At 37.1% G+C, this 106,682-nt stretch overlaps 1 protein-coding gene across 14 annotated transcripts; it reads left to right on the forward strand.

Moving 5' to 3' along the window:
• The first annotated feature begins 13,387 nt into the window (after nt 1-13,387).
• DMXL1 (Dmx like 1) lies at nt 13,388-90,787 on the forward strand. 14 transcript variants are annotated; one of them, XM_038125216.1, is made up of 46 exons: nt 13,388-13,667; nt 23,214-23,339; nt 26,804-26,881; nt 28,951-29,029; nt 29,539-29,671; nt 31,934-32,000; nt 34,627-34,802; nt 36,214-36,403; nt 37,902-38,070; nt 41,895-42,107; nt 42,832-43,085; nt 43,176-43,860; nt 44,386-44,507; nt 45,050-45,139; nt 45,444-45,546; nt 47,308-47,424; nt 48,651-48,875; nt 49,483-51,174; nt 51,710-51,820; nt 53,134-53,303; nt 54,480-54,577; nt 55,241-55,406; nt 56,189-56,453; nt 58,060-59,150; nt 59,417-59,608; nt 60,849-60,925; nt 61,114-61,241; nt 62,689-62,937; nt 63,309-63,422; nt 69,478-69,641; nt 70,589-70,728; nt 71,060-71,145; nt 73,057-73,258; nt 74,513-74,630; nt 75,849-75,911; nt 77,744-77,830; nt 78,476-78,597; nt 78,714-78,855; nt 82,635-82,685; nt 82,959-83,019; nt 83,515-83,642; nt 83,816-83,908; nt 84,368-84,459; nt 85,386-85,438; nt 86,518-86,735; nt 87,128-90,787. In XM_038125216.1, exons 1-46 carry the CDS (start codon nt 13,485-13,487, stop codon nt 87,350-87,352), a joined length of 9,408 nt encoding a protein of 3,135 aa, XP_037981144.1. In that variant the 5' UTR covers nt 13,388-13,484; the 3' UTR covers nt 87,353-90,787. The 14 variants fall into 14 exon arrangements, with proteins under 14 accessions (XP_037981144.1, XP_037981148.1, XP_037981153.1 ...); XM_038125217.1 differs by having other exon boundaries at nt 13,470-13,667; nt 56,189-56,441; XM_038125227.1 differs by lacking the exon at nt 13,388-13,667 and adding an exon at nt 13,684-14,165.
• The last annotated feature ends 15,895 nt before the right edge of the window (nt 90,788-106,682 follow it).

Here is a 106,682-nt window from a genome sequence, read left to right on the forward strand (position 1 = left end):
CCTATATGAAAGAAGTCTAAACTGTACCTGTCTTGTAATGTAACATTCAGTTTGTGCTCTTTTTTCTTCTATCAGAAGGGCATATGCAACTAACAGAGATGATTTATTGGTACAAAAAATGCACCTCTGAAAAGCAGAAGTACCTCTCTCTTTAAATCCAAGATGTTTTGGCCATTTGGAAAATATGACAATGCAAAGGGGAAATGTCAAGGCAACTTTATTCATGTCCCTGAGTTGAGCAATATCTTGCCATTTCTTAGGTTGGGCAGTTTCACAGACTGGCTGCATAATATACTCTATAGGATTTGTTTTTTCTGGTTCTGCAAATACAGTCTTCCAGACAATACTACAGCAAATACAGTAAAAAGCCTCAGGTGACAGCAATAGCACAGGAGACTTAGTTGAGTCTTCTTGTAAAGAAGAAAGTAACAAAGTAATTCCGTAAAATGTGAGCATTTCAAGTTTCCTCTCCATACTGCATAAGAAAATTACTGAAAGATGTGAAAGCGTACAGTAAGTCAGAAAAGCTCTCTTCTTCCAAAGCAGCATTCATGCAGCACTCTTGTCCTGGATTTACAGATCAAACACTGTATCTGAATATCTGCTATGCTACTCTAGGACTAGGTTGTAGTTAGATACATATCACAGTAAAATGTGAGAGGGACAATTATGTAACAGAAGTTCATCCTGTGTAGTAAGAAAGAAGACAATAGTATATGACATGGAAAGAAAGCTGCATTAATGAGACACATTTCCAGCAGAAAGAACTTTGAACAAAACTGTGCCTTAGACTATCGCCATGATATTTTAAGAAAATCTTTTTGCCAGGATTTTCTTCTCCTGAGAAGCCGAGGAGCCTCAGTAAAGAAATGTAAACAATAACTATCTGCTATTGTGGAATGCAACAGGTGCATCTTTGATTGGCCCTAGTTAGGTTTTTCTACTTAATAACCAATCAAAGATGCAGCTGGTTTCAGACTCTGGGAGTCACAAGATTTTGTTATTCATTCTATTCTATTCCTATCTCGCCTTCTGATGATTCCTTTCTCTCTAGTCTTTTAGTATAGTTTTAATATAGCATTTTTAATATAATATATACAATAATATAATAAACCAGCCTTCTGAAAAATGGAGTCAAGATTCTCGTCTCTTCCCTTATCCTATCTCTCCTGCAAAGACCACATTAGACAGCAAAGTGTACAGCACAGGAGATAATTTTTGCCTCTGCACTAGCAAGGGTGCAGTAAGTGGATTAATTCAGGGTGCTTCCTGGTCCTGGACAAGACCTTTCTTAGATGCTTCCAACTCACAGGGTAGATCAGTTCTCCTGCTTTGCATCTAACAGTGCAGATGTCCCAAATCTGGGGATATTAGATACTCTTTCTTGCCCCTGTCTCCAGGGGCATACTGCATGACATACTGCATCTATCTCAGCTATACTGATCGTTTATATTTCTTCTAATGGTTAAGCCTGAATTGTTAAATGGATGCACATAAATTGTTAAATGGATGCACCCAAATTGTTAAATGGATGCACAACTAGAATAATTTTTAGACAAAATGTTAGCAATGGTGCATAATGTACTAATATCCCCCTTAGTTACTTCTGCATCTTGGGTTCTGGGACTCTCTTTTTGCTTTGGTTCTGATAATTGTGCTTACTCTGGCATATATTTGCTAATCCTTCATAATGCCAGCAATATCCTTAATGCTATCAGCCATTTAAAGAAGTTAGAATTGAAGTTCATTTGTATTCCCAAAAAGAAATATTTTACATAATAGAAAATACAGTCAGGAAAAACATACTCTTTCTTCCAGTAGCTAGCAAATCAGAGGAAATAAAAATAAACTGCCTTATTAATTCTAGGAACCTTATTCTTTTGTTGAGCAGACTGTTTCCTTCTTAATATCCTGATTTTAATGTTTTGCCAGACCTTGACCAAATTCTTTTCTTTAGATTGGACTGATTTTTTTACCCCCTAGAAATTTTATGTTCTGGCAAAAGTTTTGAAGAGTGCTAAATAACCCGATTATGTAGATCCATGAGTGGCCTTGCACAGTAAATTGTTGTGGTAGTGTCGATATATTTGTGTTACGTTACTGTCTGCTTGATAGATAATGTAGTAGGCAAGATCAATGCCTAATATAATTATGTCAGTAGAAACCTTGACGTAATGTTGATATAATGGCCCTGCAATGCTCTTTCTAGGGCAAGGACATGGCATCTATTATCTTTCATCTTCAACTTTAACATCACTTCAGCCAGTCTACAAAACCCCTCTTGCTTTGCACCAAGTCACAACAAGGATTTTCCTAAAAGAATGATGGATTGATTTCTCCCTGACACTGTCCTGCTAAGGACAGGGAGCTGTGCAGGGGCTAAATAGTGTGATGGGTTGTGCTTATGCACCTAAATAGAGCTGTCCCTATGTGGACACCAAATGTAGTAGTGATTTTAGTGTTGATGATTTTAGTCATGAGGCTGCATTGGAGGCATGGGGAAGAGAAAAGGAGAGTGTATTATACAGTACTGTAGATGCCAGCCCAGCAAAATAATTTAAAATATTATAAGGACAAAGGAGGCAGGGAATATGCCACTATTATGAGGTAGTTCACTACTTAGGAAACACCCTGGACATGTGTTTGAATTTTATAGCATTGTCTGATAAGACAGAGCATGGTCAGTCATGGTGTTGGACAGACATTCAGGAATGAGCCTATTCTCTGGAGAATCAAAGCCAGCTTTGATATCAGTGGGAGCAGTGAATCCCAAAGGATTTGCTAGCATCATTTTCTTTTCAAGACCAAAACTGATAGTTAGGTCATGGATTGGACTTGATGATCTCAAAGTTGTCTTCCAACCTGATGATTCTTTGACTTTTGGGATGAAAAGTAATGAAATTTGTTGCAGTTGGACTAGATGATCTCTGAAGGTCTATTCCAATCCTAACTATTCTGTGATTCTGTGAATTAGAAGACTGGAAACTTAAAATGCTGCAAAACTGTGGGGGAAAGGCCACAAGGTTTTTAACAAGCTGGATCCAAGGAGAAAGGAGACTCACAGAAGCTATCAATTTTCTTGAATATTGCTGAAGTTTTTAACAAACCAGGATGAGAAGGCAATATTGATGTATGATCTGAAGCACAGAAGAATTTAAAGTTCCATGTTGCAACACTGCAGCCCACAGACTAAGTAAGAACTTCTGTGAGATAATACGAAAAGATGGCTCAATGGACTTCCTACTGAGAACAGTAAAAAAAAATCAGCATTAACTTCAGTGAAAAGTGGGAAATAGGCTGGAAGAATTTATCTCATGCAGGTTCAGGCCAGCTCAGGTGACATCCTCATGAAAAGGAAAAACAAAGCAACAGAAGCAGCAGCAATGTGTCTACTCAACGCTAAAAGAAAAGCCACTTAACAGTCAAACAACACAAATACTGCTATTAATATGGGGTTTGGCTGCACCATATTACACAAAAGTGCACATTCCAGAATTGTCTGTAGCTTGAGCTGCATCTGATACTGATTTTTCTGTTGTGTGTATGTGTGATCATGTGCAGCAGAGGTCTTTATTATGGTGCTGCCACCCAAAACTATGAAGTAAAGAAAAAGTAGCAGTGTGTGTCAATTTTGTGTGTCCTTCTCAGTTGTAAAATTATGAAAACAGCCTCTGTGTGAAAAAGTGTGTGCTGATATGAACAAAGGTGATGAATTCATAGCTTGTAAAGGTTTATCCTCAGATTACCTTGATTTGCACACAGCCTGTTTACTATGGCACAATAGAAAATTTGTTTCATGATGCATGCACGGCAAAGTCAGAAAAGTGTACAAATGAGCAGTGACATTACTGGGGAAATGTATTTACACAACTTTCAGGCGCTCAGCATGTGCATTGCACTCCTTTATGTAGAGGTAGGGAATTGTTACAAGGCATCTTTTAATGGAGAGCAGCTAACTGTAAAATAATCTTGTTTGTATCAGTCTACAGACCACCAAATTTGTCCTGTGCCCATAGCACATTTGTAAAGAGATTGAATGAAGCAACAATGGGAGGTGCATGTGAGCCTGAACAGACACAACAGGCAGGTTATGCAGCTGCCTGGTGCTGCAGTGGCGCCTATCAAAAAAGCACTAGAAGGTAGGTTTGTAAGAACTTGGATCCTAGTAAGGGCACCTATGAATAAATTTAGCATCTGAAGCATCTTAGGCCAAGGGCTCACATATTTCACTTGACAGTGGTAATGAATGAGAAGGGACACCCTACCCCCTCTGCTCAGTTGATTTGGTCCTGTCTGCTCTCCCATGGGAGAGGCTCTTAGGGAGGTTTTGGCCAAATATTTGCAATGAACAGGCAACCAAGTAATATCTTCAGAGGGCACTAGTGAGCTTCTCAAAACATTCCATTGGCAAGTGCCCAGATATATTGAGGGGTAAAGTGTTCCACCAATATTTGTGTACTTCTGAATCCATCAATTTCCCACACCAGATATCACTTTTTCAATTTACATAAAAGATAATTATGTTTTTACTTTTTGTATACTATCTATAAAAGGGTTTGGAAAATTTCCAGATCTATCTCCCAATTCCTGTAACCAGTGAATAAAATGCACACTTTGCCAAAATTAGACAACTTTTTTTAGGAAGAATGAATCTATTTGTAGATATTTTTCTTATTAGACTTCTCCAAATGTGATAAAACTAAAAGCTGATACATTTAGCTAATGATTTGCATTGGACTTTACTTTTCATTCTCCTTCCTGTTGTTGGACCAGTATATAAAATTGTGCAGCAAATCTACTATTTTTTGCTTCTTTTATGAAACTTTAAATTTCTTCAAATTCAAGTATTTTATTTAGTATAATTTTATGCATGTGGCCTTATACCAATTACCATTTCCCAAATTTAAAATGCTTTTATGGTCCTTGTGAAATAAAACTTCTTAAAAAAGAATGCTGTGATAGCATCAAAGTTGGAGGCCCATGAATTAAAAGTCACAGCTAAAACAAGTTTAGAATTAACATGAAGGTCACAGATAATGAAACATGAACAATTAATTTGTCGGGGTTTTTTTTCCCCTATAAATACTTATATCCTTTGTTAAAGAGTTATTGGGTGTTGTAATGCTTTTGAGCCCTGCTTTTCCTCACAGTTTTGTACATTATTGAAGATGACAGTTTTAAAACTGCACAAGCAGTACAGAAACCAAGACATAATACTCACTGGAACTTTCCTGAGACCAGTTATTTTTATTTAGATGTACACCAATCATTCAATGGAAAATTACCTTTGTCACAGTAAACTTTATCTGTGGTAAAATCCAAATTGTTGATTTTAACAGTTTTCATATTTTATTTTGTATTTTGTGTTGCTTATTATATAGCACATTAAAACAAATATTGATTTGTCAAGTAGTCACTTGGTGTTAATGCAAAAACTGTAATGCTACATTGCTGATTGCTATGCATGCTGAAATTATGCCAAATAGCATGCATTGGTGGTGATTCATGGTCTCTTTCTCTTACACAAAAAACCACAAAGATGGATGTACACATTTGCACACAGAGACTCGCAATGAGGTAAACAGGACTGGTCAATGTTTATGTGGACCTCAAGAGCAGGAAACAACTTCCTAGATTTAACTGCCAGTTTTTGGCTTTCTAGTACTGGTTGTTTATTTAGTTGCCTGTTTAATTATTTTCCTCTGGACTAGTATATTTAAACACAGGATCTAATTATAGATTACATAGGATTGCTATCAATTATATTTCTCTCTCTTCCTGGGTCAAGACTGGAGCTTTCTATTTTTATTAGAAAGAAGAGTAAGCTGCAAATGCAAACCAGAATACATACCATGCCTCTATTTTACCATGTGACTGTATTTGCTACCTCTTTTCTTTGCAAAGTCCCCCAGAAAAAATATAGATAAAATACTTGATACTAAGTACAAGCAACAATTCCTTGAAGACATTAGATTAATTAGAGCACTACTGTTTATTTAGCAGCACTACCAAGTCACAGTGGTTTTTGCAATTGAAATTCTGCAGTTAACATACAGAAGAAGACACTGGAATCGCAGAAGATAAATGTATTTCTCTTCTTCCAAAATGTGTTCAAGGACAGGGTCTTTACAACACAGCTGATAGTCTACTCCAAGTTGATACAATTTTTTATATGTGAGCTACCTGTATTTACAGAAGAAAGCTTTGCACAGCTGTTTTTCATTTGCCCTATTGGTATTTAAATACCTATATGGTTCAAGCAGATTTTGTGGTTTTAAATCACTGCTGAAAACTTGTCAGAATAAACTGCTTATGAAGCCATATACCAATTTCCAGAAGAAAGACTGAAACAGGCCAGTTTGGAGTCTCTACTGACAAAATGATTTAGCATATCAAAGCAGAGGACACCAGCTATTTGATGGCTATTGTTGGGGCATTTCTGTCATATTTCCTCTTACGTTTGGTTCCTCTCAGGTGTATGCTTCTAGTACAACTGGATCCCTTCTGTTCACACATGCAGGGAAAAAAAAATCCTACTACTTGTTCCATGGGGTTAGAAAAACACTGTAGAGAAAAAAAACACCTTATAGGTCCTGCCTCACAGTATTTCCCCATTGCTTAATCAAGTCCTCCAGGGCTATTGCAATACAAGTAATAAACAATAATAACTAAGGCATTCTAGTACTCTGGGGTGTTGAGCATCCTTAACTTCCACTAGAAACTCGATGAATGTGACAGGATTAAGGCCTAAAGCTTTAAAATGCTCCTGGTACCATTCATTTGCTCAGACAGGGATTAAAACAGGCAGGCAGTAGCAAAGTGGTAAATATTGACTCAGCAGCAAATAAAATCAGTCCATTGAGGTGGAGTGTACAGTATGTGGTGGAAGAAGAGTCACGAGAAAGCAATATTGCTCTTGGGCAGATTAAACAGTGTACACCACAAACCCACATGCTGCTTCAGGAAAGTCAGTGTTCATAAAACAGTGACACTTTACACTCTTAACAATCTTGAAACAAGGAAATTGAGTGTGCTTTTTTTTTTTTTTCAATCTGGTAAAAAATTATTTTCTTTAGTGGCAAAACAGATGAAGTCTGCTACTAGTGAACAACCACCACCCTTTAAAATGTTTTTAAATGTGCATGTGTAAATTTTATTTCCTGTCCACAACTATGTTAAAAAATCTTACGATTTTTTGTTTATAAAATGGAAGATGTTTCAAGACCATTCTCTCCTATAAAAACACAAACACTCTATAGAGACCCCTATAAAGAAACCCTATAAAGAAAAATAGATGACATACAGGTGTTCAAGTGATGAGAAAGATAACAATTTTAATAGCTTTTGTCAAGCCTTTTTTGGTGTGTGATTTGTTCCACTCAAAATCAGTCACTGGAACACCATTTTCTACTCAGCATATAACAGTCAACAGAGAACCTACCATCAGGCTGAAACATTTCATTTGTCTCAGCACCGTTGTTAAATTTTATGTTTCTACAACATTATGAATATGCCATTTCATGTTGGAATGAATGTGCATTAACAGACAGATGAACACTCCTTCATTTGATTGCTCTTCCTTCCTCTTCCCTACTTGTGGAATAAAAACAGTATAAAGAAGATGATATTAATGTTGTAGATGCAAGTATGCCTGACAGTTCAGAAACCCTGCATTTCTACATATGAATGTGAATTATGTTAATGAAATGTAGCAATCAGAAAAAGAAACATCTTTTGAGTTGCATACCATGAAAATTGCTGGCAAAGAACAAAATACAGGCCTACCTTACAAAATGGCTGTGAGATAAGGAGGGGTGTATGCATTTGAGGATAAAATTTCTAGTTCCACTGCAACTGGTAAGAACAATGGGCTTTTGTGGTTTTCTTTCCCAATACTTAAATGGCCATCTGCTTAAGTCTGTGTACAGCTATAAGGAAAAACAGTCTTCTGTCAAAAGCTCAATCATCCTCCTAAGCGGTTGAAACAACCATTAACAACCATTAAGAGGTAATAGGATAAAATAATAGCGTAAAATCACTTTTTTTTTCCCCCAGGCTAGCCCTTGAGTGTCTCAAGCCATTTTAAAGGCCTAAATATGAATGTTTGCATGCAATAGATTTGTGGAGATGTGCTGATAGTGAACTTGGAAACACACATATCCAAGCTCTTGATATAAATATGAAAGGAAAAGTAAAGTGATTGCATTATACTTCAGGTAAGTTTCTTAGGGACACATATATAGGGTGTCACCCTTTTAAGCTTGATATGGAAACCATGTGCCATCTGAAATACCTCAGAGAATTCAAAATTTATAAAAGAATATTCTTTATTGGAATAGACTGGCAGTATGACAATTCATTATGTGAATATGGAGTCTACATATTCATTTACATATAATTTGACATTTCAAAGTAAACAAAAAATGTAGTATTTGTTATTATGCTCAACATGAAAATCACAGTTTATAAAAGAGAAATAGACTTACTGAATAATTCAGAATTTACATAAAAAGGACAAATACATTCTGGTAGATAGTACTGCATAATGACTATTTCAACAGCTGTTCATGTGAATTTCAAGTAACAGGCTATACATCAGCAGCCTACTCAGAGTTCAGTGCCAGCAGGTGAGCTGTCAGCAGAACTACTCTGAGGCCAGATGGAGCCTTCCAGGTCTACACAAAGAACCGACCCAACCAGACTCATCTTTGTATCAGTGGAGAAAGCCAGGCTCAGTCATTTCCAGGATACTGACAACTGCACCATGGCACAAAAAGTACCCTGTTCATGTAAGACGGCTGACATGTGAAAACTGACTGATGCATCTGGAAATCATTTCTATTTAGCATTTGTAGCAGGACAGACTTCTACATGCCAAACAAGATCACTCTCAACCATGCACTGTGTAATCCACCAGTGGATGTTTGGCACAGCAGCTCCAAACCAGAGCAGGCCTCCTGGCTCTCCAAGCTCTGCTGTGGTGCAGATCTGTATCCTGAGAGCAGCCTGCTGGAAAGTGATGGGCAGACCTGCCAGGGCCCCTCACTACTCTCACTCAAGAGATAAAGTCCAGCTCAGCATCCTCAGCTGTCAGGGATCACAGAAATACATGGGGAAGCACTGGACAGTTAATGTACTATCCAGCAGTCTTTCATGACTTTCTTCAAAAATAGCTTTAATCTCAGTTATGTGAAATGAATGTAAAATTCTGTATATGAATGGAAATTTTAAAAGTCAACTGTTAACTTGCAAGACAGAGGGATCTAATAATTGTTGATTTTTACCTCAGAATCAACTAGTTATGATACTCTCTGCCGGAACCAAAGAATCACCAAAAGCCAAATAAAACCTGAATTTAATAAATGAAAATATCTTTACTAATATCTTGTAAAAAAGGGTAGCAGTCAGTATATATCTCCCTCACCAAGTAAAAGGTCATATCAGATCACTGAAGTGAAAAGCAATGTACTGCACTGTACAGGAGATGTGACAGCAACATTAGCTGTTACAAAACATCTTTCACCAAATGAAAACTGTACTAAAAAAACAAAACAAAACCAAAAAACCAAGTATCACTCTAACCTTCAGGCTACAAACAATGAAACTTGGGGTACTGAAGACATGAATAAAGCAAGCTTTTTGGAAAGAAAGGTTTCATAAAGTGGTCTTCTGTTTAGAATCTCACTACTAAATGTCAATATGTATGTATTTATGCATTTCACATTTTCCCAAGATTCTGTGGTGTGTTTTTACTGTTTTACACTTTTAGAAGTCACAAAAGCTCAAAAGGAGAATCAAGTAGTTCTTCAAATGATTTGCCAGTGTAATCACAAAGGGAGAACACCAGATCTTCAGGAGATCAGTAAGGGCTCTTCAGTCTTAACCTCACTAAGGTCCAATTTTGCCTTGTGTATTCACTAACCAAAGAAACCCTGCAGAAAGATCAAGGGCAGCAAAGACAAGGTCAAACAGTGTATGAAGTGGCACAGCTATTCCTGGCTGCAGTGCATTGGTTTTTTCACATGAAAGGTAAAATATAAATGTAAAATATATCTTACCTCCCTGTAGCTAATTATTAAGAAATATAGGAAGAATACAACATTTTCTAGTACCATAGACAAACTCTAAACATGCCACTTAAAATGTCAGCTTCTTTCAAGCTGCCTGTATATCATTGACATAAGTGGCCTCACTGCTGTTAATGAGTGACTCATGGATGTTTCTTGTACAGAAAGAACACAAAGTATGTCATTGTAATTCTGCAAGTGAAGTAATTTACATATATATATATAAGTTTTGTACTGCATTACACTGAAGAATATTGTTAATGTGGATTTGCTGTGCAGATGTGCAATTTTGAATTTAGAAGAGACTTGTGGGAGTATGATCTAAAATTCTCATTTAGACTTTCCTTGGATACTGTCAGGAAAATATATGCAGGATTTACTAATGAGAAGTGTGTATGCATATACTTGGTATTGCTTTATGGAGCATTTAAGAGCCTCATTGTTATTGAAAAAGTAATACTTTTCTCAATAATCAAAAAGCAGTAAATTGTTCACTTCCAAGCCCTTTTCTACATGCACAAATGCTGCAGTTCTGTCAGGTTTTCAGAACAGCCACAGCCACTGTATGTTAAAATATTGGGAAATTACGGGTTTTCCTTTCTGACCTTCCTGATCTTCTAATACAGATACCATCACATACAGTTCCCTTTAAAGAAACAAATTCAAGGACTGAGTGAGCATACTCATTAGCAATTGTGAATGACAGGAGTCATCAGCTTGTGAGAAGAACTGTAGCTCCTGAAAGACTCAAATAAAGAAGATTTACTGAGGTTAGGGGAGAACAATGAAAAGGAGTTTCTAATGGTACTTCATACTACTTTAGGTTAAACTCAATGCTATTCTGTTTTTTTAATTCTTCTGAGAGAAAGGCAAACCAGAGATCTTCTTAAAAGAAGAAAAAGTTTTTATTGAGAAGGTGAGGAAATATGCAAAAATGAACAAAAATTATATAACAAAACTGTTGTTCTAACTGTTAGCTTTCTGAGCATTTTTTTTACTTTTGAGAAACTGTTGAGTTTTAAAATTCTGAGCTAAACCAACTTACATGTTTTTTTCAACAGCACAATGTATAAATACATTTTTAATTGTATTAAACCATTTAAAGCTTTTCTTTTTAAATGCCAGTGTCCTACAATGCATTCACTTTGACGTTATAATAAAATATACAGTGGATAATTTGTCTGCAGCTGAATTCACAGATGTTGCATAAGTGAGGAGGGGCATCAATCAAACTGCAGGACACATGGCTGGTGGCTGTCCTTGCCATTCGCCAGGCTAAGAAGTGGAAGAAGAACAGCAGCAATGTCAGGGATCAGCAGTGAGGTAGGGTATGAAAGCTCCTGTGCTACTGCATATTGCTGACAACAAATGTGGGAGGAGGAAGGTAGTGTGCCCTATTGCTGTGAGGATGGGAGCCCTGACGTGGATTTATACACCTGACAGGTCATTATATAGGCTCTTACTCTATCCACAACAAGGGAACACAAGTTAATGTCCTTTCTTCTGTAAAGTAAGCCAAACATACTAATCTGAGTAGTGACAAAGGTCAAATTCACTTAGAAAGGAAATGAGAAGTTCTGTATTTTCTTAGCATATCAGCATGTTAGGGTGTTGCAGCTATAAATGTCATACTGTGTTGTAAATAGATATAAACTATAGTTATCAGTTAATAGTTATCAACTGCAGAGTAAAACTCTTCCTTTCATCATTTTTGTTGGCGTCCTGAGTTTCTCCCCGTTCCTGATTTCTTCACCTTCCTCAGAAGGTGGGTATTGCTGTCTACTGTTAGCCTGTTCTTTCTTTTGTTATACTACAAATCCTATGATCTTTACACCTGTGGATTGAATAAGGCTTGAAGAACCAATATAGATCTGCAGTATCTCTGACCTCTTCTGTCCAGTATATTCCAGATCAGTCCTTGTGGAAAGAAGTCCCAGCTGGCTGCAAGCAAAGTCAGAGCAGTTCAGTGTGAGCCCAGAAGTAGCTGGCTGTGCTGAAAACTGCAAATGAGGGTCTCTCACTGTTTCCAGTGATAATTCACTTTCTTACCTAGAACCCAATGAAAAGAATTTTTGTTAACTTAAAAATTCACTAAGGTTGATTTTTGAGATTTGCAGCTGGCAGGAGAATTAAGATCATTTATCAGTGACCAGCAATCCTTGCATTGACAGGATACTTTGATAAGCTTTTTGATCTTTTGCCAAACAAAAGTGATTAGGGTTATAGGAGTTTATAACTTTCTTTGGAGAAACATCTGCACACACAGAGTGCCAAACCTGATGATTTTTTTCTCATATCAGAAGACTTTAAAAAGAAGAGAAATCTTTCTTTAATATGCATGAATGATCATCAGCAAATTGTGTTATGGTGACATGCTTGTCAATCTGCTTTTCAAAGGATGCAAGGCTTATATTTACTAAAATGATGTGTAAGATATAATGCCCAAAAGTATATGAGATTGACCTTGCTTATGCAAAGACCCGAAATGTAGGCATTGCCATCTACAGATACACAATATCACCTTATAAGTATCCTGGGATGTGATACACAAAGTTATGCCTAACATTGTAAAATTATTTTAATTTTGCATTTTTTTCCTGGAAGAGCTGGTGGGCAGAAAGATGATCTAATATTTGATACAGGGATAATGTAAGAATGAAAATTTATGTGGGATCTGTAATTTACAAGAGAAAACACTTGCAATGCTGAAATTTCCTATGAGAAATTGATGGAAGACTGAAAACTAGTTACAGTGGAAAGAAATACTATAAAGTTCTTTAAGTGTAGCAGAGAGAATGGCCACGCTGCCTCACAGCTGGAAGACACCTCAACTTGCCTCACCTTTGGAGGTGAAGAGCTGCTGGAATGGTGAGGTGCCCGGGTCGGCAGAGCCGAGGGGCCGCTGCCGGCTGAGCTCGGGCCTGACCGGACCTCGCCTGCTCTCGTGGAGCCAGAGCGGCCCGCGCTCACCCCGCCCGTGAGCGCAGCGCCTATCCCAGGCGGCTCCCATTTCCCCTCATTCCATCCGGACGGTGAAAAGCCCTGCTGCCTACAGCCAATCTGAGCTCCAAGCAAAAACTATTTGTTTCCCTAACCTCGGGGACTCAATACTCCTGTTACCACGTGCTTCCTCTTGTCATTGCCCGGTGGGAAGGCTGCGGCTGAGCCCCTGCCCTTGTGAAAGGGGCTGGGAAGGGATATGCTTGCCGTCAGCGCTGTCGGCCCCGGCAGGCGGGAGCCGCAGCAGCTCGGCAGGTTTCGAGTCCGCTTCGTCACCACCGCCTGGCCCCGGCGCGGCGGCTGCGTTTCCCAGTGCTGTTTTGGCAGGAAAGTCGGGTTATTTTAACAGGGAAGTATAGTTCCCCACGGGGCGGATGGAACCCTCAGCCCGCCCCAGGGACGGCGGCCGGGCGGAGCATGCGCGGCGTCCGCTCCGCCCCGGGAAGCGCCGCCTCCGCCGCCGCCGGGCGCGGGGGGACGAGCGGCGGTGGCCGAGCGGCCGCGCCCTCCGCCATGAACCTGCACCAGGTGCTGACGGGCGCCGTGAACCCCGGGGACAGCTGCTTCTCCGTGGGCAGCCTACACGACCAGCCCTTCACGGTGAGCGTCCCCCGCCGCGGCCGCGGCGCTTCCGCAGGGCCTGCCGCCGAAAGCGGCTGCGTCAGGCGCGGCGGCGCGGGGGGCCCCGGGCGCGGGGCTCGCCCCGGTGGCGCCGTCCGGCGGCGGCGCCGACCGAGGGTCGCTGGTCCTCGGCCCGGCGGGGGCGGGGACCCGCAAAACTTGTCGGGAGCGGCGGCCCCACTGCCGGCGGCGGCCCCGGGCGGGCGCGGAGCCGGCGGGGCGGCGGGCACATGCCGGCAGCGGCGGTCCGGGGCCGCGGAGATGTGGTGGCGGTGATAAAGGATTACATAAACGGCTGTCGGGACGTGCGGCTCGCTCTGGAAGGGAGTTTCAGCGCTGCCTTGCAGTCAGGAAGGTGGCTGAGATCCTCTCCTGCGTATAGCTGAGGAAGACTTGGAATGCCCAGCCCTCGTGTTGCTGAGGTTTTCAAAGGCTGTTTGAAGTCCCTGTGTCTTAGAGTGGAGAGAAGGCAGTTCAGTACGTTGTAAAGGCCAAAGTCGTTATTGGCCTGCCTTTTCCTTCCTTTTGCTTTTGTTTTGTAAACACACTTTTGTTGTGTTCTTCTTCCCACCCTCCCTCCGCGTAGGGCTGAAGAGGAACGAAATCAGATGCAGCGAAGTTTCTCAGGGCACCACGCTGGGGTATTTTTAACCTTACCTTTTATGGTTGCCCCCAGTTTCAGCCTGGGGTGCTCTCCGGTTTGATAAGGGAATGATAGACGGACATGCAGGAATGAAATCTTGTTGTTTGCTATCCCGTCTGGTGTACGCAGTTAAATTCGTCTAGCTACTTGCAGCTTCTCCTGGGGCAGTAGAGCAGAGGCGCTTCCCCAGGGTTAGGCTGGCTCTGCGGAATCTGCAGCATTGTCCGGCCATGTCCTCGCTTCCTATAAATAAGTTCATGTTGGAAGATATCTTAAACTACAGCGGTTGAGACTTCAGACACCAAATTGTGCCAAACTCTCTAATTTTACATATCCAGAAATGTCAAAGACCCACCTGTGGTGGCAGAAGCCATTTAGTAAGAGATAAGGAGGTCTGCTTTGCAGAGAAATGCTAGTAAGCTTTCAAAATATCTTGTCATAAGTTTGCCATTTTGATGTCATTGTTTTTTGAGGGAAACAATTTGAGTCATTCATGTCACTAGACTCACTTTCTACCTGTTACAGCTGAACTTATGTAAAGTTTTGGAGGTCCCCAGTGGATAAGAAGAGTAGGAATCTCTTCTTGAGGAGAATGGAATGATTGGGAAGTGTAATTTTTGATATTCATTACTGTGGTCTCTCTTTTGGAGGAGCTGTTTTCATGGAAGTATATTGTAACAATGTTTCCTGGACATAAATGTAATAACAATATTTTCTATAGCTTCATTCATCTTCCTTTCATTATCCTTTTCCCTGAAAGGCTATTAATGGATTTCTTTTCCTCATATTTAAAATGGCTAACAGAAATATCCTTGACTGCTTCAGGGTTGTTTTTGTTGTTGTTACTTATTCTGTAATGCTGTGTTAAGTTAACAAGATTGCGCAGAAGGATTAAGTAGAAGGTGCTGAAGCTAATTTCTGCTCTTTTGGAAAAGGGTGATGGACTCCAGAAAATATAAGGACTTAGAAAATATAAGGGAAAAAATTGAGCATAGTATTTCCCTGTCTGAAATTATGATACAAGCATTAATTAGTATAAATACGATTGAATTGTATTTTAGAAATGGAAAAAAACCTGAAACTTCTATGCTTCTAGTTATTGTGGCTGAGAACATAGGAGTTGGTTCAAGGTTATCTACTGTACAGGAGGGACAAGTTGTCCTTGTCCAACAGGAGAACTTGGTTTGTAATTTTTTTTTTTAGATACAGTATGCTTCAGGATATTTTCTCATAGACAGCACTGAATATGCAAAGTATTTTAAAATATTACAGTTCTAAGCTAAAAATATCAAGATTCTTCTCTTAAAAGCTGAAAATTTTGAAGCAAAATTAGTATAAAACTTCCTGTATCCACTGAGTCATATACACGTTTTTGAGCATGTGCTGTTATGTTTTAAGGAGGTGTTTCAGATATCTAATGGGAGGCAGGTTTCTTGTTCTGACTTTTTTTTAGGATGTGAATAGTAGAGTGGAGGATGAGCTTCTTTGGAGAGAACACTGATAAAGTTTTTAGCTCATCTTTTATTTATATGTTGAAAAAGGCTCATAAGTATCAAGATACCATAAGAAGCATGCTTGTTGCTTCTCTGCTGAGGGCAGGTAATAGTAGTGTATCGCACACTAAATCAGTGAGAACCTGGCCCTCAGCTGTCAGAAGTTACCTGTGTATTCTTTATGTCCTTCTCCTGATACTGAATTATTTTATTTTCTGTGTACTTATCTGCAATGGAAGACATCCCTTGCTTTCTTTTGTTCATGTCAGGTCTGATATATTCAAGTAAAAGTTTAAAAAGCTCCTGGAGTTTATCACATAGGATTTCTCTGAACTAGTTATTACTGAAGTTGTATGTAAGTTATTAAGAGGGTAACTAGCACTGATACAATGTTTTTACTTATTCAGTTCTGATTCTGTGATTTTTTTTTTTTAGTCATTATTATTTCCCCCCACCAGAGTAGTAGAAGATTTTGGAGGGGGGGATGTCTCTGTGAGCAATAGCAACTTTACAAGTGCAAGTCACAAGACTGATAATGAAAGTCACAAAAGAGCGATTGTTCGTAGGGGTAAAAATATGTGAAAGAAAGATTAATTACATAGATTATTTCAATGGAACCAAAATATTTCCTGGACAGATTTCATCTGTGTGTGTGATTAAACTAATTCGGGATGTGAGACTTGCTATGTACAATTGATAGAACTGGAAACTAAAGATCTTAAGTTGAAAGGCACTGGAAAACTGGGGTAGGAGTGGAGTTCCATAGCTTGGTCAAGACCACAATGAGTTTTCTAAAGGTACTGGGTTGCAATAGAAGAGGGCTTCCCATTCTGCAAAGTTTTTTTGGTAAATAAAAGTAATTTCTATGACTCAGTGATATTGTTTCTTACCTGTCTAGAAAATACTTAATATTTGCGCTTAGAACTCCCTGGATATCTGTAGTCCAGAAAATTGAGATATCATAGTAGTCAGTCAAGAAGTTACACTGTTTACACCTCAACTGCTTCTTGGTTAATATTTACTAAAGGGAAGGGATTTAGTAGGGAACCTTTTTAAGCATTCCATTTTTTTAAAAATAATACTTGAGTTAAGCTACTCTGGACTTAAGAAATTAATTGTGTCTTAACTGAATTAATTAAAAAAAGATTAAGTTTCTTTACACATCAATGAAAAGTGCAGTTTCATGATTCAAAGTGCAGTGAAACATGATTCAAAGGGCATGGCCAATCAATTGGGTACTTACATATACTATAATACAGTTGTAGTGTAATAGTTCAAGTACTTCTCATAAATAAAAAAGTTGATTTTTTTTCTGAAACATGATGAAATATGGTTGCTTAAAATTTAATTTACCATCCTAATAAAACAATTTAATTATTTTAAATAAATGTTTAAGTGGAATACTTAGACTAGTGTAAGTTTTGATGAAAAAGTGGAGAGAGAGAGACACAATACTAAAACAGAATAAAATAATTCAGCAAGACTATGTGGCTCATGGTGGCTGTTTTGATTTTGACTGTTCTATGCTCAGGACAGAAAAATATAGCAGTTATTACAGTATCATCTGCTTCATAGATTTGTCTTTAGTTTTATCTTGACTTTTACTGAGCTTTGCATTGTCTTTCTAGTGTATGTTCAGCCCATATATGCTTAATGTCTTTATATATAATGTATCTGTATAAATGTGCATCTGTGCACACATGGTCTGCTGCATTTAGCCATGGATAATAGCTGCCCTTCATGTAAGAGAGGTAGGTTAAATAAAGTTTGTACAAGTTGTCCAAGGTAAGGTGTCAGCCCTTACATAGCTGTAGCAGAAACTATGTCTGTCAGTACACAGAAGAAATATGTCAAGAAGGTTGATTGTAAGGGAAATGTGTTGAAGATGCTGTGCTATGTGAGAGGTTGAGACCACCAATTGTTTGCTTTCCTTCTGTTGAGAGTAATTTCCAAATAGCAGTCTCAGATTGTGAGTTGTGTATGTCAGATTTTCCCTTTAGAAAGAAATCAGAATAGTTTGTATAACTGTCTCTACTATTTCCCATCCTTTTAAAGCACTGTTCTAGTCAAAATTTCTGTTATTCTTCTTCAAAGAAATACTAATCTCAAACTAAAAGCCAACATTGGATTGAAAGGAAAGGCAGAATGTTTGTGAAAACCCACTTCTGCAATACAAAGTCACATTAATTTTCACAGGTCTGGAACATCTTTCACTTCCTAATTTCAGGCTTGTTTGCTATGTCAGCAGCAAGTGAGATCCATGGTCCTGCAGCTTGAACTAGTTCTATCTTGTTTATTTCTGTAACAGAAGAACAAAGCATTGTTTAATAAACATTCCAAGTACGTGATAATATCATGTTAGCTGCTTGTCTTATTGTGCAAAGAAAACTTTCTTGTAAATGTTCTAGGGCATTCTTAAGGTGAAATACTTTTATGGCCTGCCAGCATCAGACGTTGAGGCTCTGCTTGCTTCAAAAACTTGTCTTAGGGTTTTAATATTATTATTTTTTAAAAGAATTAATATGTGTTTAGGAATTCTTTCTTCATTCAACTGTATGACAGCATTTTGTGCCTTTCCCCTCCCTCCCTTCCTCTCCCCTTCCCACAAGAGAATATAGGCAAGCTTTTATCTATCTATCTATCTATCTATCTATCTATCTATCTATCTATCTATCTATCTATATATATATACTGGAATCACTTGCACTTTGTTTAAGAGAAGCCTGGAATTACCTTTTTTCTTGGTTACCATTGTTTACAAAGATGCACTCTTATTAACTCCTGTTAAAATGAAGATCAGTGGCATAGACAACTCTCGTAATAAATGTTAGATAAAGTGACTGGTAGGCAGAATTCATTCTTGTTGTATGTGAGACCCTCTTAGTTATGGAAGGTATTTCTTACTCCCGAGTACAGTCTTCTATTATACTACACTAAAAAACCTCTGCAGTGAATAAAAAAATCTTAAGTGTAAAATTAGTCCAGCAGTTAATTTTATGCACTTCGTTTAGAGAAATATCTTTGTTTTGTAAGAAACTGCTGCTTAGGAACCTCATTTTCAGCTGAAGTCTGGGCTCCAGTGAGTGTGTAAGAGGATCTGACATCTCTGCACAGAGTCAGTCTAATGGATGCATGAGTTGCAGGGGGGACAACAAAGAACCAAAGGAAGGACACCTTAGGAGGGGTACACAAGCTTCCCTCCTAAGGTGTCGGTCAGTGTTGAAGAATAATGAGAACAGTACAAAAGGGAGACAGTTGCCAGAAAACTTAGTCACCTTCTTCTTCAGACACTTATTCCATTGCAATATAAAACTTCCCTACCCTCTGCATCCCTTGCCTTTTGTCTTTGAAACTGTGGTTCTCCTGCAGGCGAACATTAACTAAACATCAAAAATAACCTCCAAGTCATCATCCTTCTGCTTGGCTGTAGTTATATTTGGAAGCTCTTTGAAAAGGCCTTTTTTTTTTCTCCTTTCTATCTCTTTGGGAACAGATCAGTTCTACAGGCTTAGGAGCTAGTCCATGGTTCTGCAGCTTATTAGCATTGGGAAGCTAGTGTGACCAGGTATGATCTAATCTGTCTGAACAGACTGATGTCTGAAGTGATTCCTTTTTTTCCCCCAGGTGTCAGTCTTTTCATAGTGTGGAGAAACTCCAGAACATAAGGTATTTTCCTTCAGGAAACAGCAGGTCCATGATGTACTCTTGTCCATCATAGCCCAGGTTGGCAGGGGCTAGCCTGGGTTCTGACTTTTGAGCAGCACAAAGTTAGAAGGATATAAAGCTGTGAGAGAGCATCCAAAGGGGCCGGTGAAGGGTCTGGAAGGAAAGCCATGTCAGCAGTGACAGCCTGACTGAGGGTAGACCTCATGACAACTTACATCTTCCTCATGAGGGAAAGTGTACAGGCAGGACTGATACCTTCTCTCTGGTGACCAGTGACAAGACTCTAGGGAATGGCCTGAAGTTGTGTCAGGGCAAGTATAGGCTGAGTATTAGGAAAAGGTTGCTCTCTCAGAGGATGGTTGGGCACTGGAACAGTCTCCCCAGGGAAGTGTTCACACCCAGCCTGAGAGAGTTTAAGAAGTGTTTTGACATTGGACTTGGGCATGTGGTTTGATTCTTGTGTAGGGCCAGGAGTTGGATGCTGATGATCTTTGTGGGTCCCTTCCAGCTCAGGATATTCTATAATAACTGTTCTAAATCCTATTTTCTGATGCATTGATGAATATGTGATTCCTCAAGTCTCCAATGTATAAAGTTTGATAGTTAGTAACAGAGTTCTTTCAGTGCAAAATGCCAACTGTACTGAGGTCTAAAAACTGATGGAGTTATGATCTTGTTAAAATAGTTATTTTATGGATTGCATGACTTCTACTAATGGTAGAGTGACTATGTAAGAGTACGTGACTATGTAGAGTAACTATGTGTTACTCATTGTGGTGGAAGTATGGCATTTTATATGAGGTTTAACAAGATCAAATGCAAAGTTCTGCACCTGGGTTGGAACAACCTCTGTTATCAGTCCAGGCTGGGAATGAAGGGATTGCGAGCAGCCCTGCTGGAAGGACTTGGGGGTGCTGGTGGGTGAGAGGCTGGACATGCCCCAGCCATGGGCACTCACAGCCCAGAAAGCCAAATGTGTCCTGGGCTCCATCCAGAGCAGCATGGCCAGGCAGGTAAGGGAGGGGATTCTGCCCCTCTGCTCTGCCCTGGTGACAACCCACCTGGAACCCTGCATCGAGCTCTGGGGTCCCCAGTGCAGGGAAGGCACGGAGCAAGTCTGGAGGACGGCCATGAATATAATTAGAAGGATGGATCACCTCTCCATGAGGAAGGGCTGAGAGAAATTCAGTCTAGAAAAGAGGAGTAAGGATTAACTTATTGTGGTCTTCCTGTTCCTGAAGGGAGCCTACAAGAAAGATTGAGAGAAACTGTTTACAAGAGCCTATAGTGACAGGACAAGGGGGAATGGCTTCAGACTGAGAGTAGGTTTAGATTAGATGTTGGAAAGAAATTCTTTACTGTGAGGTTGATGAGGCACTAAAATAGTTGTCCAGAGAAGCTGTGGGTGCCTCATCCCTGGAAGTGTTCAAGGCCGGGTTGGATGGGGTTCTGAGCATCCTGGTGTAGTGAAAGATGTTCCTGCCCATTGCAATGGAGTTTGAGCCAGATGATGTTTAAGGTCCCTTCCAATCTAAGGCATTCTTTGTGTTCTATCCTATGGTTGTGATGGTGGCACAAGGTGGTTTCAGGCTTGTCTGTGAAGCTAGAAATGGAGAGAACCAGATGGGAGAAGTATAGTAAGCCTTTGAAGTGCTGATGAGGCCTGGAGGGGGGCATGCGCACACAGCCGGTGGACTTCATACAGCCTTTGACACTTCAATCTTAAATACATTTATAATAAAGCTGGGTCTAGGTTTCTATATTATGTCTTTACATGGAAACACTTCTTTTAGTTTGTTTTTGTTTTCCTTAAAACTGCCTCTATACAGAACTCCAAATTCTGAGAAATGACTTTAGGAAAAATTGTATGTATGATATTTCTGAATAAGCTTTTTCTGGTGAACTGTGGACTTAACCTGTGAGTCACCAGGTGAGATTATTTTTAACTGAAGAAAAAAACATTCTGTGGTGAACAGGTCTGAAATTAGTGCCATCACAACATCAAAATAATTACTTTAACATTTGAACAAAAATTACTACTCAATCTCCTCTTTTGAATGAGCTTTCACTTTAGATTGCTTTGGAACCTGTAGTTCAGTATGCTAATTAGTAATAAATGCTGCTCTTTTGACGAAAGGAATTATGAATGTCTTGAAGCTGAAGGGGGAACTGGAGAGGAAGGGGCTCAAAAACCTACCAGTAATAAGTGTTCATAAATAAATATATGGTTATATTTAGTCTGCAGAATTATAGACAGCATTTTCAATTATGAGGTGGTGCCTGGTGTTCTACTGGTTGCAGTGTGATAACTGAGTATTGGCTGGGAGTGGTGAACAGAGTCTTCTGGCTAAGACTTCTTTGAAGCATCACTTAATCCTTTGTGGGGAAAAATGTCTTCGGACTGAAATCTCGACATTTTTCATTTTATTTATTTATTTTAAGATATGTGATGATATGATAGTCTAGGCCAGTCTTGGTAAAAGTACTCTTTCATGTAAAACACTTGAAAACATGATAATCAGATTTCAAATTTATATATCTAGCTTTTCTGCTAGATACATATTTTTATATCTGGCTATTCTGCTTTTGTTTTCAAGTTTTTATTTAATATATTAGAAATTCCACAGTTTTTATTTAGTATATTAGAAATTAGTAGAGGAGTTGGTTGTAAGGCATGATCATTTCTGTCAGTGTATGGAAATCTTCCATCTTCAGTTTCTGTGGTGCTATTCTGCTCTTGAAACTTTTAGTCAATTAAAATAGTGTATTTTTGATCCTTTTATCAGTCTCTTGCTAACAGAATATTTGTTTGTGCTCTTAATTTTGTTGCTGTCTTTCTGACTAACTTTTTAATGAGTATGCTTTCCTTTTTCTAAGAATTTCATCCTTAAATGCTGCTTTCTTATGCTAATTGGCTGATTTTCCTCACTGTTGTTTTCACAAGTTTCTCCAGTGTTTAATCTCGTCCTCTATTTTTATCTGTACTAAGTATGTAATAAAACTTCCAAGAAGATTGGAAGAAATTTTGACTCAAGCATTGCAAGACGCAATGAACTGGCTCTGTGAGTGTGTTAGATATATCAACATACTCAGTGAACATACTCAATATAAACTTGAGAGAATAGAATTCATGCAAATAACAGGAGACTCAACAAGTTCAAGAGGACAGTTTTGCTTATGTATAACTAAGCTTCATGTTGTTAGTCTTTTGATTTTTGCCTGTACAAAGTCCTTACTAAATGTTTTAGTAAAATTTTAGCTCCTCAATTCTATTCCCCCTTTTCAGAAATTTCAAAAATTAAAAGAAAAACTTCTAAAGTCTCTGTCTCCAATCTAAGAAATATATTACTTTTTTCTACTTTGCAAAAACTTTGGGTTTTATACTTTTACATTTGTTTTAGATGTTTTTGTGTCTCCACATTTTTTTGGTTTTTCTGTCACCAGAAAACTACTGTTTTCTTCTTATGCAAGTCTTATGACACACTTGTAAGCATGGAGAAAGAGCAATTTGCCACTTCTATTGCTTGGTTTTAAATTGCAGGCATCTGTATTTTCTCTGCAAAGACCTCTTCTGACTATATAGTGTTTTACATGGGTAGGATACATGAACTATGCGGTTTCATACTTCACTGATATGCTGTAAGTAGATAAAGCTTTACATTATTTTTGGAGTGTTTTTTTTTGTTTTTTGTGTGTTTTTAATTTTTTTTATCTATACTGTAGGCATATGCATCAGGATGTGATATTGTGGTACTGGGGACTGACTTTGAACGATTACAGATAATCCCTGGAGCAAAACACGGAAACATTCAAGTGGGATGTGTGGACTGTTCAATGCAACAGGGGAAGGTATGTAGAGCAGTTTTTCTAATAATGTTCCAGCAATGTCATGTTAAGCACCTTCTTAGGAATGTGTATACTTGCAAGTTAGGGCATATATACTACAATGAATAGTAAAATGACTGATTGCTTTCTGTCTTTACTTGTAAGCAGCATGGTAAATGTAAATAGTAACCATAGATACAATAGATGGTTGTAGAAGATAGGTAGGACTGCACAGGAGGCTGTGGATTCAGGGCTACATTCAGGCCAAGAATTTGACTAAGAGATTACTAAGTTAGAAGCAAAAGTAATTTATTTACTATGGCTTTGCACTGCTGGGCATGTCATTGACATTGTTTGACATGTTAGTGGCTGGCAGGAGATGACTGCTTCCACAAAAATCACTTTCAAATCATCCAGAAAAATGATATCTGTTTCAAGCAATTCATGAAGCCTCTCTTGGATGGGGTTTACTTTCTTGAATTCTTAGCTTTTGTTTTTTTGTAGGCAGGTCTGCATCAGAATGTTGCATTTTAGACAACATTGGGTTTTAATTCCTTTTAAGAGAGCTTTTTTTTTAGTTTTCCTGTCAGAGTGAAAAAGATGGGATGTCACTGGGATGTCACAGTTCCATAACACCCTGTTGGGATGTCACAGAGATTAAACTGTTGATCAATTTAGTTGGAACTCTGGATAACTATTTGTTCATGTAAGAGGGCTTTTCTGCCTCTGCTGTTTCTTTAAGCTTGTCCTTGTGAGTAGATAATGTCAGCTTTCTGCTCATTGCTACAAGCCTTATGAGCTGATGAGAGCTTTGGTTATATTCTGGTGTCCATCTTGAGACAAGACCTCTGATGGAAACCAGTTTGTGTTTGCGTGTGAGCATTGTGCTGATGAAACCCCAGCCACACCCTGTTCCTGCTTTTTAGCATTTGAGTGATAAACTCTTGCAGTGCTAGTGAAGGAACACAAATGAAAATGAGGAAATACTCTTCTCTGTGTCTCTGGCACATCATATCCATAGTCTACCTGGGTTTCTCCACTGGCTGCTATTAACTAGAAGGGGTTTTTTTTGAGTTCACTGGGCATTATTTTTCTAAGTTTGCAGGGTCAACTGGATTGCATGATGCCAATTCTGTATACATTTAAATGAAAAATTGTCCTTGAATTGTAAATGAACACACATGAATGTGTCACACTGTAAGGCTTACCAAGCTTTAGAGTTTTTTCATTTCATAAGTAGACCTGTGAGGTTAGAGTCTGCAAGTTCATATTGTTTGCTGTAAGGAAACTTGATGTATTTCTAAAATGCTGAAGTACTAAGCAGTGGATGGCTAGGTATTTGCTTATTGACCAGACTGATCAATGAATTTTCAGGTCATTCTTAAAAGGGTGGAATGTCTTCTTAGACATTCTTCATCAGTACTGACACCAAAAATCCACTTTGGTTTGTCAAAACGTACAGTTCCAATGCTCTCAGTGTGTCTTCATAGAAGTACTCCAGCTCTCTGACCATTTTTGTGTCCCTTCTTTGGACCCAACATGTCCATGTCTGCCTGGTGCTGGGGACACTGGATATGGTACTCCAGCTGATGTCTCACTAGGGTATGGTAATCATCCCCTTTACCCTACTGGCTGCCCTTCTTTTGGAGCAGTCCAGGACATGGTTGGCTTTCTGGGATACAGACACGTGCTGCCAGCTTGCGTACAGTTTTTTTGTCCACCAGTCTCCCCAAATCCATGTCCACAGGGTTGCTCTCAATCTGTTCATTTCCTTAGTCTGTGCTGATGGTATTGATTCTGACTGACCCCAGTGCAGGACCTTGCCCTTGGACTTTTTGAAGTAGGCGTTCACATGGTTGCACCTCTCTGCCTGCCGAGGTCCCTCTGGCTGGCATCCCTTCTCTCCAACCTGTCGCCTGCCCCACACATCCTGGTGTTGTCAGGGAACCTGCGGAAGGTGCTCTCAATCCCACCATTATTCTTTTTGGCAGAGTGCAGTTCAGTGAAGATGCAGAGTGAGTGCTGTAGAAACTAGTGGAAAGTTTTGGAAGCAGTAGTTGCTCTGAACACTACAAGTTGAGCATTTTGGAATGCTAATCTGTACTTTAAAACCCACTGAGCAATAAAATAGGGAAAAAAAAATCCACATTTGGAGAAAAGGAACAAAGGGAAAAATCTAATCAATATAAGTTTATATGAATTTTTGCTGTTGGGTATGGAATGGAATTATTAGAGAATACAACAGTAAGTCAGGTAGTTAAAGAGAATTAGAGAGGGCAGATATTAGTTTGCAAAATGCAAAATGCCTGAAGAAACTTCTTCCTTGTAAATGTGACAAAATTACTCTTGGCATTTTTGGGTCAGGCTGATGTTAGTAGGATGGAAATTTATTTAACTATCTGTTCTTCTAATGTAGAGGGTTTCTCTTAAAGCTATGGATCTGTGGGTTTTAGGATCTATAGAAATCTCTGTTAGTATAGATCTTAGGTATGACAGTTTAGTTTGGTTTCCTTTCAAACTTTAGTGGTTGATACTGGAATCAAAATATATTTTATACAGTGACTCTAACTTTCTTTATTATTGTTAAAGGAAAATTGTGAATACTTTAAGTCAGACTTTTACAGAAATAGAAGATAGATTTTTGCAGCATATCATATCTGTAGATATCTCCTTTTAACTACCATCAGTTCAGAATACAGCATGTCTATTGTTCATGACCTGTGCAGACTCCTTAATTCTTGTAAATCTGTAATTCAAAATACTTTTTGGCCATGTTGTCATGTGACAATTCTCTCAAGCTATCTGCCTGAGGTCTTTAACGTACACTTGGCTTGTTTTGGCTCTTCTTAGCAAGTCTTCTAGGCTTGCTTTTATATAGATACCTTGAGATCAAATACTATTAATTTTGCATTAATGCAAGTTTGAGGTGGATGATAATCTGTGATGAAATAAGACTTTGAAACACTGACTTAAAACTGACCATATTGCAACTTTTTTTGGACTGTTTCATGTTAGCCTTTAGTAGTAGTTTTAGTTACAGTTTTCTGCATTGGGTGTTTTTGCATAGTTTGGATCTTTTGAAATAACTTTTTAAAAGGTGGCCTGTTCCAATGCCAGGGAAGTACACAAAAGTGCTTTGATTGTGTACTGGTTCCATGTCTGAGAATGGGAAGATTGTTTTGAGTATTTACATAGTTTATTATGAGAAGAATATAATAATCTGATTTTAAAAAGTTGTCCAGCTATACTCTCAGTAGTTTACCGTGATTAATGAGTAAATGGAGGATTGTATTTTTATTATTGACAACACTAGCTTAGTGGGTTTTGGTACATGTAATTTTCTCTTTTCAAAAGGAAATACAGATGTGAGCTTCAAATTTATCTACAAGCAGAGTTAAAAGTAAATCAACCATTTGCATCTTGTTTTTGTTTGTTCAACTTGTTTCTTTTATATGTGTTTATTTACATATAAATGTATATTACTTTAGATTGCAGCTTCTTATGGAAAGGTGATTTGTATCTTTGAGCCAGTTAGCATCTTGAAGCAGAACAGCAGTCATCATAATGTAAGTATTTCATCAGTCCTTAATTTATTTGAGCAGTTACAAAGCCTGACAGATTTTACTTTGAAGTTAAGTTTGTTTTAAAGCTGGAGCTTTTTTGATGTCTTCTTTTAATGCTAGAATAAAGTTGAGACATAAAGGTGGTCCTTAGGAAGTGAAAAGGGTGGGATAAGGACAGAGGCCTGAAATTTGAAATAATTTTAAGGAAGATAGGCTTTACTATAATGCTTCACATTACTTGCTTATGTAACCCTGCAGTTCGTAACCAAAATATACCAGAACCCAGAAAGCTGTACACAGCCCCATTCTGCCGTGAGTGTAGCCATTAAAATAGGAATTCCTTTTTTAACCATCCTGTGTAGCCTTTATGTTTTGGTGTGTTTTACAGTTCTTACTTTAACTTATGCTTATGAAATTGCATTCCCTTGGCCAAATTGTAATAGTTTCAGAAATCTGTGGCTTTTTTAGAGTATCTGACTGATTATACTTCAGTGTTATAATGGTAAATAAGAAAAATATTTATTCTTTTGGGGCTTACTTTTGGTGACAGTGGTTTAGTGATTAACATCCAGAATCTTAATTTCTGAATAATAATATGATTTAGGGCAAATTACTTAACCATGCTTCTTACATGAGGACACATATGGCTATAATTAGAAGCATTAGATTCTAACTGAAGTCAGTTTGTTGATATAAGAACTTTGACAGCAATTGCTCAAGGAGCTTCTGTCTCCCTCTTCAGGGGTTTGGTCACCATTTGCATTAACAAATTGTTTATATGACCATCTAGTCGATTCTCCTTTGTACTAACCAACTCAGTCATAAGATCCTGGGTGTAGATGTAAACTTGTGGTATATTATATATTAATTAAATAGCTGTAAATGAACACCTACATAATAATTTACATCACTGGAAACCAGTGGAATAAAATTACAGTACGATGTGAGTTCTCACTCTCCTAACACTTTGGATATACTGCTCTTGTGTTTGGTCCATCCACCCCATTTTCCAATCCATCCTGAATGATTTTCTATACTGGTGAAGAGTACACTTAGTTTGAAACTTCAGAGTTGGAGTAGTAACTGTAAGCAGTAGAGGAAGCACTCACCACCCACGATTTGCTTTCAAATGTTTTTATTGGAGAAATATTCTGTCACTTCATTCTTTCAGTTTACTTTTATGCAATGGTTTCCAGCATATCATTTGACATTTTTATAAGGTTGTCTCTGTCTTCAATTTAGCGGAATGTTCAGGGTCTAAAAACCCCCCAGAAACTAGCTTTGCAAATACTCTATCTAGGTCCTTATCTGCAGCTGCTTCTTACTGTCTTTTGCCAAGCTCCTGAAAGACTGAGTTGTCATATTTTAACTTCACATCTATTTCTGTGTGATATTTTTTGGGGTGGAGAATGACTTTTAAGAAAGTCTGTGAATTAAGAACGAAACATGTTGGCTCCTAATATTATTTCCAGAAAAGGTTTTCAGTTTCTTCCATAAAACAGAACCTCAAACCTTTTTGGTGTATTACAGAAACAGACAAGATAAATATTTTGTGAACTTAATCCTCAACTTATTCTAAAGAGTGAAGTAGTGATGCAAAAGTGAAAAATACTTGACTGTCTTGTTGTATATTAAAAAAAAAAAAAGTGGAGAAGTATCACATGTTGTCTTGGCCTTTCTGAACTCCTAATTCAGCAATGGTACAGATATCAAGCACCAGGTGCCTTTAACTTGTGTCATTTTTAATATCTTTTCTTTGTTTCAAAAATCAAATCTTACTTCCTCCTAAAAAAATTCTCAAATTTCAGTAATGATTTTTTTATACTAATTTTTTCAAGTTAAACATTTAAAATAAGAAGTTAAAAACCTCATAAGTATGCCCATATTAGTGAAAAGCTATTTAGTTTTAATGTCAGAATGAATCAATTTTTATTAGATAAGCAGTAACTTATGTTAAACATCTTCATAAAATCTGGAGAATATAGTGAAAATGTACTATTTGTATTATAAAAAGAGGACAGAGGAGAATGAAGAGTTTTCATGCTAATGTTTGTAAATACTTGAAATTTCAGGTGTTACATTACCAGTGGCAGAAGAACGCTCAAATCTCACTGGAAGCCGTAGTGCATAATCTAACATGGGATCCCACAGGTACGAGCAGATTAAAAGAAACACTTTTCTATTTGATACTGCACCTAATTTTTTTACTTTAAATTTTGTCACTCCTTGTGGACAAGGAAAATGGTTTTTTTTTTTTCTGTCCTAGCATGATAGAGAATACTGAAGTGGAGTGAAATGTACTTTTTGTCACCTATTTCAGGAGAACTAAAATACTAAGTGCATTTGTATGGTCTGGCTCGATTATTCTTATCTGAGCCAATAAAAAAAAGTTGCTTAAATGGTAAATATTTGTTGAGAAAGAGTAATGTCTGCAGTAGACCTAGGCATTTCTTTTAGAGAATAACTAAAATTTGTCTAATTTTCATAGTTTGAACTGTAGATGCTCAAATCTACAAAAAAAAAATTAGAAATGGTGTATCTGCCAGATTCTTTTCTGCAGTTTCAGCTTTGCAGAACTTTTTTTTTCCTCTCTCTCTCTCTGTAATAGTCTGTAGTTTGCTACTTGCATATTGTTAGATTTTCATAAATATTTGTTCCAGGTACTCGCCTTCTGACTGGTTCCAGTTGTCTTCAGCTTTGGTCCAATGTTCCATTGGAAAACCCTGCTGACAATGACAGTACTGAAAGATCAGGTGTTGGACTTGGAGAGTGGAGATGTGTCTGGCAATGCAAGTAAGGAACCCATTTAAAGACAAGTAATTCCCTTTTCTTTACTGATTCATACCTTTGACATGAAATACTTAGTGTAGTCACATGAAATGCTATTGCATACTGTTACTTGATAAATACTATTGATGTGAGATAAACTTTAATCATATTTCCCTTGACTATGTGACATTCTTTCCTCATATAAGATCAGTTGCAATTGGTTTTGGAGCAATTCTTCAGTTATAGAGAACACTAGTAAAATACTGAGGGAAGGCTAGTATTGAAGCTCTCCAATAAGCACTCTTCCTTGTAGAAGAACTAAGGTGAAAGCTGTGTAATTGCTGCCAGGACTGATTAAGAAAAGCTTCCTTCTATGTTCCGTGTACTTCATTGTTGTTTCCTTCTTATTTTTTACATATCTGCTCCCTGCTTTCACTCGTACTTTTTCTAAGTTTATTCTGGGTATTTGGAACAGTCAAGGTTGATGCATTCACTTCTCTGTGTCTCTGAATTCTCTTCTTGTATTCATGTTGATTTTGGTATTTGCATTTGTATATTGTGCATTCAGAAGAGTTTTAGTTTAGTACTTAAGTTTATAAGACAATTTAAATCCTTCTGCCATAGGTAGACTTTTCTGGTACAGTGGGGTGGGAACATTGTTCATGTGGGAGCAATGTACCATATGGCCATCTCCTAAAAAAGTTTCCTGAGGTGGCTGACTGGGCAGACCCACTGGAAGTTACTCTTTGTGAAGCATTTAGGATTTTAGTAGGTAGTTCTGTAGGTAGTTTTCTGGATCTACCAGAAAAACATCCATTTTATGGTCCTTCAGTTGCTCCTTTTTCTCTGTACTTGAACTTTTATCAGTGATGTGTTTAAAAACCCAAGGTCATCCAAATGACAACTCAAAGCCTTTTCTTCACATGTGAAGAGCTTTCTAAATACAAGGAATTGAAGACTTACTCTATTTTTTGAGACATCTTTGGGTGCTCATCTCTCAGCCTAATCAGAGAAGTCAGCCTGTAGACAGAATGCCATTAAGTATGGCTTTAGAATCTGGGGTTCTGGTAACAGTAGTCAAGATCATACAGAGAGTGCTTTTCTTCTGTCCCTTCTATAACAGGTTTTGCATTATGTATCATGTATAAAGACTTACAGAAGTCTTCAGCTCAGCTCTCCACCTATTTTCCTCTTTTTCTATCTCTTTGTTGGATATAGAGCTGAGCATTGCCTTCTTTGAATGAGTAGGTCCTGGAAAGGGTCGACAGAACTTGCTTTCTTGTATACATTTTATGCCTGTATGTCTTCTGGCATTTGTACTGCAATTAGATTTAGAATAGGTTTTTCTTGTAGAGAAGTCTGCAAGAATGTTATTTTGCCCCTGCAAATATCCTATTTTAATCCCTGAAGGAAACATTCCCAAATGTTTCATGTTTGCCTGAGCAGGAGATTTTTGCTTAAACATGGGTGGACTTCTTTGATACAGAGCTTTTGTAATCTCCTTGCCCTTGTTACTGCCCATAAATGCACCCTGCTATTATTTATCTTAGTTTAACTTAATCCCTTTTGAAAGTTAGGCCTCAACAACTTGTTACATGTGTATAAAATTCAAGACAAAAATGTACACTGTATCTGTGCTGTGCAATTAATTTTTCTGTGTTCCTGTTGCCATTAGTTAGCTTTGTTAGTCCATAAATGAGTGCTTTGAACGCTATAAAAGAAGCTCATTTATTAGCACTGCCAATTAAAGTAGAATGCTCCAAAAGTTAACCACATAGTTAGGTTTAGAATATTTTGGTGTAGTATCTTATAGCAGTATGACCATTCATGTAAAAACTACTTTCAGACACTTTTTAACCACATTATTCCTTTTACACTGTTTTGTTTTCTTGAGTTTTATTTCTAGGAAATATAAGGGGTGAAGCTGTCTTTCAGAGAAGTTGGAAGATAAAATGTTACAACACAGACCACTTTGAGATCCATATAATCGTGAAGTGGAAGTAGAGCAGTTTAATCTGTTAGCAGCTGCATTTCTGCTGTGATATTTTTGATTATTGGATATTCAGCTAAAAGATTTTGGTTTTCTGGATCACTTCAGCTATGTGTTGTATATGAGTTTACGTCTTAGTCTTTTGGACTTGGTTAAAACTTAACTTTCAAATAACAGAATACACACTTGTATTTAAGAATTTAAAAATTTTTATGCATTCAAGGAAAAAAAAATGTTTAGAATTCTATACAAGTTGTTAAAGTTTTTTTCTTTTTTTAATTGTCTTTATTCTATAGAACTGCTTCTCAAGTTTGTTTAATGAAATTTTCACCAGATGGGGAGTTTTTTGCTACTGCTGGAAAGGTAAGCATTTTTTTCCTTATAGCTTTGTACTCATTCAGATAAGCATTAAAGCAAACCAACAAAAACACATTAAAAAAGGTTACTTAATGAAAAAAAAATTTTTTTGGTAATTTTTTTGTGGTCTGTCTGTGCATCTTTACAATTTGATAAACGTGAATTTGGTAGAAGGATAGTTCAGGGCAGGGAGGTGACATACCAAATAATCAGTGCTTACTATTCTAAAATACTAATTTTTAATTTGTACCAAATTATGAGACATAAGATAAAGAAGAGTTTTGAGGAATGGGGGAAATCTGTGTATGAGATCACTGCTAGCTGTCCTCCTAGTGAGGAAGTATAATCAAAATACCAAAAAATATTTTAAACAATCAAAAATAGCTATTTCATATGTTTTTGTGTAAACATATCTGTATGCCTTTTTCTGCCCATAGAAGAGGTTTACATTTCCCTCCATAGGTATTGGCGCGTGGTTCATGACAGTGTTTGTGGCCCATCTCACTAGTTGGTTCCGTGTGCTAAACATTGGGCAGTTTGTCAGCAAAAGCAGAACCCCTTGGCAAAATAAGCAAAAAAATTAAAAGCAAAATGTCAGTCTTTTGTTTTCCTAAAACAAGTGAATCTTTTATTTATACTCCAAAACTTGTTTAGGTTTTGTAGGAGAATAATGTCCTTACAAGTCAAAGCAAAAAAAAAAATTCACGATCATGTGAAATCAAGATCCAGTGAACAAATGTGACAAACCCATACGAGAATTCATCTAATTTGTTAAGGAATATGACTGGGAGAAGTAGTTGTTTTCTGCATTGAATTTCTGCTACCAACTAAAGAACCTAAAGGCTGTAGAGTTACTAGATAGAAAACAACATGCTAGTATGTAAGGTTAATATCAGTTGCTGGTATTAGTGGAAACCTGGTTTAAGAGTCTCAGAATCCTGAGCAGTAGTAACCTGACAGAACATGTTTCAGGCTGAAGAATAAAAGACAGTTTTGCAATTTGCTCTAGTCTGTCTTTGCCTGTTTGAAAAATTAGTGTGTGCACATAATAAGTGGTTAGAACTGCGTTTGATTTAGTAACAATGGGGAACTTGGCTGTTTGGGTATCCCTAATATATGCTTGAAAAACAAAGAGTTGATGGTGATTCAGTCTGCAAATAAATCTTGCTTTTGAAAGGTAATTGTCATGCATATTTTTGTGATTCAGTTATGTCCATCAGGAGCAGATGAGTAATGCACATCTTTATTACTTGTATGTGGGTTTTTTCCTTTAAAGCAGGTCATCATGCTTGATTGGAAGACTAACTTTTAAGACATTTGCTGTCTTTAAAGAAAAGATAAAGATGTAACAAATCTGTAAAATTGCCTAGATTTCCTTTTCTAAGGAAACTATACTCCAATTAACAAGCTTCCAACATACAAAGTGAAGTACTGGCTTTCTTCGTGCTAGATTATTATCTGTATAAAAACAAAGCAGTAAATTCTCATGCTCCATTCTTTTTGTGCTTATCTGAATGTTGTATTTCTTGCTGTATGTTCTGTGATGCCTTTAACTGTCATAGAAAGGAGAGCCATTCCAGCCATTTTTCAGATAAATAAAATTCTTTGGGTATATGTTTTATGTAAAAAAAGTAGTGTTTTGTCAACAATATATATATGTATTCCACCTTCTTTTGATGGGTAGGAGTTAATGTTTATTTTACAAGTCAAATGTAAATGGTTTAATGGTTTCTAATGTTACAATTTGATGGAATGGTGGAAAAATAAATTAATCTGCAAATAGCTTATATAAGGTTAATGTTAGTGCAGATTTTTTTACTCCAATGTCTTACGTCCTGTTATTTTAGATTATAAATTCCTTAAAAGGAAATTACTGAATAAGTAAGAAAATTAATAAGTAGGAAAATTAATGACATATTTTTTACCATAAATGCTTAAGTTAGTTCCCTGCCTGGAGAACCTTTAAAGCACATCTTTGTTTCTATGTCTTACTCCTTTACTTAACTTTTTGTGAGGGACAATGCCAGTCAGCAGCACCAACCTATCGTCCCCCTCAGTAGGGTCATGTTATGCATACCCAGGTTATTTCAATATTTTAGTGCCATTCACATTTAATAGTTGATCAAGAACTTGTGAATCTGGGTCCAGATTAATTACTTAGTCCTTAAAGGCATAATTAAGTCATGTGTGTATCTGAAAAAAAGCAGGCTGACCAGTACTGAGCTTGGTTTTAGAGATATCATCTATGACTTTTGTTTGTTTTTCTAACAGTTAAATTTGTGTGGGGGTTTGGGTGGTTTTCTGACAGGGTAGAATTAGTTGTATTAACATTTGAATACCATCTCAGGCTGGTGCAAGTTGTGGTTTTGTGATTAAAAATTGGCAGCTAACCAGAAGGACCTATATGAAATCCAAGTTAGTAATGGTAAGAGTTAAGTGGAAGCTCTGCTCCTGTGTTTTCTTTAGGATCGCATTTTGAAGTTCCATTTATGGAGCTGTTCCTCTCTGATAAGAACAGCCTTTTACTTTAAAGAAAAACAAAACCTCAAGAGATGTACCCAAAAGTACTTGAAGTGCATCATATTCTTATGCAAGGTAATCTTATTTACTGTCCTTTTTTGTCTTCCCACAGGATGACTGTCTTGTGAAAGTATGGTACAACTCAGAGAGTTGGCGGTCAGCCGTATCGCCACCTGGTGCCAGTCCAGGAAACCAAACAAAAGAGCTTGATTTTTCATTTGTTTATTTGGCTCATCCTCGATCAGTAAATGCATTTTCATGGAGAAAGACCAGTAAATTCATGCCACGGTCAGTAATTCTAGTAACTAGTTCATAAATTGCCAAAAAAACCCCAAACTGTACAGTCTACCTCTCTCTACAATCAACAGTCACACAATTCTATGTTTTACTCCAGTTATTGAGTGTGCACACCTTTTATACTGTTTCTGCTCTTGAGAGGAAGGCAAGTATCCTCTTACCTGGGACATAATTGAAGAGATAGAAGTCTCAGAGACTGACTTAGGCATTGAACTAAATACAAAATCAGCTCTTGAAAAGTCATGTCTCTTTGCATTTTTTTGACTGCACTAAGTGACCATTCATGCATTTAATCCTGACTTGTTCTATCCTGATGGAATCAGAGCAAAAGTTCTGTGACTTGAAGTCCTCTTTCACAAACATTCAGATATTTTAATGTCTTTTTATTTGTTTCTCTGCCTACTACTACCAAGCTAGATCTCTGTCAGAAATAGTATCTGGAAATTGAATTCAAGTAATCATTTGGAACTGATCCCTTTAGTTTGGCGTGCTAGGGTTGTGTTCAGATGATTCCAAAATGACCTGTAGCTAGTTTTCGCCAGTACTTTCAATCTTAAACTGAAGTAGTGTTAGCAGTTTTGTGGGCTGCAACCATCTTTTTGCCATGTTATTCCAAGTAGTGAACCAATCTGCATACCTTTGTGTTGAGCAAGTTTATGTTGTTCATTAGATCAGTCTTTAAAACTCTTCATAAATCTGTAGTTCTTACTCTGTGTGTTACTTTTGAAAATCCACATGCCCCATGATTCCTAAGGGCGTTTGCTGCTGGACCGTCTGGTCATAGCTTTCAAGCTTTATGTAGAGCTAAATAGTGAACTTACATGACCTGGAAACCTGATGATCTGCGTAGTTTTTTCCGGTATCTGGTGTGGGGTAATGGGATTCTTTGGCTATATATTTAACACAAGTTACACTTGGAAAAATAGTAACTAAGGAAAACTCATAGATTTAAATTGTCTGTTGCTTGTCTGGTATTATCTGAGTTTCTCTCTTTCGGATATATATTACTTTGTTAAGTGGTAGATACCAGTAAGATCTGGAATTACGATCAGGTACCCAGAATATTATTAGCTTTTTAAGTGAGTGACTTTAAAAGATAAAAATTTACGTTTTGCTTTTCTAGATACGAATTTTTCTTTAAATTAAAATCCACAATTTGCTGTTGCTCTGTTTTGTGATGATATTTGAGGTGATTTATAGTCAGATACTTGAACAGGGAGGAAGGCCTTTCCTACATCATTTATTTTCCTAACAGTATATTGATGAGTTTTTCTTGTGCCAGTATCTGTAAGTTGGTGCAATTCCTAAGACTGGTAGTGGAAAACTGTTTGGAAATGTCGGTTTATTTTGATGCTGTGTAATAGTTAGCAGCTTCTTCACTCCTTAAATTTTCTTTCATTAGTGGTGCTGTCTGCAATGTACTCCTGACTTGCTGTAAGGATAATGTTTGTCGTCTCTGGGCAGAGACTTTGTTACCCAATGACAGTCTGTTGTACGGGGGAGGATACAGCAATTGGAGTGAAGCAGCAAACTTCACAAATAACTTCAAGAGAAATACTTCAAGTAAAGAAAAAGTGCAGAGTGCATTGGAGGTAAGAATTGAAATTGAGCAGTGAGAATAAACACAAACAAAAACTTGTGATTTTAGACAAGTTTGTAATTTTTAACTCAGACATGTATCACAAGCTGAAATCTTTTACACCAAAGATGTGTATAAAATGTTATAAAAGGGTGAAGTTCCTTGAAATCTTCCTTGGGCAGGCTAAGCTAACAGCTCTTTTGCTGAGCTTTTCACATTGAAGACACACTGTTCCAAAGTCACTACTGCCTATTTTTGTCTGGTGACTGAAGAAGAATACTTTGCAGTGTTTAGTTTCAAGGGCTAGGAGCAGTATGGAGCACACATTATATATAGGTTATGTGAAACTCGGGCTTATGCTGCCTTAAGATGTATGGTAGGGGCTCACTTGTTACCTCTGAAGCTGTGGGATGTTCTCTCTGACTTCTGCAATTGGAAAAACAGTAATATGGAGGGAAGAAAAACAGTCTTTCTGCTGTAATTCTCAGAGCAGACTGCTCATAAGCATTAAGGCAAGTGATTCTTACCAGATAGTGTTTTCTAACCATAAGAAATAAGAATAAGAAAGAAAGCGTGGCATTAATGGTCTGCTTCAAAGGTATGTAGGGCATAGGTGGGCATTGTGCTTTTACCTTAATGGAGTGATGTATTTAGCATGCTCGTAGTGCGTGCTGTATGAAAAATAGTGCGGCATACCTGAAAAATATGGCTGGCTGAAAGGCACAACAGAGCAAAGGAAATAGTCAAAGAGAGGAGGAAAAGGGAAGCTGGAGAAATTTCTGTGTTCCTGTGGAAAATAAGAGGTAACAGTAGAAATCAGGAAGAGCAATTATGTGATAATTGAGAGAAGACTGTTTGACATGAGCATGCTGTGTAAAGATGGAAAGCACAGCATGTGAAAAGGAATGCCAAGAGTGTAACACCAAGTTTAATACAAATTGTGTACCTCTGTGTACCTTTGAGTGCTTACATAGATGTCTACACAAGCACAAAAGGCTTGAACTGTGTAAGTCAGTCTTAAAAACTGAGTATTATTCTTTCCCTTGGAAACAAGTATTTGTATGAAAGAGAAAAACCTTAAAACTCATTGTGGCCTTTTGGGGGCTGTTGAAGTGCTGATCTAATTAGATCCGAAGTATGGATGCAGTTTTTCATGAAATGAAACTACTCCGTATTGCTGCTTTGTTCAGAACCATGAATGAGCATGATGTGTGTTTATGAAACACAAGAGTATTTTCTGTGTAAGTATAAAAAAGTGTATGAACATTCCACACTGAAGTATGAAGTAGTTACTACGTGAAGGTATTTTAGAGGCCTTCATAGATAAATCTAAAGGCACTGGTTTCTCTCTACTGCAGACTCAACACAAGTTTGCAAGAAACTCCACTGATTCTTTAAGTTAGCTTTTAAGCTGAAAAATACCATTTATTAGTGCCTAGAAAACTACTTACAGATTAAATCTGCTTTTTCTTTTTGAAATGATTTTAAATGATCCCTTGTTCTTCATGCAGTTAAACCTGAGACACTTGCGACGAGGAAGGAGGAGGTCGGGTGCTGTTGTAGCACATACTGGATATGCTCTGCATCAGCAAGATCCTCATGAAGCTCACAGGAACATTCTTCCTCATGCAAATGCCCTTTGCCACTACCATATTGCTGCCAGTATCAATCCAGCCACAGGTAAGAAATGTAATCCTTGCTATGAAGTGAGCTTCAGTTGCTGTTGGGTATGTGTTCTCTCTGGAAACTTAGCAGATGTGTTTGTTCAGTATTTATATGATCATGCAAAATTGCTTATATATTGGTTTCATTTTTGCATTAAAGAACTTTCTGCAGTAATGAAATTATTTGAATAAATTTCCTGTGCAGTAATCCTGTCTTTTATGTTGTTCATCTTTTAAGTAAATCTGATAATGTCTAAAATGGAGAAAGCTAAGTATTTGTAACTGGAGTTAAAATTTACTGTGAATTGTGTACGATACTGATAAAATAAAAAATGTCTAACCTTCTTAAAGTGAGCACCTGACACTTAAGTGTTGAAATAACCACACATTCATGTACTTCTGTCTCTGAACCAAACAAAACATGCCTTCACCCTGTATTCCATAAACTTTGATACTGCCTTGCACTGGAACATGTTGATAGGTCTTGAGGAACCTCTTCTACAGCTGCTGATACTTCTGTCTTTATTATCTTTGTGTATGTTGAAAATGAAGCATGTGTCTGCTCACTGAAAAACTGACTAGAAATGCAGTATGGCGTGGCCTTTCATGAGGGTTATGATGTGGTTTTCTATGTCTAGACTTAATGAACAAACCTACTATGTAATTATTTTCTTAAACTAGTTAAGCTCTATTTTATAGTATTGTTTTTCTGTTCCTACTTAATCTTGTTTGAAAGGCCAATTTTCAGCTAAGGGCATTTATGATTAGTTCATGTTTCTAGCTATACAGTCTGGTATGATTGGAAAGAGCAAGTGATTTCCATTAATGCTGCTTTGCTAAGCAAAGCTCTAAACACTTTCTCCTTGATTATTCTTCAGCATTTTGAGTGGCAGTTCATTGGTTCATATTTTACAGACAGGACTAGAATCACATTCAGCCTACCAGAAGGAAACCTCTTACATTTTGTGCTGTACCATCAGTACTATCATATCTCTACAGGACAAGTCTCCAGTCATTGCTTGTTATTACTCAATGTCACACATTAAACTTTCTTGAAAGCCTTTTGGAGATTTGTTTATCTCCTCTTAAATTTTTTCCTCTTCAGATTGCACAGTGAGCTAGCTAATCTTTTCATGTAGGTAGCACATAATCTTTGACCTTTTTTTTTTACTTGCTTTTAAGGCATTTCTTATTTTTATACAGAACAGCTAATGCTGTGGCTGACCATGGTTAGCCATCAACCAAGCCCCAGACAGTCGCTTGCTCATTCACTGCAGGACTCGGGAGAGAATCAGAAGGGTAGAAACCTCCTGCATTGAGATAAAACCAATTTAATAGGTTTTATCCCACCTTTGTTTTCCTTAATAGGGAAAACAAAAGCTGCATATATGACCAAAGAAACAAGGAATGACTTCAGTGCTTCCTGTGGGCAGGGAGATCTTCAGCCGTCTCCAGGAGAGCAGGGCCCTATCAGACCAAATGGTCACTTGGGATAACAAACACCATGCCTTTAAACTTTCCCCTTTCTTCCTTCCTCCTCCCACTTCGAGCACTGACTCATGTCAGTGGTCAGTTTCAGTCACCTGTCCTGGCTGTGTGTTCTCTCAATGTTCAATGCAGCCCCAAGTTCCTTGCCAGTGTGGCAGTACAAAAACCAGAAGAGGTCTTGGTTCTGTGTAAGCCCTGCCCAGCAACATCAAAAACATCTCTGTATTATCAACCAGATATAAATTTGTTCAGCACAAATTCAAAACATGGCGCAATACCAGACGCTATGAAGAAAGTTAACTCTACTCCAGCCAAAACCAGCACAACTATGCAAACTTTAGCTTTGCTTTTGGTAGACTTTGCAGTATAAATATGCCAAGTAGCAGACTTACAGAATGAGGATAAAAACAATTTTGAAAAAGATTAGAAAAATTAGGTACTTAAAACCTGTCTTTGGCTTTTCTAATCTTATATTCTTTTTATGTTAAATAGATCAATCAATCAGTATCTGTTTTAATAATGTCTTTTGGATCACTTGTCTTTTAACTCAGTAGATTGGAGGATAACAGGTTGTTCTTTATTGTAGAACCTCTGACATAACTTTCACATTTTAAATCTTAATTTTAAGAAATACATGTTCTCCCTCATAGTCAAATCTCTTAAGTATTTCAGTCTAACCACATTCTTTAAGTAGGCCTTTTTGTTTGCCCTTTTGAAATTAAATTTAGTCCAAAAACCTAATTTTGTTTCCTTTCATTTGATTTAAAGCAAATTGGTTTGTGATGTCTTACTTTAAAATCTGCCATTACTACAGCATTTTAAAGTATCTGATAAAAGCTAAAGCCAAAACAGCTTTATCTCTCATTCACTTCACATTTTGAAGAATGCTGCTTTCATATGTACTTATATGTAAGAATATAGATAAGAATAAATACAACATGTATGCAACAAAAATCCTTGCGACCTACTTTTATACTATAATTTTACTTCTTGTGTCCAGTCTGGGTGGAATTTTGTGAAAGGAATAAGCAGTGGTTGCTAGGACAAAATTGTCTCTAGGCAATTACAGAAAAAGTTACTGAATTTAAAGACGTATAAGTTTTCTGGGAACAGAGATTGTGATTTATAAGGCAAATAGAAAATCACTAAGAAAAATGTCCAGAGCTGAACATCATTTAGAAGCTGGTAGTTTTAGATGGAAATTGGGAAAAAAGTGATTTCTTTAGTGACTTTGATAAATACTCAAAAAGCACGTAGATTTATAATCTAATCTGAGAAGTAATATTTGTAGTTCACCTCATTCATGTTTACTGTAGCTTCATCTTTCAAAGGGCGTCAATAGAATTTTTTTGTTCAGATTCTATTACTTTCCAGATGTGTAGTGATACTTTTGAGACTGGCATTGGCCTGTGTAGGAAGATAGACTGTGTTTCTTAAATGACCTGTGCTACTTCTGTCCCGTGTCCCCTTCCCCTGCTGTGTCCCCTACCCTCAACAAAACTGCTAGTTGTCATGAGGATCCTTTCTTCTGTCTGCGTGCTGTCAGTTACAGTTTTCTTTGGCTAGATTGAATGATTAGTAATTCAAACCTATTGCTGATTTTTATAAAAATAACAGATTTTGGGTGAAAAGCATTTTGTCCCCCAGGATGTGGAATTTAAGTAATGCTGCGTAAATAGGGGGCAGAAGAAGAGACTATACATGGAGACTTCTAGAAGGGAATTACATGCAGTTTGAGATTCTAACATGTTGCTGTATCACTCATTTGAGGAAATTGCAATAAATCACCTGTCTGCTTTTCAGCCTTGATTAATTTAGATTATATTACTCTGCAGCAGTCTGATCCTTGCTTCTGTCATGCACTTTGTGATTACTACTTTATTATTCACAGCAAATACCATCAAACAGCCGTATGAATTAAGAGAATGTATTAGAACCAGAACTCCTGGGGTTTTGTGATGGTGTTACAGACGGCATTGTCTGATCTCTGTACTAATTTTTGCTAGTATCTACTACAGCTTCCATTGTGAAGTAAATGTTGCAAAATTATGCTTAAATGATTTGGTTCATACTGAGCTGTAGTAGCAAAAAAACCCCATAAATTAACCTGCGTCCACAGTATTACATCAACAATGCAGGACCCTACTGTTATCCTTATGTAAACATGCTAAAGAACCTCTGTGTGGAACAAGTCTCAAAGCATATGGTGTTGGTGCAGGGAATGATAAGTGACAATACGCTTGGATTTATTTTTTTTTGTTGTGGGATTTCTGCTTAAAAACCATTTCTCTAAAATTATTTTTTGACCTAACTTAGTTCTCAAAAACGTCAGTCAATATCTTTTTCTGGTAGATATTCCTCTACTGCCTTCTATCACATCTCTAAGTCTTGGTGAAAATGAAGAAAAAAGCGGACCTTTTATTGTACACTGGCTAAACAACAAAGAACTTCATTTTACCTTATCTATGGAAGTGTTTTTGCAACAACTTAAAAGGAGTTTTGAACACCATTCCCCTGAAACTAATACTGAGGATTCTAATCAAATGGATGGCAGATCAGAAGAAGGTAAAAGTCATACAGACATATGTCATATAGAGAAATGGTTTTCAGTGTTTAAAGTAATCTGTAATGTTCACCCAGGGGGAAGTGAGAGATTGGCAGCTTGACATGCAAGGATACAGAGAGATTACAGTGGCATTTCAATGCATTTTCTTCCCTTACACTGAAAGTATCTAAGTGACTTTAAAAAAATGTATCTGGAAGTTCCGATTTCTCTTTTCATAGTTGTTCTAGAAATTTGGAGTTATATATGCTGAAAACTGTATTACTTAATTAGGCTTGACTGGAGGCCATCGCATGAAAATGTTACTTCAGTATTAAGAAAGCAGGAGCAACTTTAAAACTAACTTTTTAAATTTAGATATTAATGTATAGCTAATTTAAATAGCTTTATTCTATAACATGGTACAGTCAATTAATTTGAATATATACATCCTGGAGATTATTATCCTTTGTTCTGTCTATGCATGCAAAATTTTGTATAAAATAGAGGAAAAGAAAAATAATTCAAATTAAGGTGCAGCATAAACTATTTTGGTTTGTTAGACACTGAGCTCCATTGGAGGATTTATGGTTGTAATCTCGATCCTTTTAAATTAGTTCTCATATGGGTAGCTTATAAAAGACCTGAAATTAGCTCCAGTGCCTGAATAACACTGCTTGTTATACTTCCGGTTTTGGATAAATCTGTCTCTATATATATCTATATATATGTGTGTGTGTATTGTAGAAGCTGATGAAAATGGAGATGAACAAAAAGGAAACCAAGAGAAGAAGGAACTGGGTGATGAGAAAGCTGCTCCATCTTCAAGCCTTGTTCCTTTATCTTCTGCTCTTTTTGATCATGAAATTGAAGTTCTGCTTTCTGAATGGAGTAAAAATGCTGACATGCTCTTCAGTATACATCCTATGGATGGCTCCCTGCTGGTGTGGCATGTGGACTGGCTAGATGAATACCAGCCTGGCATGTTTCGCCAGGTGCAGGTACTTAATTCCTCTAGCATTTTACATTGGTGTTCAGTGAGAAGTATGATGGTAACTCTAATACTTAGTCTTTCTTTCTTAAAATTGCAGGTGTCATTTGTCTCAAGAATTCCTGTTGCATTTCCAACAGGTGATGCAAACTCTCTTTGCAGAAGTATAGTGATGTATGCTTGTACCAAAAATGTTGACTTAGCTATTCAACAAGGCAAACAAAAGCCTCCTGGTCTTACACGATCTTCATCTGTGCTTATCTCTTCTGGACACAGTAAATCAGCCAACAGCTTAAAACTAAGTATCTTCACACCTAATGTTATGATGATTTCCAAACATGCAGATGGGTCGCTGAACCAGTGGCTAGTGAGTTTTGCTGAAGAATCTGCTTTTTCAACTGTACTCAGTATTTCACACAAATCCCGATATTGTGGTCACCGTTTTCATCTTAATGACTTGGCTTGCCACTCCGTGTTACCACTGCTGCTTACAACCTCACATCACAATGCTCTAATTTCACCAGATGTTGAGAAAGCAATACAGGCTAATGAGTCTTTTAAGTCTCATGAGTCACCAGTAAGACCTCAGAGTAGAGGCAATGCAAATGTGACATCGCAGGATCCCAATGCTGTTTACAGTGAACTTATTCTATGGAGAGTAGATCCTGTTGGACCTTTGTCCTTTTCTGGTGGAGTTTCTGAACTTGCTCGGATCAATTCTCTTCATGTTTCAGCTTTTTCTAATGTTGCATGGCTGCCCACACTTATACCCAGCTATTGCCTTGGTGAGTTTCATTTTCTGATTTGTGGTGTATTCTAGAATAAAATTAATGTAACCTAATAATGCCCTTTAATAGATAATACAGGTATACTTGAATGTACTGGAAAAAATGTAAAGCATGGGTCCTTTATTTCACAGATTTTCAACCTGCTGATACTTGGGAATTCTTTATTCCTGTGCAAAAAGTTTCTATGTTCTACTCTATTATTTTATGTAATTGATATTTTAGAAGCTTATGCAGTAAAGTTCTTAGATACTAGTGCATACTTCATAGCATGCTGAAGATTTAAATGCTGAGGGAGATTTAGCTCTAGTTTGCAAATGGAATTCTTATTTCCTTTCATATATTTTGATTTGGTTGCTATGTACAGCTTTAAACTTTGTAATCCTTGCTTGTCAATAGAAGTTAAGAGGATTTTTCTGTGGTGTACAGTTTTTTGTCATAACTTCGAAAATGCCTGTTGTCAAAAAACAAAAAAGGAAGCCATATGGTGTTTGAATATTTGAGTGCTTCGTTCCTGCTTTTCAGGTGCATACTGTAATTCTCCAAGTGCCTGCTTTGTGGCCAGTGATGGACAGCATTTAAGATTATATCAAGCTGTAATAGATGCTAAGAAACTTCTGTGTGAGCTCTCCAACCCAGAAATTTCTGTAAGTGAAAAGCCATCTCAAGTTTTTGCATGTTACAGCTTCATTCAGTTGCACTAGGCTCAGACTTGGTGACTGACTAAACTGGTTGCTGAGGATTTCACAGATTATTCTGCTTGTAAAAACAGATTAGGTAAAGCTTTTTAGTTATACTGTATTTCATTTAATCTCAAGCTCTGCATATTGAGGCAGGCCAAGATTTGATTGGGAAATATCTGTGAAGTGCTTTCACCACAAGGAATAATAACTTTGTGGGTGCATTGCCATCCTGAGGAAAAGCTGAGACAACAATGCAGCTTTTGGGGAAGAAACAATCAATTGCTGTATGTGGGGCTTTCCAGATAATCTTGTCACCTTTTAACCATCAAAACCAAATGTGCTCTTCGTGAAACAGGGAATGTTACCTGTGTGCTTACTGAATCACATCTAGTGTATACTTAATGCTTTAGTTAACATTTGCACTGTGATGTCACACCTGTCTAGCAGGTTGTGTCACAGAAATGCATAATAGTTAACAAGACCACCCCCTGATTCTTTTCAAACAGAAATATGTTGGTGAAGTTTTTAACATCATAAGTCAGCAATCCACGGCTCGCCCGGGATGTATCATTGAACTGGATGCCATCACAGAGCTTGTAAGATCTTCTGCTATACTCATTTTATGTCATAATTAGCTTTTTAAAAAGCATTAATAATAGAGGCAATACCTGTAGCTCTCCATTAGGTAAATTTGGAGTACTTAGACTGTTTTTGACATATTCTTGTCCTTGTTTTCAACAGTACCTGTAAATGGAAAGAATGTGAATAATGAAAGTGCATTATCATGAGGAGCCTTCTGTTAATTTGTTAAACTTACCAAGTTAAAAGCTCCGTGTTAGAGAGCAATCTTGAAAAGTATACACCAGGATATTCACTTCTTGTGTATTTTTACTTCCTTAGCTTGGCCGCAAAACACAGTTATTCCATGTTTTTCAAGAAGACTTTATTTTAAATAACCAGGAGAAGGAAATGCCTTCAAAGAAGAACAGTTTATCAGACTCTGGTAAAGTATTTTTTTTTTCATAGAACATTGAAGACAGTGTTTTATTTTTCATTCCAAAGAAGAAAAAACTTATTTAATGGCTTTTATCATTTTAATGTCAAATACCTTAATATGAAATCTTCAGAAGACTGTAACTAATGAAACCCATGGGTGTTTCACTTCCTTTGAGTTGTGTGCAACCAAATTTTAGATCAAGTAGTTTAAATCACAAGGTACCCATTGTGTCCTGTGTTAAGCAGTCCCTTAACATGAATGGGGAAAGGTTTTTAAATGTGAAGCCTGTACTTGTAGGGTATGACTCAGACAAAACTTACTGTATCCTGTCATGGTGGTTGCTGTTCTTTTACATCAGCTAAATATTGCTCCTCAGGCCTTGCATTTGTACAACAAATGGCAAGCCAAACAATACCTCCTCACTATAATACTGTGAGTAGTGTGTGGATTTCTAGATCCTTGGACAGATCTGGACTGCTCTGGAAAAAATTATTTGTTTTCCTTGGTGGAGTGCTTTAGTTATTCATATATATAGGCATCACATTGTTCTGTTCCAATGAAATAGTGTGTGGGGAAAAAGGAGTCAGAATAAAATTTGTGATACCAGGTCATCTGCATTACTAGATAGGAGTCCTGAATAAAAGGAAGCAGAGTTGTGGAAAAGTGTCAAAGGAACCTAGGGAAATATTAAATAAACTGGATGTACATAGTGATTATTTGGGTCTGGAACTGGCTGTTTTTACCTGAGGAAGATATTTGGAGTAGTGGAGATAATCCCAGCCTTCAGTGGAGTTAAAAAATGCAATTGAGATGTTGAAAACAAGAAACAAAATAGAGAATATAGAGAACATAATCATATGTTTACATCTTGAGTATGATACTCAGAAATAATTTTAGAACAAATAGGGAAATATTTGATTTTAGGCAACTGTATACATCTGTATGTGTTCTGGAAGTCTGTAATAGGTTTCATGCCATCCATGTAAGGAATTGGGCTAAATGGACCCTTTGAAAAACTGTTAAATTAGAACTGTAATACTTGCATGAATTCTAATTTGAAATTATTTTCTAGTACTTTCTTATTTCCTCTTTAACAATGCATGAGGGTAATTACCTCATATTGTTTTTAAAAAGAACAAATTCACTTACATTTTTCTATGGTACCATAACCACCACAGTGTTAAAAGCACAGGGCAAATACAGCTTATTCTTGGTAATGCTATATGTATACATACACCTTAAGGGTCAGAGGTCAGAGGAATCACGGAAGGAAAAGAATCCCTAAATTACTATTCATTCCTTCTTGGTCCTAATGGGTCGACTTTTATATGAAGGGAAGAGAATAACCTGGGTGAACTCTCCAGAAATGGGCACTTATTGATAGTACAACTCATATCTTCTTTTTGTGTAAAACTAGGGCAAATAAATTCTTAGGAAGAAGCATTGTATCTCTTTCTCTCTTTTAGACTATACTGTACTGATAATATATTCTGGGATTTAACTTTAAACATAGCAAAGTCAGGCAAATGTGTTGTCATCTCTGAAAGAAAACACTGTCAGTTCTTACACGAGTGTACCTGTAATTGTAGTTTTGGTTGGTTGTGGTAAAAAAACTGAGAAAGCTAATGTAAGAGTTAGATGCAGTCAGACGATTGCACTTTAGTATTAGTTCATGTTAGCTTAATTTGATTATTTGCTAGCCAGCAAAATTTAGTTTTGCTTTCAGGTGAATAACCCCTAAGATCTTCCTGTTCTCAATTTCACTAGAAAACCAGCAGAATGGATTCTCTGAAAAATTCTACTTAATAGTGATAGAATATACACAAAACCATTCATTACTACATATGTGGCATTTACATTTGAAGGCAATTCCTGTCTCAATAGGTAAGCCCTCTTTCTTGTGGTTTTCTTTTAAAAAAAGCCGCTGTCTAGTGAATATCTACTGTTCACTGTAATCTAAAATGTTTCATCTTTTTGAAAAGATTCTGCATTTGATTACAAGATTTAATCACAACCATTCTTTCTTGATTACCTAATCTTCTGATTGCTGAAACTCTTCAGTTCAGCCTGAGCCTGGAGTTTGGTGCATTTTTTGTGCATTCTAAGGCCAGATATGCTTAACTGGCTTTAATACAGTCTAACAGTTAAGATGTATAGCTTTTTGGAAGCTTTAGTTTGCAATTTTTGAGTTTATACATACATTTTGAATAGGACTGTAGTCTGAAGCACCTAAGCATCAGTGATGCCATTACAATTCTGAATAATTTTGACATTTTGAAATCTGCTGGTTCTCTTTCAAACTACCAAACTATCTCTAAAACTCTTAAGTTTTAAAGAAAGTTAAGATACACTTTGGTAGCTTTCTGTTAACTTCTAAAGATTTTAAGAAACATAAATCCAATAGCACTTGCCAGAGAAATCTGTTATAATCTATGTTTCTGTCATTCAAACTAAATTAGCATTTCTTACTGTTGCTTTCAAATAAGAGAAAAAGTGTTATGGCAATTAGTTTATAAATTAGTGAGAATAATAAAGATCTAAGTTTTCTAATGTACTTATGTGATGAGGAAATTATTGAGAAATCTGTTGGAAATTTTCATATTCCATTTCCAGCAATTTTATACTTCAGGTCTTGAGTTTTATTAAAAAAGGGAAGCATTCATATCACATTCTCTGAGAGCCTATGTTTTAAGGAATAAAATAAAGCCGTTATTAAAACTTTTCTCAAAAATAGTTTTCACCAATTTGTAAGCTGAGGCATGAAGGTCTCAATTTAATTTTCCCTAGCTGCAGGTATTCAATGCTTACTGAAACCTTATTTTCAGTGGATAGCCACACATATATTTCTTTGCAGTTTTTGGTCTTTTTGGTCATGCTTTGATTGTTTTATAATCTCTCAGCAGTTCTAGAATCTCCAAAATATTTAATGTGAGATTTCCTAATGTTTCTCTTTAAATCTGAATACCAGAATACATTTCATTAAAATGAATGTAAAATTTTAAGTCAGATTTTGTCTGTCTCTTCTGGAGCTATTAAGTTGGGTAAAATAACTTTTTACATTAAAAGAAATCATTGATCTTTTAAAGTTAACAATGTGTACCTTTTTTTAGATGAAAAGATAGGTTCAAACCCATCAGAAGAAACAACACAAACTGAAGAATCGTATTCTTCACCAGATCCAGAGAAGATCCAATCACCTTTCAGTCAAAAGTATCGGGCCTGTAGAGCAAACCTTCAGAGCACCAGCTGGCTTACTCTGTCTTCCAAAATGGTGTACAGTCAAGAGTTGAGTATGCCAGAAGGAGTAGAAATAATAAGTGTAAAGCCATCAGCAGGTTTGTCATATTTTTTTAAATACTAAAATAGGGAATCTCTGCCTTTCTGACTTTGGCATTAAAATAGAAACAAAGTAAATAGTGAGTTTTGGATTTGTTGTTAGAATCAAGTATGTGTAAGTGAATCCAAAAGGTTTGCCAAAATGTACTTCCTGTCACTTAATATCTCAGTCCTGGAACTAACATTAAAATAAAGCTCTTACTTAATAGAATAGTAGAAACACAAATTTTGTTTTGCAGTCATTCATGAATTTTTTTGAAGGATCTGTACTTAAATGTTAAAGTTTTCATCAGCAGTCGTTTTAAAATACAGTTTTAGATTTTTCAATGAAGAAATATTTGTTTGACAGAATATAAATTAGTATTCATGTTTAAATAATATTATTTTACTCCTCTCTGGGGCACAAAATGCAATCAAAAGGGTAAAACGGTTTCATGGTATTTTTGACATAATGTCTTCTTTGTGAGGACCTGTAAATGACCTCTTTGTGAGGAAGCAGTAATACTTTTTTTAATTTGGAGTAATAGAATGGTGGCTGAATAAAAATGTTGCTAATTGTGCTTTTTAGTATTTCCTCCATTAAGAGTGTATTTTTTTCCATTTTAGGACATCTCAGTTCTTCTTCCATATATCCTGTTTGTCGTGCACCTTATCTACTGGCTACTTCCTGCTCTGATGGAAAAGTTCGATTCTGGAGATGCAGGGTTGTCACTGAATCATCAGCTTCTTCCATGCCACAATATGGCACAGACAGTGATGTTAAATATGTATGGGAAGAATGGCCATTACTGATTGAGGATGGATTTCCTAGTAGTAGTGCTATTAATGTTCCAGGGAGGCCAACTGATGTCAGCTGTGCACACACAAACAGATTAGCAGTAGCGTACAAGCAGGCAGCATCTAGAAATAGCCATCTCTCTCAAGATTTTGTGATGTATGTTAGTATTTTTGAATGTGAATCTACAGGGGGTTCTTCTTGGATTTTAGAACAGACACTTAATTTAGAAGAGCTAGGCACCATGTTGGACTCTGATATTAGTGTTGATAGCAATTTAGTGGCAGATAACCAACAAGATACTTCTCTATCTCATGGTGGAAGTATTATACCCAACACTAAGCACTTGGTACACTTGGATTGGATGTCTAGGGAAGATGGTTCACATATTCTGACAGTGGGAATTGGATCAAAACTTTATATGTTTGGTCAGTTGTCTGGGAAGAGGCAGGAAAAAAATGGTAACGAGATTGCTACAATCTCCCTCAGTGGCAGTCCTAAGGCTGCAACCCTTTCTGGATTCGTTTTGTTGCGTTGTGTTGACTTGGTTTCATCTGTGGAGGGGTCACCTCCTTTTCCTGTATCCTTGTCTTGGGTGCGTGATGGCATTCTGGTAGTTGGAATGGATTGTGAAATGCATGTTTATTCCCAGTGGCAATCTCCTTCTAAGCAGGAACTAGTTAGTACAGATTCCTGCAGTGGAAGTATGCCATGCCTAACTAGCTTAATGAAACAAAGCCAGTCAGCTGCCTCAGGTCTGCAGCCACCAAAGAGAACTTTGACCAGATCTATGACCAGCCTTGCACAGAAACTTAGTGGGAAAAGATCTGCCTCTGATGTTTCTATGGAAATGGAAGATTCTGGTCTATTTGAAGCAGCTCATACATTATCTCCAACTTTACCTCAGTACCATCCTTATCAACTGTTGGAACTCATGGATCTTGGTAAAGTACGCAGAGCAAAAGCCATTCTGTCCCACCTGGTGAAGTGCATTGCTGGAGAAGTTGTTGCTATAAATGAGTCTGAGCCTAATCATGACAGGAGGCTCAGATCTCTGACAATCAGTGCTAGTGGAAGTACTGCAAGAGATCCCAAAATGTTCAGCAAAACAGAGACTACAGACTATGTAGAAATAGACTCTGTTCCACCATTGCCTCTGTATGCTCTTCTTGCTGCAGATGATGATTCATCTTATTCCTGTTCAGAGAAGTCCAATAATCAGAATAGTCAAAATAAAAAGGATATGCCCAATGACAGTTACGAAAATCTCTTCGAAAATACTGTTATAAGTACAGATGACCTTGTCACATTTGAGGCAGATGAAGACAGTTCAAAAGTCATTGATCTTTCTCAATACAGCCCAACTTACTTTGGACCAGAACATGCTCAAGTTCTTTCTCGTCACTTGCTTCATTCAAGCTTGCCAGGTCTGACTAGGATGGAACAAATGTCATTGATGGCCTTGGCAGATACAATTGCTACTACCAGTACTGACATTGGAGAAAGCAGGGACAGAAGTCAAGGTAAGCTGTCTCTTCCAAGTTAAATGTACTGCTGTGCTTCACAGCCTTTCCGGGGATTTTTTTCCTATTTTGAAATGTTTTTGTGGCTTGTAAGATGATGATGCAGTCATTTCATAGTATAATTGTTTCAAGACCTATTGTTTTGATAAAAGTAAAATTTTCTTTTGCCACCTGCTAGTGCCACTGTGAATCCATCAGTCCACATACTATAATTATTTTTAATTCACTCCTGAAGAGACAGGAATGACAAATATTTGTTGTACTGTGTATAGAGATTGAGAAAGAATTTGGTTTGGTTTTTTTTAATATATAACACTTTTTCTGTCTCTTGCATTAAACACAACAAATAACTTCAGAAGCTTTTATATTCGAAATTTTCTTCTTTCTCTTTTCTTTAAGGGAACAATTACGGACTAAACTGTCATTTACAAATTCAAAGTATTAGTAGTCACAAAATTACATTTCTTCTATTAAGACCCACAATACATGCTTGGATTAATTGCTGTAAAATGTGTGTAAAAATATTTATTTCCAGGTGGAGAAACTCTCGATGAGTGTGGTTTGAAATTTTTATTGGCTGTCCGGCGTCATACTTTTCTAACAACTGCGCTTCCTCCTGTGCATCGAGCCCAGCTGCTTCACCAAGGTAACTGATGTGTTTTCTTAGATGAGTTGAGTTTTAATGATGTAGCCACACCTCTGAATGGTATGCTGTTCATGTGCCTCTACAGAACCAGTAATTTAATTCATTGGGGTTTTTCAAGAAAATACTGTCCAATATGAATGAGTACTAGAGCAGAAAATGTCTTGTTTTGGTTGTGGTAAAGGTCTTTGAACTGATTTTTTTCAAACAAGTTTTTCGTTGGTGGGGGAGAGTTTCTGTTTCCCCAGATTAAATACCCCAAATTCCCCAAATGAAATTCTACTACCATGTTGTTCCAATAACCTTCTGCAGCAATAATGTAGGAGACAACTCTACCTATTTATGTAGGGGTCTGGTACATATTTGGAAAAAAAAATTACTACTCAGACTTTAAATATTTCTATATACTTACTGTAATTATACAATCAACTATTTCAGATAGGGAAGTTTTTTTTGTATAATCTGATATTGCTGATTACAGAATGAGATGCATTTGGTTAGTCATAATGAGATGTAAAGGACTGGCTATGATTACTCCTTTAGCCATCAGGACAGTTGTGATAGCATTTTCAATCGCAGTTGTCCCCCCTCAGCTGAATCAGAGGCTGGAATTTGCCAGAATTGCCAGAGCAGAGTATTGCAGAGTTAACTTTCTGATGAAATAATTTTAGTTGAGATACTTCTGTTTCTGGTGAGCTCAGAAATTGGCGAGAGTGGGAAATGCCTCCAGGATACATGCGGAAGTGCCTTTCTACAAAGAAGCACCTGGCCCTCCCTGGAGTTGCAATTATCCCTAGCCAGCTATGTTGTTGTTTAGTAATTGCTTATTTCCTAGTGAGCTTTTTTTATTTCAAGTTTTCTTTTGCATATGTATCCCCAAAGGTGTTTTTGCTCTGATTATCTGAAACTTGTGCATTTTCTAATCCAAGTCAAAATAGTGAATCTATCTTTCAAAATTTTAAAAAATTTAGTCAGTACACTACACTTTGTATCATGGCTAATCTTAGTGCCACTTACTATCCATATGTTCAAGCTTCATGGAGAAAGTGTTCTTTGCAAAATTACCTAAGGAGTTTGGACATGAAAAATTGTTTCCAGTTGTATAATTTTTATGTAATATTTGAAATGCAGTCCTAACAAATACTCTTAAATTTCTGTTGCCTCACCAGCAATGCACTTAAAAATACAAAACAAGCAGTTTCACCTTCTTCCCTTCTCCCTTTCCCATCCCTTTATCTTCAGGTTCTGGATTGTTTTATTAATGAATGTCTTGGAATTTTCTTTTTTTTTTAATATTTTTTATGTTCATTGTACAGGCTTATCTACTAGTCACTTTGCCTGGGCATTCCATTCTGTAGCAGAGGAAGAGCTCCTGAGCATGCTTCCTGCAGTGCAGAAGGGAGATCCAACATGGTCTGAGCTCAGAGCTATGGGTGTAGGATGGTGGGTTCGAAACATCCACAGCCTGCGGAAATGCATAGAAAAGGTAAACATAGCATTCTAAAAAAAACTCAACAAAATCTTTCCTAACAGCTGTTCTCCAGTGTTTACCTTCTATTAATGTAATTTTAAGTTGTTAGATAATGAAGTTTTTCTGAGTGTTTCATGCTGTATTTTTTGTATCTATACTTCTCTGCATGAATATGAACTTCTGTATTTATCTAATATTTTTTTAGTACTTTGGAATTCAAATTCCAGTGTGGAGTACATTTTTTGCTCTTGGATACTTCATCTTAAAGGTAGTGTTGTACAGAGCTTATTGTGGATGCTCAAGATACAGATGGAGCATGTAGTTGTTTTTTACAGCAAAATTGAGAAACAAGTCATGGGAAAAGGTTCTTAGAAGCCTATCAGATGTGGGAACAACTTGGATATTAAATGTACATCTGTCTTGCAAATTGATTATTTTACATGATAAAACCTTCTACTGTTTTGTTTTGGCTTGGTGATTTTTTTTGTTTGTTTGAGGGTTTTGTTGAGTTTTTTATATTAAATATTTTAATAGTCACAGATGTGGCAATAAGCCTGACCTCATTAGCACTTGTTTTAACCTCTTGGAAAAGCAAGTGTGTTGAGCTAGAAAATGACATGCACAAGATACTTTGACTACAAAGCACGAAGTGCTAAAATGCAAGTTCCTACTTTTACTTTTAAATCTTCAGTAATTAATCATTACTTCATGAAACTTAACTGCCTTGCATTTAAAAAAAATCCAGGTATTCTGGGCCTGAGTTTAAGATTATCTTACATAGGACTTGGACTATTCTTGCTGCTACTTACCCTTTTTCCTTTCCACCTTTCAAAAGCAATCACTGGTCCCAGCCTGTTTTTCAAGACTCCATCTTGCAGATGCAACTAATAGATTAATAGTAATAACTAGTAAATTAATTTTGCTGAGATTTTAGAAACTGATTTCAGATATAGGGATTCCCATTTGATCTGCAAAAAAGCTTCTTGAACTGGAAGAGCATGGGCCAAGTGATATCAAATGGGTTGTTGTATCTTCACATTCTTACATCGGACTCATAATGACAGGAGGGATCCTGTATTAGAGAACTTCAGAGCGCTATGGGGTATGAGACGCCAGAAGCACCAACAATCTCATTTAAGATTGATTTAAATTGTGGGTTTTTTTTTTTTTGCTTTCGAACTGTCTTCTCAGGTGGCTAAAGCAGCTTTCCAGAGAAACAATGATCCACTTGATGCTGCCATTTTTTACCTTGCGATGAAGAAGAAGGCTGTTATCTGGGGATTATACAGGTATTCAAGCTCTTACATGGAATTTCACACTGTTTGGAATAATTTTGGGGGGAAAAGTTGAATGTGGTGGTAATCCAAAGCAAGCAGAAATATTACCATTGAAAGCTGAGGTTTATTTCTAACCTAGTCATTACATTGAATGAGTAGTTTCTAACCTTCATTTATTTACTGATTGCTGTTTCTGAAGGTAGGTGCTGCAAGTTTTAGTCTCAAATCTCCTGTAATTTCAACTACTGGTTAATTCTGATTTACTTTTGAGGACTATCACTGTAGTGTGTGAAATGTCGTGCCTGTCTTTTACACAAGTGTTAGTTGTTAAAAATTTTACCTTCAGATCAGGGGACTGACTTATGTCTTCCTGTCTGATGTTTCCTAATACAGCATTCAATATTGCAAACCTTCTGAAAACTTAATTTTTATTGTCACTTAAGAGCTCACCTTAAGCAAAAAAGAGATTTTCTGTATCAAGTTATTGAAAATACCATTAGGTTTTGTATTTATTGAAGTTTCTGCTATTTTTAAATTAGTAGCCTTCTCAAATCCTAGTGTGCATTTCCTAATGCGAAGATCTGTGTAAAATTATACTGACATCTGCGGAAACTAAGAACCATAGTGCAACTGATAAAAAGTAAAATGTTTTTATCTATTATGTTTCATACGCAGGTCCCAAAAAGATATTAAAATGACACAGTTTTTTGGAAACAACTTTACTGAGGACAGATGGCGTAAAGCAGCCTTAAAGAATGCTTTTTCTTTGCTTGGCAAACAGCGGTTTGAGCATTCTGCAGCATTTTTCTTGTTGGCAGGACACTTAAAAGATGCAGTGGAGGTAATAAATTTTATAATGTTTAAGACTGTTACATTGTCCCAAATGTACAAATACATTGAATGCAGTTTGCATTTTGCATTAGTATGACCCCGGAAGCTTCTTATGCTTTCAGCTTTTGCTCTTCTTTCCCATCCCAAATGAAAGAAAAATACAAAACCCTCATCTTTACATTCTGATTCCTTTTTAGCTGTTATTTTACTGATACTGAGAAGTGACATGGGTGATTTCTCTGCTTTAATACTAAGGGGCCTACCTACAATAAGCTTCCTTTCAAATTTTCTACCCAGTCCTATAGGAAAACAGCATAGTTTTTCATTAGGAAGTTTCAGACGTGGTGTTTTGGCAGAGATGTGGATTAGGTCCTAGAATCCCTTAACAAAAAACAAAGCAAAGCCAAATTATTTCCTGGGTCTGTTTGAATTGCAAAATTGTGATGAAATTAATCTCTGTGATAATGAAGGATTTGTTTTGTAAATCTTTGTAGCTAAAGCAGCCAGAATCCAGAGGTAAAAGGTGGCATGTGCACATTGGTAATTATCTATTGAAGCTGGTTGATTTCAAGGATCTGTTGTCATGCCATACTAAAACTAAAGAAATGTAAATCCAGTCTTGCATTTGATACTTAGCTACACCTGTTCTGCTTAGTTCCTGCTCACTTTTTTTGGAGTTGGTAAACCTACTTACTTTAATCTGAGCAAATTTATGTCACTTCCTGTCCTGTAATAATTTTAAACTGAGGAGAATTGACAAAGTTTGATTTGAATATACTTATTTTTAATTAGGTCTGCCTTGAAAAACTGCATGACATTCAGTTGGCTCTTGTAATATCAAGACTTTATGAATCGGAGTTTGAAGTGTCTAGTACTTACAAATCTGTACTACAGAAGAGAGTTTTGGGAAGTGTGTCTACTGGAAAAGAGAGCTCAGGAAACATACACTGTGACCCTTTCCTGCGAAGTATGGCATACTGGATTTTGGAAGACTATAGCAAGGCTCTTGACACTTTGATTAAGCATTCTGCTGAAGATGAGGGCGGTAAGAATATAGGTATTTGGCCTGTTGAGTTGATTTTAAATATTTGTTCATTTAAGCCACAGTTTCTTGAAGTGTCATTTGAACAAAACCAGGTACCACACAGTTCCTCACCATTGTTAGTAAATAGCTTGCTGTAGCAATGTATGTGGACTTTAACAGTGAACATGGTGACTGTATTGTTGTTACCCTGTATCCTGTGAATGCATATTTTGTCCTTTAAGCATGTGACTATCAAGATAATGGAATGACCCTGCAGTAATGCAGCTGTTTTTCCAGAAGCAGTCTAAATATAAAGAGAAAAATTAACTTCTTAAATTAATTCTACTCCATCACAGTCTAAGACAAAATTTCTGATTGCCCACTTACATAGGAGAGTCTAGAAGATGTGGTGTTTTGTAGCTTTTAGGCCTTGATAACAGCTGACTACAATAATAGACTACCAATAGAAAGATTTTGATACTTGAAATGGTACAAGGAGGCCCATATGCTGCTTGAAAGAGCACATGAGTCTCCTAGAGCAGTTCATTTCTATGTTCACTTACTGGCTTTATAGGCCTTCTAATAATTGTATTATTTCCTAAAGGCATTATTTTCATTGAAGTTAAATGCTTCAAGTCCTAGGTAGTTAGCTGGTTTCAGTCCTGGCTACTGAGAGAAATTGGAATGGGATAAAAAAAAGGCTTAAATACTAGAATTGGGTAACAAATCCATGAAACTGATTTTAGTAGAAGTTAAATGCTTCAGGATGGTTTTGATCAAATGAGGAATATAGTGTTTGATTTTTCTATCTTGATCCCGTCTTTCTGTGTAAAAAAAAAATTAAAGTGTTGCTAATCCTTCTGTGATCAGTTCATGGCTTGTTTGTGGTGTCTTGCCTTATTTTCTTACCCAGAATGTGCATTTTCATGTAGGTCTCTCTGTTGTCACCAGTTGTGCTATAACTTCTGAGAGAGGAGAGAGTAAGGGTTTATTTCAGGGATCCTGAGACCTTTGAAAGCTGTGTGAATCATGCTGTGCTGATACTCATATCTCTTCAGGGTTTTTCTTCTTGTGGACATGAAAATGAAATTAATAGGTGTTGCTCTGCTGTGTAATTCATCTATTTGTATGTAATACTGCTACCATTATGTATAAACGTTAACAGATTTCCTAGTTTTATTGTAAGTTGCGTTTCTTTTGAGATGTAGACAAAAAAAGTACTATTCCAATTTTTTAAAAGAGACCCTAATTAAAAGAAGTAAGATACTGTCTTACTGTCGTTTAGACATGGAACATGGAGACTTTAGAAATCTAAAATTAACAGAAATGTGGTCTTGTTTGACTTCAGTAAAACTGGTCTGACTACAAGAAAAAGAAATGTTAGCTGTTTTAATTTAAAAAGTCATGCCTGCTTGCCCACTCTGCTTGTTTTTAGTAGGTTTGACAATGTCCTTCCCACTGAGGTATTAAAATGATGAAGGTGCAAAGGAGGGTGCAGTGAAGTAAACAGTAGAATGGATGTATGAAGTAGACAATGGGATTGATACTAAGACCTAAAAGCCTGATTAACTTAGCACTTTGCAGGTTGGTTATTTCATGCAGAGTGGTACATTTTCCTCATGCTGCCGTATCTTTTCAGACGAAGGGGATGGCTCATCAAGTTGCAACCCGGCAGTGTTTAACTTCTATAACTACCTAAGAACACATCCCCTCTTGCTGAGACGTCATTTTGGCTCTTCTGATACATCTTCCACACACATCTGCCTAACAGTAGAAAATGGATTAGCTGACAAAATCAACCTAGGTGAAAGACGGCTATTTTTCACCACTGCATATGCTCATCTGAAAGCTGGTTGTCCTATGTTGGCATTAGAAGTGTTATCAAAGATGCCCAAAGTTGTCAAGAGGTCAAAGTTATTCTCTAAATCCCCTAGTTTAGTGGATACTAGTAAAGATTTCTCACCATTATCTCCAATTAAAGAGTTTGAAACAAAAGATCAGGCTTCCAGTATTGATTGGTCACAGCCAGTATTCAATGGTCTAGGTTCGTCTTCAGATTGTTCATCAGGAAAACACTCCAGTTCCACCCTTTCCTTTGATTGGAGCCAGCCAAGTGCTCTATTCCAAGATGAACAATTGCAACTACAGTCAGACAGTGATGAAAATGATGAAAGTGAAGGTTCTTCCCTGGTAATGAAAGAACTAAAACCTCTGAAGAAAACTGAAAAATTACATGAAACAGGTTCTAGCTACACAGAATCTTTTAGTGTAGTTGATGACAAAGATATTCTTAGTCCATCAGAAGATATAATTTCAGCACAGCTGAAGTTTAGGGCATGCCTGAAAATCCTTACTGTGGAGCTTCGTACACTGTCCACTGGCTGTGAAGTCGATGGAGGAAAGTTGCGGTATCAGCTTTACCAGTGGCTTGAGAGAGAAGTGGTAGCTCTTCAGAAGACCTGTGATTATGGTGTTGAAGTAGAAGAGATACAGTCAGGAGTTAGAGGGATGCCAGAGGAAGCTACTTTACATGAAAACACTGAAGACTTAGCTGACCAGGAAAAAACTATGCTACAAGAAGAAAACTTTCAGAAAAGACGTCAATGGCTTCTGAAATACCAGTCTCTCCTCAGAATGTTCCTTAGTTACTGTATACTTCATGGCTCCCACGGTGGAGGCTTGGCATCTGTCAGAATGGAATTAATTCTGCTCTTGCAGGAATCTCAGCAGGTATGTGGGGGAGCTTAGGTTCTGTTTTCTCTGCTTCAGGTTTGTAGATTTATTTGAAAGTGTTCTGTAATATTTTTGAAATTTTCCTACTGTAGCATACACATGTTTTTTAATAACTCTAAATCAGTTTTTAACAGTTTTTTTTTGTACACTGTTTATTTTTTGTTGTTGTTTTATAGAATCCTTTTCCCTCTTTCAAAAGTTATTATGTTCCTTTAAAGAATATTTACTGTTGCTTTGTGTATGTGTTTCTTGCTTGATTTTAGGAGCAGTCAGTACAGATACCTTCCAGCCCTCCACCAGAGCAAAATTCCATACCTCTCCTATTTGCTTGCACAGCTAGTGCCAAAACGGTGGTGGCTAATCCATTGCTACATCTTGGCAATTTAACTCATGATATATTACATGCTATAATAAACCTTGATTCACCACCTCATCCAGATACTCAGAACAGCAAGGTATGTATTTTTTTACAGTTGTTTTGTTGTTGTTGTCGTCTAGTTTGCTGAAGTCACAAATTTTTCTTTCAGACAGCATGAAAACTTTGTGCTGTGCCTATCTGTGACAAAGTAAAACCATGAAACATAATCATTTTCTGTAGTACTTATGTTGAGCTTAAAGAAATGTCCAGTGATCATCAGTCATTGTTGAGGTGTTGAGCATCTGGTTCAACAAGCTGTTGTAGATTTGCTTCTCTCAGAACTGGATATTTGTCCAAGAGGACATTTTAATGGAAAATATGTTATACTAAACCATCAGCATAATATTTGTCTTTATGACAATATGTTCATTTCTTCTTTTATATTAATGGCAGATTCTGCATTTCATTCTTAGACATAAGTAAAATTAAATGTTTAAATACAAAAACTGAGTGTCAGCAAACTTCAATAAACCCATACTGTTTTTTGTGAAACAGTATGTGTTTGTATAGTAGTTTTTAAAAATTGTTTCTGTAAGATTTCTCCTGCATTTAACCTTTGACTGGAAATAAAACTCAGTCTTTCCTGAAGTTTTGTATTGTTAGGTCCCACATCATGTCTACTTTTACTAAGGATTTCTAGAGAACACTAAAAAGATGGTTTAGTCCTAGTTAGCTTTGTTTTAGAGGTAACAAACAAATAAATACAATAAACTGTTTTTGTTTTGGTGGAACCTTTTTGATTAACAGCTTCTCTAGCTTTTAAACCTTAGTGTGTTTTGTGATACATTACGAAAAAAGTGTCAGCTGTGTTAAAAGTACTGATCAGTATGATACTGAGTAAGTTGAGTGTGTGTCCAAGAGCTGCACTAGAATTAGTCATAAACTAAGCTGCATTATAGTTTTCATTCTGAAATCAATTCTTTGTATTCTGAGCCAGCAAACTGACACTGTTTTATAGTCTAATTACGTAGGACTGTTGAATACCAGCTTAATATGCTGCTGTTTAATAATTGAAAACATTTCAGATGGAGCTGATCTGTTTATTATGTTATTATATATGTTGGTGGGACAAGTGAATTTTCCCTCATCCTTTCCATAGGGCGTGAACTGATTTGTCTGATATAAATTCTGAAGCAAGAGGTGGCTGTGTAAGTGCATAAGGACTTAGACCTTTCATGTCCGGTGCTTGTTGCACATCTGTATGCAGAGTGAAAGGCTGTGATAGTAACCACAGCTCACTTTGGGTGTAATAAGCTCTGTAAAACTTTGTCTTTCAGATATATGTAATGCATACCTTAGCAGCGTCGCTCTCTGCTTGCATCTACCAATGTCTCTGTGATGGCCACAGCTACAGGTAAAGTCTATGAAAGGTGATTTTTAGACAGCTGTCTCACTGCAGTCATGGCAATGGATAGGGCACCAGAAGACAGTGATCACACTTGCCTACATCTAGAAAGTGCTATCACTTGAATAGTTGTAAATAGCTTTTAAAAATAAATACTTTTAAAAATAAATATTATTTCCCACTTATCTTTTTCACAGCTCATTTCAAGCAAATCAGTTCACTGGAACAGTGTACCAGACGGTCCTGTTAACTCAGCGTCATTCTTTAAGAACAGCAAGCTTAGAAGAAACAGTGACTCCCAACACATCACCTGCTCAGTGGCCAGGTATCTAGAATTGTTTCTTTCCTCTTAAGGAAAACTGAGTTATCTGGATCCACTGGAAGAGCATGTGGCTATGACTTTGTAGTATTGCTTGTGTGACAGCTGTGTTGGGTTCTTTGATCAAAATGTTGTTTGTTTTTTTTTTTTCCCGAAACATCTAAATTACTACTTCTGACTATTCATTAAGTCAAGTTGATTTATATTGCTTTCTTTAACTAAAAAATGTTAGTGCTGGATCTAGTTAAGAGAGAGCAGGTGAACACGGGGTAGGGTGAAGTCATGTCCTGTGCGTGCTCTACTTGTGCCCCCTGGAGCACCAGTATTCTGTGTTTGGACTGGGAAGGCTATCTTAGTTTGTGCTCCAACTAAGGATTATTTTACCTTATGGACAACTTCTGAACTACCTTAAAACTATTAAAAATGAGGCGTTTATGATAAATCATGGTTTTCTGTAGCTGTAAAATTAATGTCAGATTTCAGGTAATACTTAGAGTGTGCAGACATCTATGCTGGTTAAACTGTGCTAAGGAGCTACATTAGAGGGAGTGTTATCAATGTAATACATCTAGGTATGGGCTTCAGTTTATTGCACTAACTTTAATGTAAGCATAGCCAGGAGATGTGCTTACTTATTATGAGAATTGTTTCTTAAATCAGAAAATTTCTCTTTAAAAATCTTAATGAAAAACCTGAGGCAGCCTTTGTATTTGATGCTATGCCGTTTTTCTTTTCTGCCAAACATTGTCACTGAATCTAGAGATTTTATGGAGAAATTAGCTTGTCATCTGTTTTCTTGTTATTTAGTTAATTGCAGGGTTAAATTTCTGATGATTCGGGCAAGGAATTGTTAGCAGTTGCTCTTATGAATAACATCACCTCAAACTGACTTTTCTATTTTTTAGTAGATTGACATGCTATGTATGCAAATTGGAGAGCATGACAAAAATCAGAATTCTTTGACCATGACTATGTGCATGTTTACTTGTGTGCACAGTGTTATGTTGAAGCCACATCTGAAACTATACCCTTTTGTGGGAGCATAAAAACAGTACAAGATGTTTAGTACTTAGGTGAAAGAACACTTGCCAGACAATATGTAATGCAAGTTGATGCCCATGATTTTTGATTAGTTTTACCACTGTAAAATGAGAAGGTAGAATTTCAGCTTTCAGGATTATAATTTAGTTGTAATAATTGAAAGGGATTGTTTCTTTAATCATTAGTCCAAAACAGGAAGCTGAAGAACCAATAAATGATTAAAAATTAAGAGCTTGCCTTTTTTTACTGAATTTTTCAACTTAGGTTTCGATGTGTAAAACTTGGAATTTTTCTACACTAAACATTACTAAGTAACATAGGTTGCCAGAAAAAATACCTGTGATAATCTGGAGTATGTTCACACACACACACCTGTGCTTTCTTAAAGAATATGTTTATTTTGCATAAACAGGAATGACGGCTCTAATACGTCTCTTGAATTCTGCTGGCGAGGAAGCCCAGCCAGGTCTCACAGTTCTACTTTGTGAAATTCTAACTGCAGTCTATCTCAGCCTGTTCATCCATGGCCTTGCAACACATTCTAGCAATGAGTTGTATAGAATTATGGCTCATCCACTTAACAACAAAATGTGGTCTGCTGTCTTTGGAGGAGGAGCTCATACGCCCAGCAGAGGACAGCAGCAATTAAAGACAAAAAGTGGTCAGTTCTCTTGTTTTATGTATATTTGTCTTGTGGGATTTTTAAGAAAATTATGTGACTGATGAGAGCGTAATTACTTTAAGTAGCTTGTGTTCAATAAGAATTTGATATGGTTTTGGATTTGCATAGAAAAACAAGGATCTGAAATTATTTGTGTAGATATTGTGTAGAAGAGTGAAATAGACGTGAATGCTACTGAAATATGGTTTCCAAGTAGAACAGCTGCTCTAGTATGAGTGAGTTAAGTTGATCTTAGAGAGTTTCCAATACTATTACAGCCTAGTTTGTGTTTATTTTAAAGCTTTCCAGTTCACTTTTAACTGGAATATATTCCCATTTTACAAATACAGTATGTTTTCTCTCTTTGACAGGTAGGCACTTCCCAATGCCTAGCCCACATCAGGTAGTAGTGTTCTCCATGGAATGCGTGGGGTTTTCCAAATCCCTTACCTCCTTCAGTACTCATAGTCCCACCAAACCTTCAGGCAAGATACTAGATTTAGTACTAGGCCTCTACATGCAGTTTGCTATGTGTGGGTTTTTTGGTTTGTGTTTTTTTTTGCATATGCAGAAAGACAGAAAAACTTCTGTTTGCAAGCCATGATATCAAAATTAAAAGTGAAGTTTTGTAATTAAAGAAGCACATAAATTGGGCCTTTTTAAAAAAAAGAAAATTGTCAGCACTGCAGTATTCTTATGGCTCTTCATTTGAAATAAATATTAAATACAAAATTACTGGGACCATGGTTTGAAAAAATCAGAAGTGTTTCATATCTTTTTTTGGAGAACTGCTTGTTTTGCTTTTTGAATATAAGCATTATTGTGCATGTGGATTTCTAAGTGTTCATTCCAGACATTACAAGTGAAAGCTATCTTGATATTCTAAGAACCCTTCAGAAAAGCAAGCAATCTTCAAGTTTTAAATTCAGGTAGTGATAAACTATCCTCAGGTGCAGAACAAATTCCTGTAATGCTTTTATTTTTCATATAGTTATGTGCTTTTTGGTTTAGTTTGACTTCTACAAAACCAACAGCAGAAATGCTACAATTAACTAAGTTTTTAAGGGAAGATTTTGTAAAGACAAATTTACTTAAACTCTGATGACTTTCTAAATTACATCTGAATATGTAGATAGAGAGACAAAATGTAACTTTATATTTTTTTAGTTATTATTATTATTATTTAGATGTATGCTGCATATCAAAATGTCTTACCTTTCATTTATGGAAAACTGTAAATGTAACCTGTTTAAATATCTTCATCAGACTTTTAGAAAAATGTTTTCAGAGGAGAGATCTTTACCCAAAAGTGAGCTCTTATTCTGATTAGCTTTCTCTGCGGTACTGAGTAAACATTTCTCTCTATCACTTTAGTAAGGTAAACATGTTTGCTGTCACAGAATTGTCAGAAATGGCTTTTTTGGCAATTCTGCTAACTAGATGTTGGTAGCTCTGTATTAAACTGTGTTAATACTACTGCTACCACTGGCTTATAATGCAAAGTATTTTTGCAAAGAAGTGTATTCTGAAATGCATACTAAATATAACCTATCTGCTGCATGTTTTTCTGGAGGAGGAATGCTGGCTGCCTGATTGCAGGTTTAATAAAACTGTTGCTGGGAGAATCCCAAAGCTCTACCTAAAAATTGAAGGGAAGAACAAACATTTTTTAATACTAGTTTTTAGGGATTATCACTGAGAAAGGGGCCTAGAGGTGTTATGGGATCTCTATTTTTGGAGGTACTCAGAAACTTCAGCAAACTAGGGCATCAATTAAGTCAGCACTGTTCTGAGCAATGGGTTGGACTGAGTGTCTTCCTATGTAATTCTAGGATTCAGTGGGTTGTTGCTTGTTTTTAATGTGTGTTTAGGTAAAACAAATTTGGGGGAAAGATATTTCTCCAAAGTCGTGTCTCGGTCATATTGAAAAAATAGTGGGGAGAGAAGCGGAAAAAAATAGACCTCCAGTGAAGCACAGGGATTAGGATTAAAATCAGCTATTTTTTTGTGCCTTTACTCTTTCTGACACCCAGAAGCAAATACTGAGAAGTGATTGGAATGTTTGTTCCAGTCAACTATGCCATAATCTTCCATAATATTACTATTTTTTCTATATCTTACCATTTTGTTATGCTTAACTAGACTATTTTCCCTTACATTTACTTTTAGATTTTTGTGAAATGCTTCCACTCTCAAATGGAGATCAAAAGCTAAAAACAGTAATTACTCTGAACAGTAATAATAAGACTATGCATGCCTTCTCCTCCTTGCCTCCCTTCCAATCCTTCAGTACCTATTTCAATGTGGGTGTTGATCTCCAAGTTTGAAACTTCTTTTAAGAGATCATAACTCCATGTACAGCATTGGTCAGTAAAGTTTATGTTATTTCCCTTTCTGCTCTTTGCTTTAGTTGACTTGAGTGTGTAATAGCTTTGAATATAAAATTTCACTTAAGTAAATCTGATCTTTCTGTTAGACTCAAATGGTAAAAACGGGAATGAAAAACCAGTATCTGGTAGTCTTATAAAGTCCTAACCTCTATTAGGAATTATTTTTTATGAAAAAGTTTGTTTTGTGCCTCTGTTGCATAACAATCAGACGGAACAAAGCAGTTTGAAAGCTTTTCAGTTACTATACTTTTCAGCTATGCTCCTTATTTTTGCAGTTGCAGCAAATTATTTTGACAAACAGAACTAGCACATGATGTTTTGTTTTCCAAGAGGCAGTTATCATTTGAAAAAGAACCTTGTTGTTGATTATAGTAGATTTTTTTTTTCAGAATCACATTTACCTTATTTTCCTTGAAAACTACCTACGCAAACTGTTTTATAATTTACGTCTATATAGAGATAGTAAGTTCTTTATCATCCAAAAGGTTCTTAAGGAAGAATTTGCCCTTTTTTTAACAGTTAGAAATCCATAGTTTCATTTCATATATTCAGTTATTCCATGCTGCAAGAGCAAATGAAAGGAAGTGGAAAGCAATCTGCCTTTTAGTTCTTCCTGGGAACATGGAAAGCAACAGATCTTTTCATTATCATTGCACGTCTTAGGACCCAACAGAAATTAAAGGACTTTCCTTGTCTGAAATAGTCCAATATTCTTGGGAAATAACATGAATTTTACTTTTGTCTTATAAGTAAAATGGGAGCAAAGATAAATGTTTCAAATAAAAATCAAAACAGATGTGAAAGATTTTTAATTAGAAATATATGAGAAATTTAAAAGTGTGTGAATTTGTTAATTTGAAATCTCAAATGAACCTTAACAGGATTTTTAATGTGGTTAATTTCTTTTAGAATGTATAAAAAGAAATCTGCATTAGTAGTGTTTGTCAAACTTAGGTGGTTTTTCTTTCATTTTCTTACATACTGAATTTTTTCCAATGGCTAGCCTGCAGTATTCTTAAAAATACAAAGAGTGATCCAATAGAAAGGAATAAAGTAATTTTTTAATAAAAAGGTAAAAACTTTTAATAAAAAAGTTTTTTTAAAATAAAACTTAAATTTTGAATTCTGCTTAGAAAAACAACCTGCAGGTCTATAGCCTATACTTGCTCATTTCTGTATCATGCAACACTTGCTCCTTATTTCATGCCTAGTGAATTTCTTTATTTTAAGTAGTTGCTAAAAATTAGCTAAAATTTCATAGTGATGCATGTGCATGCTCCTTAACTGATAAGTTTTGAATAATGTGATGAAAATGCATTGTACTGCAGTTATTGTGGTTTTGACTGTTAGTGCAGGTAAGTGGATTACAAATACTATGCCTAACAGGAAAAAAAATATGATACAGTATAGAAGTGCAGCACATAGTGTTTTGATATTCCTGTTTCAATATGAAAGATGGGATGACTTCATCTTCTATTAGATTCTATATATAAATTGTTTTGTGGCTGTTGTGCTTTAACCCCAGCCATCAGTCAAGCCCCAGGCAGCCACTCGCTCACTCATTTCCCCACTGGCAGAACGAGGTAGGAAATGGAAAAGGTAAAAGGGAAATCTTGTGCATTCAGACCAAGACAATTTAATAGCAAAAGCTGTGCACACAGCCAAAGAGAAGCAGAGGATGAATTCACTGCTTCCCAAGGGCTGGCAGGTGTTCAGCCAGCTCCTGGAGAGCAGTGCTCCATCATATGCAGTGGTGACTTGGGAGGACAAACACCTTGCCTCCAAATGTCCTCTCCCTTCCTCCTCCTTCCCCCCGCTTTATGTACTGACCTTGATGTCACAGGCTCTGGAATATCCTTTTGGTCAGTTGGGTCACCTGTCCTGACTGTGTCTCCTCCCAGCCTCCCAGACACCCCCAGCTCCCTTGACAGGGCAGAAGTGCAAAAGCAGAAAAGGCCTTTCCTCTGTGTAAGCCCTGATCAGCAATAATAAAACATCTCTGTGTTATCAACCCTGTGTTCAGCACAAATCCAAAACACGGTACCTCTTCCCAGCCTCAACCAGCACAGTAGTTCAGCTGATTGGGATAATAATGCTTATCTTCATATGTAGTCAAAAATCTTTCTGAATCCTGGAATAACATGTTTATTCCTGATCCAGAAATGACCAGAAGTAATTAATAAATTCCATTGACTAGTGTGAGTGCAGAGCATTTGTTCCTTGGAAGAAAACAAATAAAAAATGGCAAGGTATGGAAATCCTGGAAGTTTTTGGGTTTTTTTAAATGCATGTAATGTCCCAGAGTTACAACTGTACCGATGGCTCAGTCTATGTTATGAGCAAGTAAGTCTTACATATGGAAATAAGTGTTTGTAAATTGCCCTGTTTTTCTTTTGTTCAGAGTGTTAGACGTTCCGTTTTCAAGTGATTGGAATACCCATAGAAGTTTTGAAGGACATAGTCTTTCAGACACCTAGCAAGACTCAGAAAGTCTCCAGTGGATAAAACCCTAAAAAAATAAGGGTATAGGAAATACTTCATTATAGTTTACTCCAGTTTACTGCAGTTTATTTTACTCCAGTTTACTTCAATACTTCATGGTTTACTCCAGGAACAGATAGATGTGCTGGCTCTTCTTTTATCATCCTCAGCATTATTAACAGGAGAAAGCAATTTTGGAAGCTTCAGTGGTTGTTAGTTTGTGATGTTCATGTTCGTTTATTCTTTCAACTGGTCTGGCCCAACATGTTGGTGCTTGAACTCAGTGATATCTGTCCCTCAGGTGAGCTCTTTTAACCTACAGAATTGCTTTCTTGGGTCATACTTACTACTGCTGTTAAGGCGGCCCATACTCCCCTCTGCTTAAGAAAACTGACTCAGCTAAATTGGCGTTCCCAGTTTTGTGGACTCCAAAATGATGTTCAAAAAATCAACTTCCTTTTTATCTTCATATTTAAGCTTTCTTTGTTTTACCTAAATCTTGAACCCGCTCCTAGGTTTCACTGTAGAAACTGATCTCTGTACATTCCATGTATCTATTTGAAAACAGAATTTAAAAAATCTTAAAAAAACCCCAACCATACAGCAACAATAACAAAACAAACACAAGCTCCACCTTCTACAAGCAAGTAGAAAATTGATTCAAGTCCATTTTCTCTGTTATGAAAGATGGCCAACAAATCTCCAAATATAGTTTCTTTTCTCCCTTGTCGCTTTCACTTCTGATGTGTTCTGGAGAGTCAGAACACTGACTATTGGTGACAAGTGACAATTGGTATCATTCTTCCTCTACTAATAGAAAGGCTGTATTAGAGTTATGATTCCTAACAAGATCCAGAAGTATTTCAGGGTGTGAGGGGATACAGATATGTTAAAATATTCCTGAAATCTTAAATGAGCTATTTCCATCAGTACTGTAATAATCAAGAATGGAAGTAAAACCTTCCATTGATGCTTCTTAGTTTGAAAGAAGTCAATGTTGGGGCAAGTGAGGGGAACCTCTCTACTCCTAGGATTTAGGGTGTTACTGCAAATAATAAATCTTTCCCTGTTTAAAAAGTTGTATATTAGATTATGTTAGTTAAAATGTTATCTTTTATATTTGCTGAGGAAATGTATTGTCAGGGCATGCAGATTTAGCAGAATTGTACTGCTTAGGAAAAAAAATACAGATCTCCACTAGCGGGACACATGGAGTTACAAGTTGGAGCAGGAATGGCAAGCTTACATATTTGCAATATATATTGTGAAAAACAAGTCTCCTGGCTTGTCTTAAAAGCTAACATAATCAGTATTCGGTAGTTCTTATTAAAGTAATTTATTTTTGCAAGATCGTTGGCTTGATTAATAATATTTGTCACCTTTGTAAAAAAAGATCCTCTCATGCAGTTATGAGTGTATTATTTGCGCAGGGAGTTTTTACATTCTGGAGTTCTAGTTATATATTAGTTTTATGTATTTGAAGATTAGCGTTCTCTGTGTATAGTTGTTACATAAAACATGTAAAATTCTGAAAACTTGTCATGATGGAAATTTTTACTTTTCATTACAAATGTGTAACATTTATTACATTTGTTACTTTTTTCATTTATAAAGCAATAGGAAGGTAGAGAAGGTTTAAAGCAACATACTCTATTTTCTTCTCACATAGATGATGGAGAGAAACAGCAAAAACATTACAGGCTTTCATCAAAAACCTCTCCAAAGGAGAGTTCTCAGTTGCCTGCATTGCCATTGGTAGACCAACAATCATCATCTTACAAAGAAAGATTTATCCCTCCTGAGCTTAGCATCTGGGATTATTTCATTGCAAAGGTAATTTTTTGCAGTTTTGACAATTAAGAGTCTTCTATCACTTCTGGATTGGTAATTTTTCTCTTCTTAGTCATTATTCTAGGTACTGATGTAATAGAATCTGCTTGTTTTTGTTGCTCATGTTTAGCTTTTTCTAAATGGAACCTATACATATTTTTGAGACAGCTTTCTTGAAAACTGTTATTCAAATTTTTTTTTCAGATAATGGTATGAACAAATCACGTTTATTTTTACAATTACAGTGTACAAATGTGTAGATAATTATGGATCAGGTGTTTGGCAGAATAAGGAAATGTGAGAAGCCTTTATCAGCTATTTCAGCTGGGTGAAATATGGGCATACCCACTGGAAATCAAATTATCTTGCCTTGTTAAGTATTGTGGAAGATATTTCTTTCTAGAAAGTTACATACTTCTGTGGAGTTGTACACGCATTTCTATATCAAGTGTTATCTACATAAGTAAAGTAAGTGTATTTTAGGAGCAAGGACAGAAGAGAATGCAAATACTGAATAGCACAGTGAGGCAATGATAATGGGCTGATCATAAATATGATCAGGGAGAAGATAGGATTTCTCTGAATTCTTAGAAGAACTGAAGAGAATGCACCCTAGTGGTTTTGGCTTCTCTCTGACAGTCTCATGTGTCCCACATCTGGTTTGGTATGAAAATAAAATAAGAATTCAAAAACAGTTAGTGTTTTCATTTTCAGCATTAAAATTGTTCAGTAATGTAAAAAATAGTTAAGGTGTTAACTTACGTATGTAGTGCTTATGGACCATTACCCTTTTCATGAGGTACAAACTCCAAATGTTAGTAAACAGAGTAAGATGGTACGTCTGCTTTTTATAAAAAGCTTTAAGCATTGTAATTATTCAATTTTTAAAAGGTAATTTAGAATGAGATGTTGGCTAGAAGATATTTACAGAATTTTGTTGAAATTTTTAGCCATTTCTTCCATCACAAAGTAGAGTGGAATATGACTCAGAAGAGAGTCAGGAAAGTGATGAAGATGATGAAGACAATGATGGAGATATGTTTGCATCAAATTCACATAACCAAGAGCATTCTAATTCAAATTCTTACAGGTAAATAACTCTTTAGAATGCACAATGTTTTGCCATGTCTAGACTTGCATTTCTGCTTTTTTATTTTTGAGATAATGTACTTGACATTTTCATGTATTACCCAGTAGTTAATTAGCTGTAGTTAATTTTCACAATAATTATTTTATTCATATTATTAGTATGTGGTGTAGTGATTTTTGAATTCAAAGTACCTATAATATTCTAAAGTATGGTTTGTAGTTTTCAGTAGTTTATAATGAAGATTTGAAGATCTAAATTTAAAACCTAATATTGAATAAGTGAGAAAATGATTTTCCTATTAGTAAATGACTTACTAGTGCTTTCTTGTTAGTTGGTCACTGATGAGATTGGCAATGGTTCAGCTGGTACTTCACAATTTGAAGATTTTCTACCCTTTGGCTGGACATGATCTTTCAGGTAATAAGCAGCAGAGTTGTCTCTTCATACCTAATCAGCACATTAAAATCAGCAATGTGTTGAATAATATGCATATGTTGTAGCTTTCAGTTCTTAGTTTTTTAGTGATATGGGAATAAATGTTCTGATACTGTTTATCATAAAGCAGGTATATTTATGAAATTACATGGTGGGTGGCTAAGATGAATGGGTAATAAACAATGCTCAGGTTCCCAGGTACTTATGTTTTCTTCACTTCTTAGTCATGTAAGAATGTTAGCAATATTTATTTCCTGGTGGAAACACTATATTTTTTCTTTAATTGAAGTAACATCGTTCCTACTCCTTGTTTCATAGACTCACAGAATGGTTTGCTTTTGGAAGGTACCTTTAAAGGTCACCTAGGTCCAACCCTGCCCACCACATCATGGACAGGGGGATCTTTTACTAGATGGTGTTGTCAGAGCCTCATCTGATGTGACGTCCCATGTCTGGGGCATCCACAACCCCTCTGGTAACCAGTTCCAGTGTCTCACTGCCCTCATCATAGTAACGTCTTTCTTTTATCTGATCAAAACCTACTACCTTGGTGTGAAAACATTACTCCTTGCCCCTATCACTGCCGGCCTTGGTAAAGTCTCTTTATGTCTTTCCTGTAAGTCTACTTTAAATATTGAAAGGCTGCTGCATTATGTCCCTGGAGCCTTCTCCAGTCCAGGCTGAAGAACCACAGCACTCTCAGCTTGTCTTCACAGGAGAGATGTTTCAGCCCTCTGACCTGTTTTTGTTGATCTTCTTTGGATCCCCTCTACAGGTCCCTGTCATTCCTGTAGAGGGGTCCCCATACAGGGATATGTTATCCCAGGTAGAGTGTCGCAAGAACAAATTAGAGGGGCCAAATTCCCTCCCTCACCCTACTGGCTGCTCTTTTGATGCAGCCCAGTGTACAGTGGGCTTTCTGGCCTGTGAGCCAAGTCATGCCCAATTTTTCATCCACTGGTATCCCTAAGTCCTTCTCCACAGAGCTGCTCTCAGTCTGTTCATCACTTAGTTTTGGTACTGGTGATTGCCCTGAGACAGGTGCACTTGCCCTTGCTGAAGCTTTTGAGGGTCACATGGGCCCACTCCTCAGGCCTGCCAGTGTCCCTGTGGGTGGCATCCCTTCCCTCCAGGTACTCAGCTGCACTGCTCACCCTAGTGTTCTCTGCCAGCTGCCTGCAAGTGCCTCTCACTACCTCTGCCTGTGTCATTATTGGAGAGATGGAACAGTACCACTCTCAACATGCATCCCTGAGGGATGACACTTGTTACTGATCTCCATTTGGATGTTAAACCATTGAACGTAACTCTTTGGGGGATGTCATTCAACCGATTCCTTAGCTGTCAAACAGTCCATCCTTTTTGCTCCAGTGGAAAGGCAAAGGTGTTGTGTGAGACACTGTCAGAGGCCTTACAGAAGTTAAAAGTAGAGAACATCGGTTACTCTTTCCTTGCCCTCCAGGACAGTCAGTTCACAATAGAATGCCACTAATAGTTCACAATAGAATGAATGTTAGTTCACAGCATAGTCAGTTCACAATAGAATGCCACTGATTAGTTGGGCACAATTAGCCCTTTATGAAGGTGCATCAGCTTTCTCTTATTACCTGCCTGTCATCCATATTCCTTGGTATCTTCCAGGAGGATCGGTTTTATAATGACCCACTCCATGATGTAATCTCTCCAATATTGGAGAAATCTGTTCCTTTTTTTAACAATAATAGCCCTAAGCAGTTCATTCTTTTATACTTGCAAGTATCAACTTGAGGTTTGAACAAAGCTTACTTGTGGAGATATTCGAAATAAACTTCAGCCTTCACCTGCTGGAGTTATCTTTATCAAAGTTATAACAGAAAGGGGAGGGATTTTATTATTATTTACTTGTCTTTCTAGAGCTTCCAGTTAGCTCCCCGATATGCCATGCAGTTTTGAAAACTTTGCAGCGCTGGGAACAAGTTCTTCTCCGACGTCTTGAGCTGTATGGGGGCCCACCTCAACATTATATTTCGGTTCATGCTTCTGAAGATGCCCTCGCTGCTGGTCCTGCATTGCTTCGCCACAAAAGTTTACTCGAGCCTACAAACACTCCTTTCAGGTGAGTCTAATTTCTGTAAACACTGACTGTAATATCTTTGATATAAATGAAGTATTAGGTTGTTAGTGCACATGACAGATTGCAACTTCAATAACTATGTGCAACGAAGGGTACATGTCAGATTTCATGTATCTCTGATTTGAAGCAAGAGCAGGAAAAATGCACCACAGTTTCTAATTTTTTTAATTTATTTTACTTATGTTTAACATGGATTTTGAGTGTCTCTGGAAAAAGTATGCTTTTATAAAGTAAAAAATAAAACATACACCTTGAGAAATAATTATGGATTAGTGACAGTGAATTAAATAATTGCCTCACCTTTAGAGGTAATAAAATTAACTCACAGTCTTATCACAGTCTTATTTTTACCTAAATTCAGAGAAGAAGTACTTATTATTTATAATATTTGCATAGGTATGACTTAACATAATTGCATGTCAGAAAAGTGTGCTCAGTCTCTCAAAGTGTAATTTTTAAATAGATTTCTGCCTTTTTAATGTTACTGTCACTTGTGGATTTCAGAATACAGAAAGTCTGGCTTTTTATTGTAAAATATTTAATAATGGTCACACTTTCAGTAACTCAGGTTGATTAAAAGGGACCAGTTTAACATATATCTGCTGTCTGACATTATTTTTAAATTATGGTTTAAAGCAATTCAGAGTTTGATGGATTTTGGCTTGTCATAAGCAGCTATATATAGCAGCTGTATTTGTATTTATAATTTTTTGCTTGAATGTGCCATTCTAGGGAAAAGTATAAACATGTGAATTTTGGTCTGATTTTATAATCCTTCTAATTTTGTTACTAAAAAATCATGGATGTTTCAGAGAAGTTACACATCTGATGATGTGTTCCTAGCAGGATGTGTTAGTCATTCATTGTCCATGTGAAAGGATCACTCTTTAGGACTTAACAGAAATGATTCATATTGTAAAGAATGAGCTGGACTAATAAATAATCAGTATGCTGCTCTTACCATTGTGTAATCTCTTAAAGAGATTTTCTCACTTGTCCCAAGATAGAAGGAGAAGATGCTGCATACTCTGATTCTTCTTCCTTTTGCACCTCCTCTCATGTGTGGGTTTTTCAGGAAGAAGGTATTAAAGTGCTTTCAGATTGGTCTTAGTATACTGTCTATAGCTCTATAGTTTTACTTCAGCGTTTCTTCTGACTATAGCTTGATTAGAATATAAAATACTATTCTCTTGTGTAAGTATGAGCACGATGCATTTATTCAACTTCGTTCTGTAGATCCCGCAGTCATGTTGCGCTGTCTGTGAAGAGACTCTGGCAATACTTGGTCAAACAGGAAGAAGTCCAGGAAACTTTTATCAGAAATATTTTTACTAAGAAGCGATGCCTAAATGAGGTTGGTATGGTATATAAAATGCAGAAAATATTGCAGGTCAATCTGTCAACTTTTATTTAAGTTACTTGGCTGGCTTGTTTACTTCTGGTGCATGAATGGTTGTCATGTACTTGTCAACGACTCCAAATCTACAGTATTTCATACAAAAAAATACTGGTCCATTGTTTCATAAAATACAAAAATAATAGACTTTGACTGTAAAATGACAACTAGCATGATGTTGCTGCAGTCAGTTTCTTCTTTAGGATCAATATAAAAGGTGCCTCAAAAGAAGGACAAAATGGACCGTTTCAAAGATTAAAACCAGTAATCCTAATCAGACAAAGTATTGAAGTTTTACTTTGTCCTGCTCATGCAACAGTTACTATTTCTGTGCCTGATTATTTGTCACAGTGTCTAGTTGGATTCCTGTTCCAGATGGAGTTAAATGTTTTTAAATTTTGGTTCTGTAGTGAGCTTTTGGATTTTTTTATCTCACTTTACTTATTTTTCTTAATTACTACTGCTCCTAATTTTGAAAGAATTGCTGGTATTACAGAAAAACTGTAGCATAGCAGAAATGGAGGAGAAAGAAGCAGATGTGAACAAACTAAATAGGCAGGAGAAAGAATATTCATGACCAGTAAAGCCATGACAGTGGAGAGTTCTGTATGACCTCACCTTTTTCCTGTCACAACTAGAATATTAGCTTGTTTGGGTAATGTTGGCTAATTGTGTTCACTACAGAGTGCAGTTAAAAGGAAATTTTTTTCTTTTTGCCATTAAAAGTGCACAACTTCTGATCATATCTTATGTCAACACAGCCTTGTTATGGACAGCTGTATGGAGAGGTATTTTGGAAAATTTTAGATGTGCTTTGTATGTTTCAAGGTAGGCTCACAGCCTTACACAGCATAATTTGCTTTATTTTCTATCTTGTTGCTGCTTATTTTTAAGTGTAGACTGCTTATTTTTCAAGAAATTTTACTTTTGGGATGGACAAGGTGCTGTTACAGTACAGAGTAAGTAAATCTGTGTATTCTGTACTGAAAACAGAGTTTAGAGTTTGTTGATTATTCTTAATATATAAAATATGCACCATGTGTGTGCAGACAGGCAGTTGTGTTTCAGTTGTCCTATATTGGGATAAACAACAAGGAATGGAGGATTTCCTTTATACCATCCATGTTATGTCTTATCTTTATGCTTTGTTTTGTGGTATTTCTTTCCTTGGTGAAGTCATTAGAGGAGCACAATGAAACCATGAAAAATTCTGTGGTGGAGGAGCCCATCATCAATAAGGTACACAGTAACAGTCCTCAAATTTATTAGACCTAACACAATTAGGATTTTTTTTTTTGTCTAAATGGTGCTGGTCTCACTTAAAAAGAAGTCTTTGCTCACATAGCAAACAAACTTAAAAATTTAAAAAATGCAAGGGATTGGGTTAAACTGTTTCAGAGTTTATCTGAAACTTAATTATCATAGCTGCATCAACCAGGTACAAACAATATCTATTATCAACTTCTGTAGCTTGGCCAAGTGAAGAGCTGAAGTTGAGATTTGCCCAAGTGACAAAAATTCAGTAGTAGTATGATACACAGTACATACAGAACCTTTGATCAGCATGAGCCACAATAATTGCTTTTAAGTGAAGGTGGTGAGCTGCGCTTTGAGCAGTTTGTTAGCATGATATGAGTTTGCTACTGAAGGCTTTTACGGAACCTTATTTAAAAGATGGTGACAAATCAACCCATATAACAGTATTTTAACAACCATCTTGAAAGATAGATGTGACATACTGAAAATGTAGAGAACTATGCCTAGATACTCAAATGAATACCATATTCCTTTCTTTTACAAAACTAGTGCAAAGACAGAAATGTGAACACTCTGGCTTGGACTACCTCATTAATATTATTTATGTGATAATGCAGTATTAGCAAATAGGTAATTGGAGCTGGCTGGAGAAAAAATAATTCTATTTTTTGTGCAGGTTTGTTCATCATAAGACACAAATCATGGTTTTGTATCTGTTTGCCACTGCAGTTTTGTCCAGTGTTATATACATAAAATCAATAAAGTATCAAATTTTTTTTGACTTTTAAAAAGGTATTCTACTTCTTAGTCTTTAACAACAGTTGTTTTAGACTTTGTGAAAGACCTTTTTCAGTTCTTTGACAGAAAAATCATATTGTTTTTCAAGTAAAATATTATTGTTTAAATCTTTCAAAGCACAGAAAATCAAGAATTTGATGATGAGAAGCTTGAAATAGTTCTGACATAATTTTTTGAGTTTTTTTTTTAAATTAAATATTACAGTTGTAACTCAGGTTTCAATTCTTAGGTCACCGTTAATTTGCCAATGTTATTGTTTTACTGTAAAATTATTTTTAACAGTTTGTGTCTGTAATCTATCAATTTAATTCTTTCAGTGCTGAGTTCTTTAATTTTGAAAAGGACTGCTACAGTGCTGATAAAGTTAAGTGTTTTGTTGTGTGCTGGCATGTACCTGATTGCATTTTTAAAATACAAAATTATAGACAAATTCAAATCCAGCATTAGATCACATGGGAAAAAAAAGTGATAGCAAAAGGTTTGTTGTTCTAACATGTACAGGATTCCAGATTTATGTAATTTGCAATAATTATGATTAGATGCACTGATGAAGTTCAAATTCATTTTCCTGTTCAGGAGCTTGCCTGAACCTTCTTTTGAACTATTTCATCAATTTCAGTGGCAAAAGGTGATTGCTAAGAGCAATCATAGACTTGGCAAACTTTTTTGAAGCAGAACATCAAAATTCAAAATTTTAATCAACAGTGTGCTGCATGTAGCCTTGCTGGTTTTCAGCACCCCTGAAAAATTTGAAAATGAATACAGTACTCTGCTGTGACAAATTACATTTTCTCTGTTGCTGTGGTAATCTTAACATGGAAATGGGAAGCTGTATTATTATACACGACAGGTTTAGCATCATTTTACAGGCTATGTTTGTTAAGTTTTCTTTGAATTAAAATTAAGGGGAAAAAAATTTCACACGTAACATTGTTGGGTATCTGTACTTCTGGTAAAAAGTAGTATTGCACAGAAGTTTGCATTTAACAGTGTTTGGTTTTTTTTTTTAAATACAGATAGAAACAGATTTGGGATACCCTGGTGGCAAGGCAAGAATAATCCATAAAGAGTCAGACATCATTACTGCTTTTGCAGTCAATAAGGTGAGTATAAAGGAGGTAAAATAACCTAATTGCTGTGTTTTCCACCTGATACACAGGCACATTGTGTGACTGGGTGGAATAGGCTTTGCCAGCCATCCTGCTGTTTTTAGCAGCTACAACTTTAGCAGTTCCTTTTCAAAAACACTTCAAAATTACCTTTTCATGAACAGTTCTGCTACGAATTTTCTTCTTTTTTCTATTGTGCAGTGAATAGATTAAAGGGAGAGGTGGCTTCTACTTGTTTGTAGCCTTGTGTGTAGGAGTATTTGTCTTTTTCTGTCAAACGGGAAGTTTTATTTTCTTTGTTCAGTCACATAACGCTTCAGAACGGGAGGAGGGGAGCCTGGTTGCAAACCTTATAATATAGTTACCTGTTGCTTATTGTCTGAGAAAAGCAAGGAGATGCTTGAGCTGCTTGAGAGGCACAAGATGCAAATAGTGTGTGATACTATCCCAGATGCAAATAAGTTTTGAAAGGGAAATGTCATGTGTAAATGTACATAGATTTGTAGATGTTAATGTTTGGGGTTTGTAAATTAAGTGTATATTTTTGTGATAAACAGTGCTATAATCATAAAAAAATAAAACAAGTCCATTTTTGAGGTTTCCTTTTGCATCTGTCTTTCTGTATGTTCTTTTTTTCAGGCAAACCGGAACTGCATTGCAATAGCATCGAGTCATGATATTCAAGAATTGGATGTTTCTGCAATTTTAGCTACACAAATCTACACCTGGGTTGATGATGATATGGAAGTAGAAAATAAAGGGTATATGTTCTTTGTTTTCAGTATTACACTTGACTGTACTTAAATCAGAGTAACAAAACATGGTATTTACTCTTGCTGTTCAGAATCCTAATTTGAAATGTTTTCTTCATTTCTAGAGCTGATGATTTCCTAGTTATACATGCTCGTGACGATCTGGTAAATGTTCAGGGAAGCACTCCCTATACTCACAGTAATCCTGGCACACCTATCAATATGCCTTGGCTTGGTAGTACACAAACTGGCAGGGGTGCATCTGTGGTAAGTCACTTGTCAAAGATTAGCTTTATATATTCTATCTACTTCTCTCCTTTTATCTATTTAGTCTTGCTTATTATATTTTGCAGTAGAATATAAATATAACCTACATGTATATAACCTTTACATAACTAAATATAACCTTTCTGTGCAAACAAGACAAGCTGGATTTTTTTGTTAACAATTCACTTAATAGGTTAAAATACTGCACAGAATTTAAGGGACAACCAAAAAAGCAACACTTTCAGGCAAGTCACAAATGCTTTCTTTAAAAGCATCATCTAAAAGCCAAGAATCAGGATTTGGGTGAGAAGTTAGACTATAAATTCTTCTTTAATGACTTGAAACTGAATAGTCTATATAAAAAGCATATATTTAGCAGGTTTCAGAATATAAATCCGTAAGGATTGGGAAGAAATATTTAAATGAAACTTTGTGGTAGCTTTTATTTTAAGTATAATCTTCAACTTCATTCTGAGCTTCAGAAAAGTTCTTATGTCTGGAATGAAGCTTGGCCCTGAAGAAAAGGCTACTAGGTTAGATTTAATTCAGATCAAATCATAATTGTAGCCTGGCCATTGACATTCTTATCTTAGTTCCTGTGGAGCATAGATGCAAATCTGTTGATTATCTGGCTGAGAGATGCTTATTTGGAGACACCTAAGGGAGCTGAAATGGTCATACAAGACACCAGTATCTCTGCCCTTCTGCACATGGAGTGCAGAAAGTGAAGTTTTCCTAAATAACCAAATGCGTTAAGTCTTGAGACTTGGCTGTTCTTGGTGTCATTTAACAATTCAAAGCAAGTTTATAACTGGTGACAAAATTAACCATATGTTAATTAATATAATTGTTGACTTGCAAATAGCTGATGAATAGGAGGAGTAAATAAGGAATAAACATTATAAGACTGATAATGTTTTCCACATATTGATGTGAGTATTGTGCCAGTACCTATGCCTCTGCCTTCACTTTAGGAACTACTGATCCTAGGTAAAGTGTTGCACCTCTGCTATTACAATCAGGTCTCTTGTGCAAGTATTCTTTGAATGCCTTTGCCATTTTCTCTTCTCACTCTCATTTTTAAATATGTATATATGTACATACAGAATTTCTGTGTTTCTGTATTTCTCAACCTTAAATAATTGTGTAATATATTAATGAAAATGGTATTTATATAGCCTGTTATTTTGCATGCTATAAAACTTTCTTCCTAAATATATTTGGCTATGCTTGTGTTGAATGCTTTTGCTGTTAAACTTTGGACCTATATTTTGTCTGGCATATTGTTTAACTGTGGCCGACAACCACCACAGAATAGAACGGCACCTGCCCAATAGGGAAAGAAGACAGAGGTACCTAATGAAGGACAAAGTAAATGAAGTTGAAAAAATAGGGAATCAATCTCAGGTGGAAATAGTGTTGCTGTGGAAGAACTGGAACCTGGAAGAAAAACAACTTCACTAAGACTTTTCTTTTTGCTTCTATTTACTACTTTGTTCCTTCAGATACTGCTGATTCTTGATGTCATCTTTGCTTTTCCATAATGTGCAGCCCATTTAGTAGTTGTAGCTCACTGTTTTGTACCATTACTGGCTTTTCAATCTCATTATCTTTGCTTCACTTTCATCAGCAAGGGACACTCAGGCAGTTAGTTTTAATAGCTGTAAGGCTTTTCTGTCACTCTTCACTGTTCCCTGTTACACAGCTCATACAAGGTAAGTAAGGAGGGTCAGACACTTCAGCACAGTTTGTTACACAGGTCTTACAGGAGGTGTTCATGAGAGAGTACTGAAGGGAGTAATATGTACCTGCACCTCTGAAACTCAGACAGTGTTACCAACAGCTTGTCATTCAAGTCAGTGTGACTGACAGCAATATTTAAGAGTTCAACAATGGGAGGGTGGAGTTAAAGTGCATTTTTATTTTTCAGTCTGAATGTACATTAAGGCACAAAGCACCCAACTGTCCAGCAAAGCAACCAGTGTTCTAGCCATCAGCGTTCTAAGGGCAAACTGAAGGCTAGCAATGTCAAATGTCAGTTACATTAACAATGAAAGTATTTGCATTTCATAATAGTACTTCTAAATTGGAGAAACTGTACCAAAGAGTTCTGTTAGTGTAGCCTTTCAAAGGCACATTTCTGTAAATTTGCAGTTTTCCAAGCATAATCCAGCAGGGGTTAGGGGATCATGATATGTGCTTGTCTGTTGAATGGCGGAAGATGATTTCCATTAACTTCTGGGTAAAAGTCAGCAGCTGTAAAACTCAATACAGCCCTTCATTTCAGTGAAGAAATGGAGTGGACATGAATTATTGTTCTTCCATTTACATACAGAAGATAAGTTGTGAGTTTAGAGAGCAAAGTATTGCAATGATAAGTGTGCATACTCTGTAAATGTTTGAAGAATGTAATTCTCTGTTGTCCTGAATTTTAAAATGTATATATAGTTTTACCAAACCATTTGAATTTTTCCTTGGTATTTAAAGTACTTAGAGAAAAAGAAAGGGAAAAACAAGATCATATATTTTATTTTCAGAAAGTGTTTTGGAATGAGCTGAGGGGCACAAGGCTTTCTCTTCAACAGTGTAAACACTTCGAGAATTGAAAGATCTAAATCTGCTCCCAAAATGTAATTAAGAGGATTGTGGTTGTTCCACTAATCTAAGCCCAGGGAAATTTTTACAAGAAAGGAAATTATTTCCCTTTTGAGTATTTTTCCTCATTTTTGTTTACAAACTGATAATTTAGAGGATATTTCTTTTAAACTCTATTGATCGTATTTAGGAATCTAAAGCACATGAAAATTTGTAATTCCTGCCTCCTTCCAGTTGACACTCTGAAGGCCAGGGGAGAATAGCATAATTGAAATACCTCATCACTATCTATTGCCCCATGGCAAAGCAGTGTTAAAATACTGTACAAAATTACAGCAGTTGAAAGTCACAGTTGGATTCAATGATATTAAAGGTCTTTTCCGACCTAAATGTTTCTCTGGAAGTGGTTCAGTGCCAGTTTGCTGTTGGTGGGTGGTAAGTGATAAGCTGCTGTGTTGAAGAAGAATGCCCTGGCAGCAATATTTCTGTTAATTTGAAGTTAACACCTGCCACAAATATATATTTTGCCCTCTTAAGTGTTGAGGTAAATAATATATGTATGAGGAAACCAAATGAAACAATTCTCTGAGGAAAGAGGGTCCTCAAAGAAGTCAGAGACTTTTGAGAGCTATTGGGGAGTAAAAGAATGAAAACTTAACTTTAACATACATTAATAGAAAAGAAGGCAAGAGAGAACACAGGCACAGATGCATTTCCTTGATAAAAAAATCCTTACTCTTTTTTCCCTTTTGTGTGTTGAACATATAATTTAAATAGATGGGGGTTAAATGTTACTGTCTAATGTCTCTAATCCTCTTAGCACATTGAGTTCTTCCCAGTAGGAATTAATAAAATAAGAGAAAACAAAAATTTGGGAGATATGCCTAGCTCAAAGCCAGTTTTGGAATTTAGGAGCAAACATACTACTGAAAATTCATTCGATCTGTATTTGCAAAATATAAATACATTTGAATAAATATTTATTTATTTACTTATTTTATACCAGTTACACAGTATATTGCTTATTCTGGATGGTCACAAGTAGCCACTTTGCAAACAATGGCAATAAGTTAACTAGACTTGAAAACAGATATATTCCTTCCTGCTTTTTACTTCTGTTAAAGTTTGTTTACCTCTTTCTTTACATGCTTCTGCCTTTCTCTTGCTTATCTTACAATATTCAGGAATATTCCAATAAATTTAATGGAATCAGAAAGGAATTGGCAAGAAAAGAGGTAAGACTGCAGTCTAAGGAGTGTTTATACTTGGATCCATACATTTCTGAAGCAAAAGTTTAATATTTATCTAGATATATAAAGCTGCAAAAGTACTAACATCTACACTGGTCTTGGAAGACACAGACTTCTGAATCTCTAAACCCAGTAGTTGTTTTCGTAAGAATTTTGGTAGGAAACAACTCTCTGCAACCACTAATTATTCTCTAGTTTGATAACTTTTTGTTTAGTAATACTGTTTAATTTTTTTCTATTTTTTTTTATGTTGAACAGATGCTCAAGAAAGCTATTAATAATGTCAGAAGAATGGCTTCTCATCCAACACTGCCATATTGTAAGTTCAGGTTCTTACAAAAAACAGAAAGGTTATAGAAAGATTATGTATTTCATACTCATCTGTTTCTTAATGTGTTGCTATTTTATACTAGCACAACGATCTATTATATATTTTGAAAGTTCTTTATAAGCCATACTTACTGAAACTATTTTTCATTTTAAAAAACAATATTGGGGGATGTAGAATAGCCTTTAGAAACAGCAAAAAGTACTGCATTTCTCTCTTATTTGTGACTGAAATGAAAGATAGTAGGAAAAATGTGCTATTATCTCCAAGTAAATGTCTTCATATTTCACGAGCAGCTAAATACAAATCTTCATCAAATAATGAGTAACATGACTTTGAGTTGCAGTGATATACCTCCTGATCCTACACCAAGACAGATACTATGGCATAATTTTAGCACTAGTTATTTTGAGATAGTGTGAGTTTTCTTGAAATTACAAAAGCTGCAACTCTTGTGAAAGGTCATGTAAATATTTTCTGTTGCAGACCTGACAGGTGCTCAAGATGGAAGTGTAAGAATGTTTGAATGGGGTCATGCGCAGCAGATCACATGTTTTCGATCTGGTGGCAACTCAAGGGTAACTCGAATGCGATTCAATTACCAGGGAAATAAGGTGACTGACAAAATGCTTCTGTATGCTTTCTCTTCTCTTCTCCCCTCCTCCAATATAATTGCAAATTAGCAGAAATATCACATGCTTCTAATTTAAAGTATTTTCTCGAAATTGTGAATATTTTCTCTACAATACATACTTATATATTTACTATTACTGTATATTTTTTTCAGTTTGGAATTGTTGATGCTGATGGATATATAAGTTTATATCAGACAAATTGGAAATGTTGTCCACTTACTGGAACTTCACCTAAGCCATATTTGGTAAGCTGAATAATAAATTAGTTTCCATAAACTTGCATTGTGTTCCCTAACTTCTTCGTTCAGAATAGCTAGGAGAGGGCAAAGATTGTGATGTTAACCAGTATTAATCAAGATTAAGTTATGTATTGCTGCCATCCTGTGGTCTGTATGACAGGTTCTTACAGTGTAATAATACTTGTTAAGTGGAGAGTGGAAAATGTAACATGAGGTCTGAAATAACTTTCATTTTCATTGAGACTTGCAATAATTGCCACTTGTCAATTAATGGACAGTTACATAGGGCTACAGCATATATTTCCATGAAAAATTAAGTGTCTTACAAGGCATACCAATACATTTGTATCCTATGTTCTTCAAATTTCTTATGAAACACCTTTTCTTCTCAAGGAAGTTTAATATTGCCTGCTTGCACAAAATACATTCCTTTTTAATAAAAAATTTCTAACTGCAATTTTTCAGACATGGCAATGTCATAACAAAACAGCCAATGACTTTGTTTTCATCAGTTCATCATCTTTGATAGCTACAGCAGGATTTTCTTCTGACAACAGGTAAGATCTATTGTGATAATTCATAACAGTGAAGTGGTGCCATATTTTTTCTCCTTTCCCCCACTTTGGTTTTTTGTAATGATTCTTCTTTAGCAGTTTAAGAGTACTTCTGCTTGATTTCTTTCTTGGCGGTAGAGGGACATAAGCAATGTTTGCCACTAAATTCATGTGCCTGTTAAGGAAGGTGTCATGGGGAAGCACAAATATCCTGCTTATGTTCCCTGTGAGGAGGAGAAGTAGAAAGGGAGGTCCTGAGTGATTTGGCTGGGAATCCAGTGAGGAGTGTGTGGGAATGGTTTTAGAGCTGTGCTGGGGGAGGTCTGGCATGAGACTGGACATCAAGAAACATTTTATTACCAAGAGGTTCAGACACTGGAACAGGCTTCCTTGAGTCAATCCCCAAAGCCTGTCAGAGTTTGAGGCATTTGGACAATGCCCTTAATGACATGCTTTAATTTCTGGTCAGCCCTGACCAGTAGGTGTCAGGTGAGTGATTACATGGTCCTTCTAGGTCCCTTCCAGCTGAACTATTCTGTTCTGTTCTATGCACATGAACCTGTCATAAATTATTTTTATAGCTCTTGAGAATTTGCACAGTTCTTAATTTCTCATTTGTTTTCATAAGTAAATATTGATCAAAAAATAACAAAACCTGCTAACATTGCTGTGAATTAAGCTACAAAAGATTGTTAACATAAATGCTTTATGGAAATAGCCATTTGTAGAATAGTTGTGTAGAAGGCATGTTCTTGCAGCTTATGATAAACTATGGAAGTAATTTAGGGTCTGCTCAGACATCATCATTGACCCTCTGTTTACAGTGTTTTATGCCTGAAACAACCTATTTAAGGTACAGATGACTTTTCAAGAGGTCAAAATGCCTGAGAACATCTATTGCTGAATTAAGCCATGTTTTTTTCCTACAGAAATATTTGTCTTTGGGATACTCTGGTTTCTCCTACAAACAGCTTGGTGCATGGTAAGTAAAATACAACAACCAAAATGTTTGACCATAGTATAAAAAAGTGTATTTGTGAGTCTATCTTTATGGAAGAATTATTGTGAGAATTAATTAAAACATCTTTCACTGTTCTGTGTGAGTGCACCAGTGGGAGTATATAACCAGATTCTTGAGAAATTGCTTGGTTTTCTATATGCATGATTGGTTTCATGGACATGAACACCTTCCTTTGCATGCCTTCTGTCTTTGTACCACAATTGCAAGCCAGACATTTCTGTTCTTTTTTGGAAGTTTCTCGGCAGCTTCTGCTTCAGAACAGTTATTCCTCTAAGTAGGATTTTGGGGGTGCAAAAAGTATTTAGCTCTGTTTCATTAGTTTTATTACTAATACTTTGTTGCAAGTAATACAAGAAATGCATTTCAATATCTGAAATACGGAATTGAGATCAGAGCATTGTGAACTCTTTGTACTTAAAGTATGGTGAATGCCTAAGTGTATGTGAGAGACATATGGAATTTCTAAATGTAAATTCATAGGCCCTTTGAACTACAAGTACAGCATACCAGGCTGTGTTCTGATAATTGTAATTTTCATTTGCTTTTCCTACTCATTTAGGGGAGTAGACATATCCAAATAAATGTAAGAAGAAGCAAATTAGCAGTAAAATGACCAGTGGAAACTTGCAAGATATTTGTGCTAGTAGTTTAGGAAGAATTTCTGATGAGCATATATGACTTAAAAAAACAAATTATATTACTTAAAATAACAAATCTGTTACTTTAATAGTAGATTATTAAAATAATCTGTTTCTGGTCAAGGATAAATAGTTTGTGATTATACTGGGATAGAAAAAAAAGGATATAACTTTTTGTTAATACAGATTTTAATTGCTTAATTTGAGAATACTGTAGCTTCAGAATGTCTGATGGGAATCTGGGTTTACATGTGTGTTGGAACTGCAATAAGTGGGCTGGTTGTGGTCACCTGGATTTACAGCATCAACATCACCGTTGCTACTGTCTTGAACTATTAGGAGTTGATGGAAAATGCAAGTTAGTACAGTGTTTTATTTGAATTACTTTCCTTTGGCTTTCAGCTTTTATCTGTCATGATAGTGGAGCAACTGTGCTAGCATATGCTCCGAAACACCAGCTGTTGATATCTGGAGGCAGAAAAGGCTTTACCTGTGTAATTGATCTTCGCCTAAAGCAGCAGCAACAGTTACTCCAGAGTCATGATTCTCCAGTCAAAGCAATTGCTGTTGATCCTACAGAAGAGTATTTTGTCACAGGATCTGCTGAAGGCAACATAAAGGTATTAATGAGGGAGAGAGAGCAGAGGTGCTGGTACATTCAGAAAGAATCTTGTACAGGTGTGGAACAATCAGATGTCATATGTACTGCATTTGTTCTCAACTCTGACTTTCATATTTATGAATTTAATTATGAAATGTCAGCCTTAACTTCTTCTCAATGCAGTCCTCTTAATTAGTGAGACCTTAGTGTCTCTCTATTGCTTATTATAGTAAATGAGTACTAGTATTCTATAAATGTGTCATTACAGATTGCTAAATTTTCTTCTTTTACAGTTAGTGTCAGAAAAGTAAATGCAAAATGTAGTGCAATTCCTGCACAATTCACTGTTGATGATTTTAAGATCATGTTAATTTTTCTTTATAAGAGATTGATGTTTTGATGCTTTTCCAGGTATGGAGTCTGTCTGCATTTAATCTTCTTCACACTTTCATCAATGAGCATGCTCGACAGTCTCTCTTCAGAAACATTGGGACAGGAGTCATGCAAATTGAAACAGGACCAGCAAATCACATATTCTCCTGTGGTGCTGATGGAACAGTAAAGATGAGAATCTTGCCTGATAGATTTAGCCCTTTAAAGGATGTGTTAAAAAATGATGTGAAATTTATGATCTAATGTTTTTCTCAGAATAGTGAATAACATTCCCCTTCTGCCATCCTTGAAAATATTTTTCCTGGAACTAACAACAAAGCAGATGCACAATGATAGCTTGTGATACAAAGAAGTTTTGGGTGTTTTCCTTTCTCCCCTTCTGCCCCCACCCCCCTATTTATTAATTACCTGGAACTTATAGTCCCGGATGCACTAATGCCTTAAAGATTAAAAGGTCCTTCAGATTTTGATCATTGCCTAAAATGAAAGCTAAATATGACTCCAAATTTATAAAGATGTTGCTGAAGTGGTCTTCCTTTTGAGGTAATTGCGCTCTCACCTGGAGTGTACCATTTGGGCATGACCTCGGCTTATATTCAACACCTTGCCACCTTGTAAAAGCATGTCAGTCCTGATGGAAACTTCAGGTAATTTTTTTTTCACTGTGGCAACCATAACTGTCTCTCTTCTCAATTTGTTTAGTCAGCTAACAATAAAATGTATACCTGTGTGCAGGAGAAACAAAATTTCCAGGAGTGAATAGTCCTGTTCATGCAGACATTCATATAACGAGCCACTTTCTCTCTTCATTCCTAAATCCGGGCTGTTTACTGCTCTAACCTGCCTGATCTTCTTCCTCTCATCTAGAGTATAAGAAACTGAAGGATGTTCTGTTACTTGTCTTCTGTTCTATAGCTTGAATCACTGCCATCAGGATGGCAGGCTGACCTTTTAAAAATAAATATATTTTTAACCCTGAACACTCCTTTAAAAAAATAAATGTAAATATGAATTGATATCTTCCTAGTAAAATAGTCAAGATTATGTATGAAGCCTTAGACTTGATCAAAAAGATACAGGAAGATACTGCTTTAGGATATGGCACTAGAATTTCTTCAAAGACTATTTATTTAGATGTCTGTAGAGGAAATTTTAAAAAAAAATCTAATTTATTTTTACATTTTTTCCAGTAAGACTTTTATTTAGCCCAAAGATAGTCCATTCTTAGCACTTACATTCTTGATTGTCTGTTTTTCCTAAGTACTTTAAAAAAGGAAAAAGTAGTTCAACAGCAAAGTACTTCTACACTGTCAGTCTTTCTTTCTTTTCTTTCTTGATGTTTATGTTTACATCTGGTGTCAGATGAAAGAAAATAAACTGAGAAGGATAGATGTAGAGGGTTTTTTTTTTTTTGCCAAAATATTAAACTGCATAACTTAAATGTTTGACCAAATCATTAATGTGCAAGGCCTTTACTTTTTTTAGTCATTGAAACTGTTTCTGTATGTATTTTGGTTTACTTTTCCTTACTTGAGAGTTTGACAAAGGTTTAATTTGTAAATTAGATATGAGGCTGGATTACTTGAATGCCAGTGGTGTACTTTTTGCTAAAAGATATTTTGTGAAATATAGCACCAAGATATTAACTGTAAAATAAACCTGTCAAATTAGGAACTATGGGGATAAATAAAGCATAAGCAGAAATGAAGGGCTTGTATAATGAACTATGTAACATTCTCAGGATGCTTTTATCTTAAGAATATAAAGTTTAAAAAGATTTTGTAAAATGTATTAAGGTCATTTTAAATGTATGTTTTGCAAGTTGCAGTGCAAACACTATGAAGGTTTTTATGCACATAACCTGAATTTTCAAATTGTGCAATAAAAAGAATGTGAATGTTTTGCCATGAAGAAACATGTGACAGCATTTCAAACTGGTACAGCTGTTCAGTGATCCAGTTGTAATTGTTCTTCCTTAACACTTAGAGATTGAAATTGAACATGATTTCAAAACAGTTCAAGTACAGTGATGGACCAGAAAAGTGACTAAAAGTGACCCCACCTTACAAAATAGACTTACCCAATGAGTATGAGTTATCTGCTTAGTGGCTGAGTTTCTAATATCCTTTATTCTTGTGGAAGAAGGAAAACAGTGGGATAAACAGTAGCACACTGCTTTAGAATTGCTGAAACCGTGACTTTGTAGCTGCTTTATATACATGCGTCAGTTTTATATACCCACTGAACTAACAAAGTTACATGTGCAAAAATCATGGCAGTATTATATAATTATGTCCTTGATGTTTTGTCCTTAAATATTTAGATCTCATTAGCTTTAATACTTCAAGCTCAAATCTGTTGTACTGGCAATCACAAAAAGCTGTCTTACCATCTGCAAACTAAGCAGATTTTAAATGCAATTTGCCAAGACATACAATGTTTTAATTTTTCTGAGAAAAGCTGCACTTTGAAAAATCCTGGCAAACTTATGCTTATACCAGAAAAGTACTGACCTTGACCAGGCATTTTCAATAATGTTTATAGTTACCATAAGCTATTCTTGAAACTAAATTATGTAAAATCACAATGTATTTGCCACACCTTTATAATCTTTCCAATAAATCCTGCAGAAACTCAACCTTCTAGAGTTCTGTTGCTGCTATTTTATTTATAAATCAGTTGTTCACATGCATATTGTTCATTGATGTTTAACTATTGTAAGACAAATTATCAATAGCTTTTTTGTAATGATGGATTAAAAATGAGTTAAATTCTGTTGTATATGAAACTTTTAAAGGGACACTCTCAACTTTGAATCTAGTCATTGGAGAAGAACTGAACTCAGAACCCTCTGGCTGTTGCCCTTAACTTCCACTGACTTTTGTCCTCCAGCAATTAATGCTTTTTCCCTGTTGCTATGCAAGTTACTCAAACTTAAGGTTACTAGTGCCTACAGAGGTCCCAGTGCTTACAGTAGCCATGTGCACAAATTGAACATAAAATTCGCTTTTGCCAGTGCTTAATTAATAATAGTTTTTTGTCCAGACAAAATAATTTAGCTTGTCGTTGATAATGTCCCTTTTAAATATCATAGAGTGGGAGCTGTGACTTGTGTTTGTCTTTGTAGCAGTATATAATACTGTCAGAGTGTGTCATTCTTGTGTTGCTAACTGATTCCGTTACCTTAGACACATGATCCAAGTTCTTCATGATTACTTCAGCAACTTGTGAAAGGTAAAACTCTGGCTGTCTAGGTACTTAAACTGGCTTGCTGTGTGAATTTACACCAGAAAATTCTCAGCTGACAGTTGATGTTGCAGGATGTTGATGGAGAAAGGTGGAAGAGATGCAGATTTTGTACCACGCCACGGTGGTGCAGGGTGAGGTCATAGATGTTCTACTGCATTTTAGGAACCTCAGAACCAGTTGCAGGAAATAAACTACTATCCTACAGTAGGTACCCCCTTTCTATTTAGAGCACCCAGTGTTAGATTAGATGCAATAGTTATGAAAAAAAGCAACAGTGGTTAAGGGGAAATAAGCTTGGACATGATATATTCTCCAAGGTAATTATTTTCAAATGTTTATTTTTACTAAAAATAGCAAAACCATCGCTAATGGCAGGTTCAGCACATTGATCAAACTACTTTCTATAAAATAAAGATATTGATTTACCAAGTTTTGTAGTGTTTCTTATTCCTCCCATTTCTAGCTCTAAAATATGCATGATTTTGATTTATTGTTTTTAATGTCTGATGATGTCATGCTGTATCTTTCCTTGTTCTAACTTTTTGGTGTTTGGGAGGGGGACTGGTTGCTGGGGGTTTGCTTTTGTGTGTTTTTTGGGTTTTTTTTTTTTATGTATAAGTGACAGAACTGGGCAAAATGAAATTATTTTGCAGAATGATTAGGCTGATGTAGTAATGGCACTTTCTGTTGTCTGCCACAACAACTTTTGAATCCCCTTTTCTGTTTCATTTAAGCTTGAAAACCTGGGAAGGTCTTGGGGAGCTTCATCCACCTCTATGTTGCCACCTCTTGCAGAGGTACAGGCATGAATGCACCTGTTATGATCTGATTAGTGAGAGATGCCCAAATTGAGGAGCAAACGAGACCAAATGCCAGTTCAACATACTGACTTTATTTGTAGCTTTTAGAGTGTAGGGGAAAGAGAGAGAGTGCCAGCAGAAGACAGTCACAGCCCACAGATTCAGAGGTGTCCTGTTTGTCCTTTTTCATCCTGGGCTTCTCAGTGGTGGGGTGGGGGGACCTAATCCATCCTTCAAAAGAAGTTTGAGTAAGTTCTGTGCCAGGAGAGGGTGCTGGGTACGCAAGATGAAATTGACTATGACAATTGACAATTTTTCACTATGCATTTTAGCAAACATAGGAATCCACACTTATTGGCTACAAGTTACAATTCTCTAGTCAGTATCCTATCTTCTATTGGTTAATGATTCCATTGCTTCTGATGTTAATTAGTTCTTTCTCTTCTTTTGCATCAGTGGATTTCTTGGATCGGAGGGCTATGAGCTGGTGGTTGCAATCTCCCCCACTGGAGTTACCTTTTATCCAGTCAAGGTGATTGTAGCACGGTTGCTGAATTGGATTTATTGGTGTCTTCCTTATCTTGGGAGCTCTGCCTGAGGCTCCTGTGGTCTGTCAATTTGGCATTTTTTTGTATCCACTATCAGTAGTACATCCTTCTTTCCAAGCTTTGTTAACGTCCCCCTAGGTCATTAAGCAGTATTGCCTTTATACAGCCCCAGGTTCCTGGTATCCACAGCGGGAACTCTGGAGGCTCTTGGTGGTTGCAAAGGCCGTCTGTCCCCTAACTTGGGATGTTCTTTCTTCATCGGTAGGTGTGTGAGCTGCTGCGTTTCACAGTCTGTCCCAGCTGAGATGTACGGACCGGCTTCTGCCAACCAAATCTTGCCCCTGCCAGGCCTGGAATTAGCACCTTCCTGGCACAAGTTCCCCTCCTGACTCTGGCCGTAATAGTGTTCAAGACTTGTTCTTTAACTCCTAGCAGCCCCTACGCGAGTCACACAGTGACATGACAGTGGGCACGAGCACCTCGTCAAGCTCGCAGCAAACTGCTGCCAAAATTTGAACCGCCTGGGCATGCAGCTCGGTAGATACAAACGAGTGCGTTCAGGGTTTGGTCGCTGCCGCTCGGGCGAGAGGCGGCGCGGGGCTCGAGGGGCCCCGCCCCGGCCCGGGGCGAGCGCAGGGCCGGGCAGCGCCGGCAGCGGCCCCGCCCCGGTCCCGGCGGGAGCCCCGAGTCGCCGCCGCCGCGCCCGCTCCGCTCGGCACCGCCGCTGCCGCCGCGCCGCGCACACACAGTGAGTGCCGCCGTCGTGCTCCGCGCCGCTCCCGGGGCCGCGGCCTCGGCCCCATCCCCGGCCCGGTCCCGGCCCCGCCGCGCCAGGCGGCCCCGGCCCCTACCCTGCGCGCCCGCGGCAGCCGCGGCCGAGAGCGGCGGCGGGGCGGGCTGGGGGCCGGCGGCGACTTCGGCAGAACGCTGGGCTCAGCCCGGGGGACGAAAGGCGGCGCTGGGTCTGGGGCCGGGGCGGGGCCGCCTCCCGTCCCGGCGGGTCCCGGCGCCGCGCTCCAAGTGGGAGCTGCCCGGAACCACGCGGGGAGAGTTTCCTCGCCGCCGATGTGCTTGGGTGAAGGGCTGCTCTGCTCTGCGATACCGAAACTCCTCCGCTCCTCCTAGGCTAGCTTTTCGGTGTTTTCCCAGAAATATTTCTGCTTTCACTCGAAGTGAGCCGTGCCCCGCGTCCGCGTGTGCCGGGGCGCGGGGGACTGACCTGTAGCTCTTGAGGCAGAGGCAGGCGTGGTGATGCAGCTGAAGTCTGCACGGTGGTGGTAAAAGAAACCTTTCTGAGACATGCCAGTTTGGCTTTGAAATATTGCTAGCAAAAATCCTGAAGTTCAGCCCGTAGTTGTATCTTATTTACATAATACCAATTAAATAAAACAGATCACAATTCAGTGTGGATTTTTCCTTTTTAGAAACCTGAGTGGTCAGACCTTCCACACCTCTGTGTATTTCTACAGGTACATGTTCGCAGTCTTACGTGACCACGGGTAAAGCGAAACACGGTCCAGGTGATGCTTCCCCCTCTCTGCACGTGTCTTGCTCTCCTTTGCAAGTTTTTTGCATAACTGCTCAGTGAAACCACTCACGTTACATACAAACAGCCTGGTCAAAACTTCTCGCAGCAGTCGTTTTCACGCTCACTGGCTGGGTTGACTGCAACTGTGTTTATCTTTTGTAAGCTCTAAATAGGAAATTTGCTTTGAAAGAGCATCGACAGTGGAGCCAAGCCCAAAAAAAAAAAAAAAAAAGTCTGGAGGGGAGGAGTGTTGTGGTGGAAAGAGGTCTGAGCCCTGTATTTGGAAGACAAAACTTTGTGAACTTGGAACATGCTTAGAAGCAGGAACAAGGAACTGAAATGTTCTAGTACGTTTGCATTTAGTACTTGAACTAAAACGTTCTAGTACATTTAGCGTCTCTACTTCACCTGAAAGCAAATTTCACCTGGAACACTACTGAAATAGAAGTTATGGTGCAGATCTTTGCAGGAGCACAAAATACCGCAGCTTGAAATGGAAGTTGCTCGCTGTTTGCCCTGACAACAGGAAGCTGCTCATTTCCGTTAAATAGTAACTTGCCTAGTCTGACTAAAGCTAGATTTCAGTGTGCTTCATGGTTTAACTTATCTCTTTTGAGTTTTCTTTAAATAGTTACTGCTAGGTAAAGAATAATACTTGCTGCTTGAAAGAAGCTGAGCAGATAATCAAATCTCAACTTTGGTCAATTTCATCTTTTGATACAACAAGGCAAGTCCTCCAAGTGGTGGACAGTAAAATGCCTAATTAGCATTAAAGCAGATGATGCATCATTACAGTTTAGATTTTTACAAAACTAATACTGAAATACTGAAATAGCTATTTATGGTATGTAAACAGTGGCTGGTTTGAGATAAGTTACGTCTTAGGATGAATTTTCTTCCAAGTTCCAGATGTTTTTCTTGAGTTTGCCTCATAATAGAGGTTGTGGGCTAGAATTTGCCTTTATGTTTTTTGTTAATCCTTGTACATGAACAGTACAAAAATGAGAAGGAAAAAAGTCACCAAATTGTATTTGTCATAATCTTACCACTGTATATATCCTTTAAAAATACCTACTTAATCTAAAAGGTTGTTAGTACCTTTTCATAGTTTTTTTTTCTGTATTTATTACATTCTAGCAGCTTTAACCATGTTCTAGATAAATTTGGTAACAGCTTCTTACATCCTTAAGATAAATCATAAGGCAAATAGATGGTGCTGTGCTTCTTTTCCTTTTGTCTTTCTTTTCCCACTGCCTTTGTAGGTAGGTTTCTTGTAATTTTTTATATTTTCCCTGTATTGGACTGATCATTTAAACTACTTTCATCTTCTCCCGCCGACAAATTTCTTACACTGTATTTGTCACATTTTGTGAATCAGATTGAACTGATGAACAAAACAAAATTTTACTGAAAATTAGCTATATAGGAAGAATTTTCTTGTAGGGAAAGTATTCTTTGTACACAATAGACCTTGAAAAAGTGTCAAGACAATTTTCAGTAATGTGTATCTCATCTTGACAGATTCTAGTGCTCTTGTTTTTGTTTGGAGTATCAATACAGAAACTGTGGTGCTCCAGGAGCAATGATTTAATGTCAAAGTAACTTGGGGAATTTTTTTGGGCTGGTCTGGGGGATTTTTTTGTGTCCATCTACTCACAGCCATGAGCAGCCATGTTGTCAATTCTATTTGTGATAAAAATGTTTACAACATTCTTCAACTGTAATGTAGTGCAAATTCTAGGCCTCTTTATTTTATACTGGCTTTGCAATCACTGAAAGTGAGTATGGCTTGAAATGACATGGCTTTTTTTTTTTTCCTCTTATGCCTCCAATGTTGTCAGATCATAAGACCCAGAGTAAATGTTATGTGTGTTCAAGTGAAAGTTGAGGGCATTTTTCAGTTAAGCATGTGAACAAGAGGTTTCACACAGCAGTTTTACATTCTCTTTCTCAAGTAATGTTTTGCTCAAACCAGAATTTCCTTTTTTAACCTAGAGATTGACCTCACCCCCACTGAGAAGCGAGCTCTGTGCTCTGAGACTGAGGTGTGTAATTTTCAGAGCAGTGGCAGCACTTGGCTGTTTCCTAGCATCTCTGACAAGTCTCAAAGAAGGGGGAGAGTGTGGAATACAGGATTCGTGTTAGAAGCTGTTAATCCTGTGTTTCAGGTGCTGTTGCCTGAACTGATCGTTGACACTGTCATTTCCAGCCAAAACATCACTTCTCTCTTCATTTCAGTGTGGTGGTTCCTGGAATCTCTGTAGTAAGGCAGGTGTGTGAGATAGTGTATTAAACAAAATGCATAGCTTTTAAATTACAGAAGTTAAAACTGCTCCTTAATTTCAATATGTTTTTATTTGAAAATACAGATAATGGGTAGTAAATGTCTCAGTCCTTGAGCAATCCTTACAGGGACTTAAAAGGTGTTACATGACTTTTTGATGATAATACCCTTAGCTGGCATTGATGAGTTGTATGCTGAGGATGGTGGGATCAACAAAACTGAACACATTAAAACCCAGCATTTTCTCCCAGTTTATGGAATATGAATGCAGTGAAGAATGTGGGAGTGCAGTAGTGTTGGCCTATGGAAATCAGGCTGGGTGCAGCTGTGGCTAATGGTGGTTATTTGGATACATGTCTGACCCTGAGTGATGGTTGTTAAATCATCTGAAGGAGGTGTGTGTGCATGAGCAGTGGGCTGGGCTCTCTGTGCTTGCAGTTGAGTAATTGGTCTGTTCTGTACCTGTGTCTGGAGACCCCAGAATAACCTGGTGGAACTTCCATTTACCGTAGCAGTTTGATATTTATTACCTGATCAGTTGCAAAAATTTTATTGTGTAGTGTGTTTAAGCCTTTCTCAGTTAATGGATTCATTTTTGCTGTAGTACTGGAGCCTTACTGGAGCATGTCTGAATAGTGTGCCCATGCTAGGGAAGTCTTCAGAGAAATTCAGGGAATGACAGAGCAAAGCAAACTGTTTTAAACAGAACTGGCTTCTATAGTTGAAGATTTTACATGCTTGCTTCTTTTAGTGTCTTTGGTACTTAGAAACTAAATTTCCAGCTGACTAAGTATTTTTACAGACAATATATTTTTTCCTTGTTTGGTGTTTCGTCTGCAGAAGTTACTGGCGCTCAGTATATTCAGGGTGAACTGTAAATAACTGAACTGAAGAAAAACATATAACTGTAGTCCATGTTATTCCTCTACTTGTAAAAGGAAAGACTTTATTAAACTTTAAGGTAATGAGAAGCAGAAAAACAAGCTGCAAACAGAGGAAGCATATACCTGCATGTCATTATCTGTTAAGGTATTTGTCTCTTGAACTTTGACATTGGAACACCTCTCTGGTGGTGGAAATAAAATCTATTAGTTACCTGTGACTGATTGTCCTCTCCAGCATATATATATGACACACAGATAGTGTTGTAATTTGGTTGTCTTGAAAGGCATTTTAAGTAATAAGTGATCCAGTGAGGCAAAAAAAGGTACGTGTTAGGTAAAAAAGTGTTTAGGAAGGGGACAATAATTTTATCCAAATACATGCTAAATTGAAATTTATCAAATAAAATGTTACCACATTTGAATTACTGATTGTGCAATATGGGGTGTGTAACCACTGTGATTCCATGAAGAGGAATTTAACTTCTAGCTGAAGTAAGTTGTTTTCAACCCAATTCCCATACTCCAGTGCTGCCTGCTTCTGATTTGATGCATAGTAGTGGGCTATCTAAAATATGTTGGCATTACTGCAGAATATTATACTTACCTGAAGAAGTTACTTTACCTGCAAGTGCAGCTGAAGTTCTGGAAGTGAATTGTACAATTCTGAAAGAAAGGGAATTAAAAATTTGGCTTCAGGCAATGAGGAGCATTCTCTGTCAGAAGTCTGTTGGGTGTATGTGCTAACTAGCACTTCCAGCCTGAATATATTGCTGCTCTCACTCAGTTCTGAAAAAAACAAAAGTGTAATTTCCTGCTTTTGCCAGTTTTGCAGAAATCTGAGACATAGCTGGGTCAATACTATCACTGGAATATTGTTGATGGGATGGGGATAAAATAATCTCTACTGGTTTCTTATGGACATGGGCACTGAAAATGTTAAGCTTTATATGGGAAGTGTAAAAGTAAAGGATACTTCTGGGCCCATGAATCTTCTGCTAAGTCCAGTTTCAAAAAGTGATGTTTGCAACAAATCCTTTTTATCCATAAATTGCACACTGTATAGCGGAAAGCTTATCTCCAGCAGCTATAAATAGTGAAATTATCTAAAATGTGATTCAGCTTTTTTATTGCAATGTCCGAAGTAAATAACTGCCTCTTGAGTTACTGAAAGCATTCCAGTGTGTCGTGGGCTGACCTTGACTGGCTGCCAGGCACCCATCAAAGCTGCTCTATCACTCACCCTGGTAACTGAAAAGGGGAGAGAAAATAGAACAAAACATTCAAGGGTTGAGATAAGGACCAGGAGAGATTATCCGCCAAACAGGATTACAGGATAATGAGAAGTAAAATAAGTGTTAAGAACTTCCCCCCATCTGCCCCTCCTTCCCACCTCTACCTTCTTCCCAGCAGTGCAGGGAGATGGGGGATGGAGTTTATGGCAAATTCATCAGCGTTTCTGCACTGCTCAGGGAGACGACTTCTGTTCCAGAGTGGGGTCCCTCCCACAGGAGACAGTTCTCCAGGAACTTTTCCAGCTTGAGTCCATTCCACAGGCAACAGTTGTACATAAAATGCTGCAGTGTGGGTCGCCCTTCCATGGGGTCAGTCCTGTTCCAGTTTGGGTCCCACAGATGGGCACAAGTCCTACCAGGAAACCTGCTCCAGCATGGGCTCCCCTCTCCACAGGTCTGCAGGTCCCTGCCAGGAGCCTGTTCCAGCACAGGCCTCCCATGGGTTCACAGCCTTCTTGCACACACCAGCCTGCTCCAGTGGGGGGTTCTCCATCACCTGCAGGTGGATCTCTGCATCCCTGTGAACCTCCATGGCTGCAGGGGTACAGCTGCGTCTCCATGGACTGCACCACGGGCTGCAGGGCAATCTCAGCTCCAGCACCTGGAGCACCTCCTGCCCCTCCTTCACTGACCTTGGGATCGTCAGAGATGTTTCTCTCACATGTTCTCACTCCTCTCTGAGCATATTTTCATCAGCCCAATAACCCTTTTCTCCTTCTTAAAGATGTTACCGCAGGGGCGTTGCCATCTTTCTTGATTGGCCAGCGGCACTTCCATCCGGGAGCCGGTGGGCATTGGCTCTGCCAGACATGCGGGAAGCTCCTGGCAGCTTCTCACAGGAGCCACCCCTGTAGCCCTCAATACCAAAACCTGGCCATGCAAAACCAATATGTAGTGCTATTTTAACAGTTATGAAGGGCATTTTGGTGCTCCTTTGCCTTAGGGAAGAGAGAGGAATTTGCTGCTATGTTAATTGTTATTAATGAAGCATCACCATTTTATATGAAATGAGTTTTAGAGCTATCACTTGTATATCATAGTATGAAATCAGTAGCAAAACCATACCTCCCATCTTTTGCAAAACATTTGGTAGATAGGGTTTGAGTGTTTACATACTGTGGTTTCAGAATGTAGAGAAATATTAGTTTGGTATTAGAAGGTACCTGTGCCTTTCTGACTCATCTGCTGCAGATGGTTCTTTCTGAGTGGTAAGTATGTGCATGCATAAAAAAGCTAGATAAGGTAAGCTAGTTAAATGGCCTGTAATTAAGCCCTGATTATTGAGTTGGTTTGGAGTATTCATAATTAGATATATGTTTGTTTATGATATCCTTCCACTTCTCAGCAGAAGTTTATTTGTTTTGTATATATGCTTAGCCCACTTTCCTTAGTGCATTAAAGTAATTTTCAGGCTCTGTGGAAGAACCTTTGCCCACCTTCAGCTCATTCCACATCCTTCTTCCTCCATTCAGAACACAAAATCTGCATTTTATCAGCTGCACTTCAAATGAATTTTTTACTTTATGCTTTGTAAGGTGAAACAAAAATGAACAACTGCTTAGCAATTTTTTTTTTAATTCTAGCTCATCTTGATGTTTTATTGTCAGTAACTGTTGATATTAAGATTTTGTTTAATCCTGATATACTGTCTTTATGACTAACTGCAGGACTGTTTTATTAAAAAAAATCTTCTTCTGAGGAAACATTGTTTACCTTTATGTCTTTGATATGGAGAAAAACATTTTGCTGCTGTAGCTTGTAGTGTTTGGGATTCCAGACATAAAATCTGTGTCTCAAGTAGTCTAGAGTTGATCTTATTTATAACTTTCAGCTCTGTTATCTTTTTGGCATGACCGGAATGATTTTGTAGGCAGCTAAGTGGGGTTTAGTGGCATGTGAAAATTAATTATGTTTTTTATGAGGTTAAAAAGTAGAAGTTATTTGCAAAAGATTCAGGGATCTTTTGGAGGGAACAAGAAAGACAAAATCTGAGCATGTTGTGGTAGCCTTGAAGTTTGTTTATCTGTCCAAAAGTTTGCAGGTCAAGTTAGAAGAAGGTAGTTGGTAACTTTTATGTTTAGATGTCTTATTATGGCTAGGAAATCTTATCCTGATCCTTAAAGTCCATTTCACCCCTTAAAATTGTATGATTCCATCTTCTGTGATTTCCAGTGGTTTCAGAATAATTTAAACTCACTGAAGGGGAGTCTTTCTCTGCTTGACTACAGTTTTATTTTCTTGTATACTGTATACTATATTTGTTGTTACTGTGTATAAATTACAGGATACTTTAGCCTCCTCTCTGATGAAATAATGAGACAATACAGATCTGTTACTGTAAGCACTGCTGTAGGAATCTTAATAGTTTTGTGTAGCTGCCAGACCGGTTTTTTTTTTTTTTTGGTCCTGTACTTGACAACATATTGAGGGGTGGAATTTCTTCTTGTTTGAAGATCTCATTCTAGAAATTGTTTGTATTATACCCTTGTATTGCTATGCATTTCATATCAAGGTCTTATCTGCTACTTTTCTGAATTCAATTGATTATTTCCAGGCATATTTACCTAATTTGTTCTCCATTAAGTTGTAGTACTTCAGTGCATTAGATCACTCTCTTGTTAAGGAAAAAGAAATATTCAAATCTTGTTTTGTTTGTTGGAGCTTTCGAAAATGTATTAGAACTTACAGGTAGAGCTGAATAATAGTAGAAATGCGATTAACATCTGAATTAGAAAAATTCAGTAGAAAAATCTGTGTAATCCAAACAATGAATTTGTGTTGTATTGGTCGGCAAAACACCACACTGGTCAGTGATGCAGAAAGTATGCTGATTGTGACCAAATGCTTTTGTGCAGGTTTGCCAGCAGTATTTGCTGTACAAGTGGTTTTGAATATGCAGGTGGATGGTTTAAAGTCACTTGAAATGTCAGTTTTGTTGACATTAATACCAGGAGGCTAAGTGGGGAATAGATAAGGGGGAATAGTGAATGTGAGGTCAGTGATAGGTGATAAAATACTGTATGCATTTTTATTTATTCCTGTGAGGTGTTCAAATGTAATCTGAGGTGATTAGCAGTTTATACATTTCTTCTGCTTCAGATCTTATATTGGATAGTATAGAGAGCCTGAATTACTACAAAAAGATCCATCTGCTGAAAGCATGTTCTAGGCAATACCAAAAGATGAAAAGCACAGGACATGGTCCTTGCTGTTGACCTCAGCACATGGACACTGCTGTCCAGCTCATCCGGGATCCCTAAACATTGGTTGTTTGCCAGTGTTTTCCAATTGGCTTTGTTCAAGTTATTTATTGTTACCCATAGTTTTTTAGAAGTTTCTTAGCATTTCAGCATACTCGTTTTTCTAATTACTTGATTTAAAATTTAAGGCCTTTAAAAAAAAAAAAAAAAAAAACCAGCACCCAAACTGTATTGGTGTAAAGATCCTGCTTTACATGGAGTGCCATGTTCTGTATATCAAGCCAGGTATTTAATTTCAGTGATCACAGAAGAGGGTCTATTGAAAAAAACTTTGAGTGTTTGGTCCACCTGACGGGGATTCAGCATTTGAGACCTATAAAACCTCTAAGTGCCTAAAACCAGAGTATATGATGCTGTTCTGTACACAGGAAGCCGTGTCACAAAACCAACCCTGCTTTCTGCTCAAGCACAAGAATTTATATGTATGTGACTGAGGTTGGGGAAGGAGAGTGTGGGGTTACAATGGACTTTAAAATTTAGGTTTAAAATTATAGGAAAGCAGACCTCTCTACTATCCAGTCTTGAATGAAGCATGCAGCATTTAATAATCTCTAAGTTACATAACTGTATGTGAGAAAGGTAGTATAGAACTCCACAGCTAAAAAGGCAGTTGTGACCTAGTTCAACTTTGTCTTAAAACAATGCTGCTTAAAAAATGAATAGCTATAGCACAAATCTGAAAGTTGGTGTTCTGAGTCTTGATGACAATAAATACATTAATGGAGAAGAATGTCCACTAACAGATAGGCAAAGGAATAAATTATTAGCTGGGAGGATTAAATTCAGAACTTGGATCAAATCAAATACTGGAATAAGGATTAGAAGAATCTTGAGAAGCTTAAATGAACTCCTTGAGATGAAAAACAAAAGACTGAAGAGAAAAAAAAAAAGTGTTTAAAGCTTTGTTTTTTTCTTAATATGAGCAACCGAGTAACACATAAAATAAGCTGAAGGTAATAAAACATTTAACAGTGCCAAGCAGAAGAGAGGTCTTTGTCAAAGGCTCTTCATAGAAGAGAAGTAGTTAGATATCCAGCATGGGAGTCTATGTGATAAAACTATGTGATCATGCAGCTTTTTTTCTGTGCACAGTCAGCTAAGGGCTTGCTCTGTGACAGTGGTAGAATCAGTGGACTAAAACTTTTCTGGCTTTTTTTTTTTTTTTTTTTCTGTGGGTATGAGCTGAGAACACCGCAGTAAAAATGAAATTAATGGAAAGCTTGCTGGCTCTAGAGCACTTTGGAGAGTGCACTTGCCTTGAGAAAAGCTGTCAGACCCATCTGTGCCATTACAAGAAGCTCACAGCTGGGGCACAGCTGGGTTGACCTCTGGCCGGGTGCTGCAGGCCACAGGGGCAAGTGGAGCTAAATGCCTGAAGCTAGGTATCCTGCCTCATTTGGGATGGTCTCAGAGAGGCAGGCACATCATATGGGGTGCCTTGCGAAATGTGTCCCAGAGTGGGACTTTCTCCCTGCCTGAGAAACCATCTGCCTCCGGCAGTGGTGTGGAGCCCAATGGGAGTGTTTGTGTCCCCTGTGGTGGGTGGGTGACCAGGTACGGATCTCATGGGGCTGTGCTGGCTGTGGAGGCAAATAAACAGTTGGTCAAGTTGCTGTCACACTGGCAGTGTGAAGAGCTGTGAGCATCACCTAATTTCTTCTGCTCAGTAAATTCATCTGAAGTTCCCTCAAGGGTCACACTACTAGACCTGACTAATTTGGAGGCAATTTGTAAAGGTGCTTAGTGTTGCTGCAGTGTAACCCTGAAAATATCATGCCTTAAGCTTGTCTATACCTTAAACAAGACCATATTGTAATTATGGTGTTCAGGCTCTGAAGTGAGTACTGCTTGTGGAAGGAAAGCTGTGTGTCCGGCTAGCAGAGGCCCTTCAATAGTCAGAGCTGGGAAATCCTGTTCTCTGGACAACCCCCATCCCTCTCTCAACCCTCTTTACTGAAAGAAAGTACTATAGAAACAGTCTTTCTCCAAAATAAAACGCGCAAATAACTGTTACATCCTGCTAGACTTCTCAGTTGAAAAGCACATTATAACATTATCTGCTCTATTCTCCATCAGTGGCCTCAGAGCAAGTTGTGGAAGTCTGGAAGCCTGCAGCAGGGCACAGCCCTTAGGTGACAGTATCCCAAAGGTTGTGCTCCTGTGTCTGAAAATTTTGGCTGCATAGAGTAAGGTTTGAAATGGGAAATAGCTGTCTGTGCAAATGCAGTAATTGTGCAGCAGTTGTTCTGTAATACTCAGTGTGTGGCAACTTACAGCAAAATTAACTCCTATTTTGGATCTGAATCTTGAAACTTTCAATGCGACATTACTTCAAGGGAATAAAAGGCAGTCAAGTGCTTCAAAGCATAACATCTTTTTTCCCCTCCCTTTAAATTATTTCAAGTTGTATTATTTATGCATAATTTAGTTTTCATCTAGAAACAGACATTGACAAAGTGGTTCTGTTACTTAAAATGGGAATCCTGAGGAGATTCACAAGTACATGTAGTTTAAAAAAATGTTAGAGCAACAAGATTTTTACAGTCTAATCTCACTGCTGGGAGAAGGTGGGATGATAAACTAATGAAGTTACTCTAACATAAGCTAGTGAAATTAGAAGATAAAATTGAAAACTGTGGAAAGAATTCAGTCAATAACTTGCCTGCTCCCTTAGTACCCCTCTTCTTTGAGTGTTCGAAAGGAAATAAACAGATTAGTTTTACATCCATTCTTCTTGTAGTACCTCTGGCACTATACATGAACAGATGAATGTTTAGTCTGACTAGCAAATTTCGCAGTTCCTCTTTTTTATGTGCTCCTTTTATGCGGAGCTTGTACTTAATTCTTCTTTCCCATGCTCTTCTCCTCCTGAAAACCCCCTGGAGATACTTGAGTAGTGTCAGGTAAAGGCAGTCCAATATGTCCCAGTAAAAAATAATTATCACTAAAGGAAAATAGGTTCCTCTTTGAGTACATGAGATCTCTTATTGACAGTGGAGGTGTGTAAGTCAATTAGTGCTGATGACTATAAAGCTGGTTGGGTGATCCAGAGTAAATATGCTTCAGATATTGTATGTTATCTTGTTTTGACACCAAGCTTAAAATAATCTGTTGGAGGAGACTTCTCTCTGTGACATTTTAAATTCCTTTTATTTTACATGATTAGAAGAGTTCATATTTCTTTATTGGGAAAAAACTTCCTTCCAAACTGTCTAAAGAGAAGAATGTAATTTCTTTCGTGTTTTTCCATTATTCAGGTGAGGAACTTTCAGTAACTGGTAATATTAGTACTATACAAGATAGTTTTGTTACATAACATCAGGTTTTTTGCACAGTTTAGGAGGTAATTCATACCAAACTAAATGTTCTCAGACATCTACTTGTAATGCTTATTTATTGATTTGATTGATTAAGTGCCATGTGCTTTAAAAGTTTTTTTTTTCTGGCTACGATTCATAGTTCTGATTTTTTTTTTTCTCCAGAGTGACAAATCCAGACAGGTTTCTCTAAATTTCTCTGTAACAGCTGCATGTAGTAACATGTACATCAAGTAAGAGTAGTAGGTCTGAACAGTGTTCTCCTCTGTATGAATAAAATACAGAAACTGCTATGATGAAAGCTTTTTTGTGCTTAGGACCACAGGCTAAATTTCTTCTCAAAACCTAATTTTTCCATGTATTATTCTTGGACTGAAGAAAGTAGCTCAAAATATTCAGACCTACATTTTCATTCATAGATGTTTAAATATTTTTAAGCAAACTTTATGCCTGTATTTACTTGGAAAATGCCTGGTGTAATTTCAGCATGCTGGTATTCTCCTTATTTCCTTTACTATATGCTCCCATTTTTTCAGAATCATAGAATGGCCTGGATTAGAAAGGACCTTCAAAGGTAGATTAGGCCTAGCCCTGGCCCCCACAGTAATGGACATGTGTTCACTAGGCAGTGTTGCTCAAAGCCCCTCCAGCCTGGCTTTAAACACTTACAGGAATGAAGCATCCATGACTTCTCTGGGCAGTGTGTTCCAGAGCCTCACCCTCGTGGTAAAATATTGCTTCTGTATGCCTAGTATAAAACTTCCCTCTTTCAGTTGAAAACCCCTTGTCTGGTCACTATGGACTCCAGTAAAAAAATCTTTGCTCCTCTTCTTTTAATCCCCCTTTGAGTATTGAAACCTCAGAAAAGTTTTCTCCAGAGCCTTTTCTTCTCTGGGCAGAGCACCCCCACCTCTCATCCTGTCTTCATACGAGAGGTGCTCCAGTCCTTGGATCATCTTTGTGTCCTCCTCTGAACTCTCTTCAGCAGGTTCACATCCTTCTTATATTGGGGGTCCCCGAGCTAGATGCAGCACTCTGGGTGGGAGTAGAAGGGCAGGGTCACCTCCCTGGACCTTCTAGCCACATTACTTTTGATGCTTTTTGATGCCTTTCTGGGCTGCAAGGACACACTCCCAGCCTATATCAAATTTCCCCTATTTTTGGTTTAGGTTCTGTTGTATGTACTTGACCATATTTACAGCTCACATCTCTGTCAATAATCTGTGCAGACGGAGCATTACAGATAGGCAATAGCTGGTTCTAGAAAGAAAGAAAGGAAGAAGGGAAGGCCCTATAATGAAAGTCACCAATTATTCTGCTTTTAGTCTGTATTCTTTTCAGGGATAGTTTGCCTAATGTTATGAAAAACATTGCGTGGCCTTAATCCTCTAGGAAAGACTAGTAGAGTGAGAACAGTGAATGTAGTTGTGTATCTGTGCCAGGTGACAGTCTCAATGGCTTTGACTCCATCCCAGTGCATCCCAGTAAGAAGCTGCAAAGAATGTTTTATCATATTTGTGATTTTTCGCTGCTTAGAATGACCTGCAACTGAAAGGCTCATTTCCAAAAAGAGATGTTCTCAGCTAATGCGAAACAAGATAGCATTTGCATGAAGCTTAATTAATCTAACATTTTGCTATTAAACTTCCAGATAATTCTGGAAACTATCATGAAATTGTTTAGGAATTATTGGGAAAAAATGAAATTTACATCAGATTTCTAAATTATTTACATAGAAATGTGTCATCTGTAGAGATAATTTTTAAAAAATAGTTTAGTGCAGGGTGCTGCATCTTTAGAGGAACTGGGCTTTTCTCTGTTTACATTCAGAAAATATATTCTTGGATTGTTTCTGCATTTTTATGAGTATTATTTATTTTGGTGTTTTGTGGGTTTTTTTTCCCTTAAAATTTCTTTTAATGTGTAAAGAAATTGCACCTCTTCTGTCTTTGTTTGTCAGCCCTCCCCTGTTTTGTTTGTCAGCCATGGGAAGCAAGCACTTTCAGCCCTTACATGCTTGCTTGGGTAGCATATGTAGATTGGGAACCTGTTTTTCAGAGGTAAAATTATGGAAATTTGCTCTGCTGACAACTTATTTGTGTAGCTTAGAATGAAAGTCTAGCACTGTCTCAGAATAGCATTAAAGCACCTCCTTGTGTTAACTACAACAAGTATCTAGTACCAGATAGCTGTAAGGAAGTGTACCATGTCAATAGCCATATAATAAGGAAATTTTACAGAGTGTCCTTTGGATAACATCTTTTTGTTTGTTTGTTTCAAAAGCATTGAATTTTGCTGGTGTTACTTGCCGGTAAAGATGATGACTTACACCATGTTCCAGGATGTGAAGCTGTGTTACCCCACTTGCAAAATAATGAATGTATCTGTTGTAAAGACAGTGCAAGGAGGCC

The sequence above is a fragment of the Motacilla alba genome, chromosome Z (assembly GCF_015832195.1).
Source record: "Motacilla alba alba isolate MOTALB_02 chromosome Z, Motacilla_alba_V1.0_pri, whole genome shotgun sequence".
Taxonomy (NCBI): domain Eukaryota; kingdom Metazoa; phylum Chordata; class Aves; order Passeriformes; family Motacillidae; genus Motacilla; species Motacilla alba.

Bases quoted from the DNA above. Each gene is read 5' to 3' on its own strand.
- DMXL1 (XM_038125216.1), top strand. From the start codon at position 13,485: ATGCGCGGCGTCCGCTCCGCCCCGGGAAGCGCCGCCTCCGCCGCCGCC. The intron at 42,108-42,831 runs GTAAAAGTCATA...TGTGTATTGTAG, and splicing joins GGATGGCAGATCAGAAGAAG to AAGCTGATGAAAATGGAGAT. The intron at 51,175-51,709 runs GTAAGCTGTCTC...ATTTATTTCCAG, and splicing joins AAGCAGGGACAGAAGTCAAG to GTGGAGAAACTCTCGATGAG.